Here is a 122121-nt window from a genome sequence, read left to right on the forward strand (position 1 = left end):
CATTAATGGTCCTTGAAGTTTTTTCCACCTTCAATTTCAAGCCAAAACCTTCTGTGTTCTTTCCCCCAATTCATAATACTTCTGTCTAGTTTTCTCAATTAATTTTTCTGTTCTCTAAATTTGTATCAAGTTATAATATAATTTCTTCTTTATTAAATCAATTTTTTCTTCATATATATTCCTCTGCAAATCTTTTTCTAAATTCTCTATTTCTTTTTCTAGTTTATCTAATTCTTTAAGATTATCCTTTTTTAAAGTTTTAGCTGAATAATTTACTATTTGACCTCATAAATAAGCTTTCAAGCCATCCCATAGAATAAATTTATTATCCACCAAATTAGAATTAATATCTCCAAATATTCCTGAATTTGTCTTCTGATAGTTACAAAAATCAACATTTCTTAACAATGAGGAATTAAATCAGAAACTGTACTTGAAATCAAAAGTGGTGAATGGTCTGATAAAATCCTAAATTCTACATGTGTAACTTGTCCTTGTAACTTAGCTGACATGACATTAACAACATATCTATTCTTGAATAAGAATCATATCTGTAAGAATAAAAAGAATAATCTTTTTCTTTTGGATTTAATCTTCGCCAAATATCGACCGAATTCAAATCCTTCATCAAAGCCAGAATTATTTTAGCTGCTTTAGTTCTCGTCATTGATTTTAGTAATTATTTAATATTGGATCTAAACAACAATTAAAATCTCCACCAATTAACACATTTTCATCTGCTTCAGCAAGATGTAAAAATAATCTACAATAAATTCTTCATCATCAGTATTAGGTGCATAAATATTCATGTGTCCACATCTCTGAATAAAATTGACAATATGCTAAAACAAATTACCCCACAGAATCTGTAACCGTAGATTGTATCTTAAGAAGTAAATTCTTATTAATCAAAATTAGCAACTCCTCTTGCTTTAGAATGAAATGCTGAAGCTGCCACTTGACCAACCCACTCTCTTTTTAATTTTTGATGCTCTTTCTCAGTTAAATGTGTCTCTTGTAAAAGAGCAATATCAACCCTCAATTTCTTAATATAAGCTAAACTTTTCTTCCTCTTAATTGGGTTATTAAGCTCATTCACATTAACACATTATTAACAGCCATATCTCAAATCTCAAAAGTAAATAACTCCTGCCACCCATCCCAGTGGACCCCGCTCCATACAAATTTTCAAACATAATTGACATCTCCAAAGAAAAAAAAGAAAAAGAAAAGTCAAGAAAGAAAAATCCCCTTGAAAGAGAAAACAAAAAAAAGTACTGATATTAAAAGAACCAGTACTATTTCCCTCTATTACATTGGAAGTGGACTTCACCACAAAGTGGCATGCGGCTGTGGAAGGAGAAGACAAAATGTCTGCCTCCCCCGGACAGAATATACTTGTTTATTTATTCTATTCATTAAAGTATAAAGAGCGTCTTCAAGATTCTAGTTCACTTAGATCATCATCAATTTCAATCGATTCTTGACATTCTCAACTTGACTCAATCCCACCCTTTGAATAGGTTGACTTGGAATTTGATCTTGTCTAATATTAGGCAAAGAATTGGCAAATTTCAGGGCTTCATCTTCATCAGTGAAAAATCGTGATTGATTTTCTCCAGAAAGAACTTGTGCCTGGGCATCGAAAAGAGAATTTATATCCCTTTTCCCAAAGAACTGATTTTGCAGGATTGAATTATTTTCTTCTTTTAACAATAGACATACTTAAATCTTCATAAAAGAATACTCTATTGTTTCCCATTATTAAAGGGCCTTGCTGTGTCCTAGCATTTTAGACTGCCAGTCTTAATACCATTTATTTATCTTGATAGTGTAAACATCTAGTCTGAATTAAGCTTGTCCTGGAAACGATTTCTTTCTATGAGCTCTATCCAATTCCAATCCATTCAGAACATTTTCAGGGCCCATCATCTCTGGGATCCATCTTTGAAAGAATTGAACTGAATTTGGACCTTCAAAATCTTCAGGCAGTCCAACAATCTTAACATTATTTCTGTTGATATGATTCTCCAATACATCATCCATTTTATTCACTGTTTCTTCACTCTGCTCCCTACTCTTGAATTCAATACTCCGATTGATGAAGGCCAACATTCCAAATGCCTTCTTCACCACACCATCTACCTGAGTATCAGCCTTGAGGGCACTATTTACCATAACTCCTCAATCCCTTTGTTTCTCTGCACTCCTCAATTGTCTACCATTCAATGTATAGGACCTATTTAAATTTGCCTTTCCAAAATGTAGCACCTCACATTTATCTGTATTAAATTCCATCAGCCATTTCTCAGCCCACACCTCCAGCCTTCCTAAATCACCTTTTAATCTACGGTAATCTACCTCACTGTCCACAACACCACCAATCTTTGTGTCATCCGCAAACTTGCTTATCCAATTCTCCACCCCTACTTCCAGATCGATTTTGATGGGGAGAAAGTTCCAAAATTTGGAAGAACAAAGGGACCTGGGGTCCTCGTGCAGAATACCCTAAAGGTTACCCACCAGGTTGGATCGGCAGTAAAGAAAGCGAATGCTACATTGACCTTCATTTCAAGGAGAAGAGTAAAGAGGTGTTGTCGAGGCCCTGTGGGGCACGGGTGAGATCTCATTTGGAGAACTGTGTGCAGTTTTGGGCCCCTTATCTTAGAAAGGTTGTATTGATGTTGGAGAGAGAACAGAGAAGATTTACCAGGATGATTCCTAGAATGCAGGGGCTAACGTATGAGGAAGGTTTAGCGGCTCTTGGACTGTATTCATTGGAGTATAGAAGAATGAGAGGGGATCTCCTCAAAACATTTTGAATGCTGAAGGGATTGGACAGAGTAGATGTAAATAAGATGCTTCCTTTGGTGGGTGAATCCAGGACAAGGGGGCACAGTCTGAGAATGAGAAGGTACCCATTTAAAACAGAATGAGGAGAAATGTCTTTAGCCAGAGGGTCATGGATTTATGGAATTCGTTGCCACGTCCAGCTGTAGAAGCCCGATCATTGGGAGAGTTTAATGAGGAGATTGACAGGTATCTAATTAGTTAGGGTATCAAGGGATATGGGGAAAAGGCCAGAAATTGGAACTAGATGTGAGAACAGTTTAGCTCATGGTGGATTTGCAGAGTAGACTTGATGGGCCAAATGGCCTGCTTCTGTTTCTTTATCTTGTGTTCTTATTTACTTTAAGACAGCAAGCACTTTCTCCTCTTTAATCTGTGTAGGTTCCATGATGTCTCTGCTTGTTTTCCTTACTTCCCACAACTTTGATGAAAGGCTCAAGCCCAAAACATCGGTTCTGTATCTTTATCTTTGCTACATAAAGAAAACTGACCTGCTGAGTTTCTCCATCACCATGTTTTTACTGAAGTGAGACACACAAGTCTATAATTTCCTGGGTTATCTCCACTCCGTTTCTGGAATAGGGGAACAACATTTGCACCCCTCCAATCCTCCGGTACGTGTCCTGTCCCCAGTGCTGATGTGAAGATCCTCGCTCCCCACAGTAGCCATGAGTAAATCTTGAGTAAACCTCATCTGGTCTTAGCCTCTTATCCAACTTCATTCTTTTCTAAAGCTCCAACACATCCCCTATCTTAATGTCAACATGCTCTGGCATCTCAGTCCACCATAAATTATCCTCACAATTACCAAGGTCCTTGTCTCTGGTGAATTCTGAAGCAAAGTATTCATTAAGGACCTTCGCGACCTCCTCCGTCTCCATGCACATGTTACCACGATCCCCCTGATGGCCCCATCCTCACCCGGCCCACCCTTTTGTTCTCCACATATGTACAGAACATCGTGAGGTTTTCCTTCATCCTGTCACCAGGGCTTTCTCATGGTCCCTTCCATCTCTCCCAAGTCCTTTCTTAAGTTCTTTCCTGGCAATCTTGTAATTCTCTCGAGTTCTATCAGTTTGTATCTTCTTAAACCTTTCGGAAACTTCTTCTTCATTTTCTGCCTGCCTTGTACATGTGGATCTTTCACCTTTACCATCCTTTCCCTGCCTCCGTGCTATACACAGAGGGTCCTGTAAATGCTCTCTGGACATTTCCCGCATTTTTTGCTGCATCCCCCACCCCCGCCCTCCCCCCCAGTACATCTGATCCCAATTTATGTTCCCAAGCTCCTGCCTAATAGCATCATATTATCCCCCAACCCAGATTGTCTATTCCTGATCCTCTCCAGTGCTAGGGTAAAGGAGAGGGAGTTGTGAGCACTTTTTCCAAATTGTTCACCCACTACGATCTGACACCTGACCTGGTTCCTTTCCTAATAGCAGGTTAGGTTTAGCCTCTCCTTTCGTTGGCCGATCTATGTCAGGAACAGGTTGCAGGGGAGCAGCGGAGGGATCAGAAACTAGGAGTTCATCTGCTCTGTTCCTGATTCTCTGCATTAAAGTACACACATTGCAACCCATCCAACTGACTGCATTTTCTGTCTGTTCATCCACTGCCCATCCTTCCTCACAGTCTCAACACACACAGCATCCGCCCCAATGTTAAATCAATGGGACCCAACAGTATCCAACAGATGTTTTCGCTGTAAGAAGGAAACGGGAACAACAGGACATGCAATTTGGGCATGTGAGAAAGTGGAAATGTTTTGGGAAGATCTAAATCAGATATTAAATAAAATCACAAAAAGCAACATCCCAAAAAATCCAGAGATCTTTCTTCTAAGTCATATAAGAAGTAAAGAACTTGGACTCGATTTGGATGGAGCACAAAAAAGATTTATTATGATAGCCTCAGCTGTAGCAAAAAAATGTATAATGTCAACCTGGAAATCAGAAGAGAGCCTGAGAATACAGCCACGGTACATAGAAATGAATAAATGTATTCCACTGGAAAAAATAACATATAATTTAAGAAATAACATCACAGTATTCGAACAAATTTGGGAACTGTACATGGAACACAACAGAGAGGGCCGACCGCGGACCTCCACCCCCATAAAATGACAGAAGGAGAAGAAGATGAAATGAACTGACCCAGTATGTAAAAATAGATGACACATTTTTCTTGTTTATTTTCATTGTGTGATGACATTGTTTAATGGGTTTAATGTATCATATAGGTTGAACGTTGAGTGGGTGGGGAGGGGGGGTGAAGGAGGGAGGGGAGGGGGGAAAAGGGGAGAATATGACACTGTGTATATTTAAGAGGGAAATGTTTGTGTGTATTTTGATTGATATGGTTCATAGTGTGAAAAATCTTTTAAAATTTAAAAAATTTTTAAAAATAAAATAAAAAAAAACACACACACAGCATCGACCTCTCCACCAACTGCTCCATCATCTGAACTGACTCTTCAATTCCCATCCACCTGTCTAGCTGGTTTAATCCCTCCGAGCGGTGGGAACCAGAGGGATGAGGCGGTTGATGGACAAGTGGGGACAGTTGGTGGGGAGTTTGTGTGGAAGGACAGGCAGAGAGAGGGCAACATTGCAGCCAGTGGGGATGTGTTTTAATGCAACAGGGACCCAGTCTAATGTAAACAAATACTGGGCTAAAGGTTTATATTTAAATGCACGTGGCAGAGAAATAAAGTGGATGAGCTCGTGGTGCAGCTACAGATCAGCAGGTATGATGTGGTCATCACGGAATCGAGGTAAAGGATGGATGTCATTGGGAATTGAATGCCCAAGGCTACACTGGGGGTATCGAAAATACGGGCAGGTAGGCAGAGATGGAGCAGCTCTGTGCAGTGAATGGGATTTCACTGTCTGTGTGTTGTTCAGTTGGCTGGCTCTTCCCCCGGCTCCACCCTCATCCACCCCAATATAAACCCTGGTGTTCCCACCTTACCTCAGATTCACCCGAGGACCATTGTATCTACCCCCCATTGATTGTAAGCTATTAAAAGTGTGTTTGTACACCTCACAAGTCTCCGAGTGGAATCAGTCACGTTACAATATAGCTCAACTTTGAAACAGGATGGAAGCCCTGTTGAACCATGTCGACCCTCTGTCCTCTGAGGCCCCAGAAGAAATCGCCTACTGGCTGGAGGAATTTCAGACATGGTAAACGGAATTGGGCAGTATCGGGTCTATTCGACCATCGACGCCCTGAAAGCTGCAAACCATCAGTTACCGATCCGTTCCGAGGACCGCCCCTACACAGCACTTGAGACCACCTTCCCTTATCTTGACAACGTCACCAATAGTGGACACTTTCTGGAAGACCATGACACCAACTTCCAGAGGTTTCTTCACACAGCTAAGGCCCTGAACCTCGTGTACAACTCCAGTTGTTCCGGATGAAACATCTGGTGATTCTGAGCTATGTGATGGAGAATGGTGTCATTGGCCCTGACCCCGATCGAATGTGCCCCATGTTAAACCTCCCAATCCCAAGGACCATGAAAGCCTTAAGGAGGTGCCTGGGCTTCTTCTCCTACTACACCCAGTGGGTCCCTCACTACGTGGATAAGGTGGGTCCCCTCTTAAAATTCACCTCTTTCCCATTGTCGTCTGAAGCCCTGGTGGCTTTTGACTATGCTCGGAGCTACATCGCAAAGGCCACCATGCATGGAGTGGACAAGAACACACCCTTACCAGGTAGAAAGCGATGCCTCTGATGTAGCTCTGGCCATGACCCTTAACCAGGCGGGTAGGACGGTCACCATTTTCTCCCGCACCCTACAAGGCCACGAGCTTCAGAACCCATCAGTGGAGAGAGGCTCAAACCATTATAGAGGCCATTGGGCACTGGAGGCATTACCTGGCTGGCAGAAAATGTACACTTCTCACCAACCAGCGAACAGTACCATTTATGTTTAATAATGCAAAAAAGAGCAAAATAAAGAATGATAAGATTGCCAGGTGGAGGATCGAACTCTCCACCTATAATTATGACATAGCATACAGGCCAGGTACTCTCAATGAACCTCCAGATGCCCCATCAAGAGGAAGCAGTGCCTCTGCACACACTGGCCAGTTGTGGTCACAGCATGATGAGCTTTACCACCTGGGTATCACTGGCATGGCTCATTTCATCAAGGCACGCAATCTGCACTACACCATTGAGAATATCAGGGAAATGGCCAGGTCTTGCCAGGTCTTCTACCGCTCCGACAAAGTGCACTTGATAAAGGCATCCCGCCCCTTCGAATGACTCTGTGTCGATCTCAAGGGTCCCCTCCATTCCACCAACGGAAACATGTACTTTCTCAATGTCATTGACGAGTACTCACGTTTTACATTCATCATCCCCTGCTCAGACATGACCACCACCAGTCATCAGGGCCTTGCACTCTATTTTCACCCTGTTTGGGTATCCCAACTATATCCATAGCGTCTGGGCTCATCATTTATGAGCGAAGACCTACACCAGTATCTGCTTGTAAGAGGCATTGCCTCAAGCAGGACAACTAGATACAAGCTACAATCCCCAGGAAGACAGACAAGTTGAAAAGAGAACATTATTGTATGAAATTGGATCTCCGGTCCAAAGGCTTTCCAGACTCACGCTGGCAAGAAGTCCTACCCATAGCGCTCCACTCCATAAGGTCGGTCTTCTGCATAGCGACCAACGCAACTCCTCACAAACTTATGTTTATGTTCCAGAGGAAATCCACATCTGGGACTACTCTCCTGGCTTGGCTAATGGCACTGAGGCCAGTCCTGCTGAGAAAGCGCATGAGGAGGAGCAAGACAGACCCCTACGTGACATATCCTGATGGCAGAGATGACACCTTGTCAATCAGAGACCTGGCACCCACCAGAACTGAAGATCCGATGTCTCAAGCGAGCCAGGAACAACTGAGAACTCCATTCAGGTTCCTGGAAGACTCTGCTCGACACTGCCCACGACCTGAGCCGGAGCCCTCGAGACACACTGACCCCGTACCACAGGGGGCCCAGGAAACCCAAAGTCCTCCAGTACTGCAGCACTCGACCAAAATAACGAGACCCCCTGACAGACTGAACTTGTAAATATTTGTAAAGTATTAGTTTTTTTAAATGAATGGTTTCTGTTTTTCACCCACAGGCTCAATTCTGAAGGAAGGGGTGGATGCAGTGAACAGAAATTCACTGTGTGTTGTTCTGATGACTGGCTCCTCTCCTGGCTCCATCCTCACCCATCGCAATATAAACCCTGGTGTTCCCACCTTACCTCAGGTTCACCTGAGGACTATTGTATCTACCGGCCATTGATTGTGAGAGATTAAAAGTGTGTTTGTACAGCTCACAAGTCTCTGAGTGGAACCAGTCACATTACACTCTGGATAAGGAACAACATTAAATTGTTAGAAAGAGCTGACGTAGGATCAGAATTAGTCAGGGTATCATAGTGGTCAAGGACACAACTTGGAACTAGATGCGAGAACAGTTTAGCTCAGGGAGGTTTCATTGAGCAGACTCAATGGGCCAAGTGGCCTGTTTCTGTTCCTTTTTCTTGGGATCTTGTGAAAAGGGCACTGTTGGCTGTAGACCTCTGGGATGTGGACAACAACTTACAACACAGCAGATAGAAAAGGCGTGTCAGAAGGGCAATGTTATGGTCGTCATGGGGGATTTTAACATGCAAGTAAATTGGGAAACTAGGTTGGGGTTGGATCTCAAGACTGAATTTGTAGGAAGTGAAGAGATGGGTTTTTAGAGCAGCTTGTTGATGAGCCCATGAGGGGGTCAGCTGGACTGGACTGGGTGTTGTGCAATGCACCCGAGATGATTAGTGAGCTTAAAGGAACCATGAGGGGCAGTGATCACAATATGAATGAGTTCAATGTGAGATTTAACGGAAAAATTGAAGCCAGATGTGTTGGTATGTCAGTGGAGTAAATCCAGTGACATGAGAGAGGAACTGGCCACAGTAGATTGGACGGGGGCACGAGTAGGGAAGGGGGCAGAGCAGTAATGGGTGGAGTTTCTGTAAGAAATGGGGAAAGTGCAGGATAAATACAGACTGAAAAAGGGGAATATTCAAATGGAAAAATGTCACCACGGTGGCTGACGAGGGATGTCAAAACCAATGTGAACGCAAAAGAGAGGCAGACAAGGAAGCAAAATTGAGTGGAATGATCGACGACTGGGAAGTTTTTAAAAACTTGCAGAAGGTAACAAAAAATCTCACAGGGAGGGAGAAGATGAAGTATTAAACTAGGCTCACAAATAATATCAAGGAGGATACAAAAAGGGGAAAGTCATGTGATCGGGAAGAATGTGGGATCCTGACCCTTTCAGGAAAATAAGAAATAAAGTAAATAAGATAAAAGTTAAACAAGAAGAAACAATGCAAGAATAACATATTTACCTTTTAAGATGTATCCAAATAAGAAAAATGTCACCATTGGATTATCTAGTGGGGTCTCCAAGGGAGGGAATTCGAAGGGAAGCCTCCCTCGCAGAGAGTGCCTGGACCTGGAGCTGTAACGAGGTCCTGACGGAAGATGGAGATGAAGGGGATGCTTGTTGACGCGTCCCTCCCGAAGACTGGGGAAAATAGCGTTGGACAAGAAGGAAGAGTGTCACTACACAGGCATGAGTCAGTGGGCATGTGCAGTTCATTTCAGGAAGTATAAGCTTCAATGAAAAATTTATCTGGATGGAGTTTCTTGCAAGGAACAGAATCTATAGAGACTTCACAGGAGGAGCTTGTAAAAAAAGTATGACGTGACTGGCTAAGGAAATAGTATGTCTGAGGAATGAAGTAAAATGTTTGAATAAAAAGGTTTTTAAGGTGACAGCCGATATGGAAAAGATCCACAGTGTAGGTAAAATAAATCATAAGGTTAAAAAAAGTAGAAGCAAAGGTTGAAAATGTACAGGAGAAAGTGGGAAAATTGGAGAACGGAGTTACAGTGGGATCTGTCAAAAGGAAGAAATGTTTGGAAAAAATTGATAATGTTGAAAATGTTAGAAGAAGAAATAATATTAAAATTGTTGAATTGAAGAATTGAAAACAAGTGCGATTCGAATTTTACAAAGTTGGATCCCTAATGTTCTGGGGGTGAAGGAATTTGGAAGCCCTATTGAATTGAAAGGGCACATAGATCCCTTAAGCCATGACCACAACCAGATGAAAAGCCCCTCTCTAAAGCGGTTAAATGTTTAAAATATTATGATAAAGAAAATGTTTCAGCCTTGACACTGAAAGAGCAAGAATAAGAAAGGGCCACTTGGGTATCATGGATCATTTTTCTACCCAGATATTAGTACATAATTGTTGGCCAGAAGAAAGTTCAGTCTGGTTAAGATACCCCTTTGGGTGGGAAAAGGTTACAAGTTCATCCTTCGTTTCCCAACTCTGTTGAAGATCTCATTACCTGACGGCAACAAGAAATTCTTCAGAGATTGTAACCAAGCGGCAGAATTTGTGGAGACGTTACCTATGATGGAACCGAGGGAATGAGATGTGTTTATTTTATTGGTTGATGTAATTTGATTATTAAGGTAGATACGTCGTTAAAAGATCATATATACCTGGGCGATCGGGGGTGGGGGGTCAGGTTCTGGGAGCCTTTGATCAGCTACTTTTTTGTGGCAGACACCGCAAAATAGAGGGGCTGGCGCTGGATATCCTACACTGCACCAAGTGGGGGGAGATTAGATTTACTTATTTTCAATTATGTATTTATCAATAGTCTGGTTTAATTCATTATTATTTCTCCTCTTTCTCAAGACCTGGGTTTTGAGAGGAGTTGGAGTAACTCGGGAATAAGATTTGAATTATTGGAGAATAGTTTGGACACATATAAAGGAACAGTGTATATTAATAAATGGAAGAAGGAGTTTATTGATATTAAATTTAATTAATTGAGAAGGAATGTTTGGAGATGAAGAGATTGCTATGAGACTACTTTGTAAATTTACCATAGATTAAAAGGTGATTTAGGAAGGTTGGAGGTGTGGGCTGAGAAATGGCTGATGGAATTTAATACAGATAAGTGTGACGTGTTACATTTTGGAAAGGCAAATCTAAATAGGTCATATGCATTAAATGGTAGACAATTGAGGAGTGCAGAGCAACAAAGGGATTTAGGAGTTGTGGTAAATAGTACCCTCAAGGCTGATACTCAGGTAGATGGTGTGGTGAAGAAGGCATTTGGAATGTTGGCCTTCATAAATCGGAGTATTGAATTCAAGAGTAGGGAGGTTATGATGAAATTGTACAAGGCATTGGTGAGGCCAAATTTGGAGTACTGTGTACAGTTTTGGTCACCAAATTATAGGAAAGATATAAACAAAACAGAGAGAGTGCAGAGAAGGTTCACGAGAATGTTGACAGGATTTCAGGGTCTGAGTTACAGGGAAAGGTTGTGCAGACTGGGGCTTTTTTCTCTGGAGCGTAGAAGATTGAGAGGGGGCTTGATAGAGTGTTTAAGATTTTAAAAGGGACAGACAGAGTAAATGTGGATAGGCTTTTTCAATTAAGAGTGGGGGAGATTCAAACTAGAGGACATGGTTTAAGATTGAAGGGGGAAAATTATAAGGGGAACATGAGGGGAAATTTCTTTACGCAGAGGGTGGTAGGGATGTGGAATGAGCTTCCGGCAGACGTGGTCGAGGCGGGATCATTGGATACATTTAAGGAAAGACTGGATCGTTACATGGATAGGAGAGGACTGGAGGGGTATGGACCGGGTGCTGGTCAGTGGGACTAGGAGGGTGGGGATTTGCTACGGCATGGACTAGTAGGGCCGAACTGGCCTGTTCTGTGCTGTAAGTGGTTATATGGTTTTTATGGTTATAAATTGGGGGCCTGTATTTATAGGTTAAATATTAATTTAGAGATTAAACCCTCCTTAAGGAATATATCTACACACAAACATATACACATGATATTGTGTCATGGAGAGTTACTTCTGAAATAATCCTCTTTATTTTCTCTATCTATTTTGTCCTATTTCTATTATTTTCTTTTTTGGGGGGAGTTCTAGGAGGGAGGGGAGACGGATTAAACGCAATGTATGGGTAATAGTTTAATGCATTGTGGATGAAAACTTTAAAATAATTGTTTTTAAAATAATATCAAGGAGGATACAAAAAGCTCCTTCAAGTATAAAAAGAGTAAACGAGAGGTGGGAGTGGATCTAGGGCCACTCGAAAATTATACTGGAGAAATAATAATGAGAGGAACAGAGGAAGTAGGAAGAGGAGTAGGCCAAAAATGGCCCATCGAGCCTGCTCCGCCATTCAATACGATCATGGCTGATCTAATTTAGGACCTAACTCCACCTACCTGCCTTCTCCCCATATCCCCTAATTCCTCTATCATGTAAAAATGTATCTAACCGAATTTTAAATATGTTTAATGAGGCAGCCTCAACCACTTCCCTGGTTAGAGAATTCCAAACATTTACTACTCTCTGGGAAAAACGATTTTTCCTCATCTCTGTCCTAAATCTACTCCCCCAAATCTTGAGACTGTGTCCTCTCGTTTTAGTTTCCCCGGCCAGCTCAAAAAACCTTCCGACATCTATCCTATCCATACCCTTCATAATCCTATATGTTTCTATAAGATCTCCTCTCATTCTTCTGAACTCGAGCGAATACAATCCTAGACGATTTAATCTTTCATCATAAGTCAACCCCTTCATCCCAGGGATCAACCTAGTAAACCTCCTCTGGACCGTCTCCAAAGCCAGTATATTCTTCCTCAAATATGGAGACCAGAACTGGACACAGTACTCCAGGTGCGGTCTCACCAGTACCTTATACGGTTGCAACATTACCTCCCTACTCCTGAATTCAATTCCTCTAGCGATGAAGGCCAACATTCCATTTGCCTTCTTAATAACCTGCTGCACCTGCAACCTAACGTTTTGCGATTCATGCACAAGCCCTCCCAAGTCCCTCTGCACAACAGCTTGCTGTAGTTTTTCACCCTTTAAATAATATTCAGCTCTTTTAATTTTCTTGCCAAAGTGGATAACCTCACACTTACTAACATTGTATTCCATCTGCCAGACCTTTGCCCACTCATCCAGACGAGGAAGACGAGGAACTAAATGAATATTTGGCATCAGGCCTCACTGTGGAAGACACGAGCTGTGGGCCAAATTCCGAAGGGGATCAGGGAAGGGAAGTGAGTGCAGTGACTATTTCAAGGGAGAAGGTGCTCAGAAAGCTGGTGATCTAAAGGTGGATTAGTCTCCCGGACCAGATGGATCGCACCCTTGGGTCCTGAAAGAGGGAGTGGCAGAGATTGTGGAGGTGTTGGGAATAAGCTTTCAGAAATCAATAGATTCTGGCCTGGTCCTGGAGGACTGGAAAATCACAAATGTCACCCCATGATTCAAGAAGGGAGGGAGGCAGCAGGAAGGAAATGATCGCCCAGTGAGCCTGATGTCGGTGGTTGGGAAGATGTAACGGTAGTGATCGTGGTTGCAATGCATCTAGCAAGGCCTTACTGTTGGATTAGATTTGGCTGCCACCAGGGGCTGACACAGAGCAGGAGACACACGGTGTGCAGATCTGTAATGGAGACGTAGCCTCATGGTGCTGTTTACAACAACTTTAAAGTCAAGAACCTTTTGTTCTTTTGAGCTGTTGTCTTAAGAACTCACACATACAAATACAAGATGAAACAGAAGATATTAGAGTTGATTGTCAAGGGTGAGGTGACCGGGTCTGTGGAGGCATATGACAGGAGAGGCCAAAACCAACTTTGGTTCCTCAAGGGAAAATCTTGCTGGACCAACCTGTTGGAATTCTTTGAGGAAGTGAATAGCCGGCTGAATAAGGGAGATGCAGTAGATGTTGTGTATTTGGATTTTCAGGCCTTTGACAACTTGCCGCACATGAGGCTACTGAACAAGATAAGAGCCCAGGGTCTAACAGGAAGGGTCTAGGACAATTTGGCAGCTACAGTTGGGCGCTGGACATTTTGACCCACCCACCCCACTGACCATCTGCTGACCAACTCCGTCCCATTGTACTGCCTGAACCCCCGGTGTTGTAGAAACTCCCTCCACCCAGGAAACCAGCAAACAAGGGCTCTTTGAAGCTTTTAGCGATATATTTAAATTATTAAAAACAGTCGGGGAACAATCAAAAACAGGAGCTTTGGGTAAATTATCACAATATATTTATAATGTTTAATTACATATAATGGTGGACATAATTAATTGAATTTAAAATGATTAAAAAATTAAAAACACTTGTTAAAAATGACCCAGTTGTTGTAAAATAGATTCTTCGTTCCGCACATCTGGTGCAACTCATGGACCCCGCTGGGACTAGAACCCCTGTCGCCGCTCTCTCTCCGCAGTGTCGCTCACGCAGCTTGTGATCAGAAATTGCGATAAATGATGGAAAGTAAAGCCCCCCCGTTAATCAAACAGAGCCATCTCTAGTCACAACCCTCAACATGAGCGATGGGGCGCAGAGAGATGTTATTAACAAGAACTTTGCATACACAGACATAGAATTCGTATCGTGCAATATATGATTAACAAAAACTATCATTAGATCTGCTGCTGCCATTGACACCAGGGGAGCGGTTTCCTGGGGGGGGGGGGGAGAGAGGGAGTTTCTGAAACGTTGGGGGTTCAGGCAGTAGCAGGTGGTGTGAAGGGCAGGGAGCCGATCCAGCGCCAAATTGTCCAAAAGGCTACAGTTTTTTTTAAACACCAAATGTCCGATTCCTCAACAGGAAACATACCAGTGTGGGTAGAGCATTGGCAGGAAGCAGATCTTGGAAGCTAAGCAGGCTCAGGCCTGGTCAGTACTTGGAGGGGAGACTGTGCTGATCACCAGGTGCTGTAGGTTTCTGTGAGGGGCACTGGATAAAGTGGCGACTCTCTGTCCGCCTTACAGTGGACAAAAGTTGGAGAATTTCATGTATGTAACATTCTAAAAGTAGCGTTACATGACAGAAATGGAATTTTATCTTTTATCATATTCTGGCTGGCTGCTAGTTGCTGGTGGTATCCACAAAGGTTGGGTGGGGTTGGGGTCGTTTCTTTTCATGTTGTCAAAAAATGATTTGGATTATGGAAAGAATGTCTTTGTGGCCAAGTTTGCAGATACAAAGGGAGGTGGAGAAACAGGAAGTGTTGAGGAAACACAAAGGCTGCAGTACGGCTTAGATGAGGAGATGAGCAGAGAGGCGGTAAATGAAATACAATGTCGGAAAGTGGACGGTCGTGCACTTTGGTAGAAAAAAATAATCGGAGAATATTTTTGATATGGGGAGAAAATCGAAAATCCCCAGATGCAAAAGGCCCTGGGACCCTCGTGCAGGAGCCTGAAGGAAAACTTGCAGGTTGAGCCAATAGTGAAGAAGGCAAATGCGATGCTGAGTTCATTTCGAGAGGAATAGAATCTAAGAGCAGGGATGTGACGTTGAGGCTTTATAAGGCCCTGGGGAGGCCTCACGTGGAGGATTGTGAGCAGTTTTCAGCTCCTCGTTTAAGAAAGGATGTAGTGACGTTAAAGATGGTTCAAAGGAGGTTCACGGGGATGATTCCGGAAATAAAAGGGTTATCATATGAGGACAGCTCTTGGCCTGAACTCATTGGAGTTTAGGAGAATTAGGGGAAAATCTCATTGAAACATTTTGAACGTTGAAAGGCACAGATAGACGAGATGTGGAAAGGTTGTTCCCCACGGTGGGTGAGTCTAAGACAAGAGGCACAACTTCAGGAGTGAGCGATGTTCACTTAGAACAGAGATGCAGAGGAATTTCTTCAGCCAAAGGGAGGTAAATCTGTGGAATTTGTGGCCACAAGCAGTTGCGTGTCCAGGTCGTTGTGTGCATTTAAGGCAGAGATTGACAGGTTCTTGATTAGCCAGGGCATCGAAGGTTATGGGGAGAAGGCCAGGCAGGAGGGCTGAGTGGGGAAAATGAATCAGCTCTTGATTAAATAATGGGACAGATTTGATGGCCTGAATGGTCTATTTCTGCTCCAATGCCTTATGGTCTCTCCAACAGTTTTAGCAAACCTGCCCACCAGAATACTGGTCCCCTCCAATTCAGGTGCAGCCTGTCCTATTTGTAGAGGTCAGACCTTCCCCAGAAGAGATCCCAATGATCCACAAATCTGAACCCCTGCCCCCTGCACTAACTCTTCAGCCACGCATTCATCTGCCACAACTTCCTGTTCCAACCCTCTATGGCCGCGAGGCCACAGGCAGCAATCCCGACGTGACCACTTCTGAGCTCCCGCATTTCAGTTTCCTCCTAATTCCCTATGTTCTCTCTTCAGGACCTGACCCCCCCCCCCTCCCCACCAGCCCCCCCCCAACCCCCCCCCCCCCCACCTGTCCATGTCACTGATACCACAACATCTGGCTTTTCACCCTCCTCCTCCAGAATTGTACAGAGTCGATCAGAGACATCTCCGACCTTGGGACCTGGGAGTTAGCACCCCATCCACGAGTCTTGAGCCCATTTCCCAGAATCACTCATCTATTCTCTTCACCAATGAACTCCCCTTCACTGTTGCTCTCTCTCTCTCTCCTCTCATCCCTTCCCTTCTGAACCACAGGGCCAGAATCTGTGTCAGAGATCGGTCCACCATGCTAGTTCGCCACCCTCTCAAAGGTATTCAAGATGGTATTGTTGTTATTGGGGGAGGGGGGGGATCGGCCACATGGTTGCCCTGACCTGCCTGTCTGTTCCCTCTGTTATCAGCTTCCTACCTCCAAGGTGTGACTGCCTCCATTCAACTATTTCCTGAACTTGCACATCATCAAAGAGTCTCTTACCCTCCCTGCCTCTTGAATGAGTTCTGAACTCAAACCTGTCCATCCTTCAACAACTCTTACACTTTCACTGAGGCCTTTGCCCCCAGTAAACACCCCCTGGATCCTGGACAATAATGCCTGAATTTGCTTGCCCCCACCAACCTCGTATTTCCTACAAGATTCAGACATCCTGATTCACAACTGGTGAAACGTGTGGAATAATCACCACTGCAGTCTGACGACGGGCTGACGTATCACCCAGGGCACGGTCTGTGTGGGGATTGTCCGCAGGTTGGACCAAGTACAACCCTGGACCCACCATTCAACTTCTGAGGGCAACAAATCTCCCTTCACTGACCAGGGGAGACACTCACCCACTGACCCTGAGTGGGCAGGGACCACCCCCACTCCGAAACACCAGGGTGGGGAGATCCACCTCAGATCCCCACCCCCTGACCCCAGGATAGGGAGATCCTCCTCACATCCCCACCCCCTGACCCCAGGGTGGGGAGATCCTCCTCACATCCCCACCCCCTGACACCAGGGTGGGGAGATCCACCTCACATCCCCACCCCCTGACCCCAGGGTGGAGAGATCCACCTCACATCCCCACCCCCTGACCCCAGGGTGGGGAGATCCACCTCACATCCCCACCCCTGACCCCAGGGTGGGGAGATGCTCCTCACATCCCCTCCCCTGACCCTAGGGTGGGGAGATCCTCCTCACATCCCCACCCCTGACCCCAGGGTGGGGAGATGCTCCTCACATCCCCACCCCTGACCCCAGGGTGGGGAGATCCACCTCACATCCCCACCCCTGACCCCAGGGTGGGGAGATGCTCCTCACATCCCCTCCCCTGACCCCAGGGTGGAGAGATCCACCTCACATCCCCACCCCCTGACCCCAGGGTGGGGAGATCCACCTCACATCCCCACCCCCTGACCCCAGGGTGGGGAGATCCACCTCACATCCCCACCCCCTGACCCTAGGGTGGGGAGATCCTCCTCACATCCCCACCCCCTGACCCCAGGGTGGGGAGATCCTCCTCACATCCCCACCCCCTGACACCAGGGTGGGGAGATCCACCTCACATCCCCACCCCCTGACCCCAGGGTGGAGAGATCCACCTCACATCCCCACCCCCTGACCCCAGGGTGGGGAGATCCACCTCACATCCCCAACCCTGACCCCAGGGTGGGGAGATGCTCCTCACATCCCCTCCCCTGACCCTAGGGTGGGGAGATCCTCCTCACATCCCCACCCCTGACCCCAGGGTGGGGAGATGCTCCTCACATCCCCACCCCTGACCCCAGGGTGGGGAGATCCACCTCACATCCCCACCCCTGACCCCAGGGTGGGGAGATGCTCCTCACATCCCCTCCCCTGACCCTAGGGTGGGGAGATCCTCCTCACATCCCCACCCCCTGACCCTAGGGTGGGGAGATCCTCCTCACATCCCCACCCCCTGACCCTAGGGTGGGGAGATCCTCCTCACATCCCCACCCCCTGACCCTAGGGTGGGGAGATCCTCCTCACATCCCCTCCCCTGACCCCAGGATGGAGAGATCCACCTCACATCCCCACCCCCTGACCCTAGGGTGGGGAGATCCTCCTCACATCCCCTCCCCTGACCCCAGGATGGAGAGATCCACCTCACATCCCCACCCCCTGACCCGAACTATCACCAGCGTATCCATCCGTTCCAATGACATACCGAGACCGACAGCCGCTGTTCGGCCCGTCGCCCGTCTTCCCGGGGCCGCTCAGCCCGTCGCCCGTCTTCCCGGGGCCGCTCAGCCCGTCGCCCGTCTTCCCGGGGCCGCTCAGCCCGTCGTCCGTCTTCCCGGGGCCGCTGGACACATCGACTGACCTCCCGAGGGCGCTCGGCCCGTCGCCCGCCTTCCCGGCGACGCTCGGCCCGTCGCCCGTGTTCCAGACGCTACCGAAGTGGTTCCGATTTCAGAAACTCGGAAACGTTCGCGGGCGCAACAGTGCGCACGCGTGGACCTCACCCCTCCCAAAAACATCCGGCAACAGGTAGCGACAGGTATCCCAGCTCTAACAGGTATCCCAGTCCAGCTCGAACAGGAATCCCAGTCCAGCTGCAACAGGTATCCCAGTTCAGCACCAACAGGTATCCCAGTACAGCTCCACAGGTATCCCAGTCCAGCACCAACATGTATCCCAGTCCAGCACCAACACGTATCCCAGTCCAGCACCAACTCGTATCCCAGCCCAGCACCAACAGGTATCCCAGTCCAGCTCCACAGGTATCCCAGTCCAGCACCAACAGGTATCCCAGTCCAGCTCGAACAGGAATCCCAGTCCAGCTGCAACAGGTATCCCAGTTCAGCACCAACAGGTATCCCAGTACAGCTCCACAGGTATCCCAGTCCAGCACCAACATGTATCCCAGTCCAGCACCAACACGTATCCCAGTCCAGCACCAACTCGTATCCCAGCCCAGCACCAACAGGTATCCCAGTCCAGCTCCACAGGTATCCCAGTCCAGCACCAACAGGTATCCCAGTCCAGCTCGAACAGGAATCCCAGTCCAGCTGCAACAGGTATCCCAGTTCAGCACCAACAGGTATCCCAGTACAGCTCCACAGGTATCCCAGTCCAGCACCAACATGTATCCCAGTCCAGCACCAACACGTATCCCAGTCCAGCACCAACTCGTATCCCAGTCCAGTTCCAACAGGTATCCCAGCCCAGCACCAACAGGTATCCCAGTCCAGCTCCACAGGTATCCCAGTCCAGCACCAACAGGTATCCCAGTCCAGCTCGAACAGGAATCCCAGTCCAGCTGCAACAGGTATCCCAGTTCAGCACCAACAGGTATCCCAGTACAGCTCCACAGGTATCCCAGTCCAGCACCAACATGTATCCCAGTCCAGCACCAACACGTATCCCAGTCCAGCACCAACTCGTATCCCAGTCCAGTTCCAACAGGTATCCCAGCCCAGCACCAACAGGTATCCCAGTCCAGCTCCACAGGTATCCCAGTCCAGCACCAACACGTATCCCAGTCCAGCTCGAACAGGAATCCCAGTCCAGCTGCAACAGGTATCCCAGTTCAGCACCAACAGGTATCCCAGTACAGCTCCACAGGTATCCCAGTCCAGCACCAACATGTATCCCAGTCCAGCACCAACACGTATCCCAGTCCAGCACCAACACGTATCCCAGTCCAGTTCCAACAGGTATCCCAGCCCAGCACCAACAGGTATCCCAGTCCAGCTCCAACAGCTATCCCAGTCCAGCACCAACAGGTATCCCAATCCAGTACCAACAGGTATCCAAGTCCAGCATCAACAGGTATCCCAGTGCAGCACCAACAGGTATCCCAGTACAGCTCCACAGGTATCCCAGTCCAGCACCAACACGTATCCCAATCCAGCTCGAACAGGAATCCCAGTCCAGCTCCAACAGGTATCCCAGTTCAGCACCAACAGGTATCCCAGTACAGCTCCACAGGTATCCCAGTACAGCTCCACAGGTATCCCAGTCCAGCACCAACACATATCCCAGTCCAGCTCCAACAGATATCCCAGTACAGCACCAACAGGTATCCCAGTCCAGCACCAACAGGTATCCGACCCCAGCTCCAACAGTTATCCCAGTCCAGTATCAACAGGTATCTCAGTCCAGCACCAACAGGTATCCCAGTCCAACAGGTATCCAAGTCCAGCACCAACAGGTATCCCAGACCAGTACCAACAGGTGTCCCAGTCCAGCACCAACAGGTATCCCAATCCAGTACCAACAGTTATCTCAGTCCAGCATCAACAGGTATCCCAGTCCAGCACCAACAGGTATACCAGACCAGTACTAACAGGTGACTCAGTCCAGCACCAACAGGTATCCCAATCCAGTACCAACAGGTATCCAAGTCCAGCATCAACAGGTATCCCAGTTCAACAGGTATCCCAGTTCAATACCAACAGGTCTCCCAGACCAGTACAAACGGGTGTCTCAGTCCAGCACCAACAGGTATCCCAACCCAGTACCAACAGTTATCCCAGTCCAGCTCCAACAGGTATCCCAGTCCAGCCCCACAGGTATCCCAGTCCAGCACCAACATGTATCCCAGTCCAGCACCAACACGTATCCAAGTCCAGCACCAACAGGTATCCCAGTCCAGCACCAACATGTATCCCAGTACAGCACCAACAGATATCCCAGTCCAGCTCCAACAGTTATCCAAGTCCAGCACCAACACATATCCCGGTACAGCTCCAACAGCTATCCCAGTCCAGCCCCACAGGTATCCCAGTCCAGCACCAACATGTATCCCAGTCCAGCTCCACAGGTATCCCAGTCCAGCACCAACACATATCCCAGTACAGCACCAACAGGTATCCCACTACAGCTCCACAAGTATCCCAGTCCATCACCAACATGTATCCCAGTACAGCACCAACAGATATCCCAGTCCAGCTCCAACAGGTATCCAAGACCAGCACCAACACATATCCCAGTCCAGCACCAACATGTATCCCAGTACAGCTCCAACAGGTATCCCAGTCCAGCTCGAACAGGAATCCCATTTCATCTCCAACAGGTATCCCAGTCCAGCACCAACCGGTATCCCAGACCAGCACCAACACATATCCCAGTTCAGCTCCAACGGATATCCTAGTCCAGCTCCACCGGTATCCCAGTACAGCACCAACAGGTATCCCAGTCCAGCTCCAATAGGTATCCCAGTACAGGACCAACATGTATCCCAGTACAGCTCCAACAGGTATCCCAGTCCAGCACCAACAGGTATCCCAGTCCAACACCAACATGTATCCCAGTACACCTCCAACAGTTATCCCAGTCCAGCACCAACAGTTATCCCAGTCCAGCACCAACAGTTATCCCAGTCCAGCATCAACAGTTATCCCAGTCCAGCACCAACAATTATCCCAGTCCAGCACCAATAGTTATCCCAGTCCAGCACCAACATGTATCCCAGTCCAGCACCAACATGTATCCCAGTCCAGCACCAACAGGTATCCCAGCCCAGAACCAACAGGTATCCAAGTCCATCTCCAACAGGTATCCCAGCCCAGCACCAACAGATATCCCAGTCCAGCTCCAACAGGTATCCCAGCCCAGCACCAACAGGTATCCCAGTCTAGCTCCAACAGGTATCCCAGTCCAGCACCAACAGGTAACCCAGTCCAACAGGTATCCCAGTCCAACACCAACAGGTATCCCAGACCAGTACCAACAGGTGTATCAGTCCAGCACCAACAGGTATCCCAATCCAGTACCAACAGTTATCCCAGTCCAACACCAACAGCTATCCCAGACCAGTACCAACAGGTGTCTCAGTCCAGCACCAACAGGTATCCCAATCCAGTACCAACAGTTATCCCAGTCCAGCTCCAACAGTTATCCCAGTCCAGCTCCAACAGGTATCCCAGTCCAGCACCAACAGGTATCCCAGTCCAGCTCCAACAGGTATCCCAGTCCAGCTCCAACAGGTATCCCAGTCCAGCTCCAACAGGTATCCCAGTCCAGCACCAACAGGTATCCCAGTCCAGCTCCAACAGGTATCCCAGTCCAGCTCCAACAGGTATCCCTGTCCAGCTTCAACATGTATCCCAGCACACCTCCAACAGGTATCCCAGTCCAGCACCAACAGGTATCCCAGCCCAGCTCCAACAGGTATCCCAGACCAGTACCAACAGGTATCCCAGTCCAGCACCAACAGCTCCAACGGATATCCTAGTCCAGCTCCACCGGTATCCCAGTCCAGCACCAACAGGTATCCCAATCCAGTACCAACAGTTATCCCAGTCCAGCTCCAACAGTTATCCCAGTCCAGCTCCAACAGGTATCCCAGTCCAGCACCAACAGGTATCCCAGTCCAGCTCCAACAGGTATCCCAGTCCAGCTCCAACAGGTATCCCAGTCCAGCTCCAACAGGTATCCCAGTCCAGCACCAACAGGTATCCCAGTCCAGCTCCAACAGGTATCCCAGTCCAGCTCCAACAGGTATCCCAGTCCAGCTCCAACAGGTATCCCAGTCCAGCACCAACAGGTATCCCAGTCCAGCTCCAACAGGTATCCCAGTCCAGCTCCAACAGGTATCCCAGTCCAGCTCCAACAGGTATCCCAGTCCAGCTCCAACAGGTATCCCTGTCCAACAGGTATCCCAGTCCAACACCAACAGGTATCCCAGACCAGTACCAACAGGTGTCTCAGTCCAGCACCAACAGGTATCCCAGTCCAACACCAACATGTATCCCAGTACATCTCCAACAGTTATCCCAGTCCTGCACCAACAGTTATCCCAGTCCAGCACCAACATGTATCCCAGTCCAGCACCAACATGTATCCCAGTACAGCACCAACAGGTATCCCAGCCCAGCACCAACAGGTATCCCAGTGCATCTCCAACAGGTATCCCAGCCCAGCACCAACAGATATCCCAGTCCAGCTCCAACAGGTATCCCAGCCCAGCTCCAATAGGTATCCCAGTACAGGACCAACATGTATCCCAGTACAGCTCCAACAGGTATCCCAGTCCAGCACCAACAGGTATCCCAGTCCAACACCAACATGTATCCCAGTACATCTCCAACAGTTATCCCAGTCCAGCACCAACATGTATCCCAGTCCAGCACCAACATGTATCCCAGTACAGCACCAACAGGTATCCCAGCCCAGCACCAACAGGTATCCCAGTGCATCTCCAACAGGTATCCCAGCCCAGCACCAACAGATATCCCAGTCCAGCTCCAACAGGTATCCCAGCCCAGCACCAACAGGTATCCCAGTCCAGCTCCAACAGGTAACCCAGTCCAACAGGTATCCCAGTCCAACACCAACAGGTATCCCAGACCAGTACCAACAGGTGTCTCAGTCCAGCACCAACAGGTATCCCAATCCAGTACCAACAGTTATCCCAGTCCAACACCAACAGCTATCCCAGACCAGTACCAACAGGTGTCTCAGTCCAGCACCAACAGGTATCCCAATCCAGTACCAACAGTTATCCCAGTCCAGCTCCAACCGTTATCCCAGTCCAGCTCCAACAGGTATCCCAGTCCAGCACCAACAGGTATCCCAGTCCATCTCCAACAGGTATCCCAGTCCAGCTCCAACAGGTATCCCAGTCCAGCTCCAACAGGTATCCCAGTCCAGCTCCAACAGGTATCCCAGTCCAGCTCCAACAGGTATCCCAGTCCAGCTCCAACAGGTATCCCAGTCCAGCACCAACAGGTATCCCAGTCCAGCTCCAACAGGTATCCCAGTCCAGCTCCAACAGGTATCCCAGTCCAGCTCCAACAGGTATCCCAGTCCAGCTCCAACAGGTATCCCTGTCCAGCTTCAACAGGTATCCCAATCCAGCTCCAACAGGTATCCCAGTCCAGCTCCAACTGGTATCCCTGTCCAGCTTCAACAGGTATCCCAGCCCACCTCCAACAGGTATCCCAGTCCAGCACCAACAGGTATCCCAGTCCAGCACCAACAGGTATCCCAGTCCAGCACCAACAGGTATCCCAGTCCAGCTCCAACAGGTATCCCAGTCCAGCTCCAACAGGTATCCCAGTCCAGCTCCAACAGGTATCCCAGTCCAGCTCCAACAGGTATCCCAGTCCAGCTCCAACAGATATCCCAGTCCAGCACCAACAGGTATCCCAGTCCAGCTCCAACAGGTATCCCAGTCCAGCTCCAACAGGTATCCCAGTCCAGCTCCAACAGGTATCCCAGTCCAGCTCCAACAGGTATCCCTGTCCAGCTTCAACAGGTATCCCAATCCAGCTCCAACAGGTATCCCAGTCCAGCTCCAACTGGTATCCCTGTCCAGCTTCAACAGGTATCCCAGCCCACCTCCAACAGGTATCCCAGTCCAGCACCAACAGGTATCCCAGTCCAGCACCAACAGGTATCCCAGTCCAGCACCAACAGGTATCCCAGTCCAGCACCAACAGGTATCCCAGACCAGTACCAACAGGTATCCCAGACCAGTACCAACAGGTATCCCAGTCCATCACCAACAGGTGTCTCAGTCCAGCTCCAACAGTTATCCCAGTCCAGCTCCAACAGGTATCCCAGACCTGCACCAACAGGTATCCCAGTCCAGTACCAAGTGCCTCAGAAAGGAAGGGTGAAGTCAGGCAGAACGATTGTCACAGGGGACTTGACAGGGGAACAGTCAGGAGTTTCTACAGCTGCAAGAGACTCCCCAAGAGTGTGTTGCCTTCCAGGTGCTCAGGTCCAGGATGTCACTGAGCGGGTGCAGAATAGTCTTAATGGGGAGGGTGGGCAGCCGGAGGTCCTGGTACTTATTGGTATTAATGACCATGCAGGAGTGGGGTAGAGGTCCTGAAAAGTAGGTTTAGGGAGTGAGGAAAGAGGCTAAAGAGCAGGCCCACCAAGGTGGTCATCTCCGGATCACTCCCAGTGCCATGAGCTGGGGAAGGGCAGAACAGGAAGATGGTGCAGATCAACGTGTGGCTGAAGAGATCATGCAGGGAGCTGGACTTCATGTTCTTAGACCATTGGAACCTTCTCTGGGGAAAGGGTGACCTGTATAAGTGGGGCGGGATACACCTGAACCTGAAGGGAACCCATATCCTGGCAGGGAGGTTGTTATTGCTGTTGGGGGGTGGGGTTAAACAAGATTCACAGGTGGGGGGCGGGTGGGAATCAAACTGAAGAGACAGGAAGAGGCAGTTGGCACACAAGTAGGGACAGCTAGTGGGGAGTTTGTGTGGAAGGACGGGCAGAGAGGGCACCGTTACAGCCAGTGGGGATGGGTTGTAATGCCACAGGGATACAGTCTAATGTAACATATACTGGGCTAAAGGTTTATATTTAAATGCACACAGCAGAAGGAATAAAGTGGATGAGCTTGTGGTGCAACTACAGATCGGCAGATATGATGTGGGCATCACGGAATCGAGGTAAAGGATGGAAGTCATTAGGTGCTGAATGTCCAAGGATACATAGGGAGAGGCTGGTAAGCAGAGGGGGTGGAGCGGCTCTGTGGATAAGGAACAACATTAAAACATTGGAAAAAGGTGACATAGGATTAGAAGATACAGAATCATGTGGGTTGAGCTAAGAAAGAATAAGGGTAAAAGGACACTGTTGGTAGTTATATCCAGACCTCCAGACAGTAGCTGGGATGTGGACAACAATTTACAACAGCAGATAGAAAAGGGGTGTCAGAAGGACAATGTTATGGTCGTCATGGGGGATTTTAACATGCAAGTAGATTGGGAAATGTAATTCTGGCATTCATTTATTTTAAAAATATTTAGTAACATTTTACAACATAGATGATTGAACAGTACAATTATACAACGTGGTATAAGATTCAGTAAAAAGAAAAAAATGTAACTGTTATACAATATTCTCATAATAAATAAATCCTGACCACAGAGCACAATCTTAACAATAAAATAATATTTAACAACAATAAAAAAAACCCAAAAACAAAACTTTCAAAACCCCTTCCTCAAAGCAAGGTTGAAAGTTGTCATGTACAAATCAAGTGTCCCCAACTTGGGGAGGGACAGCACGTCACAAAAATTCTAGAACCACACTAAACATTAACATTATGATTATAACCATATAACAATTTACAGTACGGAAACAGGCCATATCGGCCCTTCTAGTCCGCACCGATTTACGTGAAACTCCATTAGTTTCACCTACCCACTTCCTGCCCATAACCCTCCAACCCCCTCACATCCATGTACTCATCTAACCTCCTCTTAAATGACCCATCAATGGGCCCCATGTCTTTTAGAATTTAACATTTGAATCCTCAAAAGCATTCCTAATTCTTTTTCTAGAGTTAAACAAGCTATGATATCTCTTTGTCATTGTGTATGTGTAGGGGGAGTGTTATCTTTCCATGTCTGGGCATCAACGAAGTAAAAGATCAAATTCGGCTTTGAATTGAAATAAGTAAAACACCAATCTGTTGAGGTGATCCAAAAAGAGGAAACAAAGGGCAAGGCTCCAATTTTGTTAAAAATTACTGATAGCATTTGAAAAGCATCTTTCCAAAATTATTCTCAGCTCGGGCAGGACCAGAACATTTGAACGAAAGAAGCGTCGTCTATTTAACATTTGTCACGTAGAGGCTTTGTGTCAGAATAGAAACAAGACCATTGAACTTTAGACCACTTTAAATTGCAGTAAACAATTCCATGCACAAAAGGAAGTCGTGTTCATCAAATTAAAAACGGAGTCCTAAACGTCATCGGACAATGAAAGGTTCAAGTCCGGCTTTCAGGCATTCTTAATTTCAATGGTGGGGGGGGGGGCTAGTCTTACATCAGCCAAACTAGATCAAAAAAAGTGTCAAGAACAGTTACCTTGAGGAACCAGGAAAATCTGGGTTCTGAAATTGAACAAAGTGTCTAATGTGTCAGTATCTAAACAAAATGAATTTTGGGTAAATTAAATTTTACCCCCAATTGTTCGAAAGATGCAAAATTATTTTCCCAATAAAAAGGTCTTTAAGACATTTAATACCCAATCTGTGTCACTCATTGAAGGCGAAGTCTTGTAAAGAAGGTGGGAAAATGTGATTGGATGTAATAGGACTGGCAAGAGAAAAATTCTGAAATCCAAAAAACCTTCTAAACTCTGCCCATAATCTCAAACTAATTATCAGGTTATCAGTTAGTTTACATAAAGAAGACCTGGAATTGCCAACATGGAAGTATTCTTTACAAAATCTCATTCTATTTCTACCCACATGGGGTGGTCAAATGGTAGCAAAAGGATCAAGTCGCATATATTAACCATCCAGAAATAAAATCTAAAATTAGGAAAGGCCAAACCTCCATTCCTTTTAGCTTTTTGAAGATGAACCTTATTTAAGTGGGGCATTTTCCTTGCCATAGCAAATCAAGTGAATTGAAAAAAGATTTAGGAATGAAAATTGGTGTAAAATGTTCATTTTAATAGAATTGATGCGAGCAGTGGTGGAAGTAGAAAAAGGAGGCCCCCTCAGTAGCAGTAATTTGACTTGATTAAATAAAATAAAAAGTTTTCCTTAAAAAGATGTTTATAATTCCCTGTAAAATTGATCCTTCACAATTCTAAAAGGAAATTTAAAAATAGGTTGGTAAAGGACTATTTAAAGGTAAAAGTTCACTCTTATGCAGATTCAACATACCCTGAAAATTGGCTAAATTGAGATAACAAAGCTAATTTGCTTGGTAATGAAACATCTGGATTAGATACAAAAAGTAAAAGATCATCTGCATATAAGGAAACTTTGTGTTAAATGCCCTTCCTGAAAATCCCTGTAAAATCTCTACATTCCCAAAGGCCATTTGGCAGAGGCTCTAAAATCAAGTCAAGAAGTAATGGACTTAAAGGACAGCCTTGACGAGAACCCCAATAAAGATTAAAAGGTTTTATTGTTGAAGATTAGTAAGAACTGAAGCATCAGGACATTAATACAATAATTTAATCCATTTAATAAAACATGGACCAAAATTGAATTTTTCCAGGGTCACAAATAAATAACCCCACTCCACCTAATCAAAAGCTTTCTCTGCATCTAAAGAAACATTCAGAGACATGTGTGGGGATTAGATATAAACATTCAATAAATGGTTCCTATTAAAATAATAATAATGATTTTTAATAAAACCAGTTTCAGAAATGATTTGTGGTAAAAATATTCTCCAGTCCATGGGCCAATACTTTAGCCAAAATCTTCATATGAACATTAAGTAAAGAAATAGGCCGATAAGAAGCATATTCAAGTGGAATCTTCCCTTTTCCAGAATAAGAGAAATACAAGCTCATTAAAAGTTTAAATGAGTCATTAAGCACAGAACTTAGTTGTGGCATGAGCAATTTAGGAAAAGATTTTAAAAATTCAACAGGGTACCCGTCAGGTCCTGGAGATTTACCTGAATGTAAAGAAGAAATAGCAAGTGTATTTCCTCTTGGGAAACATGAACCTCCAGACTCATACGTTTATTCTGAGAAAACATAGGAAAACGTAGGTGGTCTAAAAAGTCCATTACTAAACTAAATCATTATTAGATTCAGAAGAACACAGTCTGGAGTAAAATTCTCTAAAGGTATCATTAATTTTAGAATGATCTGTAGTGTCTATACCAACATCCAGCCAAATCTTAGTAATATGTCTCTCAGCGGCCGGTCCTTTCGATTGGTTGGCCAAAAGCTGACCGGATTTTTCACCATGAATGTAAAATTGACTTTTACTCCACAGTAGTTGCTGTTCAATGGGATAAGTAGATCAAATTTAGTCTTAAGTTCAACTCCCTTTTTATATAATTCAGGGTTTTCAATTTGTACATACTGTAAATCACTTTATTTAATCTGATTGATTTAATCTAATCTTTCCTCATCAGTCTTCTTTCCATTAGCTGTATAAGAGATCATTTGTCCTCAGTTGCTTTCCTGTTTGAAACTTTTCCCATTCATGCGCCTTTAATTTTTGACCAGTGTTTCATCCTCTTCCCCTTCACTAATTAATATTTTGCTGTTTTTTTCAAAATGACTCGACTCGAAGTGTTAACTGTTTAAAAAAAACAATTAAAAGGAGGAAGAGATGCCATCCTTTACCAGTCTCCATCTCTGACATGTTGAACAAACATAGATGGGAAATAACCGTAAAAAAGAAAGTCAATGGGAAATTAAATCTGTGCTGGAAATGGGTGCACAGTCAATATCAGCAATTGCTGATGGTTCGGGAGTCACGGAGGCTGTTCATTGAAGGGTTTAACAAGCTTGAAAATCTTTGTTCTGAATTGTCTGCGAACAGCTTCAAGTTGGCTTCGAAAGTGGTCAATTTGGAGAAGAGGAGCCGCCGTCAAAGTTTACGGATCTTGGGCTTCGAAGAGGACACAGAAGGTGACCAACTTCTTTCAAATGTCCCCCTGGGGGGTTTTGGGGAGGGAGTTTTTTTTCTAAGAAGACAGAAGCCCTTGATCCTTAGCTCCGGAGCCAAGTTCAGGACACTGCTGGCCTTTGGCACTCCTCTGGTTCCATTACTACCGGTGAAAGACCGTGTATCTGCGAGGTTTGTCAGAGCAGGAATTGGAATAACCGGGGAAAACACTTTAGAACCGTTGAAGGCACCCGGTGTGAAGTTAGGGACATGCGGAAAGCTATAAAGAAGCTGAGCTGTCCAGGGAAGGGTCAACCCCGCCTGGTACAACCGGCCTGTCGGCAGATCATGTTCAAACAAGGGATTTCTGAAGGTGGAAGAGGCGCCCAACGTTTTCCATCAATCTCCTTCAAGTCTAATGTGAGCTTTTAGTTGGTATCTGGAGTTGGTTCTAATCTATGAGCAGAAGTTTGGTCGTTTTTTTTCTCCTCTTGGTTAATGAGTTGTTCACTAATTTATAAAGAATTTCATTTTTTTAATTTTAGCTTTATTTTTTGAAAGTAAAGATTTAAATTGAATATATTAATTTTACTTTATTAATGTTGACCTGTCTGGTTATTGATTTATCAACAGTGCAGGTGAGATGGTGTGTGAAGCTGGTTCTCCGCCCATGGGGAGAGTTCGGGCTTGGGCTACTGTCACAGCCGAAAACAACATCAGCCAAGGATGCCTTTCAGATACTTGTTTATTGAGCTTGGAAAGTAACATCTCTGAGATTTTCTTTAACCATTCATGATGGGGATTATTTGAAAAGTCTGGGTGTTTTGACGAATTTAACACGTCTGTAATTTGGACTCTTTCTGCGGATAGTGTGATGGGAACATAAATGTATTAACATGCATCTGTATCGTGTTTCTTTGCAGCAAACTTTATCATTCACTTTGGTTATAGTCTTTTGTCGAGCAAACATTATAAATGGCTTTTTTTTAAATAAGGAGCTAATAGTAAGATTCTTCAGTAAAAGCACGAGGATTTAAAATGTATTTTTTGCAGCTTGTTGCTGTGTTTAGCAACTTTCAGTGCTGGGAGGTTTGTGGGGGGAGGGCAGGATGGGTATTCGGGTATAAGGAGTAGAGTTTGCAAGGTTGCTTCATGGTCTTTACAATCTATGCTACTATATGGGTTCAGGGTCACTGCTTGGAGAAGGGGGACAAACTGTGCCAGATTGTTTTCATAACATTAATTAAGACTCACAATTAATCTAACCAGACTTGTCTCCTGGAACATTAAAGGGTTAAATAGTCAAATTAAACACAGAAGAGCTCATGTCCACATCTAATGGCAGAAATTTTTTTTCAAGAAACATATCAGAAATTGTGATAATATCAGACCTCTTTCAAAATGTTTTCATTCTTCTTCTGATGCTTAGGTCAGGGTGTTCATTCCAAGAGGAATAGAATACAAGAGCAGGGATGTGATGTTAAAGCTTTATAAGGCCCTGGTGAGACTTCACATGGAGGATTGTAATCAGTTTTGGGCTCCTTGTTTAAGAAAGGATGTACTAATGCTGGAGAGGGTTCGCAAGGATGATTCTGGGAACAAAAGGGTTATCATATGAGGAGCATTTGACAGCTCTTGGCCTGAACTCGTTGGAATTTAGGAGAATGAGAGGTGAATCTCATTGAAACATGTCAAATGTTGAAAGGCATGGATAGAGTATATGTAAAAAGGCTGTTCCCCCCATTGGGAGAGTCTAGGATAAGAGGGAACAACTTCAGGATTGAAGGGCGTCCACTTGGAACAGAGATGTGGAGGATTTTGGGGGAAGATAAGACCTGTACAAAAAGGAAGGGAAACACCTGAACTCAAAGAGTCCCAACGGGGATGTTTAACAACACTATTAGGAAGGGTTTAAACTAAGTTAGCAGGGGGGAGGGAACCAAGGTGTTAGGGTCGAGAAAGAGGAAAATAGGAAAATGTCAAAGATTCTGTGCAGAAAAGATGACAAAAAGGGCCAGGCAGGTGAAAAGATGAGGTAAATTGCTATGCCAAAGAAATACAGTCAAATCGGTAACAGATTCTGGTCCAAGGGTCCTGTAGTTAAATGCACAGAGCATTCGGAATAGAATCATAGAATGTTACAGCCGATAAAACAGGCCATTCGACCCTTCCAGTCTGTGCTGACCAATAAAACTAGCTAGTCCCAATAACCTGCTCCCATTCCATAACCCTCCAGACCCCTCCCATCCATGTATTTATCAATTTATTTTTAAAACTCAAGATTGAATTTGCATTCACTACATCAGATGGCAGCTCATTCCACACTCCTACTGCTCTCTGAGTGAAAAATGTCCCCCTAATGTTCCCCTTGTACCCCTCCCCTTTCAGCCTAAAGCTATGACCTCTCGTATTGATTTCCCCCACTCTAAATGGGAACATCCCACTCACATCTACTCTGTCTATACCCCTCATAATCTTATAAACCTTGTTCAAGTCTCCCCTCATCCTTCTTCACTCCAAGGAGTATAGTCCTAACCTGTTTAATCTTTCCCGGTAACTCGACTCCTGGAAACCTGGCAACATCCTCGTAAATCTTCTCTGCACTCTTTCAATCTTATTGGTATCTTTCCAGCTGCTGGGGGACCAGAACGGTACACAATATTCTAACTATACCCTCACCAATTACTTGAATAACTTCAACATAACATCCCAACTCCTATACTCAATACAGGGATTTATAAGGCCAAGATGCCAAAAGCTTTCTTAACAACCCTGTCCACCTGCGGGGCCACCTTCAGGGAATTATTAATCTGAATTCCCAGATCCCTCTGCTCCTCCACACTCCTTAGTACCCGACCATTTACTGTGCATGTCCTACCCTGATTCACTCTTCCAAAGTGCAACACCTCACACTGATCTGCATTAAATTCCATCACCCATTTACTGGCCCAATTTCCCAGTTGGTCCAGATCCCTCTGCAAGCTTTGAAAATCTTCCTCACTGTCCACAACATCTCCAATATTTGTGTCATCAGAAAACTTGCTGATCCAATTGACCACATTATCATCCAGATCATTGATATAGACAACAAACAACAATGGTCCCCACACAGATTCCTGAGGCACATCACTCGTCACAGGCCTCCAGTCTGAGAAGCATCATCCACCACCACTCTCTGTTTTCTCCCATACAGCCAATTTCAAATCCAGTTTCCAACCTCTCCATGGATACCTCGTGTCCTAATCTTCTGAACTAACTTCTTCTGTGGAACCTTGTCAAAGGCCTGACTAAAGTCCATGTAGACAACATCAACCTTCTTGGTCACTTTCTCAAAAACCTCTACAAGATTCATTAAACACAATCTACCTACACAAATCCATGCTGACTGTCCTTAATCAGCTGATGATAGTCCAAATATCTATTCATCCTATCTCAGAACTCCTGCCAATAATTTACATACTATTGACATCAGGCTCATTGGCCTATAATTGCCTGGTTTACTCTTGGAGCCTTTCTTAAACAGTGGGAAAACATGAGCCACCCTCCAATCCTCCGGTCCCTCCCCAATGACTAAGGGCATTTTGAATCTATCTGCCAGGGCCCCTGCAATTTCAGCACTTGTCTCCCTCAAGGTGCGGGGAAGATCATATCCAGCCCAAGGGATTTGTCTACCTTTATCCATTGTAAGGCAGCAAGTCCCTCCTCCTCCTTAAACTCTATATGTTCTATGATACTTCTATTTGTTTCCCTTCCATCCTTGTTCATGATGCCAGTTTCCTGCATAAATACTGATGCAAAAAATATTGTTTAAGATTTTTGCCATTTCATGAGGTTCCACACGTTATTGACCTATCTGATTTTATAGGGGTCCAATTTTGTCCCTTTTACTTTTGTTACAAGGCCAGAGGACCCCAAAACCCAGCAGCAACATATATTTACTAAGACAAATTGTTACTTAAACAAAGGTTGCTTTTAATTGTCTTTAAACATGAAAACAGAATCACACTTTAACTTATCATTATTGACTTAACTAACCTAACTTAACCCCCTTCTAATTCTAAGCGCACGTGTATGTAATGTGTGTGTAAGTTCAGTAAAGTTCTTTGGTTCACAGTCCAATCTCACTTCTCATTCTTCCAAGTTCACTGTTTGTAGGCAATTCTTATACTGTGCATAGAATTTAACATTTATAAAGTTCACCGGGCTTTGGTGCTTGAAAGGTAAATGGTTACCGTTTAAGAAGGTTCTTGTCAGTTTTCAGAGATTTGTTGTTCCAGGACACCCACAACTGATTCCTTCTGATCAGCCATTTCAGTGTCTTGCCAAAGAAACTTTTCCCCTCAGGGTTTTCCAGATGATAACTTCTTTCTTTCAGGTCACCACAGAGTTCCTTTCTGTTTCTCTTATTCTAAGTGAAACATCAGGCAGCTAGTCCTCTTCTCTTGCATGAACCACAAGGGCTTTGACCAGGCTGAACTAAGAACTCATAACCCATCTTCCACATAGGGTTTTCCACAAGCTTGCCAGCTTGTCCTGTTCCAGTCCCAGCTGCTGCTGAACTGTAACACTGTAAAACTGATCTCTCTCTCTCTCACTCAGAGAAAAGTCTGTTTGACCCCCTCTCTGCTTGCAAAAACCACATGACCCTCTTAGAACAGCAAAACTACATTCAGCCTGCAGCTCAAATAAGTTCTTTCATCTGTTGCTTTTCCAAACAACAATCCATTAGTGAAGTCCCTTGAGCACTCCCCAAAGCTTTTGCAAAGGCTCTCGGAGTCGCCCTGTATGGCTTGAGCAGAGCTCCAGTATTTTAAATGAGATCTGTTTTGAAATGTTTGTATGTGACCAACACTAAAAAAAAACCCTGCCACACCTTATCTCCAAAAATCATACAACATAAACCACATTTTCTGTCACACTTTTAATATACTTGTAGAAACACTTTGGATTTTCCTTCACATTTTGTGCCAAAGCAACTTCATGTCTTCTTTTTCCTTTCCTAATTTCCTTCTTACATTTTTTGGGCTCTGCAAGTAGTTAATTTCCTCCCTGTTGTCTATACCACACATCTACCCCCCTCCTTTTCTAAACCAGCTCTCCAATATCCCTTGGAAACCAAGGTTTCCTGTGTCTATTAGCTTTGCCCTTATTCCTGGTAGGAAAATGCCATCTCTGCTCTCTCAATATTCGTCCTTGAGGCCTTCGCCCTGCTGGATCATCCTTGCCAGAAAATAACATTCCAGCACTCTTCTGAGATACCTTCCTCATTTCCTCAAGATTGGCCTCTCTCCAATTCAGAACAACAACTCGAGGCCCAGACCAATCCTTCTCCATAATTAACTTGAAACTAATGACATTATGGTCACTGGATCCAAAATGCTCCCCTACACAGACTTCTGCCCCCTGACCTGTCTGGTTCCCTAAAAGACAATGCAGTATTGCATCCTCTCTCGTAGGAACCTCTACATATTAATGTAGAAAACTTTACTGAACACATTTGACAAACTCCAACCCATCCAGTCCTTTTACCATATGGGAGTCCCAGTGAATAGTTTCTTACCTGGTCTGCTCCCTCTTGACAGATTTGTTGCTCCCATTTTCTCAGACTATTCGGTGGTCTGTAATACAGCCCAATTAGCGAGTTCTGTAATACTGTCCCATTATCGTGCTCATGCCCTTTCAGTTCCTCAGCTCCACCTCTGTAGATGATCCCCCTGGCTGTCCTAAGCACAGCTGTGATATTTTCCCTGACTAGCAATGGCCCTCCTCCTCTATCACGTCTGAAACAGTGGAACCCCAGAACATTGAGCTGCCAATCCTGCCCCTCCTGCAACCGTCTCACTAATAGCAATAATGTCATAATCCCACGTGGGAATCCTTGCTCTAAACTCACCCACCTTCCCGACGATACTCCTCGCGTTGAAATAGATACATGTGGGACCTGAACAACCTTGTCTTTACATGCAGTCCTTTCATGACCCTGACCGTCCTTCACTTCACTATCTGCTCTAACATTCTGGTTCCCCTCCCCATGCAAATCTAGTTTAAACCCCCCCCCCCACCACCAAAACAACATAGCAAAACTACCCACAAGGATGTTAGTCCCCTTCCAGATTGAAAGATATGGCGTTGTGGCCATCACAGAGACATGGCAGAATGATGGGTGTGATTGGGAGCAGAATATCCAAGGGTACAGGAAGGATAGGCAGGTCAGTAGAGGGAATGGGGAGGCCCTGATGGGAAACAATGATATTAAATCACTAGAAAGAAGGGGCATAGGGTCAGAAGTGGTAGAATTCTTATAGGTTGTTAAGAAATGGGCAGGATAAAAGGACCCTATTAGCAGTTTTATAGACAGGCCCCCAAACAGCGGCCGGGAAGTGGACCACGAGTTACAGCTGGAAATAGAAAAACTGCATCAGAAGGAAATGTAAAAATAATTATGGGGGTTTTAATGTGAAAGGGATTTGGGAAAGTCAGGAAGGTTCTGGATCTCAGGAGACAGAGATTGTAGGATGCCTACGGGATGGCTTATTGGAGCAGGTTGTCGATCAGCCCACCAGGGGATCGGCAGATTTGGATTGGGTGACATGTAATGAACCTGAGGTGATTAGGGATTTAAAGGTAATGGAGCCCTTAGGGAGTAGTGATCACAACATGACAGAGTTCAGTTTCAAATCTGAAAAGGAGAAGCTGATATCAGGTGTGTCAATATTTCAGTGGAACAAAGGGAATTACAGTGGGATGAGAGAGGAACTGACCCAAGTTGGCTGGAAAAGTCAGTGAGATGGAGGGATGGCAGAACAGAATTGGAGGATGTTTCTACAAGAAATAAAGAAAGTGCAGGATAGAAATATTCCAAGAGAAAGGAAAATTATGAATGGCACAAATGTGGGTAACGAGAGGGGTGATGGACAAAATAAAAGCAAAAGGGAGAGCAAACAAGGAAGCAAAAATTAATGGAAAAACAGAGGCCTGGGAAATAACATACAAAAGGATATCAGAGTTAATTTAAATATATGAAGAGTAAAAGAGAGACACAGGTTTATATGGGGCCTTTTGAAAATGATGCTGGAGAAATTATAATGGGAAAGAGAGAGATGCCAGAAGAACTGAATGAGGATTTGGCGTCAATCTTCACTGAGCAAGACAACAGCCATATTCCTGATAGTCTCTAGGAATAGAATTACGCTCAGTCAGGAGAATGGACTAAAGGTAGATACATCTCCGGGACCGGATGAGGGGCCCCCACGGGTTCTGAAAGAGGTGGCTTTGGAGATTGTGGAGGCTTTGGAAATGATTTTCCAGAAATCAATAGACGCAGGCAATGGTTCCCAAAGTTTGGAAGGTCGCAAATGTAGTTCCGCTACTTAAGAAAGGAGGGAGGCAGAAAAAAGGAAATTATAGGCCTATTAGTCTGACGTTGGTGGTTGGAAAGATATTGGAATTGATCTTCAAGGATGAGATTATGAAATACCTCGAGATGTATGACATGATAGGTCCAAGCCAGCATGAGTTCATGAAAGGAAGAGCCTGCCTGAAAAACCTAATGGAATTTTTTGAGGAAATCTCAAGTAGGGTGGACAAGGGAGAGGCTGAGGTCATTGTATATTTGGGTTTTCAAAAGGTCTTCAATAAGGTGCCACATTATGAGATGAGTCCATGGAATTCCAGGAATGATATTAGACTGGGTGGAGCATTGGCTGATAGGCAAAAAGCAAAGGGTGGGAATAAGGGGTCCTGTCCTGGTGGGTGGCTGGTGACTAGTGGTGTCTACAGGAGATGGTGTTGGGGCCACTTCTTTTTCGATGATTTAGATTATGGAGTGAATGGTTTTATGACCAAGTTTGCAGATGACACCAAGATGGGGGGGAGGGGGTGGAGTAGGACGTGTTGAAGAAACCGAAAGGTTGCAGAGAGACTTGGACAGTTTGGGAGAGTGAGATCTATGTTGAGAAATGTACGGTTGGACATTTTGGAAGAGGAAACAAACAGGCAGATTATTATTTGGATGGGGAAAAAATTCCAAAATTCAGAAGTGCAAAGGGACTTGGTGTCCTCGTGTTGATCCAGGTTGGATCGGCAGTAAAGAAAGTGAATGCAATGTTGACCTTCATTTCAATGGGAACAGAGTATAAGATTAAAGAGGTATTGACGAGGCCCTATGGGACACGGGTGAGACCTCATTTGGAGAACTGTGTGCAGTTTTGGGCCCCTTATCCTAGAAGGGATGTACTGATGTTGGAGAGAATCCAGAGAAGATTTACCAGGATGATTCCTGAATGCAGGGGCTAATGTATGAGGAAGGTTTAGCGGCTCTTGGACTGTATTCATTAGAGTCTAGGAGAATGAGAGGGGATCTCATCGAAACATTTTGAATGCTGAAAGGATTGGATAGATGTGATTAAGATGTTTCCTTTGGTGAGTGAATCCAGGATATAAGGGCACAGTCTGAGAATGAGAAGATACCCATTTAAAACAGCGATGAGGAGAAATGTCTTTAGGCAGAGGGTTGTGGATTTGTTGCCACGTCCAGCTGTGGAGGCCCAATCATTGGGGGAGTTTAAGGAGATTGACAGGTATCCAATTAGTCAGGGTATCAAGGGATATGGGGAAAAGGCCAGAACTTGGAACCAGATGTGAGAACAATTTAGTGGATTTGCGGAGCAGAGTTGATGGGCCAAATGTTCCTTTATCTTGTGAATTTATTTAGGCAGAGGTGGTGAATCTGTGGAATTTGTTGCCACGGGCGGCTGTGGAGGTCGGGTCATTTTGTGTATTTAAAACAGAGATTAATCAGCCGGGGCATCAAAGGTTATGGGGAGAAGGCTGATCAATGGAGCTGATTGGGTATCCAGTGAGGGCCAATGTGTGTGGGACCCATCCCCCCAGAGAGGGCCAGTGTGTATGGGGCCCATCCCTTTGGTGAGGGCCAGTGTGTGGACCCATTCCCGGGTGAGGGTCAGTGTGTGGGACCCATTCCCGGGTGAGGGTCAGTGTGTGGGACCCATCCCCCCGTGAGGGTCAGTATGTGTATACATCTGTGCATACTTTATATGTGTGTACATCTGCCCAAGTATGTATGTGTGTGTGTATGTGTGTGTGTGTGTGTGTGTGTGTGTGTGTGTGTGTGTGTGTGTGTGTGTGTGTGTGTGTGTGTGTGTGTGTGTGTGTGTGTGTGCACACGTACCCTGGTTTTTACTGCTTCTGCGTTCCTGTGCCTGCCGGCGGCTTCCATCTATCTGGGTTGCTGTCCACACCCACTGTACCTGCAGAAACTTGTCCATTCCAGTTCTCACAATGCACTTCCTCTGCGTCTCACTTTTGTTCCCTGACACAGCCTGTTCCCAGAGCCACAGTCTTGGGGGATCAATGTCTTGTTATAATTTAGAGTTTGTTTCGGAAACAGTTCCTTGAAGTGGTGACTCAGGAGCAGACCTCTCCCCTCTGACGCAAAACCTAATTTTATATCATTATTCCTGGCGAGGCCTGGTCGGAGCAGCAGAGTGGAGCCCAGGCCCGTCAAGGCCTGGAGGGAGAAGCAGCGAAGGGAGGATCAATTTTATTTCTTTTTGTTTTTTTTAATCTAAATGGTCATATAATATTAGAACTAGCATGGCTGGTTGTCCACACTATTATCAGTGATCTCCTGGAGCTTTGCTCAATTCCATTAAGGAGACAGGAGAAATTTCCAAAGGTTTTTCCTGAAAATAGCTGCAGGTTTTTTGCCTCCCCCACAAGGCATTCATCCAGTGTAAATAGGCAGAGAAGGGTTGAGTCATGGAGATGGTGTGGGGGGGGGGGGGGGGGTGGAGAGGGAGGGTATGGAGCCCAGGGCAGGGGAATGCTCCTCTGGTAGGATGTGGATTGTTAGGGAAGTTGGTAGCTTCCCTGATGACTACAAATGTGAGAAGTGCGTCCAGCTGATGGTCCTGACAAGCTGTGTTGAGGCTTTGGAGCAGGAGTTGGATAAACTCCAGAGCATTCGAGAGGCAGAAGGTGTGATAGAGAGGAGTTACACGGACACTATTACACATAGGAGGCAGGAAGAGGGTGGTTGGGTTACAGTTAGGAGAGGGAGCAGGCAGGCAAAGCAGGGTCCCCATTGTACCATTTTGGATACTGTTGGGGGGGGTGGGGGGACCTACCAGGGACAAGCCACAGGGGTCAGGTCTCTGGCACAGAGTCTAGCCCTGTGGCTAAGAAGGGAAGGGAGGAGAAAAGGTGAGCTGTAGGGGATTCCATCGTTAGGGGGACAGATAAGAGGTTCTGTGGAAGAGATTGAGAATCCTGGATGGTCTGTTGCCTCCCTGGTGTCAGGTCCAAGACCTCAGATCGAGTTCACGTGTTCTCAGGAGGGAGGGTGAGCAGCCAGATGTCATGGTCCATGAAGGGACCAGTGACGTGAGTAGGAAGGGTGAAGAGTTTAGGGAGTTGGGCACTAGGTTGAAGGACAGGACCTCCAGGGCTGTGATCTTGGGATTGGTGCCCCCGCCATGTGCTGGTGAAGGTAGAAACGGGAAGTTAATGTAGCTGAACCTATGGCTGAAGAGATGGTGCAGGAGGGAGGGCTTTGGGTGTCTGGATCACTGGGCTCTTCCAGGGAAGGTGGGACCTGTTCCGACGGGATGGTTTGTATCTGAACCGGAGGGGGAGGGGCTAATATTCTTGTGGGTTGGTTTGTTAGACTTCTCCTGGTGGGTTTAAACTAGATTTTCAGGGGGAGGGGAACCAGAGTGTTAGAGCAGTTAGTGAGAAGGAGGAGGATAAAGGTCATGTGAGGACTGCAGGTATAGACAGAAATCAAAGGGTTGTACGTGATAGAAATGTTCTCAGGTATATTTATTTCAATGCGAGGAGAATTGTTGGAAAGGCAGATGATCTTAGGGTGTGGATTGACAAGTGGGATTATGACTTTATTACGACTTGGTTGCAGAAGGGGCAGGACTGGCAGCTCATTTGTCCGGGGTTCTGTTGTTTCAGATGTGATAGAGGGGGAGGGATGAAGGGGGGAGGAGTGGCATTGCTAGTCGGGGAAAATATCACAGTTGTGTTTAGTCAGGGCAGCCAGAGGGCTCGTCTACAGAGGCCGTATGAGTGGAGCTGAGGAACGGAAAAGGGTAACTCCACACTGATAGGGTCGTATTATAGACCGCCCAATATCAGAGAGAATCGGAGGTGCAAATCTGTAGAGAGATAACAGACAGGTAACCTAAGTTTGTGATAGTGGGAGATTTTAACTTTACAAATATCGACTGGAACTCCTGTACTGTAAAAGGGTTGGATGGCTTGGAGCTTGTCCAATGTGTTCAGGAATGTTTTCTAAATTAATATATAGAGATACCAATGAGAGGGGATGCAGTACTGGATTTCCTTTTAAGGAACAAGACAGGTGACAGGTGTAGGTGAACATTTTGGGTCCAGTGATCATAATGTCATTAGTTTCAAGATATTCAACAGTAGCTGGAAGGAGATGCTTGAGAGTTGTAGTGGATAACTCTTTGTCAGGCTGGAGGCCAGTGACAAGCAACGTGCCTCAGGAATCTGTATTGGGCCCTATGCTGTTTGCCATATACATTAATGATCTGGATGATGGAGTGGTAAATTGGATTAGTAAATATGCAGATGATACTAAAATAGGTGGAATTGTGGATAATGAAGAAGGTTTTCAAAGCTTGTAGAGGGATCTGGACCAACTGGGAGAATGGGCCAAAAAATGGCAGATGGAGTTTAATACAGACAAGTGTGAGGTGATGCATTTTGGAAGGGAAAACCAAGGTAGGACATACACAGTAAATGGTCGGGAATATAGATACATTGTTCCCTGAAGGTGGCATCGCAGGTGGACAGGGTTGTAAAGAGAGTTTTTGGCATCTTAAAACCATATAACAATTACAGCAAAGAAACAGGACATCTCAGCCCTTCTCTTACACATGTCCCACTGACCTGGACTCTGCCCATAACCCTCCATACCTTTTACATCCACATACCTATCCACATTTTTCTGTAAGATAATATTGTAGCTGCCTCCATCATTCCGCACAGACCCCGCTCTCTGAGTAAAGAAGCTTCCCCTTGTGTTGCCCCTAAACTTTTCCCCCAACTCTCAGCTTACGTCTTCTTGCTTGAATCTCCCCTCTCCTCAGTGTAAAAAAGTCTATCAACATCGACTCTATCTGTCCCCCTCAACATTTTAAAGACTCTATCAAATCCCCCTCAGTCTTCTACACTCCAAGGAATAAAGACCAAACTTGTTTAACCTTTCTCGATAACTTAGGTGCTGAAACCCAGGGATCGTCTAGTGAATCTCCTCTCTATTCCATTCACCCCCTTCCTATAATGTGGTATCCAGAACTGAACACCAAATCCCAAATTTGGCCTCACCAATGCCTTGTACAATTATAGCATGACCTCCCAACTCTTCTATTCTCTGCTCTTATTTATAAAGGCCAGAATTCCAAAGGCCTTCTTTACTACCGCATCCCCCTGAGATTCCATCTTCAGGGAACTGTGGACCATTATTCCTAGATCTTTCTGTTCAATTGCATTTTTTAACACCCGACCATTCACCATGTGTGTCATGCTATGATGAGTCCGTCCAAAATGTAGCACCTCAAACACCATTTCCAACTTTCAGCCCACTCTTCTAACTTGCACAAATCTCTCTGCAAGATTTGAAAATCTTCCTCATTATCCACAACGCGCCACCCATCTTACTATCATCTGCATATGTACTAATCCAATTTACCACAGCATCATCTAGATCATTAATGTATATTGTTACGAGCCCAGAGGACCCCAAAACCCAGCAGCAATAGATATTCACCAAGACAAATGGTTACTTAAATAAAAGTTGCTTTTAATTATCTTTAAACATGAAAATAGAACTATTGACTTACTTAACCTAACTTAACCCCCTTCTAATTCTAAGCGCACATGTATGTAATGTGTGTGTAAGTTCAGAAAAGTTCTTTGGTTCACAGTCCAATCTCACTTCTCATTCTTCCAAGTTCACTGGTTGCAGGCAATTCTTATACTATGCACAGAATTTAACATTTATAAAGTTCACCAGGCTTTGGTGCTTGAAAGGTAAATGGTTACCACTCAGGAAGGTTCTCGGTTTTCAGAGAGATTCTGTTGTTCCAGGACACCCACAACTGATGTACTTCCATCAGTCACCTCAGTGTCTTGCTGACGAAACTTGCCCCATCAGGGTTCTCCAGATGATCACCTCTTTCTATCAGGTCACCACAGAGTTCCTTTTTGTTTCTCTTATTCCAAGTGAAACATTAGACAGCCAGTCCTCTCCTCTCACATGAACCAAAAGGGCTTCGACCAGGCTGAATCAATCACTTACAACCCATCTTCCACATGGGGTTTTCCACAAGCTCGCCAGCTTGTCCTGTTCCAGTTCCAGCTGCTGCTGCTGACTGTAACGCTGTAGCTGTGATCTCTGTGTGTCCCTCTCTCTGAGAGAAAGCCTGCTTTTGTATCTCTCTGCTTCCAAAACCACACAACCCTCTTAGAACAGCTCTAGACAATATGTGGCTCCAACAAGATTTTTCATCTGTTCCCTTTTTGTAAACAACAATCTATTAGTGAAGTCACTTGAGCACTCTTCATAGCTCTTACAAAAGCTGTGGGGCGGATATGGCTAGCATGGGGCAGAGCTCCAGTATTTCAAATAAGATCTGTTTTAAAGTGTTTGTGTGTGACCTGCTCTAACAAACCTTTCCCAATTTATCTCCCAAAAACATATCTATATACTCTGTCACAATATGACAAACAACAATGGATCCAGTACAGATCCTTGAGGCCCATTACTTGCCACCGGCCTCCAACCCGACAAACAGTTCTCCATCACCACCCTCTGGCATCTCCCATCCAGCCACTATTGAATCCATTTTACTACTTCCATATTCACACCTAACGATTGAACCTTCCTAATTAACCTTCCGGGAGGGACCTTGTCAAAGGCCTTACTGAAGTCCATATAGACAACATCCACCACCTTACCCTTGTCAATTTTCTTAACCTCTTCAAAAAATTCATTAAAATTTGTCAAATATGACCTTCCACAGTCAATCCATGTTGACTGTTCCTAATCATACCATGTCTATCCAGGCCTTTATAAATCCAAGTATTGAGTACAGGAGTTGGGATGTTATGGTAAAGTTGTTTAAGATATTGATGAGGCCAAATTTGGAGGATTGTGCACAGTTCTGACCACTAAACTACAGGAAGGATATCAATAAGATTGAAAGAGTGCAGAGAAAATTTACTCGGATGTTTCTGGATCTTCAGTTGAGTTACAGGGAAAGATTAAACAGGTCAAGGCTTTATTCCTGGGACCATAGAAGAATGAGGGAGGTTTGATCAAGATTTATAAGATTTTGTGAAGTTTAGACGGAGTGGATGTGAACAGGCTTTTTCGACTTAGATTGGGAGAGATAACTAATGAGGAATCAATAGTTTTAAGATGAAAGGGGAAAGGTTTTGGGGAACATTAGGGGGAAGTTCTTCACTCAGAGAGTGGTGGCAGTGTGGACCGAGCTGCCATCTGACGTGGTGGGTGCGGACTCGATCTTGAGTTTTAAGAATACATTGGATAGATACATGGATGGGAGAGGTCTGGAGAGTTATGGAATGGGAGCAGGTCAATGGGACTAGCAAATATTGGTCAGTGCAGACTAGAAGGGCCAAATGGCCTGTTTTCTGTGCTGTAGTGTTCTGTGGTTCTATGTTGCCTGAATTGAAGAATAGATCTTATGAGGCAAGGCTAACAGAGCTGGAACTTTTCTCTTTGGAGTGTTGAAGGATGAGAGATTTAATAGTGGTTGACAAGATTCTGAGAGGCATAGATAGGGTGGACAGTCAGCCCCAGTTTCTTAGGGCAGGATCAGCAAACACCAGAGGGCATCTGAAAAGTGAGGGGAGGGAAGTTTAGGGGAAACATCAGGGATAAGCTTTTTTTTAAACACAGAATTGTGGGGGCCTGAAATGCCTTGCCAGGGGATCACAAAATCAGGGAACAGAAGAGGTTATTCGGCCCATCAGTCTGCTCCACAAATCCTGGATAGTGGTGGAGGATGGTATGATAGGGACATTTAAAAGATTCTTGGACGAGGACATGATGCAAGAAGAAGAGTGAAGGGTGTGGGGTGGGGATGGTTTAACTGTTGGGTGGGCTGAAGGGCCAGTACTGTGCTGGAATATTTCATGTTCTCAGTCATATAGCATCCATCGGAAGTGAAGGGCAGGCAACATTTTAAGCCTGATCCCTTTGTCAAATCTGGACAAAACAGTTAAATGTCTGAATAAAAAGGTGGGAAGAGTGAAGGGGGAGATGAGGGAGGAAGGGCACAGGCTGATAGGTAATAGATGGATTCAGGTGGCAGGGTCGAAAAGAAAGCTGAGATGATGGGGAGAGGGCTGAGAAAGGTAGCTCAGTCAGGAGAAGGAAGGGAAGGGGGTGGGGAGCTGGAGGGCAGGAGACAGAGGGGTGGGGAAAGAGAGCAATCAGAGGAGAAGGGTCAAGGTAAATTGGACAAGTGGCTATTGGTGCTGTCTGGTTGGAGACTGTGTAGACAGAACTTCTTGGTTTGACTGTGCATGAGGCCATGGACAGACATTGGTGTGGGAATGAGGCGTGGGAAGAGGTTGACCACTGAGAGGTCTTTGCTGTGGCAATGGGCAGAGCAAAGATGCTCAAAGAAACAATCTCCCAGTCTGCATCCGGTCTCCTCAATTAGAGGCCACATTTGGAACATTAATTAACTATTAATTAAATCCTGCCCATCAGCTCCATCGCATGCCCACTTTTTGCCATCACATGCCTACTTTTTGCCCTCCTGATTTCCCTCTGAAGCATTCTCTGACACCTCCTGAACTCAATGTGGGATTCACTCGATCCAGACATTAAACCGGGCACAGACCTCCTCCTTTATTATGAGCAGATCCTTGATATCCCTGGTCACCCAGGGTTCCTCATACTGACCACCCCTGACAGGGCCTGAACTCTCCGAATCTCACCATCAGAATCAGAATTTATTGTTGTGAAAATGTCACAAAATTCATTTAGGCTCCTGGACCTTTTCCCTGATGGTAGCAGAGTGAAGAGGTGTAGCCTGGGTGGTGGGGTCTTTGAGGAGAGGCTGCTTTTTTAAGACACTAGTTCACGTAGATGTTCTCGATGGAGTGAGGTCTGGTGCCTGTGATGTCACAGGCTGAGTTAACAACCCTCTAGAGTTTATTCTTGTCCTGAGAGTTGGTGCCTCCATACCAGGCAGTGAACCAGTTAGAATCCTCTCTCCTCTCTACCTGCAGAAATTTGCAAGCCTTTGATGACCTGCCAAATCTCAATATCCTCAAAGTACAACCGCTGCTGAGCCTTCTTCGTGTTTGCATTGACATGAAGGCCCCAGGACAGAACTTCAGAGATGCTGAACCCCAGGAATTAGAATTTGAACTCCCTGCCACATGGGCCTGATGCTATGACAGCACCAGTGACCCGGATTTGAATTGACACTGTCTGTAAGGAGTTTGTACGTTCTCCCTGTGAATGGTTTTCATCTGGGTGCTCCAGTTTCCTCCCATTCTCCAAAAAGATTGTAGACCTGATACCAGCCTGTATCTTGAAAATTACAATTTCATTTAATGGAGGTGCTCCACACAAGATTCAGAAAGTTAATCTCCCAGTAAAATAATTATTATTCATACAACACAATTGCCCTTCCAATTCACATTGACTCTAGGAAGCCAAACAAACAGCCCCATCAAAGTGAATATTCCTTGAAGTTCCACCCTGGCCAATCCCTCTATAATCCTCTGAGCAGTGTTCTGTCTTCCCTCAGCGCAAGCCCCATACCTGACCCTCTATCACACCCCGGAACATTGAGATGCCAGTCCTTCTCCTCATTTCTGACATGGCCACAATATCCCAGTTAGATAAGACTAAGGAGTTAAGGGTTATGGGGATAAGGCTGGAAAAGGGTACTGATGGTAGTGATCAGCCATGATCTGTAAAATGGCGGTGCTGGCTCGACAGGCCGAAGGGCCTACTCCAGCTCCTATTGTCTATTGTCAGTCACCGGTGCCAGGCTACACCCTGCATTCATCTGCCGCACCTGTTCTACCCCTTGCACTGAATGAAATGCAGTTTAAACCAGCCATTCTCAACCATTTTTTCAGCTATGCCCCCCCTCCCCACAGGACCTTGCTTAATATTTATGGGTCCCTTTCCTGTCAAACAAATTTTAGTTTCTTCTATACTTCCCTCCCACCAACTACGTAAAAAAACCATTATGGAGGGATCTGGGGATTCAGGTACATAATACCCTGAATGTGGCATCACAGGTGGATAAGGTTGTAAAGAGAGGTCTGGCATACTGGCCTTCATAAATCAAGGTATTGAGTACAGGAGTTGGGATGTAATAGTAAAGTTGTTTAAGACATTTGTGAGGCCAAATTTGTAGTATTATGTGCAGTTTTAGTCACCGAACTACAGGAAAGATATCAATGACTGAAAGAGTGCAGAGAAGATTTACTTGGATGTTGCCCGGACTTCAGGAACTGAGTTACAGGGAAAGGTTAAACAGGTTAGGATTTTATTCCCTGGAGCATTGAAGAATGAGGGGAGATTTGATCGAGGTATTTAAAATTATGAGGGGATGAACAGAGTAAATGTAGGTCGGCTTTTTCCACTGAGGGTACGTGAGATACAAACCTGAGGACATGGGTTAAGGGTGAAAGGGGAAGAGTTTAGGGGGAATGTGTGGGGGAACATCTTCAGAGAGTGATGGGGGTGTGGAATGAGCTGCCAGCTGAGGTGGTGAATATGGGCTCAATTTTTACATTGAAGAAGAATTTGGACAGGTACATGGATGGGAGAGGTATGGAGAGATATGGACTGGGTGCGGACTAGGCAAAAAAGAATGGTTCAGCACAGACTACAAGGGCCTATTTCTATGCTGTAATGTTCCATGATTTCATGAGGTGAAAAGGAAACAAGGCTTTTACTTAAATGTGGTGTGGTCCCCAGATGGGCCATTGGGCCCCTGTTGAGTATGGCTGGACCACAGGTCTCTCCTCTCACTTTGCTGTCCTCTTTTGTCTATTCCATCCTCAACACATGGTCTCTCTGTGTGCAGCATTAGCCCCAACATCTCATCTCTGCACTGAACTCCACACCCCTGTCCCATCTTGTTTAAACAGAGAGGCACCAGAAAATCTCCCTGCCAGGGTATTGGTCCTCCTCCAGTTCAGATGTGACCATCCCTCTTGTACAGAACTCCTCTGCCCCGGAAGAGATCCAAGAACAGAGTCCCAGGGGCACAGGGACATCGTTCCTGGAATGTAGTGACACAGTGAAGGTGTTTGACATGCTGGCCTTCGTCAGTAAGGGCACAGAGTACAGGAGCAGGGACATCATGGTCTCTGGGTTAGACCTCCCCTGGAGTATTGTGGGTCTTTCTGGTCACCCAGCTGTAGGAAGGACGTCTTTATGCTGGAAAGAGTGCAGGAAAGATTCATGAGGGTTTTTTCTAGGATGAGTGGGCTTGGGTTAAAGAAGAAAAATATGAAAGTCTGCAGACACTGCGGTTGAAGTCAAACATGATGCTGGAGAGAGCAGGTTAAACAGTGTCCTTTATAGAGCAACGATAAAGGTACATAAACAACGTTTTGACTTGAGCCCTTTCTTAAGGTATGGGAAGTATCAAAGTTGGGTTTCCCCTTGGTATGAGGTAGAGTGATTTTATAGAGGTATATAAAATGAGGGAGATGGTCACAGTCTTTTCTTCATGGAAAGCTCGAGGCACAGGTTTACGGTGAGATTTGTAAGGGTCCTGAGGGCACCTCCTCGTAGGGTGGTGGGTGTGTGGAAGAAGTGGATGGGTTCACAGATAGGAAAGGTTCATAGGGATATGGGCTGAACACTGCTCAGCTCGGCAACTGGATCAGCTTCGGGGAGTTGGACCAATTTCTGGCTGTAGTACCTAAACCTCAGGGAATATTACATCTCACCCAGGTTCAGAGACAGCCCCACCTTGCATCACACCCTCAGGCCTGGCAGGCAGAAGCTGTCTGAGCCTCACTGACTGGGGCAAGAGAGGTCAGGAAAGAAAATAAACACCAGAACCGTTCAGCAACTTCACACATTTTAATACCTCCAAAAGTGAGATGGAAGTGAATTTTTATAAAATTCCCCACTCAATACTTACAAACAAAGTTCTAGAAATCCACCTGTGAGCCAGGCTGCGAAGGGGAAAGTTCTCCAGCAGGAATTCGCACCCCAGGAGTGTTGGACCCATCTTGCAGTATGTCAGCTGTTTACCGTACCTTGAGTTTTTATATTAATCAATTTAAATACACACAAACAACACAATAGAGAAAATGCAGAGATAAAGATAGATTTTAATACAGCACAAAACCCACACCCTGCTCCCAATTCCCACACTGGGGATCCTATCACAAAGTGGTGAAAGTGTGGGCACCAGACGACATACTCCAGGTTTGAAGCCCATCATCCCACAGGTGAGCTGTGCCCAAGCACCCCCTCACTCACCCACAGCTGGAGCCATGCTGTGGGGCAGTCCAGTACGAAAATGTACCAGCTCCCACCAACCATCAATAGCAGCAGTGTTGAGCTGACCACGGCGCTGATCCTCTCCCAGCCCCGTCACCGAAGGTGCAAATAACAAGATCCCGTAAAAGTGCCCAGTTCCCGTTGGCCACAACAGCCCCCCCAGGAGCAGAGTCGCAGCTGTCAGTCTGGAGGGGGAGGGAGAGTATATCACCACCCACCAGGTCTCACCTCAGAGCTGCCTCTCCCTAGGACTATGTACAAACCAGGGCTCTGCTCTCAGGGCCCACACATTGCAGCTTAGTGTTTAATTCTCTAGGAAGATTATGAAGGCGAGAAATCTGGAAATGATTCGACTTTAAGCAACAAGAAATTTCTCTAAAATTCTAACACGTTTGAGTTTGTTTCAAACACACCAGCCTCAAAGTAGATGTTTGGGTCTTTGTGTTTAATGAAGCCTTGCTCGATCTGTCCGATGTCACTGGTGCCAGCACGGGGAGAGCACCAGGTCACTGCTCCTCCAGCCAGGATGGCTGTCTGAGCTGGGGCTTTCATCTTCACGTTGAACTGTTTGAGTGTCAGCTCCAGTTGCTGCTGGTTCCCTGCGAAGTAGGCCGAGATGGCATTGTGGAACAGGAGCAGCTGCTTGTGCATCACCTTCACCTGCAAGGTGGGCACAGGGTCAGTCCCTCAAAGGGTAGGTTCACCCCCTCATCACTCAACCCCTCACCCACCGCTCCCACCCTAACCTCACCCACCAATCCATCTCATCCACCTCTTTCACCCTAACCTCACCCCACCACTCCCCCCTCACCCACCCTAACCTCCGCACCACTCCCCCTCCCCTACCCACCGCCTCCCACCCTCACCTACTGCTCCCACCCCTACCCACCGTTCCCACTCTCACCCATCTCTCCCTCCCCTACCCACTGTTCCCACCCTCACCCACCTCTCCCACCTTAACCACACCAACTGCTTCTCTACCCAACACTCCCCCCTCACCCCCTAACCTCACCCACCAATCCCCTCCCTCACCCACCTCTCCCACCCTAACCTCACCCACTTTTCCCTCCCTTACCCACTGCTCCCATCCTCACCCACCTCAACCTCACCAATCACTCCCTCCCCAACCCAACACTCCACCCTCACCCATCGCTCCCTCCCTCACCATCTCTCCCACCCTAACCTCCCCACCACTCTCTCTCCCTAACCAACACTCCCCCCTCACCTACCCTAACCTCACCCACCGCTCTCTACTCCTACCCACCGCTCCCTCCCACCCACCACCTCCCCCTAAACCAATGCTCCCACCCTAACCTCAATCACTGCTCCCCCAACCTCACCCACCGCTCTCTCCTCTACCCACCGCTCCCTCCTCTCACCCACCCACCCGAACCTCACCCACTGCTTCCTCCCCTACCCACCACTCCCTCCCCTCACCCACCCTAACCTAACCCACTGCTCCCCCAACCTCATCCACTGCTTTCTCCCCTCATCCAATCACTCCCACCCCCTCACCCCCCTAACCTCACCCACTGCTCTCTCCCTACCCACCGCTCCCTCCCCTCACTCCCCATCATCCACCACCTCTCCCTCACACCCGCTCCCCCCCTCACCCACCGCTCCCCCCCTCACCCACCGCTCCCCCCTCACCCACCGCTCCCCCCCTCACCCACCGCTCGCCCCCCTCACCCACCGCTCCCCCCCTCACCCACCGCTCCCCCCCTCACCCACCGCTCCCCCCCTCACCCACCGCTCCCCCCCTCACCCACCGCTCCCCCCCTCACCCACCGCTCCCCCCCCTCACGCCACCGCTCCCCCCCTCACCCACCGCTCCCCCCTCACCCACCGCTCCCCCCCTCACCCACCGCTCCCCCCCTCACCCACCGCTCCCCCCTCACCCACCGCTCCCCCCCTCACCCACCGCTCCCCCCCTCACCCACCGCTCCCCCCCTCACCCACAGCTCCCACCCTCACCCCACCGCTCCCACCCTCACCTCCGCTAACCTCATCCACTGCTCCCACCCCCTATCCACCCGTTCCCACCCTCACCCACCGCTCCCTCTCCTCACTGTGGTGAATCTGTGTCGTGATGTCGGTCTCTCGCTGGGCTCTCATTGGACGTGTATTATCTCTACCACTAAAGACCCTCCCCTTGGGTAGAAGTGTGTAGGCGCCCATTATCATTCATTATTGTACCACTAATTTCTGCCTAATAAAAGCCATGATCACTGGTTAACTGCACAGCCCTCGTCTTCTTCATCAACTGGCACTTCAATTCTATGAGCAGAAATGGATGCAGCCCTCAAGCCAGAGCAGCTGATAATCGACCAGTCTGCCCCGAGAGCCAGAGAAAATTTTCAACCACTGGATTGCTTGTTTTGATTACTACATGGCTCGAAACAACGTGGTCGATGAGGCGATACAGTGGGGCCACCTGAATTCCTTACTGGATGAGATCCCTTTTGCTGTAACACGAGGAGCTACGACTCTGGATATAGCCCGGGAACGTCTGACTACTTACTATGAGGCGCCACGGAACGTGGTGTTTGCTCGACATCAGTTGCTGACTTGACACCAGAAACCCAGGGAAAGTGATGCTGCCTGTGTACTGGCCCTCGACTCGCTGGCAAATGAATGTGAAGTCGGAGTAGTCAATGTGGAACAACACCGCAATGCTTTGAAGCTGGATGCTTTTGTCAACAGAATCGACTCCAGTTACATCCGACAGAGACTGCTGTAGACCAAGCCCCTGAACTATGGCCGGGCAGTCACACTAGCCAAAACATTGAGAAGTGCTATACAGTCCAGCAAAATGCTGGAAACTGAAAAAGAAACAGCCAGGAGTGCTGTAACCCTGAAGGAGAGGAAGGGATGAACTCCTGGCAAATGTTACTTCTGTAATAAGAGCTGGCACCCCAGACAGAAGTGTCTGGCTCAATTCACTGTGGGAAACATGGCCACTTCTCTAAAGCATGTAGGGCAAAGAATACTCTCAATGATAAGAAGAAGAAAAGCGCCAAAAAATTCATCCGGGAGCCACTGGAACGGAAGACGACTGCGAAAGGGGGGAATCTTCAGACGAGCCGGCTGAATCGACTTCAAGTGACGGCGAGGTGAGATCTACACAAAGTTCCCCTGTGATAGCTCAATTGACTGTAAAGCTTGGGGGTTGTTTCGGACTGGAACGGCCGACTATGAAGGGGGAGGTGAATGGTGAGACTGTTGATTGCTTAATAGACTCTGGTTGCCAAAGTCTTAAATTTGTGGAGATATCCAGCGAACCGACGGATATCGATGGCTTGTAGAGAACTTAAAAAGACTGTACGGGACAAGTGTAAGGTTTACTCTGAACTTGCAGGGACATTGTCTTGCTGATGTTTGGCTTTTCGTAACGCCTGATCTCTGTGTTCCCGTGTTAATGGGGTTGGATATTCAATCTCAAAAGTGTAGTGTTAAATTTCGATGGGCCGTTACCCATACTTACCACCCCCCACACTAGTTACTGCGGTCTGTCCACACTAAAGATCAAAGCTCCCTCCCTGTTCAGTAATCTATCTCCCGAGCGTCGACCAATTGCCTCTGTTCTTACAGCAAAGAGGACCGTGAGTTTATTAAGGCTGAGACTCAGAGACTACTTAAAGAGGAGGTGATTGAACCCAGCAGGAGTCCGTGGCAAGCCCAGGTGGTAGTGGTGAAAAATCACACTAAGAAACGATTGGCTATTGACTACAGCCAGACAATTAACCGTTATACTAACTTGGATGCCTATCCTCTGCCACGCATTAACGAAATGGTTAATCAGCTAGCTCAATATAAAGTGTACTCGATTATCAGCCTTAAGGCAGCTTACCACCAAATCCCCATTAAAAAGAGCGAACGACCCGATAGGGCATTCAAGGCTGATGGGGAGCTCTACCAGTTTAGGAGGGTATTTTTGGAGTCACTAACGGTGTGTCAGTGTTTCAGAGGGAGATGGATAAAATTGTTAGAACGTATGAGTTACAGAGCACATTCCCCTATCTGGATAATGTCACCATCTGTGGTAAGACCCAGACTGAACATGATAACAACCTAAAAAAATTTCTAGCAACAGCTAAAGAACTCAACCTTACATTTAACTAAGGTAAATGTGTTTTCAATGCAACAGAACTACCCATCTGGGCTACATTGTTCGCGAGGACGAAATCCACCCCGATTCTGAAAGAATGGCTCCCCTTAACAAGTTGCCGCCCCCAGACTTAAAAGGTGTATAGGATTCTTTTCCTACTAATGCAAATGGGTACGTGATTACGCTACGAAAGCACGCCCCCTGTTTGAGACAAAATCTTTCCCTCTCCCTCCAGCAGCTCTGAAAGCTTTGGAGAGAATTAAAGCTGATATTGCCAAAGCTGCACTCTCGTCCATCGACGAGATGTTCTGTTCCAAGTGGAAACTGATGCCTCAGATTGTGCTTTGGCAGGAACCCTTAATCAAAAGGGCAGACCCGTGGCATTCTTCTCCCGCATGTTACGCGGACCTGAACTTAAACATCCGGGCATTGAAAAAGAAGCCCAGGCTATTATTGAAGCTGTTCACTACTGGAGACACTTTCTTGCCAGCAGAAAATTCACCCTAATCACTGATCAGAAATCTGTAGCCTACATGTTTAGTACTAAACACAAAAGTAAAATCAAGAACAATAAGATGGCACGCTGGTGAATAGAACCCTCAACTTATAAATATGAGATCCAGTACAGACCGGGCAGGTTAAATGATCCCTCTGACCCATTGTCACGATCTGCTGCCGGTGCTCAGCTTGAAGGACTAAAGGAAATCCATAGCAGACTGTGCCATCCAGGGGTCACAAGATTCTTCCACTATATAAGGACTAACAACCTTCCTTACTCCCTCGAAGAAGTCAGAAAACTAACTAGAAGCTGCCCTGTTTGCGTGGAATGCAAACCACAGTATTTTAAAGCTCCGGAGCACTCTCATCAAAGCAACCCGACCTTTTGAGAGGATCAGTTTAAATTTTAAAGGGCCGTTACCTTTAAACAACAAAAATGTACATTTCCTTACTGTAATCGACGTATATTCAAGGATTCCCTTCTCAACGACGTCTGTCATTAAGGCACTAGACAGAACCTTCAGTATTTTTTGTTTTCCCAGTTACATTCATACAGACAGAGGCTCAGCATTCATGAGCGCTGAGCTGCGTCAGGCTCTGTTACGCAAGGGAATGGCCACCAGTTGCACCACGAGCTGAAAGCCCCAGGGCAATGGGCAGGTCGAAAGGGCTAACGCCACAGTCTAGAAGACTGTCAACCTCGCGTTAAAGACACATGGTTACCCTGTTACCTGGTGGTATTGCCTGAGACGCTACATTCTATTCGGTCCCTACTATGTACAGCAACAAATCAAACACCTCATGAAGGTATGTTTACTTTTCCTAGGAAATCAGGAACTGTGATGGACTGGCCAGCCTGTCTATCTGAGCCTGGAACCGTGCTGCTGAAGAGCCACGCTCGGGTGCGTAAAACAGACCCCCTAGTCCAACCAGTTCAGCTACTGCATACTAACCCCAATTACGCCGATGTTAAATTCCCAGATGGGAGCATGGACACTGTGCCCCTAAGAGATCTGGCCCCGCTTAGTTCATCCCCTCCGCACCCCCCTATTCGGAGTGATCCTGAGAGTAACCATTCAGATGGCCATGCTGAGGCTCCACTGCCTCACGCTGGTGATTCTGGAGCAGGTCCAGAAGTTCTGCCATCTCACACTACAGACCAGGGATCTGTATCAACACCGCCAGTTCCCAAGGTTGTCACTCCTGGAAAATCACCACCTGCACCGATAAGAAGGTCTACTCGTGTTCAAAAACAACCCGAGAGGCTCCACTATTCTTAAACATCTCATTATATTCTGATTGCTCTGATAGATACTAGCCTTGTTTTGGCTGTCAGTAAAATCTCAATGCCATGTGCTTGCCTGCTTGAATACTACTCTAGAAGCTGTTCTTTTAATTTTAACCCTACTTCTGCCGGGGAGAGACTTCGGTGAATCTATGTTGAGCTGTCAGTCTCTCGCTGTGCTTAGTCTGCTTTACCGACATTGGATGCGTATTATCTCTACCATTAAAGACACTCCCCTTGGGTATAACTGTGTAGGCGCTCATTATCATTCATTATTGTACCACTAGGTTCTGCTAATAAAAGCCATGATTCCTGGTTAATTACACAGCCCTCGTCTTCTTCATTAACTGGCACTTCACTCACCCACCACTCCCACCCTAACCTCACCCACCATTCCCACCCCCTACCCACCGCTCTCTTCCCACCCCCTCTCCCACCCTAACCTCACCCACTGCTCCCTCCCCTACCCACTGCTCCCCCTCACCTAATTCTCTCACCCACCGCTCTCTCCCCTCACCAACCCTAACCTCACCCACCGCTCCCACCTCTCACCCACCACTCCCACCCTAACCTCACCCACCGTTCCCACCCCCTACCCACCGCTCTCTCCCCTCACCAACCCTAACCTCACCCACCGCTCCCACCTCTCACCCACCACTCCCACCCTAACCTCACCCACCGTTCCCACCCCCTACCCACCGCTCTCTCCCCTCACCAACCCTAACCTCACCCACCGCTCCCACCTCTCACCCACCACTCCCACCCTAACCTCACCCACCGTTCCCACCCCCTACCCACTGCTCTCTCCCCTCACCAACCCTAACCTCACCCACCGCTCCCACCTCTCACCCACCACTCCCACCCTAACCTCACCCACCGTTCCCACCCCCTACCCACCGCTCTCTCCCCTCACCAACCCTAACCTCACCCACCGCTCCCACCTCTCACCCACCACTCCCACCCTAACCTCACCCACCGTTCCCACCCCCTACCCACCGCTCTCTCCCCTCACCAACCCTAACCTCACCCACCGCTCCCACCCTAACCTCACCCACCGTTCCCACCCCCTACCCACCGCTCTCTCCCCTCACCAACCCTAACCTCACCCACCGCTCCCACCTCTCACCCACCACTCCCACCCTAACCTCACCCACCGTTCCCACCCCCTACCCACCGCTCTCTCCCCTCACCAACCCTAACCTCACCCACCACTCCCACCTCTCACCCACCACTCCCACCCTAACCTCACCCACCGTTCCCACCCCCTACCCACCGCTCTCTTCCCACCCCCACTCCCACCCTAACCTCACCCACCGTTCCCACCCCCTACCCACCGCTCTCTCCCCTCACCAACCCTAACCTCACCCACCGCTCCCACCTCTCACCCACCACTCCCACCCTAACCTCACCCACCGTTCCCACCCCCTACCCACCGCTCTCTCCCCTCACCAACCCTAACCTCACCCACCGCTCCCACCTCTCACCCACCACTCCCACCCTAACCTCACCCACCGTTCCCACCCCCTACCCACCGCTCTCTCCCCTCACCAACGCTAACCTCACCCACCGCTCCCACCTCTCACCCACCACTCCCACCCTAACCTCACCCACCGTTCCCACCCCCTACCCACCGCTCTCTCCCCTCACCAACGCTAACCTCACCCACCGCTCCCACCTCTCACCCACCACTCCCACCCTAACCTCACCCACCGTTCCCACCCCCTACCCACCGCTCTCTCCCCTCACCAACGCTAACCTCACCCACCGCTCCCACCTCTCACCCACCACTCCCACCCTAACCTCACCCACCGTTCCCACCCCCTACCCACCGCTCTCTCCCCTCACCAACCCTAACCTCACCCACCGCTCCCACCTCTCACCCACCACTCCCACCCTAACCTCACCCACCGTTCCCACCCCCTACCCACCGCTCTCTCCCCTCACCAACGCTAACCTCACCCACCGCTCCCACCTCTCACCCACCACTCCCACCCTAACCTCACCCACCGTTCCCACCCCCTACCCACCGCTCTCTCCCCTCACCAACCCTAACCTCACCCACCACTCCCACCCTAACCTCACCCACCGTTCCCACCCCTGACCGAATCAGCAATCATTCTCTGGCATTTGCATCCAGCCAACCTTCAAATCATGTTGAAATTCGCTGTTCTCAGTTTGGGAATATAGTTTGAGACCAATGTTATCTTTTTTCCACAACTACCTTAAAACCAGCCCCAAGGTGCACCCTAATGATACCCCAGTTACCTGATCGGTTCATTCTGCAGTACAAGGTCTAATATTGCCCCTTCCCCATCGGCCTGGACATAATAAACAAAGTTCACCCCATCCAATCCACAAACACTCCGCCCTTCCACATGGGTGGAGAGGGCAGTAAGCAAGGCAAACGGAGCGCTTGCTGACATCAGTTGAGTTTGTCAGAAAGTTGTATTGCTTCTGTTTTGGGAGAAGGCAAACCCCTACAATATCAGCTACGAGACCTCCAGCTCCTGTTGACTGTTGACCTGCAGTAGACGCCCATCATGGAGAATACTCTACCCACACTAGTCCTCTGGAAACACCCTCTCGAAAGACAATTGTGATTTTACTTTGACAAATATTGTAACCTCTTCCCACTTGTAACAGCAATCCCTCTGAACACCGGACTCCTTCAAGCATGTCACTGCTACTGTTCTGCACTGATCCAAGCCTTCAGCTCGTCAGCTCTTGTGTGAAAATAAACACATTTACCTCCCTCACCTTGATGCTGGTCCTGTACCATCCTGTTCTACTTCAACACACTATCTGTTGCCTCTCTCCATCTTGGACCCCAATCCCCCTTCTGCAAGGAGCAGTGTTTGTGCTATTTTTGGAATTTATCTGGATGAAAAGGTCAGTGGTCAGATTGCTGCACCAGGATGCAGAACCTAGATCAATAAGAAACTGTCTGCCAACTTCAATACCAAATGGGCCCCATTTGAAGCAGTTCTGTTTGCCACATCACGGGAAGGAAGTGGAGGCTTTGGAGAGGGTACAGAAGAGGTTCCCAGGATGTGGGCTGGATTGGAGAGCATGAACTACAAAGAGAGATTCGAGAGAGTCCATGCTCGTGCGTACATGTGTTCGCATGTATGTGTTCACATGTACGTGTGTGTTTGCGTGTACATGCCCATGCATAGCGTGCGCGTGTGTTTAACACAGAGGTCTCAGCAGAGATTCGTGTGGGATACTGGTGGTCATGAACACCAGACAGAGGATCTCCCACCACTACCCCGTCTCAATACCAAGCTACCCACCACTCAATGTGGTGCCCATACACCTATTCCTCCTGGACCAGTCCATGAGGGACTTAGTGCTAGACAACACCACTGACCCCCTCGGCTGAATCACTGGATAATGAGAGGTGCTCAGTTTCATGGATCTCAGGCACCTCTTACAATCCAGCAGCCTGACAACCACTGCTCCACGACAGCAAACCAGCACCTTGTTCTCTTCCAAGAACTTCAGCTTGATGGTGACATCACTGCGTAGCCGCTCATACTTCTCCTTGTGCACCACGTACAGTTGCTGGGCCAGGTCAATCTTCGGCAGCGTGACAGAATCCCGAGGACCCAGGTTCAGCTCCTCTAGGTCCGTGCGGTATGCATCGTACTCCAACCTATCACAGGGAGCACAGGTCAGGTACAGCCAGCTCCCTCCACATCATCCCACCACACACTCCTGGGGTCAGACACAGAGTGAAGCTCCACACCATCCCACTGCACACTCCCAGGGTCAGACAGAGTAAAGCTCCCTCCACATCGTCCCACCGCACACTCCCAGGGTCAGACACAGAGTGAAGCTCCCTCCACATCGTCCCATTGCACACTTCTGGGGTCAGACACAGAGTGATCTCCAGAATTTATACAAACTCAATTACTTCCCACTACTTAGTCCAATTGAAGAAGGTTGAGTAGTGAGTGAATTTGCCCGTCACTGTAATTGGCAGGGCTAACTGTGTGAAGATGAATATATTGCCGAGATTGCAGTACCCTTTCCAGTCCTTGCCCATTCCACTACCTCAGACCTTTTTAAAACCCCAAATAAGCACAGTGGGCAGGTTCTTTTGATCTGTCAGGTACCCAGAATATCCGTGGAAAAGTAAACATAGGATTACAGGTTAGGAGGCATCCGGTTGCCAAGTTTCAAAAGATATTATTTGATGCCCTAAATGAGAGTCATTTCTTCATTTTTTGAGAAGGACGATATCCCCTCCTGGGTACAAATTGGACTGCACTATCTAAAAGAGAAGGTGTATAATGATTTCATGTATAAATGGAATTCCAGCCCCATTTTAAAACCCTTGGTTAGAATATGGGGTGAGACCTGCAGAGGCACTAGACTGAAAAGAGGATTGTCACTGAAGACACCTTTAAGACAGAATGAACTTCCACTAATGACTTTGAACAATGAAATTTTGGAAGCCTGATATCATATGGGGAGACAACATCTGGAGGATTGTTAAGAAAAAAGACTTTTCGTGTGTTTGAACAGATGAAGAAGAAATATGACGTCCAATAAAACCTCCTTTTGTTAGCTTCAGTAATAATCCTTCCTTAGGACAAATTTGGGCCCTGAAATGACTCCACTGAAAAGGAGAAACTACTCCACGAAGGAAATGTATATGTTTATTTCTAGAATCTATTTTTCTTCGATGAGTGAGGGACCAAAGCCAGGTTTTCATAGATCTAGGGTGAGATGGGAGTCAGACTTAGACACAACAATTGACGAACAACTCTGGTCAGATCCATGTCAGGGACATTTGTTGGCTGCCATCAATACCAGGTATGGACTGGTCCATTATAATTTTCTCCATCAGCTGTACCTCACCCACAGAAATTACACCAACATAAACCTGAATGATCAGAGATGTGGTTTAGGTGTGGTGTAGAGGTTGGTTCCTTTTTACATTCTAACTGGCTTTGCACAAAGGTGGGACCCTTCTGGTATGACCTCTGTGACACCCTAACCAGGATCACAGGAGTCACCTTCCCAGTAGATCCAGAGCTTTGTCTTCTGGGGGACTTTACCAAGATTGGTTACTAATTCTCAAATTAAATTCACAGAAATTCCCTTATGTGTGGCCAGAAAGTGCATAGCAGTTTCATGGAAGCCTGACTCCCATCTACTCATGGGTAGGTGGTCTTCAGTGATGAATAGCTGCATCCCACTTGAAAAAGTCACATACAATCCCAGGAAGGGACATAACACCCTCCTAAAAAGAGGGCAGCCCTATTTAGACCATATATGTACCTCATTGGCGCCAATGTTGGGCTACGATTGCTAATGGCTAGCCCGAAGACCTCTGTAAAGATTTTAACACTGTGGTGTTATCGTGTCTCCATATGTTTTACTGTACGCACCGACAATGGGGTGATCTTTATGTGTTACTTTTTCTTCATTCTTTCTGTTTAATAGGACTTATATAGAGGGGACAGGGTGGAGGGAGGGGCTCTCAATGTTTTACATTTGGTACAATTGTTGATTGTTAAATATATTTAAAATGCCAAATAAAATATTACAAAAAAGAGAACATTTATATAAGGACATGTTTGTCTGGGGCAGATTAGAACATTTAATACAGGCGCTGTAGATGGAATATATTCTGCCTGGAGGTCGGTGACTAGTGGAGGGGCCGCAGGGATCTGTTCTGGGACCCCTGCTCTTTGTGATTTTTATAAATGACCTAGTTGAAGAGGTGGAAGGATGGGTCAGCTTTGCGGATGATATGAAGGTTGGAGGTGTTGTGGATGGAGCTGAAGGTTGTTAAAGGTTACAAAAGGATATAGACACGATGGAGAGTTGGGCAGAAATGTGGCAGATGGAGTTCAATCCGGATAAGTGTGAGGTAATGCATTTTGAAAAAACAAATCAGAAGGCTGACTGCAGAGTTAGTGGTTGGTTACTTAAGAGTGTGGATGAATAGAGGGACCTTGGGGGGGAGTGGGTCCAAATCCATACATCCCTCAAGGTCGCTGCACAGATTGATAGGATGGTTAAGAAGGCCTATTGGTCGCTGGGTTTCAGTAATAGGGGGATTGAATTCAGGAGTTGAGAGGTCATGGTGCAACTCTACAAATCTCTAGTGAGACCAGTTAGAGAATTGTGTTCAGCTCTGGTTGCCTCATTACGGGAAGGATGTGGAAGCTGTGGAGAGGGGGTAGAGGAGATTGACCAGGATGTTGTCTGGATTTGGAAACAAGTCTTATGAGGCAAGGTTAGCAGAGCTGGGATTTTTCCCTTTGGAGCATAGAAGGATGAGAGGAGACTTGATAGAGGTCGATAAGATTCTGAGAGGGATAGATAGGGTGGACGGCCAGTGCCTGTTTCCCAGGACAGGATCAGCAAACACCAGAAGATGTGTGTACAAAGTGAAGGGAGGGAAGTTTAGGGGAGACTGAGTATTTTACACAGAGAGTTGTGGGGGCCTGGAATGCCTCACCAGGGATGGTGGTGGAGGCTGGAACATTAGGGGCATTTAACAGATTCTCAGACAGGCACATGGTTGGAAGAAAAATAGAGGGTAGGGAGGGTTTAGTATTTTTAAGGAATATATGGGTTGGCACAATATGGAGGGCTGAATGGCCTGTACGGTTCTATGTTCTAAATGGTTGGGCAGACTGATGGGCTGAATGGTCTGTTTCTGATCCTTTGTATTATGGCGTGTTAGGCAGCTGCAGTGAAAGGTGACAGAGAAATGTTTCTGATGTTCCCCTCCTGATCAAACCCATTCACGTTTTGCAACAATATCAGGTGAACCTTTGATCAACGACAACTCCCTCTGTGCAGCCTGTCTCTGTGATTGAACCCTTTCAGTTCCACTGCCAGACCACCTAGCCCAGGGAATGGAGCCGGCCGGGTCCTATCCCAGGAATGACATCAGAGACTCACCGGGCATTCTCGAATAGTTTGATTGTGAGCAGTGTGTCCTCCATGGTCTTGTTGACGAGAGTGTTGATGCTGGACACAAAGAAGTTAACAGCTCCGAGCAGTGTCTCACCATTCTTGCATAGCAGCTTCTGTGTCTCAGCATTGTATCCAAACTCCTCCTGTTGGGGGGACGAAGGGGGGAGGGGGGGGAGAGGGGAAGGGCAGGAAGAGGGATAGATGGGGAGGGGCAGGGAGAGGGATAGATGGGGAGGGGCAGGGAGAGGGATAGATGGGGAGGGGCAGGGAGAGGGATAGATGGGGAGGGGCAGGGAGAGGGATAGATGGGGAGGGGCAGGGAGAGGGATAGATGGGGAGGGGCAGGGAGAGGGATAGATGGGGAGGGGCAGGGAGAGGGATAGATGGGGAGGGGCAGGGAGAGGGATAGATGGGGAGGGGCAGGGAGAGGGATAGATGGGGAGGGGCAGGGAGAGGGATAGATGGGGAGGGGCAGGGAGAGGGATAGATGGGGAGGGGCAGGGAGAGGGATAGATGGGCAGGGGCAGGGAGAGGGATAGATGGGGAGGGGCAGGGAGAGGGATAGATGGGGAGGGGCAGGGAGAGGGATAGATGGGGAGGGGCAGGGAGAGGGATAGATGGGGAGGGGCAGGGAGAGGGATAGATGGGGAGGGGCAGGGAGAGGGATAGATGGGGAGGGGCAGGGAGAGGGATAGATGGGGAGGGGCAGGGAGAGGGATAGATGGGGAGGGGCAGGGAGAGGGATAGATGGGGAGGGGCAGGGAGAGGGATAGATGGGGAGGGGCAGGGAGAGGGATGGGGAGGGGCAGGGAGAGGGATGGGGAGGGGCAGGGAGAGGGATGGGGAGGGGCAGGGAGAGGGATGGGGAGGGGCAGGGAGAGGGATGGGGAGGGGCAGGGAGAGGGATGGGGAGGGGCAGGGGCACGGATGGGGAGGGGCAGGGGCACGGATGGGGAGGGGCAGGGGCACGGATGGAATGGAAGGGAGGGGGATGGAATGGAAGGGAGGGGGATGGAATGGAAGGGAGGGGGATGGAATGGAAGGGAGGGGGATGGAATGGAAGGGAGGGGGATGGAATGGAAGGGAGGGGGACAGGGATGGGAAGGGGTGGGGTGAGGGATGGATGGAAGGGCAGGGAGAGGGAGTGTGTCAGGGTTAAAGGGTGGGAAGAGTGGGGAAGAGAAGGGTGAGAGATAGAGGGATGGGAGGGCAAGGGGGATGGGGCGGGGATGGGGAATGGCGATTGAGGCGCGAAAGGGGACAGGGCAGGAGTGGATTGAGTGGGATAGGGAGGGGGAGAGAGGAGCGGTGGGGATAAGAGAGATGGGGCAGGAGCAGGGAAGGGTGAGGGAGAGGGGCAGCGGGGAGAGTTACCACCTGGCTCAGTACATGCTCCATAAACAACCCAACAATACTTTAATCAGACAGCCTCAGATCCTCACACCCATGACATTCCTTCTTTCGACTCACTCCCCCCCCAAGCTGATCCCCAACCCCAGCCCCTCGCGCCCCATCCTGCCCCCTCAGCAGTTACCTGCAGCTCTGGTGACTTCTGGCTGAGGTCAGAGAAGGCTTCACCCAGAGCGCGCTGGGTCTGCACCATGCTGTAGAAGTGACTAGTCAGGGCACGGGCCAGGCGCAGGATGTTCTCATACTTTCTCTTGGTGTCCCGCAGCAGCTCGATCTGTGCCTCGAGCTCCAGGTCGACGGTGCGAGATCCTCGGCCAAACCGCTCGGAGATCATCTGTTTTGTGCACTGCACGGAGCAAAGTGTGAGTAATGCCAGTAGCCCTGCAACATTGGCCCCTGCAGCGCACATGAAGCTCTGGTCACCAGCAACTGTGCAGCTCTGGATAACATGCCTGCAGCACACATGCCGTCCACACCTGCAGCCCTAGACGTCCACGCCCGCAGCACCCATGCAGTCCCGGATGTCCACGCCCGCAGCACCCATGCAGTCCCGGACATTCGTGCCCACAGCACCCGTGCGGCCCCGGACGCCCACACCCACAGCACCCTTGCAGCCCTGGAAACCCATCAGCCCTGGACACCCAAGCAGCCCTGGACACCCAAGCAGCCCTGGACACCCAAGCAGCCCTGGACACCCAAGCAGCCCTGGACACCCAAGCAGCCCTGGACACCCAAGCAGCCCTGGACACCCAAGCAGCCCTGGACACCCAAGCAGCCCTGGACACCCAAGCAGCCCTGGACACCCAAGCAGCCCTGGACACCCAAGCAGCCCTGGACACCCAAGCAGCCCTGGACACCCAAGCAGCCCTGGACACCCAAGCAGCCCTGGACACCCAAGCAGCCCTGGACACCCAAGCAGCCCTGGACACCCAAGCAGCCCTGGACACCCAAGCAGCCCTGGACACCCAAGCAGCCCTGGACACCCAAGCAGCCCTGGACACCCAAGCAGCCCTGGACACCCAAGCAGCCCTGGACACCCAAGCAGCCCTGGACACCCAAGCAGCCCTGGACACCCAAGCAGCCCTGGACACCCAAGCAGCCTTGGACACCCAAGCAGCCTTGGACACCCAAGCAGCCTTGGACACCCAAGCAGCCTTGGACACCCAAGCAGCCTTGGACACCCAAGCAGCCTTGGACACCCAAGCAGCCTTGGACACCCAAGCAGCCTTGGACACCCAAGCAGCCTTGGACACCCAAGCAGCCTTGGACACCCAAGCAGCCTTGGACACCCAAGCAGCCTTGGACACCCAAGCAGCCTTGGACACCCAAGCAGCCTTGGACACCCAAGCAGCCTTGGACACCCAAGCAGTCTTGGACACCCAAGCAGCCTTGGACACCCATGATTGTAGCCCCGGGCATCCATGCCTGCATCACCCATGCAGCCCTGGATACCCATGCCTGCATCACCCATGCAGCCCTGGATACCCATGCCTGCATCACCCATGCAGCCCTGGATACCCATGCTTGCATCACCCATGCAGCCCTGGATACCCATGCTTGCATCACCCGTGCAGCCCTGGACACCCATGCTTGTAGCCCCCATGCAGCCCTGGGCATCCATGACTGCAGTCTAGCAGATGATACAAAGATTGGTGGAGTTGTGGTCAGTGTGATGGGTTATCAAAGAACACATCAGTTCCATGGAACAAAGGCATGTTGCTCTGGTTGGCAGCCAGTGGTGAGTGGGGTACCACAGGGGTTGGTGCTGGGCCCGCAACAGTTCATGATGTACAATAACGATCTGGAAGAGGGGGCAGAGTGGAGTGTATCTAAGTTTGCAGATGTCACTAAATTGGGTGGAAAAGCAATTCATGCAGAGTCTGCAGAGAGAAAGAGACAGGTTGAGTGAGCAGGCAGAGGGTCTGGCAGTTGGAGAGCAATGCCGCAATGTGTGAGGGTCACCCACTTTGGAAGGAAAATTCGGAGATGAGATTATTTAAATAGTGAAAGCTGGCAGCTTGCTGCTATGTGGAGGGACCTGGCAGTGCTTGTGCATGAATCACAAAGGATTAATTTGCAGGTGGAGCAGATAATGAAGAAGGCAAATGGGATGTCCTTCATTGCTGGAGGGGTTCAGTTTTAGAGCACAACTGTACAGGGGACTGGTGAAGCTGCACATGCGGTATTGAATTTCAGGATACAGCATGGTGACAGGCCCTTCCAGTTACTCCCATTTAACTAGTTAACCCCCGTACGTTGGAGGGTGGGAGGAAACTGGATCACCTGGAGGAAACCCACGCAGACACAGGGAGAACATGCAAACTCCTGACAGACAGCACCAGATTCAAACCCAAACACTGGTGCTGTAACAGCATTGTGCTAACCAGGGTCCCCCCCACCCACCGCAACCACGTGCTGAGTGCAGTTCTGGTCTTCCTTCTTGAAGAAGAATCTACTGGCTTTGAAGGTGGTGCAGAAGGGGTTCACCAGGTTGATTGTGGAGATGAGGGGTTAGACGGTGAGGCCTGTGGAGAATGGGCTTCGAAGGATGAGCTGCTGTCTTACAGAACATTATGAAAGGACTAGAACAGGTAGAGGCAGGAAAAGTTGCCACTGATAGGTGGAATTTGGGCTTAATGTTTGAGGGAAAAGAATGTAGGAAGGAGATGGAGAGGATCTCGTCTCCCAAGCCGTGTTGAATCTGTGGAATTCTCTGCCCAAGGAAGCATTGAACGGTGATGCATTAAATGCATTTGTCCAAATGGATAGATTTTTGTCAGGGGGATTTGAGGGAGACGGGGAATTGGAGCTGAGTCTACAGCCAGATCAGCTGTTGGAGCAAGCTCAACAGGCCGGATGGCCGAATCTCATGTTCTGGTTCATGGGGAGGCTGGAGACTGTCAAGAGGGTGAAGGGATAGAGGGTTCTAGGGTGGGGATAGGTGAGGAACCTTTGAAGCCAGCATGGACTGAAGGGTTGAATGGCCTTGTACCGTACCCGTCGAGCGCACATTTCCGCACACCGACCTTGTAGGTGTTGATCCCCCACTTTTTCACGACATCGAACTTCTCCACAGCGATCCCTCGGACAGCCTCATTGCTGCCGGTGACTGGGTTGCTTTGTGAGTGGTGAACGTTACTGGACCCTTAAACAAGAAGAAGCAAGGATCAGGACCAGCCTTTCACACACCAGCCGAATCTGCCTCAATGGAGTCAGAGGCCAAACTATAGAGTGTGGCATGGCTTCACTGCTCCCAAATCGGCCTTTCTCTGCAGAGGCCAGTCAGTGCTATTCCACGGTACATAGGACAGAGTAGATGCAGAACAATTGTTCCCCACGGTGGGAGAGTCTAGGACAAGAGGGCACAACTTCAGGATTGAAGGACATCCACTTAGAACAGAGATGCGGAGGAATTTATTCAGCCAGAGGGTGGTGAATCTGTGGAATATGTTGCCACAGGTGGTGGTGGAGGCCGGGTTACCGGATGTATTTAAGATTGGTCGGTTCTTGATTAGCTAAGGCATCAAAGGTTATGGGGAGAAGGATGGGTAGAGGGGCTGAGTGGGGAAATGGATCAGCACATAATTAAATGGTGGGACAGACTTGATGGGCTGAATGGCCCATTTCCGCCTGCTTCACAGGGAAATGGGGCCCAGAAACTTTCAGCAGAAGTCGAGGGGGCCCAAACCAAAAAAGTACGAGAATAGCTGCAATAGATCCCACACTAGGAGCTTCAGCAGGGAATGTGAAGGGAGGTTGTGACAAGCTGCAGGGACCACAGTACCAAGTTAACAAGCACGGAGCGTCGGATGAAAGCAGAGAGGAGGTTACAAATGAGAGGGAAAAGAAGTTAACCAGGTTTGGAAGATGTGTTAACCTGGAGCATGGTGCCAGAGAGCCTACAGTACCCCAGTTGGCTATCCCCAGAACTGTGTGGATTGCAGGCTGCAGAGGAGAGCAGGGCAGTCAGCCCATACAATATTAGAGTACACAAATAGGCCCCTTTGGCCCTTCTAGTCTGTGCTGAATTATTTTTTTGCCCAGTCCCACTGACCTGCTCCCAGTCCGTATCCCTTCCATCCATGTACCTGTCCAAATTTGTTAAAATTGAGCCCACATTCACCACTTCAGCTGGCAGCCCATTCCACACTCCCACCACTCTCTGTGTGAAGAAGTTCCCCCTAAAGTTTTCCACTTTTACCCTTAACCTATGTCCTCTGGTTTGTATCTCACCTGCTCTCAGTGGAAAAGCCCATTTACTCTGTCTATCCCCCTCAGAATTTTAAATCCCTCTATCAAACCTCCCCTCATTCTTCTTCACTCCAGGGAATAAAGTCTTATCCTGTTTAACCTTTCCCTGTAACTCAGTTCCTGAAGTCCGGGCAACATCCCAGTAAATCTTCTCTGCACTCTTTCAATCTTACTGATATTTTTCCTGTAGTTCGGTGACCAAAACTGCACACAATCCTCCAAATGTGGCCTCACCAATGTCTTGTACAACTTTACCATAACATCCCAACTCCTGTACTCAATACTTTGATTTATGAAGGCCAAGATGCCAAAAGCTCCCTTTACAACCCTATCCACCTGTGATGCCACTTTCAGGGAATTATGTATCTGTATTCCCAGATCCCTCTGTCCTACCCACTCCTCAGTACCCGACCATTTACCGTGTACGTCCATTCTTGGTTTGGCCTTCCAAAATGCAGCACCTCACACTTGTCTGCATTAAATTCCATCTGCCATTTTTCAGCCCATTTTCTCAGTTGGTCCAGGTCCCTCTGCAAGCTTTGAAAACCTTCTCTATCCACTACGTCTCCAATCTTTATGTCATCTGCAAACTTGCTAATCCAATTTACCACATTATCCAGATCATTGATATAGACAACAAACCATGGTCCCAGCACCAATCACTAAGGCACACCATTAGTCCCAGGCCTCAGAGATCAGTGCTGGGACCATTGTTGTTTGTCACAGATCGTGACTGTTGATCGCCTCTTCCTGGGCCGCAGATAGTAGCCAAGGTTCCTGCGAGCCAACCACCAGCCAAGGAACGAGGACAGAGGAAGCCAATCATTGATTGGTTACTACGCCTGATCACCATCCGTTGCTGAGGATATTAATTTAGAAGAGTTGCCCCAGAGAAGATGGGGTGGTCCATGTGGAGATGTCCATAAGGGGAGAAGGTGAGGTGTGTGACCTGGAGGGGAATCCACAGACAGTGGCGTTTTCCCATATGCCTCTGCTGCCTTGCTCCTTGGTGGGTTTGGATTTAAGTTGGCTCTTTGACCTGAACGGAAAGAGGCCCTTCAGCCCATCAAGTACATGCCAACCATCAAGCACCCATGCTCTCTAACCCTACACCAACACCATTTTATTCTCTCCACATCCCCACAACTCCTACAGCTACAATTAACCTAACCACTCACACATCTCTGGGATGTGGCAATGAAACTGGAGCATTCAGAGGAAAACCACAGAGACAGCATCTGAGGTCAATTTTGAATCTGGCCACTGGAGCTGGCAGGCAGGAGAACCACCCACTGAACCAGGTCAGTGGAGAATATTGCATCTCACTCCTGCTGCATCTTGCCAACAGTGGAAAGGCTTTGGAGCAAGGATCCTTAGTGTCCTTCCGACCTGCTCATGGAGCCGGGTCGTCTGAGGTTGGTGCAGTGAATGTCTTGTCAATGGTGTGGTGTGGACTCAGTGATGGGAATGCCATCGAACTACCATGGGAGGTGATTTTTTCCCTCTCCTGGGAGTGGCCGGTATCTCCCACCAGATTCACACAAGCCAATGGGAACATTGCGAATGGTGGGTGGCGCTTGCTGGACACATATACATTGCAGAATAGTTCATCACAGTTCAGCCCCTTCGGCCCACAATGTTGTGCCAACCTATGTAAACCCTCTACACAACAATCTAACTCTTCCCGACCTCACAGCACAGTACAGGCCCTTCAGTCCTTGATGTTGTGCCAACCCACATTTTCCTTAAAAATATACTAAACCTTCTCTACCCTGACCCATTTATTTTTCTTCCATCTATGTGCCTGTCTAAGAGTCTGTAAAATGCCCCTCATGTTCCAGCCTCCACCACCATCCCTGGCAAGGCATTCCAGGCCCCCACAACCCTCTATGTAAAAGAACTTACCCCTGACGTCTCCCCTAAACTTCCCTCCCTTCACCTTGTACACACGTCCTCTGGTGTTTGCTGATCCTGCCCTGGGAAAAAGGTGCTGGCCGTCCACCCTATCTATGTCTCTCATATCATGTAGACCTCGATCAAGTCTCCTCTCATCACGCAGCAACATAACCTCATGATTCCTAAACTCAATCCCATGACCAACGAAGCCCAGCATCCCATAGGCCTTATTAACTCTCCTATCAACCTGTGCGTGGCCTTGAGGGATGTATGGATTTGAACCCAAGGTCCCTCTGTTCATCCACCCTCTTAAATTACCGGCCATTAACCCTGTTCTCAGCCTTCGGGTTTGTCCTTCCAAAATGCATCACCTCACACTTATCCGGATTGAAATCCATCTGCCACTTTTCCGCCCTGTCTGTATCCTGTTGAAACCTTCGACAACTTTCAGCTCCATCCACAACTCCTCCAACCTTCATGTAATCCACAAACTTACTAGCCCATCCTTCCATCTCTTCATCCATTTATAAAAATCACAAAGAGCAGGTCCCTGCGGCCCCTCCACTAGTCACCGACCTCCAGGCAGAATACTTTCCTTCCACTGCTACTCTCTGCTTTCTTCCTACAAGCCAGTTTTTTATCCACACGGCCAAGGTTCCATGAATCCCGTGCCTCTTGACTTTCTGAACTAGTTTCTCTCTCATGGGGGATCTTGTCAAATGCTTTACTAAAATCTATGTAGACTACATCTACTGCCCGACCCTCATCAATTTCTTGTTACCTCAAAAACCCTCCATTTTTCTTGCATACATGTGCATTTCTAAGTCTTTTAAATGTCCCTATTGTACCAGCTTCCACCACCACCCCCAGCAATGCATTCCAGGCACCCACCACTCTGTGTAAGAAAACATACATCTCTGACGTCTCCCCTGAACTCTTCTCTCTTCACATTAAACAGAGGTTCTCTGGTGTTTGTTATTCTTGTCCCGGGTCAAAGGTGCTGGCTGTCCACCCGATCCAAGCCCATCATCATCTTGTACACCTCATCCTCCGCTGCTCCATTGAACATGCCGGCCCTGGACTCCAATTAGTTGGTCCTTAAACATCTCCCACATGTCAGCTGTGGGCTTGTCCAAAAACAGCTGCTCCCAATCACCTCCCCTGAGCTCCTGTCTAATCCTGACATCATTTACCCTCCCCTAACTTTTCACTTTTCTCCAAGGCCCAAACTTCTCCTTGCCCATAACTACCTTGAAACTTAATAGTGATCACTATTCCCAAAATGCTCCGATCACCTAGATGGGCTCATTGCCAATACAAGGTCTAGTGTGGCCCCCTTCCTGGCTGGGGGTGGGGGGACACAAACTGGGAACAGGAGGCTGATGGAGCTGGGCTGCCTGAGAGCTGATTGGGCCTGGGTAGCCAAGGCTTGGTGCCCTGGAGGTGACAAGGTTGAACACTGATGAAGACCTCATCCTGTGCTTCAACATGACTGTTGATGGTGTGAAATGTATGCTCGATGGCTGTCAGATGTTGGAGTTTGGGAGAGGTATGGCAGCAGCCCCAGTGCTTGAGCTGGGTTTGCCTTTGGCCAATGTTAATGCTGGCCGATGGCCTCTCGCCCGAGTCATTGTAGTGTTCGGCCCGGGCTCACTATATGTGCGCTATATTAGATCTAGGTCAAAGGCCACGGAAATGAAGTTGCTGCACCATGCAGTGGTGCCAATAAAACCACAGAAGACAGGGAGAGAAAGGAGCAGCTTGGGGCACCGAGAGCAAACTCGGGGAGGGTGGAGCAGGAAGGGGAAGGGAAAGGTGGAGGGCAGCTAGGTAGGAGCAGAGGTTGACGTGGCCAAAGCTGTACCTGGTGACATGCAGCCCTGACTGGCTATCCTGCAGGCTGCAGACCTGCTGGGTGAGACGAGAAGGCCACGAGGAGCGTGGGGTTTCACATCAGTACCTGAATGCAGCAGGAAAGTGGAGAGATGCAGAAAGGTGGTGGGAAAACAGAAACCAGCTTGTGAGAAGGACTGAGGGGCAACACATTGGGAGCAAACTGGAAGACTTCTCCATGAATAGGAATGGATGCTTACAACCTAGCGCAGAGCATCAACACTGTGGAAGAGACAGCACTCAGAGCCTCCCACAGTAAGAAGTACCCTCCCCACCCCTCCCGCAGCGCAGGGTTCCCTCCCCTCCCACGGCACGGAGTTCCCTCACTGCCCCTCCCATGGTGAAGAGCTCCCTTGCTGCCCCTCCCTCAGCACCAAACTCCCTCACCGATCCTCTCCTGGTGTTGAGCTCCCTCACTGCCTCTCCCACAGTGCAGAACTCCCTCACTGGCCCTCTCCCGGTGTGGAGCTCCCTCACTGGCCCTCTCCCGGTATGGAGCTCCCTCACTGGCCCTCTCCCGGTGAGGAGCCCTCACTGGCCCTCTCCCGGTGAGGAGCTCCCTCAATGGCCTCCCAGTGAGGAGCTCCCTCAATGTCCCTCTCCCAGTGTGGAGCTCCCTCACTGGCCCTCTCCCAGTGTGGAGCTCCCTCACTGGCCCTCTCCCAGTGTGGAGCTCCCTCACTGGCCCTCTCCCAGTGTGGAGCTCCCTCACTGGCCCTCTCCCAGTGTGGAGCTCCCTCACTGGCCCTCTCCCAGTGTGGAGCTCCCTCACTGGCCCTCTCCCAGTGTGGAGCTCCCTCACTGGACCTCTCCCAGTGTGGAGCTCCCTCACTGGACCTCTCCCGGTAAGGAGCTCCCTCACTGGCCCTCTCCCGGTAAGGAACTCCCTCAATGGCCCTCTCCCGGTAAGGAACTCCCTCAATGGCCCTCTCCCGGTAAGGAACTCCCTCAATGGCCCTCTCCCGGTAAGGAACTCCCTCAATGGCCCTCTCCCGGTGAGGAACTCCCTCACTGGCCCTCTCCCGGTGAGGAACTCCCTCACTGGCCCTCTCCCGGTAAGGAACTCCCTCAATGGCCCTCTCCCGGTAAGGAACTCCCTCAATGGCCCTCTCCCGGTAAGGAACTCCCTCAATGGCCCTCTCCCGGTAAGGAACTCCCTCAAAAACCCTCTCCCGGTAAGGAACTCCCTCAATGGCCCTCTCCCGGTGAGGAGCTCCCTCAATGGCCCTCTCCCGGTGTGGAGCTCCCTCACTGGCCCTCTCCCGGTATGGAGCTCCCTCACTGGCCATCTCCCGGTGAGGAGCCCTCACTGGCCCTCTCCCGGTGAGGAACTCCCTCAATGGCCCTCTCCCGGTAAGGAACTCCCTCAATGGCCCTCTCCCGGTAAGGAACTCCCTCAATGGCCCTCTCCCGGTAAGGAACTCCCTCAATGGCCCTCTCCCGGTAAGGAACTCCCTCAATGGCCCTCTCCCGGTAAGGAACTCCCTCAATGGCCCTCTCCCAGTGTGGAGCTCCCTCACTGGCCCTCTCCCAGTGTGGAGCTCCCTCACTGGCCCTCTCCCAGTGTGGAGCTCCCTCACTGGCCCTCTCCCGGTGAGGAGCTCCCTCACTGGCCCTCTCCCGGTAAGGAACTCCCTCAATGGCCCTCTCCCGGTAAGGAACTCCCTCAATGGCCCTCTCCCGGTAAGGAACTCCCTCAATGGCCCTCTCCCGGTAAGGAACTCCCTCAATGGCCCTCTCCCGGTAAGGAACTCCCTCAATGGCCCTCTTCCGGTAAGGAACTCACTCAATGGCCCTCTCCCGGTAAGGAACTCCCTCAATGGCCCTCTCCCGGTAAGGAACTCCCTCAATGGCCCTCTCCCAGTGTGGAGCTCCCTCACTGGCCCTCTCCCAGTGTGGAGCTCCCTCACTGGCCCTCTCCCGGTGAGGAGCTCCCTCACTGGCCCTCTCCCGGTAAGGAACTCCCTCAATGGCCCTCTCCCGGTAAGGAACTCCCTCAATGGCCCTCTCCCGGTAAGGAACTCCCTCAATGGCCCTCTCCCGGTAAGGAACTCCCTCAATGGCCCTCTCCCGGTAAGGAACTCCCTCAATGGCCCTCTCCCGGTAAGGAACTCCCTCAATGGTCCTCTACCAGTAAGGAACTCCCTCAATGGCCCTCTCCAGGTAAGGAACTCCCTCAATGGCCCTCTCCCGGTGTGGAGCTCCCTCAATGGCCCTCTCCCGGTAAGGAACTCCCTCAATGGCCCTCTCCCGGTAAGGAACTCCCTCAATGGCCCTCTCCCGGTGTGGAGATCCCTCAATGGCCCTCTCCCGATAAGGAACTCCCTCAATGGCCCTCTCCCGGTAAGGAACTCCCTCAATGGCCCTCTCCCGGTAAGGAACTCCCTCAATGGCCCTCTCCCGGTGTGGAGCTCCCTCAATGGCCCTCTCCCGGTAAGGAACTCCCTCAATGGCCCTCTCCCGGTAAGGAACTCCCTCAATGGCCCTCTCCCGGTAAGGAACTCCCTCAATGGCCCTCTCCCGGTAAGGAACTCCCTCAATGGCCCTCTCCCGGTAAGGAACTCCCTCAATGGCCCTCTCCCGGTAAGGAACTCCCTCAATGGCCCTCTCCCGGTAAGGAACTCCCTCAATGGCCCTCTCCCGGTAAGGAACTCCCTCAATGGCCCTCTCCCGGTGTGGAGCTCCCTCAATGGCCCTCTCCCGGTGTGGAGCTCCCTCAATGGCCCTCTCCCGGTAAGGAACCCCCTCAATGGCCCTCTCCCGGTAAGGAACTCCCTCAATGGCCCTCTCCCGGTAAGGAGCTCCCTCAATGGCCCTCTCCCGGTAAGGAACTCCCTCAATGGCCCTCTCCCGGTAAGGAACTCCCTCAATGGCCCTCTCCCGGTAAGGAACTCCCTCACTGGCCCTCTCCCGGTAAGGAACTCCCTCACTGGCCCTCTCCCGGTAAGGAACTCCCTCAATGGCCCTCTCCCGGTGTGGAGCTCCCTCAATGGCCCTCTCCCGGTAAGGAACTCCCTCAATGGCCCTCTCCCGGTAAGGAACTCCCTCAATGGCCCTCTCCCGGTAAGGAACTCCCTCAATGGCCCTCTCCCGGTAAGGAACTCCCTCAATGGCCCTCTCCCGGTGTGGAGCTCCCTCAATGGCCCTCTCCCGGTAAGGAACTCCCTCAATGGCCCTCTCCCGGTGTGGAGCTCCCTCAATGGCCCTCTCCCGGTAAGGAACTCCCTCAATGGCCCTCTCCCGGTAAGGAACTCCCTCAATGGCCCTCTCCCGGTAAGGAACTCCCTCACTGGCCCTCTCCCGGTAAGGAACTCCCTCAATGGCCCTCTCCCGGTGTGGAGCTCCCTCAATGGCCCTCTACCGGTAAGGAACTCCCTCAATGGCCCTCTCCCGGTAAGGAACTCCCTCAATGGCCCTCTCCCGGTAAGGAACTCCCTCACTGGCCCTCTCCCGGTAAGGAACTCCCTCATGGCCCTCTCCCGGTAAGGAACTCCCTCACTGGCCCTCTCCCGGTAAGGAACTCCCTCAATGGCCCTCTCCCGGTAAGGAACTCCCTCAATGGCCCTCTCCCGGTGTGGAGCTCCCTCAATGGCCCTCTCCCGGTAAGGAACTCCCTCAATGGCCCTCTCCCGGTGTGGAGCTCCCTCAATGGCCCTCTCCCGGTAACGAACTCCCTCAATGGCCCTCTCCCGGTGTGGAGCTCCCTCAATGGCCCTCTCCTGGTAAGGAACTCCCTCAATGGCCCTCTCCCGGTAAGGAGCTCCCTCACTGGACCTCTCCCGGTAAGGAACTCCCTCAATGGCCCTCTCCCGGTAAGGAACTCCCTCAATGGCCCTCTCCCGGTAAGGAACTCCCTCAATGGCCCTCTCCCGGTAAGGAACTCCCTCAATGGCCCTCTCCCGGTAAGGAACTCCCTCAATGGCCCTCTCCCGGTAAGGAACTCCCTCAATGGCCCTCTCCCGGTAAGGAACTCCCTCAATGACCCTCTCCCGGTAAGGAACTCCCTCAATGGCCCTCTCCCGGTGAGGAGCTCCCTCAATGGCCCTCTCCCGGTGAGGAACTCCCTCACTGGCCCTCTCCCGGTAAGGAACTCCCTCAATGGCCCTCTCCCGGTAAGGAACTCCCTCAATGGCCCTCTCCCGGTAAGGAACTCCCTCAATGGCCCTCTCCCGGTAAGGAACTCCCTCAAAAACCCTCTCCCGGTAAGGAACTCCCTCAATGGCCCTCTCCCGGTGAGGAGCTCCCTCAATGGCCCTCTCCCGGTGTGGAGCTCCCTCACTGGCCCTCTCCCGGTATGGAGCTCCCTCACTGGCCATCTCCCGGTGAGGAGCCCTCACTGGCCCTCTCCCGGTGAGGAACTCCCTCAATGGCCCTCTCCCGGTAAGGAACTCCCTCAATGGCCCTCTCCCGGTAAGGAACTCCCTCAATGGCCCTCTCCCGGTAAGGAACTCCCTCAATGGCCCTCTCCCGGTAAGGAACTCCCTCAATGGCCCTCTCCCGGTAAGGAACTCCCTCAATGGCCCTCTCCCAGTGTGGAGCTCCCTCACTGGCCCTCTCCCAGTGTGGAGCTCCCTCACTGGCCCTCTCCCAGTGTGGAGCTCCCTCACTGGCCCTCTCCCAGTGTGGAGCTCCCTCACTGGCCCTCTCCCGGTGAGGAGCTCCCTCACTGGCCCTCTCCCGGTAAGGAACTCCCTCAATGGCCCTCTCCCGGTAAGGAACTCCCTCAATGGCCCTCTCCCGGTAAGGAACTCCCTCAATGGCCCTCTCCCGGTAAGGAACTCCCTCAATGGCCCTCTCCCGGTAAGGAACTCCCTCAATGGCCCTCTCCCGGTAAGGAACTCACTCAATGGCCCTCTCCCGGTAAGGAACTCCCTCAATGGCCCTCTCCCGGTAAGGAACTCCCTCAATGGCCCTCTCCCAGTGTGGAGCTCCCTCACTGGCCCTCTCCCAGTGTGGAGCTCCCTCACTGGCCCTCTCCCGGTGAGGAGCTCCCTCACTGGCCCTCTCCCGGTAAGGAACTCCCTCAATGGCCCTCTCCCGGTAAGGAACTCCCTCAATGGCCCTCTCCCGGTAAGGAACTCCCTCAATGGCCCTCTCCCGGTAAGGAACTCCCTCAATGGCCCTCTCCCGGTAAGGAACTCCCTCAATGGCCCTCTCCCGGTAAGGAACTCCCTCAATGGTCCTCTACCAGTAAGGAACTCCCTCAATGGCCCTCTCCCGGTAAGGAACTCCCTCAATGGCCCTCTCCCGGTGTGGAGCTCCCTCAATGGCCCTCTCCCGGTAAGGAACTCCCTCAATGGCCCTCTCCCGGTAAGGAACTCCCTCAATGGCCCTCTCCCGGTGTGGAGATCCCTCAATGGCCCTCTCCCGATAAGGAACTCCCTCAATGGCCCTCTCCCGGTAAGGAACTCCCTCAATGGCCCTCTCCCGGTAAGGAACTCCCTCAATGGCCCTCTCCCGGTGTGGAACTCCCTCAATGGCCCTCTCCCGGTAAGGAACTCCCTCAATGGCCCTCTCCCGGTAAGGAACTCCCTCACTGGCCCTCTCCCGGTAAGGAACTCCCTCACTGGCCCTCTCCCGGTAAGGAACTCCCTCAATGGCCCTCTCCCGGTGTGGAGCTCCCTCAATGGCCCTCTCCCGGTAAGGAACTCCCTCAATGGCCCTCTCCCGGTAAGGAACTCCCTCAATGGCCCTCTCCCGGTAAGGAACTCCCTCAATGGCCCTCTCCCGGTAAGGAACTCCCTCAATGGCCCTCTCCCGGTGTGGAGCTCCCTCAATGGCCCTCTCCCGGTAAGGAACTCCCTCAATGGCCCTCTCCCGGTGTGGAGCTCCCTCAATGGCCCTCTCCCGGTAAGGAACTCCCTCAATGGCCCTCTCCCGGTAAGGAACTCCCTCAATGGCCCTCTCCCGGTAAGGAACTCCCTCACTGGCCCTCTCCCGGTAAGGAACTCCCTCAATGGCCCTCTCCCGGTGTGGAGCTCCCTCAATGGCCCTCTACCGGTAAGGAACTCCCTCAATGGCCCTCTCCCGGTAAGGAACTCCCTCAATGGCCCTCTCCCGGTAAGGAACTCCCTCACTGGCCCTCTCCCGGTAAGGAACTCCCTCATGGCCCTCTCCCGGTAAGGAACTCCCTCACTGGCCCTCTCCCGGTAAGGAACTCCCTCAATGGCCCTCTCCCGGTAAGGAACTCCCTCAATGGCCCTCTCCCGGTAAGGAACTCCCTCAATGGCCCTCTCCCGGTGTGGAGCTCCCTCAATGGCCCTCTCCCGGTAAGGAACTCCCTCAATGGCCCTCTCCCGGTGTGGAGCTCCCTCAATGGCCCTCTCCCGGTAACGAACTCCCTCAATGGCCCTCTCCCGGTGTGGAGCTCCCTCAATGGCCCTCTCCTGGTAAGGAACTCCCTCAATGGCCCTCTCCCGGTAAGGAGCTCCCTCACTGGCCCTCTCCCGGTAAGGAACTCCCTCAATGGCCCTCTCCCGGTAAGGAACTCCCTCAATGGCCCTCTCCCGGTAAGGAACTCCCTCAATGGCCCTCTCCCGGTAAGGAACTCCCTCAATGGCCCTCTCCCGGTAAGGAACTCCCTCAATGGCCCTCTCCCGGTAAGGAACTCCCTCAATGGCCCTCTCCCGGTAAGGAACTCCCTCAATGACCCTCTCCCGGTAAGGAACTCCCTCAATGGCCCTCTCCCGGTGAGGAGCTCCCTCAATGGCCCTCTCCCGGTGTGGTGCTCCCTCACTGGCCCTCTCCCGGTATGGAGCTCCCTCACTGGCCATCTCCCGGTGAGGAGCCCTCACTGGCCCTCTCCCGGTGAGGAGCTCCCTCAATGGCCCTCTCCCAGTGTGGAGCTCCCTCACTGGCCCTCTCCCAGTGTGGAGCTCCCTCACTGGCCCTCTCCCAGTGTGGAGCTCCCTCACTGGCCCTCTCCCAGTGTGGAGCTCCCTCACTGGCCCTCTCCCAGTGTGGAGCTCCCTCACTGGCCCTCTCCCAGTGTGGAGCTCCCTCACTGGCCCTCTCCCAGTGTGGAGCTCCCTCACTGGCCCTCTCCCGGTGAGGAGCTCCCTCACTGGCCCTCTCCCAGTAAGGAACTCCCTCAATGGCCCTCTCCCGGTAAGGATCTCCCTCAATGGCCCTCTCCCGGTAAGGAACTCCCTCAATGGCCCTCTCCCGGTAAGGAACTCCCTCAATAGCCCTCTCCCGGTAAGGAACTCCCTCAATGGCCCTCTCCCGGTAAGGAACTCCCTCAATGGCCCTCTCCCAGTGTGGAGCTCCCTCACTGGCCCTCTCCCAGTGTGGAGCTCCCTCACTGGCCCTCTCCCAGTGTGGAGCTCCCTCACTGGCCCTCTCCCGGTGAGGAGCTCCCTCACTGGCCCTCTCCCGGTAAGGAACTCCCTCAATGGCCCTCTCCCGGTAAGGAACTCCCTCAATGGCCCTCTCCCGGTAAGGAACTCCCTCAATGGCCCTCTCCCGGTAAGGAACTCCCTCAATGGCCCTCTCCCGGTAAGGAACTCCCTCACTGGCCCTCTCCCGGTAAGGAACTCCCTCATGGCCCTCTCCCGGTAAGGAACTCCCTCACTGGCCCTCTCCCGGTAAGGAACTCCCTCAATGGCCCTCTCCCGGTAAGGAACTCCCTCAATGGCCCTCTCCCGGTGTGGAGCTCCCTCAATGGCCCTCTCCCGGTGAGGAACTCCCTCACTGGCCCTCTCCCGGTAAGGAACTCCCTCACTGGCCCTCTCCCGGTAAGGAACTCCCTCAATGGCCCTCTCCCGGTAAGGAACTCCCTCAATGGCCCTCTCCCGGTGTGGAGCTCCCTCAATGGCCCTCTCCCGGTGAGGAACTCCCTCACTGGCCCTCTCCCGGTAAGGAACTCCCTCACTGGCCCTCTCCCGGTGAGGAGCTCCCTCACTGGCCCTCTCCCGGTAAGGAACTCCCTCAATGGCCCTCTCCCGGTAAGGAACTCCCTCAATGGCCCTCTCCCGGTAAGGAACTCCCTCAATGGCCCTCTCCCGGTAAGGAACTCCCTCAATGGCCCTCTCCCGGTAAGGAACTCCCTCACTGGCCCTCTCCCGGTAAGGAACTCCCTCATGGCCCTCTCCCGGTAAGGAACTCCCTCACTGGCCCTCTCCCGGTAAGGAACTCCCTCAATGGCCCTCTCCCGGTAAGGAACTCCCTCAATGGCCCTCTCCCGGTGTGGAGCTCCCTCAATGGCCCTCTCCCGGTAAGGAACTCCCTCAATGGCCCTCTCCCGGTGTGGAGCTCCCTCAATGGCCCTCTCCCGGTAACGAACTCCCTCAATGGCCCTCTCCCGGTGTGGAGCTCCCTCAATGGCCCTCTCCTGGTAAGGAACTCCCTCAATGGCCCTCTCCCGGTAAGGAGCTCCCTCACTGGACCTCTCCCGGTAAGGAACTCCCTCAATGGCCCTCTCCCGGTAAGGAACTCCCTCAATGGCCCTCTCCCGGTAAGGAACTCCCTCAATGGCCCTCTCCCGGTAAGGAACTCCCTCAATGGCCCTCTCCCGGTAAGGAACTCCCTCAATGGCCCTCTCCCGGTAAGGAACTCCCTCAATGGCCCTCTCCCGGTAAGGAACTCCCTCAATGACCCTCTCCCGGTAAGGAACTCCCTCAATGGCCCTCTCCCGGTGAGGAGCTCCCTCAATGGCCCTCTCCCGGTGAGGAACTCCCTCACTGGCCCTCTCCCGGTAAGGAACTCCCTCAATGGCCCTCTCCCGGTAAGGAACTCCCTCAATGGCCCTCTCCCGGTAAGGAACTCCCTCAATGGCCCTCTCCCGGTAAGGAACTCCCTCAAAAACCCTCTCCCGGTAAGGAACTCCCTCAATGGCCCTCTCCCGGTGAGGAGCTCCCTCAATGGCCCTCTCCCGGTGTGGAGCTCCCTCACTGGCCCTCTCCCGGTATGGAGCTCCCTCACTGGCCATCTCCCGGTGAGGAGCCCTCACTGGCCCTCTCCCGGTGAGGAACTCCCTCAATGGCCCTCTCCCGGTAAGGAACTCCCTCAATGGCCCTCTCCCGGTAAGGAACTCCCTCAATGGCCCTCTCCCGGTAAGGAACTCCCTCAATGGCCCTCTCCCGGTAAGGAACTCCCTCAATGGCCCTCTCCCGGTAAGGAACTCCCTCAATGGCCCTCTCCCAGTGTGGAGCTCCCTCACTGGCCCTCTCCCAGTGTGGAGCTCCCTCACTGGCCCTCTCCCAGTGTGGAGCTCCCTCACTGGCCCTCTCCCAGTGTGGAGCTCCCTCACTGGCCCTCTCCCGGTGAGGAGCTCCCTCACTGGCCCTCTCCCGGTAAGGAACTCCCTCAATGGCCCTCTCCCGGTAAGGAACTCCCTCAATGGCCCTCTCCCGGTAAGGAACTCCCTCAATGGCCCTCTCCCGGTAAGGAACTCCCTCAATGGCCCTCTCCCGGTAAGGAACTCCCTCAATGGCCCTCTCCCGGTAAGGAACTCACTCAATGGCCCTCTCCCGGTAAGGAACTCCCTCAATGGCCCTCTCCCGGTAAGGAACTCCCTCAATGGCCCTCTCCCAGTGTGGAGCTCCCTCACTGGCCCTCTCCCAGTGTGGAGCTCCCTCACTGGCCCTCTCCCGGTGAGGAGCTCCCTCACTGGCCCTCTCCCGGTAAGGAACTCCCTCAATGGCCCTCTCCCGGTAAGGAACTCCCTCAATGGCCCTCTCCCGGTAAGGAACTCCCTCAATGGCCCTCTCCCGGTAAGGAACTCCCTCAATGGCCCTCTCCCGGTAAGGAACTCCCTCAATGGCCCTCTCCCGGTAAGGAACTCCCTCAATGGTCCTCTACCAGTAAGGAACTCCCTCAATGGCCCTCTCCCGGTAAGGAACTCCCTCAATGGCCCTCTCCCGGTGTGGAGCTCCCTCAATGGCCCTCTCCCGGTAAGGAACTCCCTCAATGGCCCTCTCCCGGTAAGGAACTCCCTCAATGGCCCTCTCCCGGTGTGGAGATCCCTCAATGGCCCTCTCCCGATAAGGAACTCCCTCAATGGCCCTCTCCCGGTAAGGAACTCCCTCAATGGCCCTCTCCCGGTAAGGAACTCCCTCAATGGCCCTCTCCCGGTGTGGAACTCCCTCAATGGCCCTCTCCCGGTAAGGAACTCCCTCAATGGCCCTCTCCCGGTAAGGAACTCCCTCACTGGCCCTCTCCCGGTAAGGAACTCCCTCACTGGCCCTCTCCCGGTAAGGAACTCCCTCAATGGCCCTCTCCCGGTGTGGAGCTCCCTCAATGGCCCTCTCCCGGTAAGGAACTCCCTCAATGGCCCTCTCCCGGTAAGGAACTCCCTCAATGGCCCTCTCCCGGTAAGGAACTCCCTCAATGGCCCTCTCCCGGTAAGGAACTCCCTCAATGGCCCTCTCCCGGTGTGGAGCTCCCTCAATGGCCCTCTCCCGGTAAGGAACTCCCTCAATGGCCCTCTCCCGGTGTGGAGCTCCCTCAATGGCCCTCTCCCGGTAAGGAACTCCCTCAATGGCCCTCTCCCGGTAAGGAACTCCCTCAATGGCCCTCTCCCGGTAAGGAACTCCCTCACTGGCCCTCTCCCGGTAAGGAACTCCCTCAATGGCCCTCTCCCGGTGTGGAGCTCCCTCAATGGCCCTCTACCGGTAAGGAACTCCCTCAATGGCCCTCTCCCGGTAAGGAACTCCCTCAATGGCCCTCTCCCGGTAAGGAACTCCCTCACTGGCCCTCTCCCGGTAAGGAACTCCCTCATGGCCCTCTCCCGGTAAGGAACTCCCTCACTGGCCCTCTCCCGGTAAGGAACTCCCTCAATGGCCCTCTCCCGGTAAGGAACTCCCTCAATGGCCCTCTCCCGGTAAGGAACTCCCTCAATGGCCCTCTCCCGGTGTGGAGCTCCCTCAATGGCCCTCTCCCGGTAAGGAACTCCCTCAATGGCCCTCTCCCGGTGTGGAGCTCCCTCAATGGCCCTCTCCCGGTAACGAACTCCCTCAATGGCCCTCTCCCGGTGTGGAGCTCCCTCAATGGCCCTCTCCTGGTAAGGAACTCCCTCAATGGCCCTCTCCCGGTAAGGAGCTCCCTCACTGGCCCTCTCCCGGTAAGGAACTCCCTCAATGGCCCTCTCCCGGTAAGGAACTCCCTCAATGGCCCTCTCCCGGTAAGGAACTCCCTCAATGGCCCTCTCCCGGTAAGGAACTCCCTCAATGGCCCTCTCCCGGTAAGGAACTCCCTCAATGGCCCTCTCCCGGTAAGGAACTCCCTCAATGGCCCTCTCCCGGTAAGGAACTCCCTCAATGACCCTCTCCCGGTAAGGAACTCCCTCAATGGCCCTCTCCCGGTGAGGAGCTCCCTCAATGGCCCTCTCCCGGTGTGGTGCTCCCTCACTGGCCCTCTCCCGGTATGGAGCTCCCTCACTGGCCATCTCCCGGTGAGGAGCCCTCACTGGCCCTCTCCCGGTGAGGAGCTCCCTCAATGGCCCTCTCCCAGTGTGGAGCTCCCTCACTGGCCCTCTCCCAGTGTGGAGCTCCCTCACTGGCCCTCTCCCAGTGTGGAGCTCCCTCACTGGCCCTCTCCCAGTGTGGAGCTCCCTCACTGGCCCTCTCCCAGTGTGGAGCTCCCTCACTGGCCCTCTCCCAGTGTGGAGCTCCCTCACTGGCCCTCTCCCAGTGTGGAGCTCCCTCACTGGCCCTCTCCCGGTGAGGAACTCCCTCACTGGCCCTCTCCCAGTAAGGAACTCCCTCAATGGCCCTCTCCCGGTAAGGATCTCCCTCAATGGCCCTCTCCCGGTAAGGAACTCCCTCAATGGCCCTCTCCCGGTAAGGAACTCCCTCAATGGCCCTCTCCCGGTAAGGAACTCCCTCAATGGCCCTCTCCCGGTAAGGAACTCCCTCAATGGCCCTCTCCCAGTGTGGAGCTCCCTCACTGGCCCTCTCCCAGTGTGGAGCTCCCTCACTGGCCCTCTCCCAGTGTGGAGCTCCCTCACTGGCCCTCTCCCGGTGAGGAGCTCCCTCACTGGCCCTCTCCCGGTAAGGAACTCCCTCAATGGCCCTCTCCCGGTAAGGAACTCCCTCAATGGCCCTCTCCCGGTAAGGAACTCCCTCAATGGCCCTCTCCCGGTAAGGAACTCCCTCAATGGCCCTCTCCCGGTAAGGAACTCCCTCAATGGCCCTCTCCCGGTAAGGAACTCCCTCAATGGCCCTCTCCCGGTAAGGAACTCACTCAATGGCCCTCTCCCGGTAAGGAACTCCCTCAATGGCCCTCTCCCGGTAAGGAACTCCCTCAATGGCCCTCTCCCAGTGTGGAGCTCCCTCACTGGCCCTCTCCCAGTGTGGAGCTCCCTCACTGGCCCTCTCCCGGTGAGGAGCTCCCTCACTGGCCCTCTCCCGGTAAGGAACTCCCTCAATGGCCCTCTCCCGGTAAGGAACTCCCTCAATGGCCCTCTCCCGGTAAGGAACTCCCTCAATGGCCCTCTCCCGGTAAGGAACTCCCTCAATGGCCCTCTCCCAGTAAGGAACTCCCTCAATGGCCCTCTCCCGGTAAGGAACTCCCTCAATGGCCCTCTCCCGGTAAGGAACTCACTCAATGGCCCTCTCCCGGTGTGGAGCTCCCTCAATGGCCCTCTCCCGGTAAGGAACTCCCTCAATGGCCCTCTCCCGGTAAGGAACTCCCTCAATGGCCCTCTCCCGGTAAGGAACTCCCTCAATGGCCCTCTCCCGGTGTGGAGCTCCCTCAATGGCCCTCTCCCGATAAGGAACTCCCTCAATGGCCCTCTCCCGGTAAGGAACTCCCTCAATGGCCCTCTCCCGGTGTGGAGCTCCCTCAATGGCCCTCTCCCGGTAAGGAACTCCCTCAATGGCCCTCTCCCGGTAAGGAACTCCCTCAATGGCCCTCTCCCGGTGTGGAGCTCCCTCAATGGCCCTCTCCCGGTAAGGAACTCCCTCAATGGCCCTCTACCGGTAAGGAACTCCCTCAATGGCCCTCTACCGGTAAGGAACTCCCTCAATGGCCCTCTCCCGGTAAGGAACTCCCTCAATGGCCCTCTCCCGGTAAGGAACTCCCTCAATGGCCCTCTCCCGGTAAGGAACTCCCTCAATGGCCCTCTCCCGGTAAGGAACTCCCTCAATGGCCCTCTCCCGGTAAGGAACTCCCTCAATGGCCCTCTCCCGGTAAGGAACTCCCTCAATGGCCCTCTCCCGGTAAGGAACTCCCTCAATGGCCCTCTCCCGGTGTGGAGCTCCCTCAATGGCCCTCTCCCGGTAAGGAACCCCCTCAATGGCCCTCTCCCGGTAAGGAACTCCCTCAATGGCCCTCTCCCGGTAAGGAGCTCCCTCAATGGCCCTCTCCCGGTAAGGAACTCCCTCAATGGCCCTCTCCCGGTAAGGAACTCCCTCAATGGCCCTCTCCCGGTAAGGAACTCCCTCAATGGCCCTCTCCCGGTAAGGAACTCCCTCACTGGCCCTCTCCCGGTAAGGAACTCCCTCACTGGCCCTCTCCCGGTAAGGAACTCCCTCAATGGCCCTCTCCCGGTGTGGAGTTCCCTCAATGGACCTCTCCCGGTAAGGAACTCCCTCAATGGCCCTCTCCCGGTAAGGAACTCCCTCAATGGCCCTCTCCCGGTAAGGAACTCCCTCAATGGCCCTCTCCCGGTAAGGAACTCCCTCAATGGCCCTCTCCCGGTAAGGAACTCCCTCAATGGCCCTCTCCCGGTAAGGAACTCCCTCAATGGCCCTCTCCCGGTGTGGAGCTCCCTCAATGGCCCTCTCCCGGTAAGGAACTCCCTCAATGGCCCTCTCCCGGTAAGGAACTCCCTCAATGGCCCTCTCCCGGTAAGGAACTCCCTCAATGGCCCTCTCCCGGTAAGGAACTCCCTCAATGGCCCTCTCCCGGTAAGGAACTCACTCAATGGCCCTCTCCCGGTAAGGAACTCCCTCAATGGCCCTCTCCCGGTAAGGAACTCCCTCAATGGCCCTCTCCCAGTGTGGAGCTCCCTCACTGGCCCTCTCCCAGTGTGGAGCTCCCTCACTGGCCCTCTCCCGGTGAGGAGCTCCCTCACTGGCCCTCTCCCGGTAAGGAACTCCCTCAATGGCCCTCTCCCGGTAAGGAACTCCCTCAATGGCCCTCTCCCGGTAAGGAACTCCCTCAATGGCCCTCTCCCGGTAAGGAACTCCCTCAATGGCCCTCTCCCGGTAAGGAACTCCCTCAATGGCCCTCTCCCGGTAAGGAACTCCCTCAATGGTCCTCTACCAGTAAGGAACTCCCTCAATGGCCCTCTCCCGGTAAGGAACTCCCTCAATGGCCCTCTCCCGGTGTGGAGCTCCCTCAATGGCCCTCTCCCGGTAAGGAACTCCCTCAATGGCCCTCTCCCGGTAAGGAACTCCCTCAATGGCCCTCTCCCGGTGTGGAGATCCCTCAATGGCCCTCTCCCGATAAGGAACTCCCTCAATGGCCCTCTCCCGGTAAGGAACTCCCTCAATGGCCCTCTCCCGGTAAGGAACTCCCTCAATGGCCCTCTCCCGGTGTGGAACTCCCTCAATGGCCCTCTCCCGGTAAGGAACTCCCTCAATGGCCCTCTCCCGGTAAGGAACTCCCTCACTGGCCCTCTCCCGGTAAGGAACTCCCTCACTGGCCCTCTCCCGGTAAGGAACTCCCTCAATGGCCCTCTCCCGGTGTGGAGCTCCCTCAATGGCCCTCTCCCGGTAAGGAACTCCCTCAATGGCCCTCTCCCGGTAAGGAACTCCCTCAATGGCCCTCTCCCGGTAAGGAACTCCCTCAATGGCCCTCTCCCGGTAAGGAACTCCCTCAATGGCCCTCTCCCGGTGTGGAGCTCCCTCAATGGCCCTCTCCCGGTAAGGAACTCCCTCAATGGCCCTCTCCCGGTGTGGAGCTCCCTCAATGGCCCTCTCCCGGTAAGGAACTCCCTCAATGGCCCTCTCCCGGTAAGGAACTCCCTCAATGGCCCTCTCCCGGTAAGGAACTCCCTCACTGGCCCTCTCCCGGTAAGGAACTCCCTCAATGGCCCTCTCCCGGTGTGGAGCTCCCTCAATGGCCCTCTACCGGTAAGGAACTCCCTCAATGGCCCTCTTCCGGTAAGGAACTCCCTCAATGGCCCTCTCCCGGTAAGGAACTCCCTCACTGGCCCTCTCCCGGTAAGGAACTCCCTCATGGCCCTCTCCCGGTAAGGAACTCCCTCACTGGCCCTCTCCCGGTAAGGAACTCCCTCAATGGCCCTCTCCCGGTAAGGAACTCCCTCAATGGCCCTCTCCCGGTAAGGAACTCCCTCAATGGCCCTCTCCCGGTGTGGAGCTCCCTCAATGGCCCTCTCCCGGTAAGGAACTCCCTCAATGGCCCTCTCCCGGTGTGGAGCTCCCTCAATGGCCCTCTCCCGGTAACGAACTCCCTCAATGGCCCTCTCCCGGTGTGGAGCTCCCTCAATGGCCCTCTCCTGGTAAGGAACTCCCTCAATGGCCCTCTCCCGGTAAGGAGCTCCCTCACTGGCCCTCTCCCGGTAAGGAACTCCCTCAATGGCCCTCTCCCGGTAAGGAACTCCCTCAATGGCCCTCTCCCGGTAAGGAACTCCCTCAATGGCCCTCTCCCGGTAAGGAACTCCCTCAATGGCCCTCTCCCGGTAAGGAACTCCCTCAATGGCCCTCTCCCGGTAAGGAACTCCCTCAATGGCCCTCTCCCGGTAAGGAACTCCCTCAATGACCCTCTCCCGGTAAGGAACTCCCTCAATGGCCCTCTCCCGGTGAGGAGCTCCCTCAATGGCCCTCTCCCGGTGTGGTGCTCCCTCACTGGCCCTCTCCCGGTATGGAGCTCCCTCACTGGCCATCTCCCGGTGAGGAGCCCTCACTGGCCCTCTCCCGGTGAGGAGCTCCCTCAATGGCCCTCTCCCAGTGTGGAGCTCCCTCACTGGCCCTCTCCCAGTGTGGAGCTCCCTCACTGGCCCTCTCCCAGTGTGGAGCTCCCTCACTGGCCCTCTCCCAGTGTGGAGCTCCCTCACTGGCCCTCTCCCAGTGTGGAGCTCCCTCACTGGCCCTCTCCCAGTGTGGAGCTCCCTCACTGGCCCTCTCCCAGTGTGGAGCTCCCTCACTGGCCCTCTCCCGGTGAGGAGCTCCCTCACTGGCCCTCTCCCAGTAAGGAACTCCCTCAATGGCCCTCTCCCGGTAAGGATCTCCCTCAATGGCCCTCTCCCGGTAAGGAACTCCCTCAATGGCCCTCTCCCGGTAAGGAACTCCCTCAATGGCCCTCTCCCGGTAAGGAACTCCCTCAATGGCCCTCTCCCGGTAAGGAACTCCCTCAATGGCCCTCTCCCAGTGTGGAGCTCCCTCACTGGCCCTCTCCCAGTGTGGAGCTCCCTCACTGGCCCTCTCCCAGTGTGGAGCTCCCTCACTGGCCCTCTCCCGGTGAGGAGCTCCCTCACTGGCCCTCTCCCGGTAAGGAACTCCCTCAATGGCCCTCTCCCGGTAAGGAACTCCCTCAATGGCCCTCTCCCGGTAAGGAACTCCCTCAATGGCCCTCTCCCGGTAAGGAACTCCCTCAATGGCCCTCTCCCGGTAAGGAACTCCCTCAATGGCCCTCTCCCGGTAAGGAACTCCCTCAATGGCCCTCTCCCGGTAAGGAACTCACTCAATGGCCCTCTCCCGGTAAGGAACTCCCTCAATGGCCCTCTCCCGGTAAGGAACTCCCTCAATGGCCCTCTCCCAGTGTGGAGCTCCCTCACTGGCCCTCTCCCAGTGTGGAGCTCCCTCACTGGCCCTCTCCCGGTGAGGAGCTCCCTCACTGGCCCTCTCCCGGTAAGGAACTCCCTCAATGGCCCTCTCCCGGTAAGGAACTCCCTCAATGGCCCTCTCCCGGTAAGGAACTCCCTCAATGGCCCTCTCCCGGTAAGGAACTCCCTCAATGGCCCTCTCCCAGTAAGGAACTCCCTCAATGGCCCTCTCCCGGTAAGGAACTCCCTCAATGGCCCTCTCCCGGTAAGGAACTCACTCAATGGCCCTCTCCCGGTGTGGAGCTCCCTCAATGGCCCTCTCCCGGTAAGGAACTCCCTCAATGGCCCTCTCCCGGTAAGGAACTCCCTCAATGGCCCTCTCCCGGTAAGGAACTCCCTCAATGGCCCTCTCCCGGTGTGGAGCTCCCTCAATGGCCCTCTCCCGATAAGGAACTCCCTCAATGGCCCTCTCCCGGTAAGGAACTCCCTCAATGGCCCTCTCCCGGTGTGGAGCTCCCTCAATGGCCCTCTCCCGGTAAGGAACTCCCTCAATGGCCCTCTCCCGGTAAGGAACTCCCTCAATGGCCCTCTCCCGGTGTGGAGCTCCCTCAATGGCCCTCTCCCGGTAAGGAACTCCCTCAATGGCCCTCTACCGGTAAGGAACTCCCTCAATGGCCCTCTACCGGTAAGGAACTCCCTCAATGGCCCTCTCCCGGTAAGGAACTCCCTCAATGGCCCTCTCCCGGTAAGGAACTCCCTCAATGGCCCTCTCCCGGTAAGGAACTCCCTCAATGGCCCTCTCCCGGTAAGGAACTCCCTCAATGGCCCTCTCCCGGTAAGGAACTCCCTCAATGGCCCTCTCCCGGTAAGGAACTCCCTCAATGGCCCTCTCCCGGTAAGGAACTCCCTCAATGGCCCTCTCCCGGTGTGGAGCTCCCTCAATGGCCCTCTCCCGGTAAGGAACCCCCTCAATGGCCCTCTCCCGGTAAGGAACTCCCTCAATGGCCCTCTCCCGGTAAGGAGCTCCCTCAATGGCCCTCTCCCGGTAAGGAACTCCCTCAATGGCCCTCTCCCGGTAAGGAACTCCCTCAATGGCCCTCTCCCGGTAAGGAACTCCCTCAATGGCCCTCTCCCGGTAAGGAACTCCCTCACTGGCCCTCTCCCGGTAAGGAACTCCCTCACTGGCCCTCTCCCGGTAAGGAACTCCCTCAATGGCCCTCTCCCGGTGTGGAGTTCCCTCAATGGACCTCTCCCGGTAAGGAACTCCCTCAATGGCCCTCTCCCGGTAAGGAACTCCCTCAATGGCCCTCTCCCGGTAAGGAACTCCCTCAATGGCCCTCTCCCGGTAAGGAACTCCCTCAATGGCCCTCTCCCGGTAAGGAACTCCCTCAATGGCCCTCTCCCGGTAAGGAACTCCCTCAATGGCCCTCTCCCGGTGTGGAGCTCCCTCAATGGCCCTCTCCCGGTAAGGAACTCCCTCAATGGCCCTCTCCCGGTGTGGAGCTCCCTCAATGGCCCTCTCCCGGTAAGGAACTCCCTCAATGGCCCTCTCCCGGTAAGGAACTCCCTCAATGGCCCTCTCCCGGTAAGGAACTCCCTCACTGGCCCTCTCCCGGTAAGGAACTCCCTCAATGGCCCTCTCCCGGTAAGGAACTCCCTCAATGGCCCTCTCCCGGTAAGGAACTCCCTCAATGGCCCTCTCCCGGTAAGGAACTCCCTCAATGGCCCTCTCCCGGTAAGGAACTCCCTCAATGGCCCTCTCCCGGTGTGGAGCTCCCTCAATGCTGAAAACCCGCGATATGGCTGCAACTTACAGCGAATGCAGCTGTGAGAACTGACACTGCTGAGGGCAGACATCAATGAATATCCGTCACCAGGGGACGGGTCCCACACAGGCACGGACCCGCACTGGGGGACGGGTCCCACACAGGCACGGACCCGCACTGGGGGACGGGTCCCACACAGGCACGGACCCGCACTGGGGGACGGGTCCCACACAGGCACGGACCCGCACTGGGGGACGGGACCCGCACGGACCCGCACTGGGGGACGGGACCCGCACTGGGGGACGGGACCCGCACTGGGGGACGGGACCCGCACTGGGGGACGGGACCCGCACTGGGGGACGGGACCCGCACTGGGGGACGGGACCCGCACTGGGGGACGGGACCCGCACTGGGGGACGGGACCCGCACTGGGGGACGGGACCCGCACTGGGGGACGGGACCCGCACTGGGGGACGGGACCCGCACTGGGGGACGGGACCCGCACTGGGGGACGGGACCCGCACTGGGGGACGGGACCCGCACTGGGGGACGGGACCCGCACTGGGGGACGGGACCCGCACTGGGGGACGGGACCCGCACGGACCCGCACTGGGGGACGGGACCCGCACGGACCCGCACTGGGGGACGGGACCCGCACGGACCCGCACTGGGGGACGGGACCCGCACGGACCCGCACTGGGGGACGGGACCCGCACGGACCCGCACTGGGGGACGGGACCCGCACACAGTGCATCTTACTGAGGTAGCATTTACCATGCTCCATTTGATCCAGTTTGAAGTAAAATCCTTTAAATGTCCAAAAATATTGAACTGAAATTGCCCTTGGCACAAAAGTCACCTGCTCAGATGATATTGAGAAATGTGAGATCTATGTGAAGTTCAGAGAGTGGATTCATAATAGACTGGACCAAAGAAGACAGAGGGTGGCGGTGGAAGGGTGTTACTTAGGCTGGAGACCTGTGACCAGTGGTGTTCCACAAGAATTGGAGTTGGGACTTTTAATGTTTGTGATATAGATGCAAGTGTATGGGTGAGTGAGTTTGCAGATGATACAAAGATCAGTGGAGTTAAGGACAGTGTAGAGGGTTGGCAAATAATCTAACAGGATCAGTTCCAGATCTGGGCAGATGGACTTTAATCCGCACAAGTGTGAGGTATTGCACTTGGGGGATGAAAGGCAAGGGGAATAATGTACAATTAATGTCAGGGCATTTAAAACCATTGATATGCAGAGGGATCTGTAGCTTTTTGAAAATAACCACATTAGGGTTAGGGGATAGGTTATGGTGAGAAGAGGTTCACCAGGGTGATGCCTGGTTTAGAGGGATGGGTTATGGGGAGAGGTTGGACAGATGGGTTGTTTTCTCTGGAGAGTCGGAGGCTGAAGGGAGATTTATAAAACTATGAGAGGTATCATTAGGGTGGACAGTCAGAATCTTGTCCCCAGGGTAAAAGCGTCACACACAGATGTGTGTGTATGGTGGGGGTGGGGTGGGTGTTTAAAATGTACAGGTATTTTTTTTTTTAGACAGAGTGGTGGGTGCCTGGAATAGCATGCCAGGGGTATTGGCAGAAGCAGGTACAATGGTCCTGGATAGACCCATGAATATGGAGGGAGATAGAGAGATGCAGGAGTTAGAGTGATTTGGACATGGTGTTTGGTGCTGTCATTGTGGGCTGTAGGGCCTGTTCGTCCGCTGGATGCTCCTCTGCTGTGTATCTGTGCTGGGACCAGTAAACCTTTACGTACAACCAGCTACTTAAAAAATTGGCTGCCTACTCTGATTCCAAGTGCTGACTTTCGGGATCAGACTGAGCCAAGGTTTTCCATCCTTTGGCCCTCCTACTGCCCTCTCCTTCCATGGAAGCTGCATTGACTCTAGCTTGGCTGCAAGTTAGAAAGAGTATAAATTAGGTACAGGTCTTGCAGACGTTCAACTGTCAAGGCTGACGAGACAATCCCTATTCTCACTCTCACCCTCCACACCACTGAATCTCTCCCCAAGCCCTGCCCCAACACCAGCTAAGGCCCAGCCATCATCCACTCACCTCCCGCACCATCCCCGCACCCAACCTCTGCCACCTCCCACCCACTAGATCATACGGGTCAAGCGGAGCGGCCTTTAGTCGGGCTGGAGAGTGTGCAGAAGAGATTCACCAGGAGGCTGGTGTCTCTGTAGAATTTGTTGTCACAGGCAATTTTGGAGACCAGGTCATTGGATTTATTTAATGGAGAGATTGATAGGTTCTTGGCATCAAAGGTTACAGGGAGAAGGCCGGGCAATGGGCTGAATGGGAAAATGGGTCAGGTCCTGATTTAATGGCAAGGCAGACTCGATGGGCTGAATGGCCTATTTCTGTTCCTATGTCATGGTCTTGTGTCATGGCCTGGACTGGAAGGCTCGAGTTGTGGGGGAGACTGGATTGAAGGCTGGATCTGTTCTTCCTGAAATTAAGCAGCAGAGGGAGCGTGGCAAGATGGTGTAGAAGAAACACGTGTATTCCACCTTTCCCCAGCTGGATTTACTAAATAAACGGTTTTTAAAAAGCATAAAAGTGGTTAAAAACAATATTTACAATTGTTTAAATAACAGTGATTTATGATGGCAACTAATGTGAAAAAATCTAAACCTCAACTTCGTAAAAAATTACTATACAAAAGTGTGGAAGAACTGAGACCTACTTGCATAGCTGAATCCACGGAATCGTCGTTGGGAGCCTCCAAGCCTCAAAGGAGTTTGACCTTGGCGCTGATCCTGCCTTCGCAAGATGGCACCGACACTTTGGTGAGTTCGGCAGTTGCCGACCCACGATCACATGAAGCCATGTGCGCGGGTGGCATGGCCGACAAGGGGTCCCGCGAACCTGCGATCTTGCTGGGCGGCCCGGGGACGCGCAGTGTAGTGTCGGAGGACGCTCCTGCGCGTCCGACGGCTTTGCCTGGCTTGCATGGGGCATCCCGGGTCCGAGAATTGCTGAACAAAGTATTGGCTGTGGGGGAACCCGAACGCCAACGCCCCGAAGAGGGCGTACCTTAAAGGATTTACGATGACTGAGGAAGAAGAGGAACTTACCTTATTGGAATTTGTCCAGGAGGAGGAGCCTGTAAAGGAGGTAGACCTCAAAGAAGTGGAGGTGGAATCTGGAATGGATTCAGTGTTCACTGTTTTGGAAGGGATTGCTTGTCAAATGGACAATATGTCAAAAACAAATATCAACTCAGATGAATTAAGGATTTATGGAGATGAAAATAAAAATGAATACTTTGTGTGATGAAATGTCAACTATGAAACAGGAAATGACTGTAGTCAAGAGAGATATTAATAGATGTATAAAATCAGTCAATACTGTGCAAGATCATTTGAAGAAAATTGAAACAGCCTTTTCTGAGTGTCGAAATGATGTGGAACGTAATTGAAAAAAAATGGAAAAAGTGGAAGGTTCTTTTGTAGATTGGGGGATTCAAAGAAGAGACTTATTGAAGAAGATTGATTCGCTGGAAAATCAAAGCCAAAGGAATAATGTGAAAATAGTTGGTCTTCCAGAAGACATTGAAGGTTCCGACCCTATAAAATTTTTTAAGCACTGGATCCCAGAGGTGCTGGGTAAAGAGGTTTTTCCTGAAGGCTTGGAATTGGATCGGGCTCATAGAGCTCTGAGAAGAAAACCACTTCCAGGACAAACACCGAGAGCAGTGTTGGTTCGTTGTTTAAAATACCAAGACAGAGAAATGATCCTACGTATGGAAGTACAGAAAGCACAGCAGAATCAGTCTCCATTAATGGTTCAAAATAACAGAATGTTCTTTTATGCCGATTTGAGCCAAGAGGTTATTAGAAGATGACGAGAATTTAATACAGCCAAAGATGTTTGTGGCGAAAGGGCTACAAGTTTGCTTTTCGTTATCCTGCAATTTTGAAGGTATTTTATGGAAATTTTCAATCTCAATTCTTTGAGAATGATCATGATGCTTTGGCTTTTGCTAATTCTTTGTTGGAACTGCTAAGAAATGGGCGTTCTCCCCCATTGTCTCCTAAGAGGAGGGTAAATAGAAATGGAAATGGACATGGGTATGGAAAGAATGAAAAGTATGGAAAGAAAGAGTTGACACAAAGTCTTCTTGATGTTGAAAACCTGGAGCAGTCATTGGGCTTGGTTGGAATCAGTGGGTTGAATATATGGACTATATTCGATTGTGTTTAATTAAATAATAAATATGTATCTGGCTGGAGCGGGGGGGGAGCGGGGGGTGGATGACACTGAAAACTTTAATAGTCATCTGCCGCCAGTGGGTTTACCCACGCAATCTACCCAGATTTTTAGGGTATTACTACCTTTGGGTGTTTTTTTTTGTGTTTTTTATTTATTGTTTTTTTGAGGGAGGGTTTCTTTCCCTTTTTTTGAAGAATTATAGAAGGGAGCATTATTTTATAGTGTCTAAATATATTAGTAGTTAAAAAGATGTCTAAATTTAATTTTGCAATTTTTAATGTCCAGGGATTAAATAATCCAATTAAGAGAAAGAGAATATTGGCTTATATTAAAAAAATGAAAATTGACATTGCTTTTTTACAAGAAACACATCTGACTGAAAAAGAACATTTGAAATTGAAAAGAGATTGGTTTGGTCATGTTTTTTTCTTCTTTTAATTCTAAGGCAAGAGGAGTAGCGATTTTGAGTCATAAAAATTTACCATTTGGATTGGAATCTTCAGAGGGGTACGCTGGAAGAGTATTAAGAGTGAACTGTCAAATTTTTGCTGAATCTTGGACTTTGCTGAATCTTTATGCCCCTAATATTGTCGATGAGCAGTTTATTTCAGAAGCTTTTTTACTGATAACTCAAGCTAATGAAAATGTCTTAGTTGGTGGTGATTTTAATTGTGTTCTGGATCATTTATTGGACAGAAATCCATAAAGTATAAGGAAAACAAAGATGGCAACACAAATTAATGCGTTAATGAAAGATTTAAATTTGGTGGATATTTGGAGAAAAGTTAATCCTAAAGAGAAAGATTTTTCTTTTTACTCTTCATGACGATTTGTTTTCTAGAATTGATTTATTTTTGGTATCAGCACATTTACAAGGTAGGTATAACGAGCTGAATAACGAGCTATATCAGATCATTCATTATTACTTTTTTCTTGTGAAAGTTCGGAGGTAGTACGTCCGTCGTTTAGATGGAGGTTTAACACAATGTTATTGAAAAAAACAGAGTTTGTTACTTTTGTTAAAGAGCATATCTCTTTATTTTTGACCGAGAATGTTAAATCTGTGGATAGTCATTTTGTAATATGGGACGCTTTAAAAGCTTATTTAAGGGGGCAGATTATTAGTTATTCTACGAAAGTTAAGAAACAATATATGGCAGAAAGTTTAGAGTTAGAAAATCAGATTGCTGAGTTAGAGAAAGATTTTCAGAAAGGTATAACAGAAGATAAAAAAGCCGCATTAGCGAGGTTGAAATTATGTTATAATACTTTACAAACTTATCAGTTTGACCCCTTAATTAATCGATCTAAACAACATTTTTATGAGTTGGGGGAAAGAGCTCTTAAGGTACTTCCTTGGCAATTGAAAGCTGAACAGGCATCTCGGACTATTAATGCTGTTAAGAAGCATTCAAAAGTTACTTATAAGCCTCAGGAAATTAACGACCCAGTTTTATTCATTTTATCTAAAATTATATACTTCTGAGGGGAAACAGGATAATGGTTCTATTGACTCTTACCTAAATTAAAGTTACCAGTATTAGATGGGAATGATGTTCAGGAATTGTAATCTCCATTTACGGATTTTGAAATTAAGGAAGCTATTCAGGAAATGCCTAATGGAAAGTCTCCAGGGGATGATGGATTCCCTGTGGAATTTTATAAACTTTTTTATGATGATTTCTCTAATGTATTTGGAGAAGTGTTGAATCAAGTTACTGAAGATCAGAAGTTACCAGAATCATGTTCAAGTGCTTTAATAACTGTTATTCCAAAAAAAGATAGAGATCCATTAAAAGTGTCTTCATATAGACCTATTTCTTTATTAAATGTAGATTATAAAATTATAGTGAAAATATTAACTAATAGACTTGCTAAATATTTACCAAAATTGGTACATATTGATCAAACAGGTTTCATTAAGAATAGAAACACATCAGACAATATATTTCGATTAATTACTTCGGTCAACGCATACTGAAAGCAACCTAACCTGGTTGTATTAGATGAAGAAAAAGCTTTTGATAGGGTTGAGTGGGATTTTTTATTTAAAGTGTTAGAGAAATTTAAATTCGGCCCTTTTTTTATTGGTTGGGTTAAGGCTTTATATACGAACCCGATTCAATATGGACAGATGGACAGATTTCTTTACCATTTAAATTGACTCGTTCAACTCGGCAGGGCTGCCCATTGTCACCAGCTTTATTTGTGCTGGCTATTGAATCGTTAGCTCAGGCTATTAAACAAAATGAAGAAATTAGAGGGATGAGGGTTAAGAATGAAGAATATAAAATTAACTTATTTGTGGACAATGTGTTGATATACTTGACGGAACCGGAACAATCGTTGAAACATTTGCAAGAGTGTTGGTCGAAATTTGGAGAATTATCGGGATATAAAGTTATTTGGGATAAAGGTGAAATTTTACCAGTTGGAGTGGGAGATTATTCTGAATTTAAAACTATTACAAAATTAAGGTGGACAAATAAAATAAAATATTTAGGTGTGCTTATGCATACTAATTATCAATCATTATATCAATTAAATTATGTGCCTATATTAAGACGGATTAAAGCAGATTTGATTAAGTGGAAAGATCTTTCATTAACTTTGGTTGGTTTAATTGTATTAAAATGAATATTTTTCCTCAAATTCAATATTTATTTCAGTCAATACCTTGTTTACTTCCAAAGCGCTTTTTTCAAGATTTGAATAAAGCAGTGGGAGAGTTTTTATGGAAAGGTAAATTAGCTCGAGTAGCGTTGCATAGAGTTACATGGAAGTATGTATTGGGCAGACTACAGTTACCACATTTTCAAAATTATTATGAGGTGGCCCAGTTGAAGTTTGTCAGTAGATTGATGGATTTAAATCAGCCTCCTAGCTGGGCTAAAGTGGAGATGGCGTGTATTTCTAGGGTTGAGATACATGAATTTAAATTTTGTTGGAATTTGATTTTATTACAGCAATATGATATGCAGATATTGAAACATTTGTTAAAGATTTGGATTAAAAAAACAGGGTGTTAGAGTCGAAAGATAAATGATCAATTCTAACTCCATTGTATAATAATCAGCTTATTCCTTTTCCAATGTTTAATAATCATTTAAAGATTTGGGACTCTAAAGGTATAAAGACAATACAAGATTGTTTTGAAGAAGGGCAATTTCTTTCTTTTAATCAATTGAGGGAAAGATTTGATATACCTGTAAATTCTTTGTTTGTGTATTATCAACTTAGAGCTTTGATAAAAGATAATTATGGTAGAGAGATGATTTTACCTACTTTGTCGAGATTTGAATCTTTGATTTCCTCTATACCAAAAAAGGGTCATATTTCATTTATGTATAATTTGTTACAAGATAGTATTGATAAGTCAAATTGGGAGAAATCTAAATTTAAATGGGAGAGTGATTTAATATTTATTTTTCCCGAAGATGATTGGGTGACTATGTGTCAGGACAATGTAATTAAATTGACTAATGTAAGATATGGAATGGTTAATTAGAATTTTTTACATCTATTATATTTGACCCCAAAAAAGCTAAAAAAAAAAATATGGGTTTAGTAATTCGGATTCTTGTTTTAGATGTGGCTCATGTATTGGAACTTTTCGACATGCCGTTTGGACTTGTGGTAAAGTTCAATCATTTTGGCAAGGAATTAAAGTAGTTTTTGAAAAATTATATAATTTTATATTATCATTAGATCCAATGATTTTTTTTGTTGGGAAATTTGTATTCGTTAAGGGGAATGGGATTGGACAAAATTCAAATTGCTTTTGTACGTTTGGTGTTATCAGTAGCGCGTAAATGTGTTGCTAGTACTTGGAAAGATGATACTGAGATTAATACATCACATTGGCAAAATGAATTGAACGTATGTGTTAAGGAAAAAATTACTTATAATTTACATAATTATTCTTCCATTGTTAGTAAGTGGTCTCTGTATTTGAAATATATGCATTTAGATATACTCTGAAATGTTATTAACATTTATAATTTTTTTATATTTATAATCTATTTTTTTTGCTCCCCTTAAGGGAGTTGGCTGAAGGGGTGGGAGGGTAGGGTGGGTTTTTTTTTGGATTTTTTAATGTTTTTTTTAAATATATATCTTTGTAAAATCTTTTTTTGATTATTACTATACTGTATGTCATGTTTTTTCTATTTTTTAAATAAAGTTTGAAAAAAACCAAAAAATAAAAAAAAAGTTAAGCAGCGGGAGTGTGAACTGATGGTTTGTGGAACTGGGAGGCATGGTCAACTTCCTTTTTCCATCTTAGGGCCATTAGTTTAGGAGAGGGAGCTTTGAAGGGGATCTGAGGAGTACATTTGCTTTGGTTTATGTGTGGATCTGCAGTCATTTAATTGGAGAGACATTTGGACAAACAGTGAAATAGATACAGATGTGGGCAAAAGAAACCAGGGATCTCAGCAGGTCAAGCAGCATTTGTGATGGTGTGGAGGGTTGGGAAGGTCAAGACCTGCGGAAGACAGGGCAAGTGGGGTGAGGGTGGATGGGCCACGTCACATAGAGCTGGTGGGTCCAGGGCTCCCCGTCTGCTCTACCACTCCACGCCCTTCTCCTTCCCCAGGTTCCCTCCTGGGTGCAACCAGGCACTTCATGTCACCATCTCAAGAGCAGTCCGGCTGACAATCGGGGAGCTGATCCACACATGTGTGTCCGAGATGTCAGGCCACCTTCACCAGTGAAGCCAGCTGCCTGGGTAGAACCATTCCCCAAGTCTGTGGTCACGATGGTTCGATTTTCCGAGCTCAGTGAAACCTCATTCACTCAGGCAGATCAGCAACTTTGTCCAAAACAGTTTAATCAGGGTCACAGCAAGGACCCTCACCCCTTACCCTTGGCTCACACAGCAAGGTCCCCTCACCACTCACCCTTGGCTCACACAGCAAGGTCCCCTCACCACTCACCCTTGGCTCACACAGCAAGGTCCCTCACCCCTTACCCTTGGCTCACTCAGCAAGGTCCCCTCACCCCTTACCCTTGGCTCACATAGCAAGGTCCCTCACCCCTTAACCTTGGCTCACACAGCAAGGTCCCCTCACCCCTTACCCTTGGCTCACACAGCAAGGTCCCTCACCCCTTACCCTTGGCTCACTCAGCTCACACAGCAAGGTCCCTCACCCCTTACCCTTGGCTCACACAGCAAGGTCCCTCACCCCTTACCCTTGGCTCACTCAGCAAGGTCCCCTCACCCCTTACCCTTGGCTCACACAGCAAAGTCCCTCACCCCTTAACCTTGGCTCACACAGCAAGATCCCCTCATCCCTTAACCTTGGCTCACACAGCAAGATCCTACACTGTGGGCTGGAAGGGTGCTGGGAGGGGAGAACACCAGAATGATCCTTGTGTTCAAGTGGTGGCTGAGATTTAATGCTGCACATGGCTGATCACACACCACCCACCCACCCCCTCCATTTTCCAGAGTTCTCTCACTCTTCTTCCCCAGACTCCTTCCAGCCAAGTGAATCAATATCCCCTAATCCCCATCCTCTCACCCTCCCTAGACTCCCCTTCCCAGAGATCCCTGATCCACTCCTTTTCCCGTCCCACCTTCCATTCCTCACACACCACAATCCCAGTCACATCCCAAGATATCTCCCACCCTGTTGAACACCCATTGGTCCTGCAACTTCCCCCACTCAATGTTTCTGAGTCCTCTCCTTTCCCAGACATTCCCCACTCCTGAGACCCCTTCTCTCCAAGACACTGCTCCTCAGTCTCTCCTCTCCCCCAGACTTCTCTCCCCGACTGCTCCGCTCTCCCAGTCACTATACCCCTGCACTGCAGCCCCTCCACTCCCCAGTCACTGCTTTGCAGGCATAGGAGGCCATTCAGCCCTCCAGCCAGCTACACCAATCACAGGTCACAGTCTGTCTGACCTACCTTTGATGGTCCCCGTGGCGATTATTCCTTCAGCTGTTCCTCCATAACCACCAGACACGATACTGGTCTCGTTGAGGTTCGGTCCAGAGACCATCACTTGCTGAAGGTCCTGGAGACCAGGGGAAGAAGAGAACCATTTCAAGCCTGGGTTGCCGGTGTATAAACTAACACATCATCAGTGCGCAGACTCCTGATGACCAGAGACCAGCACAAGTAGTAACTCACCATTCACCAACTGGGATTCAACCCCAAGCCCCTGAAAACCATTTGCCAAGCAGGTAGGTTGTGGTGGGGGAGGGGGGGGTGAGTGCTGGAGGTGAGCGACTGAGAGTCGTAGTGATATTGTGGAAATGGGCCTGCAGGGTGGGGAGACTGCGAGGGCTGCAAGAGTGAGAAGCAATTGAGAGTGGCATAGATAATGTAGATGGTCAGTCTTTGTCCTGGGGAGGGGACAGTTTAAAGATGAGTGGGGCAAAGTTTAAAAGGAGCCTGACAGTGGTGGGTGTGTGGAACCAGAGGAGATGGTGGAGGCAGGGACAATTTGGATGTGCATAGATAGCAAAGGTAGAGGGAAATGGCCTGAACGCATGAAAATGTGACTGGCTACGATGGGCACCTTGACCAGCAGGAAGGATATGGGCCGAATGGTCTGTTCCTATGCTGCAAAACTCTCACCACTATGTGTGACAGAGTTTGAGTTCAGCTCTGAGTGAGTGTGACAGCCTGAATGTGCAACTGGGAAAGAAGTCTTATGAGGGCAAGGTTAGCAGAGCTGGGACTTTTCTTTTTAAAGCATAGAAGGATGAGAGGAGACTTGATAGAGGTCGACAAGATTCTGAGAGGCCAGCGCCTGTTTCCCAGGACAGGATCAGCAATCACCGGAGGACGTGTGTACAAAGTGAAGGGAATGAAGTTTAGGGAAAACTTCACTAGTAAGTTTATTTTATACAAACAGTTGTTAGTGCCTGGAATGCTTGCATTGGTCGAGGGAGTCTGGAGGATAACTTCATAGAATGCATCCATGATAACTTTCTTGAGCAGCATGTTAAGGAACCAACATGGGAGAATGCTATTTTAGATCTAGGATTATGCAATGAGGTAGGTAAAATTAACGATCTAGTCATCAGGGACCCTCTTGGAAAGAGGGATCATGGTATGATTGAATTTCTCAAACAGATGGAGGTGCAATAGTTAAATCTAAAACTAGTGTATTATGATTGAACAGGGGAGACAACAAGATGAGGGAGGAATTGGTCAGCGTTCACTGAGAGCACAGGCGAGTTGGTAGAACAGTTGAGGAACAGAGGAAGAATTTCAAAGAGATTTTTCCACAGTGCTCAACAAAAATATATTCCCGTTAAAAATAAGGGCATTAAGAGAGAGATAGTCAGCCTTGGTTAACTAAGGAAAGTATAAAATTAAAAGCTCTTGTGTACAAAGTTGCCAAGCAGAGTGGGAAACTGAAGGACTGGGAAAACTTTAAAAGGCAATAAAGGACAATTAAATGGGAAATAAGGGAAGGGAAGAAGGATCATGAAGGGAAATTAGCACAAAATATAAAAACAGATAGCAAAAAATTTATAAATACATAAAACAGAAGAGGGTGGCTGGAGTCAACATCCCTCGGAAGATGAGAAAGGGAGATTGATAGAGTCATGAGGAAATGGCCGAGGCATTGAACAGATATTTTGTGTCAGTTTTCACGGTGGAGACACGTCCAACAAGTGAAAGAGTGGTGATAGGGATGTGAAGGGAGGTGAGGGCCTCGATAAAATGATTGTTACAGAAGAGATGGTGATGAGCAAATTAACGGGACTGAAAGTGGACAAATCCCCTGGTCCTGATGGGATGCATCCCAGGAAACTGAGGGAAATAGCGAGACGTTTAGAACGAAGGGGTTCCATCAGGCAGACACAGCATGGATTCAGAAAGGGAGGGTCTTGTTTGAGAAACTTTCTTTGATAATGGGTGCAGTAGATAGAGGGGAACAGGTTGATGTTGTATATTTGGATTTCCAGAAGGCGTTTGATAAGGTGCCGCACACAAGAGACTTAGCAATAAGATCCAGATGAATGGAGTCGGGGGAAGCATATTGGCAGGGATTGAGGATTGGTTCATGGACAGAAGGCAGAGAGTCAGGATAAATGGGTGTTTTTCTGATTGGCAGACAGTGGGAAGTGGGGGGCCATGGGGGTCGGTGCTGAGCCCAATGATTTGGAAGAGGGGACAGAGGGTCGTGTAGCCAAGTTTGTGGATGATACTAAATTGAGTGGAAAAGCAAATTGTACAGAGGATGTGGAGAGGCTGCAGAAGGATCTAGTTGAGTTAGGTGAGTGGGCAAAGGTCTGGCAGATGGAGGACAATGTGAGGTCATGCATTTTGGTAGGAAAAATAGAAGAGCAAATTATTATTTAAATGGTGAAAAACTGCAGCCTGCTGTCATGCAGAAGGGCTTGGGAGGACTCGTGCATGAATCGCAAAACGTTGGGTTGCAGGTACCACAGGTTATTAAGAAGGCAAATGGAATGTCGGCCTTCATCGCTAGAGGAACTGAATTCAAGAGCAGGGAGGTCATGCTGCAACTGTACAAGGTGCTGGTGAGGCCGCACCTGGAGAACTGTGTACAGTTCTGGTCTCCATACTGGAGGAAGGATAGTCTGGCCTTGGAGGCAGTCCAGAGGAGTTCACCAGGTTGATCCCAGAGATGAGGGGGTTGACCTACGAGGAGAGACTAAATCGCCTGGGATTATACTCACTCGAATTCAGAAGAATGAGAGGAGATCTTAATAGAAACATAAAATTATGAAAGGGATCGATAAGATAGAGGCAGGAATATTGTTTTCACCGATAGGTGAGACCAGAACTAGGGGACACAGCCTCAAGATTCAGAGGAGTAGATTTAAGACAGAGATGAGGGAAAACTGTTTTTCCCAGAGAGTTGTGAATCTGTGGAATTCCCTGCCCAGGGAAGTGGTTGAGGCGACTTCATGAAATGTATTTAAGTTTCAGTTAGATAGATTTTTACATAAAAAAGGAATGAAGGGATATGGGGAAAAGACAGGTGGGTGGAGTTGAGTCAATGAGCAGATCAGCCATGATCTTATTGAATGGTGGAGCAGGATCGACGGGCCGAATGGCCAACCCCTGCTCCTATTTCTTTTGTTCTTCTGATGCTGCGGGTGGTGGTGGAGGCTGAAACATTAGGGGCATTTAGAGATTCTTAGACAGGCACATGGCGGGAAGAAAAATAGAAGGTTATGGGGTAGGATGGGTTTAGTGGTTTTTTTAAAAAAGGATTATTTGGGTTGGCACAACATCGAGGGCCAAAGGGCCTGTACTGTGCTGTAGAGTTCTAGATGGGTGTGTGAGCAACCACACCAGGGAGTTCAGGCAGTTGGAGAGTTAACCCTGACCCCAATAACAGGTTAGCCAATGTTAACCACAGCAGGTCACGTGTGGGTCTGTGCCCACAGGGTAGGGAATACCAACACCCTGCTGGGATGGGGCATATGGGTCTGTGCCCATGGGACAAGGAAACCAAAGCCCTGCGGGGACAGGGCAGGGAACATCTATGCCCTGCTGGGACGAGGCTGCTACCTGCTCCAAGCTGTCGTCCTCTGGCAATTCGGTCGTGTCACCGTTGCTGTTGATGGCAATCTCCATAGTGGCCGCCTTGCCCATGATCCCGTCCGTCATTGTGCAGACCTGCCAGGGACACACAAAAATCACAAAACGGTGACCCCACTGGCCCAGATGAACACCGACTGTGTCTATAGGGCAAGTGGATGGAGCTGGGCGAGACACCACAGGGACAGACACTCACTCCTGTCTGGTTTGGTAGCTGTAGGGAAATGGATTGCAGATCAAGCCACAGGACCCTAAGAGTGGCATAGAGGATCACTGGAGTCTCTCACCACCAACCCCCCCCCCCCCCCCCCCACCACACAATCGATGTGATCTACCAGGATCATTGTCGGAAGTGGGTGTGCAAAATCATTGAGGACCCCTTCCACCCCGCACACAGCATCTTTCAGCTACTCCCATCGGGGAAGAGATCCAGGAGGATCAGAGCCAGCGCCACCAGGCTGAGGAGCAGCTTCTTCCCACGGGCAGTGAGAATGCTGAACGACCAAAGGAACTGCTCTCACTGACCCTCCGAGACTCTCATATTCACGAAACAATATTTATTTATTTGTATAGATGAAACACTTGTCCTGCATATGTACTTGACTTGACGACAACCTGCCTGGGGAATTCCCATCAGCCACCCCATGAACAGCTCAGGCCCCGGCAAAGGGGAACATGAAGCTGATGACCTCTGGCAACATCTCGGAACAAACCATCCCAAACCGAAGACTTCAACCACATCATAATTCCATCAACACGTCACCTGCCCCTCCACCAGCAACCTCCCCCCTACCCCCGCCACAGGTCCCTCGACCACAGCCATCAGACGCTCCCACCTCTTCTCCTCACAGCTGCACAGGCCAGGCCAATCAGACACCCAGGCAGTGGTTCTCCTACAAGCAGCAGCTGAGGCAAAAGGACTCAGAGGCGAATGTCACGCGTGGCTGGTGCGACAAAAAACAACCTTCTACGTGGCTGCTTTGAGTCAGGAGATGAGTCAGTATTCAACGACCCAGCCATCATCTTCAATGATGCACCATCTCCCACTTCAGGTCCAAAGCAAGTCCCACCTGCCTGCACCTACACTCAGCCCTGGAACATCTGGACAAAGGCACCCAGGTCAGATGATCACTGATCAGCGACAGCTTCACCTTCAACACCACTGTTCCAAACAAACCTATCCCAAAACTCCAGGACCTTGGTCACAGGACCCTCAGCCACTGGATCCATGACTTCTTGTCCACAGATGCAATCAGTTCAACAACAGTGGCAGTTCCTTCATTTTGGAATTCTCTACTGGAATAATGCACTTTTCTGGAAAAGACAAAGTAGTGGCTGGTGGACTTTCCCGCTCAGTTGCGCTCGAGGTATCAGCTATAGCCCACGGTATTGACGACGCGGCTCTTGCCGCTGCCCAAGCACGAGACAGTGAGATGGAGTCGTATTGCACCTCGATAGCCAACCTACAATGAAAGGATGTGCAAATCGATGTCAACAACAAGTTGCTCTCTTGTGTCATGTCAGCAGGACATCCATAACCAGTGGTTCCAGCTTTGTGGAAACGTTGCATTTTTGATTCTGTCCATGGTCTTTCTCATCCATCCATCAGATCGACCGTTCATCTGATTTCAGACAGATTTGTTTGGCATGGTCTGAAGAAAGACGTCAAGCAAACAGCCAGATGTTGTGTAGCTTGTCAAAAAGTCAAAATCCATCAGCATAACGAAAGCACCAGTACAACCCTTCCCACCGGTAACTCGGCACTTCGGCCATGTCCATGTGGACATTGTGGGACCAATTCTAGTTTCACCAGGATACCACTATCTCTTCACGGTGATCGATAGGTTTACTAGAGGCCCTGAGGAAGTCCCCATGGTGGATGCTTCTAAGGACTCTTGTGCACGAGCATTCCTTAATTCTTGGGTGGCTCGCTTCGGCCTACCGGCACACATCACTTCTGACAGAGGACCTCAATTTACATCTTCGTTATAGACGGCCTTATCTCGGCTGCTCGGCTCGAGGCTTCATCATACATGCACCCATCACCCACAGTTCAATGGGATGGTTGAACAATTCGTCCCCTTAAATCAGTCTTAATGGCCTGTTTGGACGGTCCCAACTGGGTAGACGAATCACCATGGATGTTGCTTGGCATTAGGACAACTCCAAAAGAGGATCTTCACTCTTGGTCTATGGAGCTTGTATACAGCACACCTTTGGTGGTCCTAGGGAATTAATTCTACACAGATCCAGTAAAGATGAAGATCCCAAAGAACTGCTGAGAAGACTGCTGGATACTATAGGCAAATTATTCCCCTGTACCACCTTCACCACACAAACGTCGGGACTGTGAATATGGGTTCATATGTAGAGGAACACATGGACAGCCCTTGCAGGCGCCATATGAGGTTCCATACAGGGTGATAAGATGAACGAGGTCAACCTACATCTTGGACATTGCCGGGTAGCCTCTGTCATTCACAATTGACAGCCTCAAACCTGCCCACATTGACAAAACTGCCCCTATTCAACAGCCAGCAGTCCGACACAGGGGTCGACCGTCCCAAAAACCACCAGGTGATAGTGCCGGTTCTTGGGCAGTGGGGGGCAGATGGGGGGGTGGGGGGTGGGAGGTGGGGTGTAGCGGCGCTATAGATAGACTACAACTCCCAGAAAGTCTAGCGAGCCGCCATGGGACGTCATGACGTGGTGCGCGGGGTTCAGTGTTTTAAAAGTAAACGGGTTTTTGATTCACCTGCAACTGCCTGTGTCATTATTTTGCGTTCATCAGCCACCACTGCGTTTTCAGTGGCTACAACAGGAATGCAGGAGAATGGGAATGAAAGAAGAATACATCAGCCATAATTCAAATGGCAGAGCAGACTGGTTAGGCAAATGTCCTAATTCTGCTCCTATCCTTTGGTTGAAGCTGTGGGGGCAGCCTCATTAAACATACTTAAGAAAAAGAAAGCCTAATACTTCATCCATGATTTTATAAAGCTCCACAAGATCCTCCCTTAGCCACCAACATGCAGATCCACAGGTCCCTGCGCTGTGATTCTTGGGGGGATGGAACAGCTATGTTCTGACAAGACACTCGGCTCAAAGCCAGTGGGATAAGGGTAGGGAACAAAGGGGGGGGGGGGGGGGGGGGGTGGGGGGAGGAAAGGCAGGAGGTGAAATAAATCACAGAGAAGGGGAGGGGCAAGCGAGGGGGGAGTGGAAAGAGAGGAGAGAGAGAGAGGAGACAGAGAGACGTGGAGATGGAGAGAGGGAGAGAGAGAGAGAGAGAGAGAGAGAGGAGAGAGAGAGAGAGAGAGAGAGAGACGGTATCTCCAGGTGCCACCTCTCCACAGCTGTTCCAGCCCCCGGCACCAGCTCCAACATGTCTTGCAGGCAGAGCTGGCAACTCCTCCTGCTGATGCACAAGCCACAGGCAGTCAGCACAAGAACCTACCACTCCCAAAGACAGTGCATTCCAAGGCAAATAATCAGGAGAAGAGGCAGGATCAGCGTTTTCAGACTGACAGAGGGATGCAGAGAACACACTCAGAGGGTAACATCACGGTAAGGTGGTGGGGTTGTGGAGGGTGTCAGCACTTATGGAGATCCCAGGGAATGAGTCAGTGCTTACAGAAAGTTCAGGGGAGTGTGTCGGTGTTTACAAGGCGTCATAGTGAGTGTGTCAGTGTTTACAGGGTGTCCTGGGGAGTGCATCGGTGTTTACACGAGGTCCTGGATAATGTATCAGTGTTTACAGAGGGTCATGGGGAATATATCGGTCTTTACAGGGAGTCGCGGGGAGTGTGAGAGTGTTTACAGGGGGTCGCGGGGAGGATGTCAGTCTTTACAGGGGGTCGCGGGGAGGGTGTCAGTCTTTACAGGGGGTCGCGGGGAGGGTGTCAGTCTTTACAGGGGGTCGCGGGGAGGTGTCAGTCTTTACAGGGGGTCGCGGGGAGGTGTCAGTCTTTACAGGGGGTCGCGGGGAGGGGTGGTCAGTCTTTACAGGGGGTCGCGGGGAGGGTGTCAGTCTTTACAGGGGGTCGCGGGGGAGGGTGTCAGTCTTTACAGGGGGTCGCGGGGGAGGTGTCAGTCTTTACAGGGGGTCGCGGGGAGGGTGTTAGTCTTTACAGGGGGTCGCGGGGAGGGTGTCAGTCTTTACAGAGGGTCGCGGGGAGGGTGTCAGTCTTTACAGGGGGTCTCGGGGAGGGTGTCAGTCTTTACAGGGGGTCGCGGGGAGGGTGTCAGTCTTTACAGGGGTCGCGGGGAGGGTGTCAGTCTTTACAGGGGGTCGCAGGGAGTGTGTCAGTCTTTACAGGGGGTCGCGGGGTGTGTGTCAGTCTTTATGGGGGGAGGTGTCTGGGGTGTGCGTAGCTGCTTACAGGGGGTCCAGGGTATGTGTCGCTGTTTACAAGGGGTTGCGGGTTGTGCGTTGATATTTAAAAGGGGTCATGGGGTGTGCGCTGGTGTTTACAGGGGGGTCACAGGGAGTGTGTCGGTCTTTACAGGGGGAGGTGTCCCGGGATGTGTGTCACTGTTTACAGTGGGTCCTAGGAGGAAAGATTAAAACAAGAGGACATGAGTTAAGAATTAAGGGGCAGAGGTTTAGAGTAACATGAGGGGGAACTTCTTTACTCAGAGAGTGGTAGCTGTGTGGAATGATCTTCTGGGAGAAATAGTGGCGGCGGAGTCAATTGTATTATTTAAGAAAAGGTTGGACAGGTATTATGGATGAGAAGAAGATGGAGGGTTATGGGCATTGTGCAGGGAGGTGGGACTAGAGAGGGGTGTTTGGTTCGGTGCGGACTAGAAGGGCCTAATGGCCTGTTTCCGTGCTGTAAATTGTTATGTTATGTTATGTGTCGGTGTTTATAGGGCGTCCCAGGGAGTGTGTTGATGTTTACAGAGGGTCCCCAGGAGTGTGTCAGTATTTACAGAGGGTCGCAGGGAGTGTGTCAGTGTTTATGGGGGCTCCCAGGGAGATTTTCATTGTTTACAGGGTGTCCTGGCATGTGTGTTGGTGTTTACATGGGTCCTGGGGAATGTGTTGGTGTTTTACAGGGGGTCTGAGTGTGTTGGTGTTTACAGGGGGGTCCGGAAATGTGTGTCAGTGTTTACAGGGGGTCACGGGGAGCGTGACAGTGTTTACAGGGGATCCCAGGGAGTGTGTTGGTGTTTACAGGGGGGTCCCAGGAATGTGTCGGTGTTTACAGGGTGCTCAGTGAGTGTGTCGGTTTTTACAGGGGGTCTCAGTGAGTGTGTTGGTGTTTACAGGGGGTCTCAGTGAGTGTATCGGTGTTTACAGGGTGTCCCGGGTCATGTGTCGATGTTTACAGGGGGGTCCCAGGAATGTGTAGGTGTTTACAGGGCATTGTGGGGTGTGTGCCAGTGTGTACAGGGGGTCCCTGGGATGTTGACTGGGCCCTCAGAATGGATATGAATGTTCCAATAGAAATCTACCCTTTCAGTTTCCACAGGCTGAGGAATATTCACAGAGACCTGATGTTATATAAAACACACCACTGGCAGAGGGCAAGGTTGTTGGTCCGACAGTTGTGCCATAAATTTGGCAACAGCCTGACAGGGGGTTCCAGCCCTGAGACTTGCCTGTGGTGACAGCAGAGACCTCAGCATACTACAGCAGGGGTTGGCGTACCAGTATGCACAACTCTGTTACAGCGGCAGCAATTGGGTCCGGGCTTTGAATCCTGTGCTGTCTGTAAGGAGTTTGCACATTCACCCCGTGTCTGCGTGGGTTTCCTCCCACCCTTCAAAACGTACAGGTGTTGATGGGGTGTCATGGGTGGCATGTGCCCATGGCCTGAAAGGGCCTGTTACCGTCCTGAACGTCCACATGTAAAAATGGAGCCCTGCTGCAAGCTGCCTTCCCACCAGGTGGCAGGCCCACCAGATCCCGCTGCTCCACTCAGCAGGGGCAGGACCTGGCAGCTGATTCACCACCAGGCCTTCCTCTCATTGACCTTAAATTCCCAATCTCACCATTCGTCACAGCAACTTCAAAAACAGCACCAAGAGCAGCTCCTCCCATTTCGACAGCTCGTGGGTAGAATTTGGAATAAAAGGTGCGTCCACTACAGCCAGAAATTTCGAGCAAGAGAATGGTCCTACAGCAACCAGAGACCAAGATGTATAACCAATGTTTCTGAGTCGAGCCCTTCAGCAAAGTTTGAGCAAAGGGCAGGCAGACCTTTGAATAATAAGGTGGGGTGAGGAGGGAAGAAAGGTCAGGAGGTAAAAACACAAAATGCTGGAGAAACTCAGCAGAACAAACAGTGCCTTTATGTAGTGAAGGGGTAGGACACAGGTCCATATCCAAGAAGCCAGAGGTGGATGTGGACAGGGGGCAGAAGAGAAAAGCTGAGAATTAATCAGGGGAGGGGCTGGCTCGGTGAATCGGAGCTGGAAGAAAGGAACTATAGCAGCAGAGGTAGTGAAGCAGTTAGTGCAACGCCATTACAACACCAGCAACCCTGGTTCAAATCCAGCACTGTTAGCAAGAAGTCGGTACGTTCGCCCCGTGTCTGTGCGGGTTTCCAGCCACCCTTCAAAACGGACAGGTCATAGGTTAATTAGGGTATTTGGGCAACACGGAACTACCTGTTACCAGGCTGTATGTAGACACACTGCAGTGGGGCAAGAAGAATAATGTTGTCGCAGGAGAGGATTTCAGCTCCCCAGCATTAACCAGGACAGCGCTCCCTGCCTGTCACCACACTGCCGTGATATTCCCCGAGACAGCGCTCCCTGCCTTTCACCACAAGTCTGTAATGTTCCCCAGGACAGTGTTCCCTGCCTATCACCGCACGTTCGTGATATTACCCGGGACAGTGTTCCCTGCCTGTCACCACACCTCTGTGACATTCACCAGGACAGCGTTCCCTGCCCGTCACCGCGCGTCCATGATATTCCCCGGGACAGTGTTGCCTGCCTGTCACCATGCGTCTGCGACATTCCCTGCCTGTCATCTTGTGTCCATGACATTCCCTGTGACAGCATTCCCAGCCTGTCTCCGGATGTCCATGACATTCCCCAGAATGGCATTCCCTGTCTGTTACTTGTGTCTGTGACGTTCCTCGGGATGGCATTCCCTGCCATTCACTGTATCCTTGACATTCCCTGCCAGTCACCGTGTCCATGATGTTACCTGGTCTTGAGCTCTGTGCAGCCCGAGTGTGGTTTCCTTGATGACCTGACAGAGATCAGATGTGGATTTCCCCAGGTCTCCTGAGGGGAATGCCTATCTCTGGCCTTCAGCAGCGAGTCAACTCTCCGGTTCATCTATGCTGTCCAATTGAAGAATGTCTTCCCCTGCTGAACATTGACCAGTCTACCGACTCAAAGCAGTCACCTGTCTTCTTGACCAGCGCTGGGTGACTTTCACTACCAAGTCTCCCCTCCTCAGCTTCTGCTTGTACGTGGGAAGTACAGCGACACGGTTGCCTAGCGGTTAGTGCAACGCTAACACTTCACCTGTTCGAATCCACCTCTGTCTTTGTCTGTACGTTCTCCCCATGTCTGTATCGGTTTCCTCTGGGTGCTCCGGTTTCACCCCACCCTTTAAAATGGACAGTGCTTGTAGTTAATTGAGCAGCATGGGCTCGTGGGTCAGAAGGGCCCGTTACCCTGCTGTAGCCCGGTGATCCGATGGCGAGTGTTCCATCCCATGGCCACACCGACATTCATCAGGGATGTGATGCAGCGGTCCAGGGTGAAGGAGAACTGCTGGTGAAGTTTTGGTCAGACTCTGGAGGGGATTTGGTCAGCTACCAGCCATGATGAATGAGGCCTTGGATACTACACTCGGAGGTGCTTGCTGGAGACAAATGGCTCATCTGGTGCCAGAATGTTCGCCTGGGATGGGGTCTGGACTGGGATGAAGAGACAGCACCTCACAGGGCAGTATTTCAGGTTCAAGAGCTTGCTGGGACCCCCACGCTCTGCAGTGTTGATGAGAGAGCAAATTGCTCTTCCCGAGGTCAGGATCGACTAACTGCATTTGGAACAGCGGCATGGCTTGTATGCAGGAAATTGTGCCTCACAAAGCTGACTGAGCTTTTGAAGAAGTCACTGAGAGGACTGAGCGACAGATATTATCCACATGGACTTCAGCAAGTGCTTCTATGGAAGGTTCAATCCCATGGTATCCATGGTATGCTGAATACAAGATCAGTTCGATGGTAGGAGAGGATGGGTACTCAGACAGGAGGTCTGAGTTGTGTGCTACGGCGATCAGTGCTGGGCTCCTCGCTGTCATACATTTCATGATTTGGATGACAATACAGTCAGAATGGTTGACAAGTTTGTGGATGACACCAAGACTGGTGGTGTAGTGGAGATAGTTATCTAAGATTACAACAGGATCCAGCTCAGGGAAAGTGAGCCAAGGACTGGCACGTGGAATTTACTCCAAACAAGAGTGAGGTTTTGCATTTTTGGAAGTTAAACCAGGGCCAGGCCAGGCAGGAAATGCCAAGGCCCTGCACCCAAATGCACATGACCAATTAATTTACTAGCCTGTTTGTCTTTGGAGTGTGGGAGGGAACCACAGCTCCAGGAGGAAACCCACACGGTCACAGGGAGAATATACAAACTCCTTACAGTGGCAGATTCGAACCTGGGTCACTGGCATGTATTAGCATTACGCTAACCACTACACTAACCCTGCAGCCTTACGGATGGCAATCTAGTTTACACAATGAGCAAATCTGCAGATGACGCTAAAAATGGTGGTGTTATGGACAGTGGGAAAGGAGATCCAGGTTTACAGTTGGGAATGAAGGATTAGGGAGGGGACAGAGGAGTTTACATGTTATGAGGGCGAATATGTGTTCCAGGGGCGCACGCGGGGTTGGGGGCACACGTGTTAGACTGTGTAAGGAGAACCGTCAACGTCGCGGAATGAAAAAGCCGGCACCCACTGTGATTGTAGCTGGAGAAGCTAGGCTGTCAGGCAGCGTCCATAGGAAGCACCAACAAGTGACCAACGTTTCACGGTCACTCACCTTTCACGGTCACTCACCCTTCACGGTCACTCACCCTTCACGGTCACTCACCCTTCACGGTCACTCACCCTTCACGGTCACTCACCCTTCACGGTCACTCACCCTTCACGGTCACTCACCCTTCACGGTCACTCACCCTTCACGGTCACTCACCCTTCACGGTCACTCACCCTTCACGGTCACTCACCCTTCACGGTCACTCACCCTTCACGGTCACTCACCCTTCACGGTCACTCACCCTTCACGGTCACTCACTCCTCCTGGACACTCCCCCCTCCCCGTCAAAACCCCCACACCGTCACCCTCTTTCCCTGTCACTATCCCTTCTCTCCGTCACCCCCCCTATTCCGTCACCCCCCCTATTCCGTCACCCCCCCTATTCCGTCACCCCCCCTATTCCGTCACCCCCCCTATTCCGTCACCCCCCCATTCCGTCACCCCCCCTATTCCGTCACCCCCCCTATTCCGTCACCCCCCCTATTCCGTCACCCCCCCTATTCCGTCACCCCCCCTATTCCGTCACCCCCCCTATTCCGTCACCCCCCCATTCCGTCACCCCCCCTATTCCGTCACCCCCCCTATTCCGTCACCCCCCCTATTCCGTCACCCCCCCCTATTCCGTCACCCCCCCCTATTCCGTCACCCCCCCCTATTCCGTCACCCCCCCCTATTCCGTCACCCCCCCTATTCCGTCACCCCCCCTATTCCGTCACCCCCCCTATTCCGTCACCCCCCCTATTCCGTCACCCCCCCTATTCCGTCACCCCCCCTATTCCGTCACCCCCCCTATTCCGTCACCCCCCCTATTCCGTCACCCCCCCCTATTCCGTCACCCCCCCTATTCCGTCACCCCCCCTATTCCGTCACCCCCCCTATTCCGTCACCCCCCCTATTCCGTCACCCCCCCTATTCTGTCACCCCCCAATTCCGTCACCCCCCCTATTCCGTCACCCCCTATTCCGTCAACCCCTATTCCGTCACCCCCTATTCCGTCACCCCCTATTCCGTCACCCCCTATTCCGTCACCCCCTTCCCCCACATCATTCCCTTCCTCCTCTCCCTGTCACTTCCCCCTCCCCACCCCTCACTGCCCCTGTAAACACACCCTGCGCTTCAGCTCCATGCTGAGCTCACCTCTCCTGTCCCCTGCTCTCTCTGCCCCCGCCACACACAACCCCTCCTCGTTCCCTGCACACATTCCCCTCCAGTTCTCGATCCCTGCACACACAGCCCCTCCAGTTCTCGATCCCTGCACACACAGCCCCTCCAGTTCTCGATCCCTGCACACACAGCCCCTCCAGTTCTCGATCCCTGCACACACAGCCCCTCCAGTTCTCGATCCCTGCACACACAGCCCCTCCAGTTCTCGATCCCTGCACACACAGCCCCTCCAGTTCTCGATCCCTGCACACACAGCCCCTCCAGTTCTCGATCCCTGCACACACAGCCCCTCCAGTTCTCGATCCCTGCACACACAGCCCCTCCAGTTCTCGATCCCTGCACACACAGCCCCTCCAGTTCTCGATCCCTGCACACACAGCCCCTCCAGTTCTCGATCCCTGCACACACAGCCCCTCCAGTTCTCGATCCCTGCACACACAGCCCCTCCAGTTCTCGATCCCTGCACACACAGCCCCTCCAGTTCTCGATCCCTGCACACACAGCCCCTCCAGTTCTCGATCCCTGCACACACAGCCCCTCCAGTTCTCGATCCCTGCACACACAGCCCCTCCAGTTCTCGATCCCTGCACACACAGCCCCTCCAGTTCTCGATCCCTGCACACACAGCCCCTCCACCCCCTGCACACACAGCCCCTCCACCCCCTGCACACACAGCCCCTCCACCCCCTGCACACACAGCCCCTCCACCCCCTGCACACACAGCCCCTCCACCCCCTGCACACACAGCCCCTCCACCCCCTGCACACACAGCCCCTCCACCCCCTGCACACACAGCCCCTCCACCCCCTGCACACACAGCCCCTCCACCCCCTGCACACACAGCCCCTCCACCCCCTGCACACACAGCCCCTCCACCCCCTGCACACACAGCCCCTCCACCCCCTGCACACACAGCCCCTCCACCCCCTGCACACACAGCCCCTCCACCCCCTGCACACACAGCCCCTCCACCCCCTGCACACACAGCCCCTCCACCCCCTGCACACACAGCCCCTCCACCCCCTGCACACACAGCCCCTCCACCCCCTGCACACACAGCCCCTCCACCCCCTGCACACACAGCCCCTCCACCCCCTGCACACACAGCCCCTCCACCCCCTGCACACACAGCCCCTCCACCCCCTGCACACACAGCCCCTCCACCCCCTGCACACACAGCCCCTCCACTCCTGGCTCCTTGCACACACAGCTCCAGGCTCCCTCTTTCGCCACGTCACCAGGTTTGCAGGGGGATGGGCAGCTTGCTCTACACACATGCCTGAACACTGCCCTCAGCACAGCACAAGGTTCAGTCCTTACAAACTATCTGTGTGATCCAAAGGATTAGTGTCTGACTCACCAGGAGCATGCACCTCCTGCTCGCAACACCGAGCGTGAGCCTGCAGGAAGTGGTTCCACAGCCTCAGTCAAGGCTCCTGGCAAACAAAGCAGAGGAAATTTAAATGAGACAAACTACATCGAAGTTGATCTCAGGCACTGCTTAAACCCCAGCCAAACTGATCACATACCACCACCCCCCCTCCCAATCAACAGGTAGGCATTCGCCATTCCCACCACACCAAACCAGAACAAACAAGCAGTGAGCACACAGGTCTCACGTCCCCCAGACTAACCGTGGCCACGTCAAACAGGGAACCAGGGCAATGACAGGCATGCTATACTGGGATCTTCACCAACCCCTCAAGGGCCTGACCTCGGTGCACTCCCTGGACTCTATCAGACTCCCAGAGGCCCTTCTCAGGATGGTTGTCAGTGAACACCATGCACTGGGTCATGCTGAGGGAGGGACTTGGAGAACCCAGTTTCAAGGAGTGGCTTCAGTGAAACTGAGAGGTGGAGAAAGTTGGTAAAGATTCCTGACACCGAGCAACAAGGAGCTGAACGCATGCACAAACAGAAAAATTAGCAGAAGGCCGTTCAGTCTATTTGACCCTGCTTCACTACTCAACACCATCATGGTTGATCACTCAAATTCACGCCTCTCCACATGACACAGCTGAGGCAGCACCCGCGGGTGGGACGGGACAGTCGAACTTTTGGGGTGACACCATGCTCCAGGGCGAGAAAGGAAAGGAGGGAGCTGTCAGGGGAGGGTGGACCAATGATGGGAAAGGATTGGAGACGGGTGGAGACATTCAATGGCAGTGTTAACAGGTGGAAGCAGATAAGGTCTGCCAACTCCTCACACAATCTGTCCATCTCTGGGGGGTCCTGGGATGTGTGTCAACATTTACGGAGGTGGGGGGTTCCCAGGAGAGTGCCAAATTTTACAGGGGTCCCGTGGTGTGTGTCAGTGATTATAGAGGTATGTGTTTGTGTTTACAAAGGGTCCCGGGGAGCATGTTGATGTTGACATGGAGTGTGTCAGTGTTTATGGGGGTCCTGGGAGTGTGTTGGTGTTTACAGGGAGGCTCGGGGAGCGTAACGGTGTTAAAAAGGGTCTCGGGAAGTGTGTCGGTGTTTACAGGTGTGTGACAGAGTATATAGATATGTTTTGGGGAGATAAATTGGGAAAAGTAGGTCACATACAGACACTTTAAACACAAACACATCTTTACTCTTATACACTCTTCCTCTTGAAATGAAGGCCAACAAAGCATTCGCTTTCTTCACCACCAATCCTACCTGGGCATCAACTTTTAGATTTCCCTGCACGAGGACACCCAGGTCCCTTTGCACATCCGAGGTCTGAATTTTCACCCCATCCAAATAGAATTCTGCCTGTTTCTTTCCACTGCCAAAATGTACAACTGTACACTCCTCTATGTTAATCTCATCTGCCATATTTTTGCCCAGTCTCCCAATTTGTCAATATCCTTCTGCAACTTTACGGTTTCTACTACACTTCCTACCCCCCACCTCTCTTAGTGTCATCCACAAATTTGGCCACAAAACCATTCATACCACAATCCAAATCATTAATATAAATTGTAAACCACAGCGGTCCCAATATCGACCCCTGCGGAACACCACTAGTAACAGGCAGCCATCCAAAACGAGAACCCTTAATTTCAACCCTTTGCTTCCTGCCTATCAGCCACTTCTCTATCCAGTTTAATAACTTCCCTGTAATTCCATGGGGCCTCATCTTATTTAGCAGCCTAATATGCGACACTTTATCAAAAGCCTTTTGAAAATCTAAATAAATAACATCCAAAGCCTCTCCTTTGTCCATCCTACTTGATATCTCTTCAAAAAAACTCTAATAGACTGGTCAGGCAGGATCTACCCTTTAAAAACCATGCTGATTTGGACCTATTCTTCATGCATCTCTAGGTATTTCATCACCTCATCCTTGAGGATTGACTCTAATATCTTCCCAACCACCGACATCAGACTAATTGGCCTATAGTTTCCTTTTATCTGTTTCCCACCTTTCTTAAACAGCGGAACCACGTTTGCGACCTTCCTATCCTATGGAATCTCTCCAGAGTCTATCGATTTCTGGAAGATCATCGCCAATGGATCTACAATCTCCAAAGCCACCTCTTTCAAAATCCACGAGTGCACCTCATCCGGTCCAGGAGATTTAGCAATCTTTAATCCGTTTAATTTGCCTAGCACAATTTTTCTAGCAACCCTAACTGAATCTAACTCTACTCGCTGAAGCCTCTGACTGTCCGGGATATTACTAATGTCTTCCACGTTGAAAACAGATGCAAAATATTGATTAAGTTCCTCTGCCATTTCTTTATAACCCATTACAATTTCCCCAGCATCATTTTCTATTGGTCCTATGTCAACATGTGTCTCTCTTTTATTCCTTATATATTTGAAAAAGCTCTTAGTATCGTTTTTAATATTAGCTAATCTCCTTTCATAGCTCATCTTTTCTTTCCAAATGACATTTCTTTGCCTTTCTGTAAGTGTCAAAAGGAATCCGAATCCTCTGATTTCCCACTAATTTTAACTTCCTTTTATGCCCTCTCCTTAGCCTTCAGCTCTTTTGTTAGCCACAATGGTACCATCTTTCCTTGGACTAATTTCTTTTTCCTTGGAATATATTTATCCTGTAGGCCTTTTATTACTTGCAAAAAATATCTTTCAGTCCTGCTCTGATCCTCCAATTAGTTTGCTTTTCCAGTTGACTTGAGCCAGTTCCTTTCTCATACCACTTTAATTTCCTTTATTCCACTGAAAAATTGATACATCCGAAATTAAATTCAATCATGTTATGATCACTGCTTCCTAGAGGTTCGAGGACCTTTAACTCCCTAACGACCTTGGATTCATTGCACATGACCCAATCCAGAACTGGAATAAGGGAAACAAGAAAGAACTCTGTGGTGACCTGAAAGAAAGGTTATCATCTGGAGAACCCTGATGAGGCAGGTTTCGTCAGCAAGACACTGGAGTGGCTGATTGAAGTATATCAGTTGCAAGATGTTCTGGAACCACAAATCTCTCTCTGAAAACCGACAAGAACCTTCCTGAGTGGTAACCATTTACCTTTCAAGCACCAAAGCCTGGTGAACTTTATAAATGTTAAATTCTGTGCACAGTAAAAGAATTGCCTGCAACCAGTGAACTTGGAAGAATGAGAAGTGAACCAAAGAACTTTTCTGAACTTGCACACACATTACATACACGTGCGCTTAGAATTAGAAGGAGGTTAAGTAAGTTATTAGTGATAAGTTAAAGTTTGATTCTATTTTCTTGTTTAAAGATAATTAAAAGCATCTTTTGTTTAAGTAACCATTTGTTTTGGTGAATATTTATTGCTGCTGGGTTTTGGGGTCCTCTGGGCTCCTAACAGGGGTCCCTCAAAGTGTGCCTGTGTTTACAAGGGTCCCAAGAAGTGTGCCGGTGTTTACAGGAAGTGTGTCAGTGTTTACAAGGGGTTCCGGGGAGCGTGTCGAGGTTTACAGGGGGTCCTGAGGAGTGTCTCGGTGTTTTCAGGGGTCACGTGGAGTGTGTTGTTGCCTACAGGGGTTCCTGGGGAGTGTGTTGGTGCTTACAGGGGGTCCTGGGGAGTGTGTTGGTGCTTACAGGGGGTCCTGGGGAGTGTGTTGGTGCTTACAGGGGGTCCTGGGGAGTGTGTTGGTGCTTACAGGGGGTCCTGGGGAGTGTGTTGGTGCTTACAGGGGGTCCTGGGGAGTGTGTTGGTGCTTACAGGGGGTCCTGGGGAGTGTGTTGGTGCTTACAGGGGGTCCTGGGGAGTGTGTTGGTGCTTACAGGGGGTCCTGGGGAGTGTGTTGGTGCTTACAGGGGGTCCTGGGGAGTGTGTTGGTGCTTACAGGGGGTCCTGGGGAGTGTGTTGGTGCTTACAGGGGGTCCTGGGGAGTGTGTTGGTGCTTACAGGGGGTCCTGGGGAATATGTTGGTATTTACAGGGGGTCCTGGGTAGTGTGTCAGTGTTTACTGGGGTTCCTGGGTAGTATGTCAGTGTTTACAGGGGTTCCTGGGTAGTATGTCAGTGTTTACAGGGGTGCCAAGAGGGTGTCCGTGTTTACGGGGGGGTCCCGGTGTTTACAGGGAGCCCAGGGGAGTGTGTCAGTGTTTACAGGGGCTCCCAGAGAATGTTTCCATGTTTACAAGGGGTCCCAGAGTGTGTTGGTGTTTACAGAGGGTTCTGGGGAGTGTGTCCATGTTTACAGGGGTTCCAGTGCTTACAGGGAGCCCGGGGAGTGTATTGGTGTAAACAGGGGCTCCCAAGGAACGTGTCCATGTGTCGGTGTTTACGAGGGGGTCCCAGGGAGTGTATCGCAAAAAGTCAGGTTGCAGGTGCAGCAGGTTATTAAGAAGGCAAATGGAATGTTGGCCTTCATCCCTAGAGGAATTGAATTCAGGAGTAGGGAGGTAATGTTGCAACTGTACAAGGTACTGGTGAGACCGCACCTGGAGAACTGTGTCCAGTTCTGGTCTCCATATTTGAGGAAGGATATACTGGCTTTGGAGACGGTCCAGAGGAGGTTTACTAGGTTGATCCCTGGGATGAAGGGGTTGACTTATGATGAAAGATTAAATCAGCTAGGATTGTATTCGCTCGAGTTCAGAAGCATGAGAAGAGATCTTATAACCATATAACCATATACAGCACAAAACAGGCCAGTTTGGCCCTACTAGTCCATGCCGGAACAATTCCCCACCCTCCTAGTCTCACTGACCAGCACCTGGTCCAATATAACCATATAGAAACATATAGGATTATGAAGGGTATGGATAGGATAGATGTAGGAAGGTTTTTTGAGCTGGCCGGGGAAACTAAAACGAGAGGACACAGTCTCAAGATTAGGGGGACTAGATTTAGGACAGAGATGAGGAAAAACAGTTTTTCCCAGAGAGTAGTGAATGTTTGAAATTCTCTATCCAGGGAAGTGGTTAAGGCTGCTTCATTAAACATATTTAAAATTCGGTTAGATAAATTTTTACATGATAGAGGAATTAGGGGATATAGGGAGAAGGCAGTTAGGTGGAGTTAGGTCATAAATTAGATCAGCCATGATCGTATTGAATGGCGGAGCAGGCTCGATGGGCCATTTTTGGCCCACTCCTGTTCCTACTTCCTATGTTCCTATGTTACTCAAGGCTACTGTGGGGAGCGAGGGGGGGAGATTCCTGAGTCACTGGGGATGATCATCACATCGGTACTGGGGACAGGAGAAGAACCAGAGGATTGGAGGGGTGCAAATGTTGTTCCCCTATTCCAGAAAAGGAGTGGAGATAACCTAGGGAATTACAAACCAGTGAGGCTTACTTCAGAGGTGGGCACAATGTTGGAGAAGATCCTGAGAGATAGGATTTACAAGCATTTAGAGAGGCCTAATCTGGTTAGGGATAGTCAGCATGGTTTTGTCAGGGGAAGATAGAGTGGTGGATGTGGTGTATCTGGGTGACAGTGAGGCATCTGACAAAGTTCCCCAAGCAAAGATCATTCAGAAAGTGAGGAGACATGGAATCCACGGAGGCCTTGCTTTGTGGATACAGAATCGGTGCCCAGAGAGGGCAGAGGGTGGGTGTAGATGGTTTGCATTCTGCATGGAGGTCAGTGACCAGTGGTGGTCCGCAAGGATGTGTTCTGGGACCCCTCCTCTTTGTGCTTTTTACAAATGACCCAGATGAGGAAGTGGAAGGGTGGGTTAGTAAGTCTGCACATGACACAAAGGATGGTGGAGTTGTGGATAGTCAGGAGGGCTGCCAGAGGCTACAGAGGGACATTGATTGGATGCAGAGCTGGGCTGAGAAGTGGCAAATGGAGTTTAACCCAGAAAAGTGTGAAGTGGTTCATTTTGGTAATCAAATCTGAAGGCAGAATTTCATGTTAATGAGAACTCTGAGCAGTGGGGACCATGTCCATAGGACAGTCAAAGCTACTGTACAGATTGGTAGTGTTGTTCAGAAGGGGTGTGGTGTGTTGGCCTTCATTCATCGTGGGATCGAGTTCAAGAGCCATGAGGTAACGTTGCAGCTATACAAGATCTTAGTTAGACCCTACATGGAATATTGTGCTCTGTTCCGGTCACCTCATGACAAGAAGGATGTGGATGCTAGACAGAGGGTACAGAGGAGATTTACAAGGATGCTGCCTGGATTGGAGAGTGTATCGTATGAGCAGACGTTGAGTGCACTTGGTCTTTTCTCCGACAGAGGACGAGGGGGTGACCTGATAGAGTTGCACAAGATGATGAGAGGCAGTGATCGTGTGGAGGGCTAGAGGCTTTTTCCCAAGGCTGAAATGGCTAACATGAGGGGGCATAGTTTTAAGTACATGGAGAATGTAGGAGGAATTTTTCTATCTATTTATTTATTTATTTTACACAGAGTGCTGGGTGAATGTAATGCACTGCTGGCAATGGTGGGGGAGGTTGGGACAAGAGGATTTTTAAAAGAAGCTATTAGATAGGTACGTGGAACTGAGTAAAATGGAGGATGGTACAGTAGGGAAATTCTAGGAAGTAGCTTATTGGGTCAGCACAATACTGTGGAATTATGTTCTATAATTAGATGGAATTTTATTGAGACCTATAAAACTCTGATAGGACCTGACAGGTTAGATGCAGGATGAATGTTCCTGATGTTGGGAACTCCAGAACAAAGGTCACAGTCCAAGGATAAGGTGAAGCCATTTAGGACTGAGAAACATCTTCACTCATTATGAACTTGTGGAACTCTGTCCCACGGAAAGTTGTTGAGGACAGTTTGTGGGATATATTCAGAAAGGAGATCAGGCATATCAGGAACAGAGGACAGAAGACGTTCGATCAGCCATGATCGTATTGAACGATAGAATAAGCTCGGTGGGCTGAATAGCCTTCTCCTGCTCCTATTTTCTCTTGATTTTATGGTTCTCATTTGAAACCCCAGTAAAGATAAACTGCCAGAGAAACACAAAAGCTGCAGTTCTTGGA

The 122121-nt window shown here is 49.9% G+C and overlaps 1 protein-coding gene across 2 annotated transcripts; it reads right to left on the reverse strand.

The window, feature by feature from the left end:
• Positions 1–48885: 48885 nt before the first annotated feature.
• On the reverse strand, positions 48886–115448 carry LOC138739707 (arfaptin-2-like). Of its 2 annotated transcripts, XM_069892302.1 has the most exons (10): positions 115388–115447; positions 115114–115189; positions 103540–103647; positions 99943–100051; positions 91598–91705; positions 66345–66463; positions 63443–63664; positions 61894–62051; positions 58447–58621; positions 48886–49735 (listed from the first exon to the last, which is right to left on the reverse strand). In XM_069892302.1, the coding sequence occupies exons 2-10, from the start codon at positions 115120–115122 to the stop codon at positions 49451–49453; spliced, it is 1293 nt and encodes a 430-aa protein (XP_069748403.1). In that variant the 5' UTR covers positions 115123–115189; positions 115388–115447; the 3' UTR covers positions 48886–49450. The 2 variants fall into 2 exon arrangements, with proteins under 2 accessions (XP_069748403.1, XP_069748404.1); XM_069892303.1 differs by lacking the exon at positions 91598–91705 and having other exon boundaries at positions 115388–115448.
• Positions 115449–122121: the final 6673 nt, after the last annotated feature.

Source organism: Narcine bancroftii, chromosome 7 (assembly GCF_036971445.1).
Source record: "Narcine bancroftii isolate sNarBan1 chromosome 7, sNarBan1.hap1, whole genome shotgun sequence".
Classification (NCBI taxonomy): Eukaryota; Metazoa; Chordata; class Chondrichthyes; order Torpediniformes; family Narcinidae; genus Narcine; species Narcine bancroftii.

Bases quoted from the DNA above. Each gene is read 5' to 3' on its own strand.
- LOC138739707 (XM_069892302.1), bottom strand. The intron at 62,052-63,442 runs GTAACTGCTGAG...TCCCCCCAACAG, and splicing joins AGAAGTCACCAGAGCTGCAG to GAGGAGTTTGGATACAATGC. The intron at 49,736-58,446 runs GTGCTGGTTTGC...CCCACCTTGCAG, and splicing joins AGTTCTTGGAAGAGAACAAG to GTGAAGGTGATGCACAAGCA.